At 39.8% G+C, this 144179-nt stretch overlaps 1 protein-coding gene across 2 annotated transcripts; it reads left to right on the forward strand.

Moving 5' to 3' along the window:
• The first annotated feature begins 273 nt into the window (after nucleotides 1-273).
• On the forward strand, nucleotides 274-71569 carry rbm26 (RNA binding motif protein 26). 2 transcript variants are annotated; one of them, XM_052026302.1, is made up of 22 exons: nucleotides 274-815; nucleotides 15325-15443; nucleotides 20910-21043; nucleotides 21137-21228; nucleotides 23579-23769; nucleotides 27455-27712; nucleotides 28248-28487; nucleotides 30228-30371; nucleotides 31348-31488; nucleotides 32383-32518; nucleotides 37657-37816; nucleotides 41696-41860; nucleotides 43871-44011; nucleotides 46420-46494; nucleotides 46688-46804; nucleotides 48593-48667; nucleotides 50653-50820; nucleotides 52241-52345; nucleotides 54252-54455; nucleotides 57202-57288; nucleotides 61720-61833; nucleotides 70575-71568. In XM_052026302.1, exons 1-22 carry the CDS (start codon nucleotides 757-759, stop codon nucleotides 70662-70664), a joined length of 3015 nt encoding a protein of 1004 aa, XP_051882262.1. In that variant the 5' UTR covers nucleotides 274-756; the 3' UTR covers nucleotides 70665-71568. The 2 variants fall into 2 exon arrangements, with proteins under 2 accessions (XP_051882262.1, XP_051882263.1); XM_052026303.1 differs by having other exon boundaries at nucleotides 297-815; nucleotides 23579-23721; nucleotides 70575-71569.
• Nucleotides 71570-144179: the final 72610 nt, after the last annotated feature.

Below are 144179 nucleotides of genomic sequence, written 5' to 3' on the forward strand. Positions count from 1 at the left end.
CTACTGGGGAAGTGGTGTTAGCAGATAGGATAGCAAAGTTTAGGAGGCACTTAGATGCATGAACAGGCGGAGAACAGAGGGATGTAGACTATGCACAGGCAGGCATGAGTATTTAGATTGGCATCATGGTTGGCACAGAGCTGGGCAGCAGGGTCCATACCTGTGCTGTACTGTTCAATGTTCCTGTAAAACTCTGCAGCAGGTTGGGTGCAGAATGAGACTGGAGTCAACTTGGAACAACCTCCCCTCCCCTCCCCTGAAATCTCGCGATAGCCGCGGCCCCGGCAGGCGGGCGAGAGCGGAGGAGCCGCCATCTTCTGAAATAAACTAGCGAGGAGCGGCCGAGAGGGGAGAAAGGCAGAGATGTTAGTTCTAACCCGGCGCCTCGGCTCCGGCTGGTGACACACGCCGCGCGTTTTGAACCCCACCCCCCGTCTCCCTTGTCCGGTGTGCGAGGAGCGTTGCTCGGTCTGAAGTTGCTGCCGGAGGCCCTGCGTGCGGACACGTTGAGTTTGCAGCCTCGGCGGCGGCTGTTAGTTTGGGGCCTGTCCCTCTGGATGATCGGGCTCTGACATCCCTGCTTCCCCCTTTCCCCCCTGCAGCAGGGGGGTGGGCTCACAACAAACAGCCCCGGCTCCTTTAGAGCGGGGCAACCCCCCCCCCTTCCCTCCTCTCCCCTCCTCACCCCCCCTTCACTCTCTGGTGAGGTCCCCTCAGCTACTGTTTACCCCTCCTTCCCCAACACGGTCGATCACAATGATGATAGAAAACCTTGATGCACTCAAGACTTGGCTCACCAAGACCCTCGAACCCATGTAAGTACAAGAGTCCGCTGCCATGTACGATGAACCCCCCCCCCCCCCCAATTAAAAAAAAGAACTGGTTATCAGATCCATGAGGTTGCTACAGAAGAAATGCTTCTATTTTTTTCCTCTACGGTGATCTGACTAGGAATTGGGGGGATTCTGCACTAAAAATTGGGTTAGTCTGAAAAGAAATGTAGCTTTAACGTATTTGGGAGAACAGTTCATCGACCTGTCAATAGTTTTCGAGTTTCTCAACTGTAGGAAGGTGGGTTGCATGTGGTCCTTTAACTAGCAGCACAGGTGTGTAGTTTGAGTATGCAATGTTGACTTTTTTTTTGAATTCACAGCACTAAGTATGATTGCAATGTATACTTATTTGAAAATGCCTTCAATTTTTTTTTGCATGTGTTGAACATCAAAAATGCCTACTTTGCAAATTAGGACTGATAAAATCCAAATTATGCAGCACATGTTTATATTTGGCAAGCTTTGTCTTGTTTTTGGTCTTTTGTAAATATCACTAAATGCATTTGCAAGTTGTGACTGCTATTTGCATTTCTTAATATATAAGACTGCCTAACTTACCTGTCATTTGATTGCTTATGGCATAATGATAAAATCTTGATTAAAGTACGCCTGTACAGAGAGAGATTTGTTAATTGATCACGTGGGACCAGTTATAACTGGTCAAATAATTCTTTCCCTTTGTCAAACATCTCCTCTGCCTTGTTAATTTTAGATAACGCTAGATTTAAAAATAAATAAAAATGAATATTAGAAGTGTTCAGCTGAGTAGACAAGATCTGTGGAAGAGAAAGAGAGTTAGTGTTTCAGGTTATTACTCTTTCATTGGTTAATCCGCCAGAAAGATTTACCATTGTTTCTCTCTCCACAGATGCTGCGTGACTGCTGAGCATTCAGTCTTATTTTAAATTTCCAGCATCTCTTTTATGTACTATATTAGAATGTTATATGTCAGCGATAAATAATAAATGTGATCTGATTCCTGTTGCTGCTCCTACCTCTGGTAGTTTAAGCAGAGAGTACATAAATTATACTCTACAATATAATCTAAAACCAGTATGTGAATAGATATTTTAATACATTTTTACATGCTTTCCAAAATCTGACATCTCAAGGTATCCTTGGTGTGGTTATCTGCAAAGAATGCGACAGAACGTTGCGAAATAAGAATTTCAGAAAGTAAAGATATGTACTTGTAAACTTTGTCTTGCCTTTTCCAGCACTATGCACATGAAAATCAATATTTCCCACAATGAAGTGCTGTTATACCAAGTTGAATTGTACCACTCAAGAAATTTGACAGGGCATTTCCTGCTGTGAATTGTGTATGCGTGGATAAGCCATTTTCTGTATCAAATGTACGCGTACTGGAGATGTTGCATGTGTAGTTGGTCACTGTTGCAACCTTTCACCCCCTATCTTGCCAAGAATCTACCCATCTCTGGATTAAAAACATCCAAAGACTCTGCTTCCATCACCCTTTAAGAGAGTTCCAAAGACACACAAGCCTCAAAAAAAAATTCACCTCATCCGTCATAGATCCCTTACTTTTGGAAGTATCCAGCTGTGACCACTGGAAACAATGTTTCAGAATAAGGAGTGAAGAGTTGAACCCAAATATGTATCAGGGATGACAATGCTCATAGATTTGATTGTTGGCAGGAGAAATTAGGTGTAATTATGCATGTCTGTCTTTGTGCTGTCACCATTCTTTTGTACAAGTTTTATTTCAAAAATAAACTTTATTCATAAAATATATGCAGGAAATCCAATACAATCAGTACACGTTCATGGTGTCATCAAATCAACACATTCATTCACTATCAAGCCAATATATTCAATTTATAATGCACGAAAGCTGCTGTTTTCTTTAGGTGCTCAACATAGTGGGCCTCCCTGAGCAATTTGCAGCCAGATGCTAGGAACCTGATTGAGGCTAGGTCCCCTTTTAACTCACGTTGTCACCAGTGTTCCTTTGGCACGGCACCCTTCAAGCTCACGACCCCCATTACAATTGCCACCCCTCCCTTTCCCCCAAAGTAATCATCTAATTCTAAGTCTATACTGCTTGATTACCCAAACTCTCTCGACCAGAATATCCTTCCAATTCAGCCCCTCCTGCAGGCTTAAACTTGATTTCATTTGTGATGCCTTGGGCCTCGGGCTACTGAATTTCCATGTGGCTGCCCGTGATCACAAAAGATCGTTTGCATGCTGCAGAGCAGCCATGTAACTTACCATTAGAGAGAAAACAACAGAGAATGCTATAAACATTCTGCAGGTTGAACAGCATCTGTGGAGAGAGAAACAGTCAACGTTTCAGGTCAGTGACCATTCGGCGATGATGAGGAAATTCTACTACATATTTTCCTTTGTCATCTAACCCTGTTTATTTAGTTTTCCCCTTCGATGGTAAGTAGCAGCATAGTGGTCTGTTCTGTTATTGTTCCCTTTTACTCTTCCTTTCTAGCTGCTTCCCTTTGCCCTTATTTGCTTTAATTCACTGTGCAAATTTAAAGCATTTCTTTCATGCTTCCCCTTCTATAATTGACAATCAACTACATTAGAAATCCACTATCTAACTGCCAAGTTGGCCTCACCAGCTTGATCCATTCTTCAATTTAAAGTCTGCAGACTTGAAGTTACCACTTTGGCTCCTGTCATCCTTATACATATTTGGGTTCAACTCTTCACTCCTTATTCTGAAACATTACTTCTGGTGGTCACAGCTGGATACATCATAAAACAAGGGATCACCCATTTATGACAGATGAGGTGAATATTTTTTTGAAGCCTGTGTGTCTTTGGAACTCTCTTAAAATATAGTGAAGCAGAGTCTTTGGATGTTTTTAACCCAGATGGGTAGATTCTTTGCAAGATAGGAGCTGAAAGGTTGCAGTGGATGGATAGGAATATGGAGTTGAAGTTAGTCAGATCAAGCACAATACTATTAAATGGAAGAGTAAAATTAAAAAAAGAGCCTACTCCTGCTGTTAATTTGTGCCATCGTAGGTTGCAGCAATATCATTGAATACTCATTTCCATTTTTTTATAACCATGATTATATTTTTCTTAAGCATGGATTAGAGGGCATGTGCTATCAGGAGAGGCTGGACAAACTTGGGCTCTTTTCTCTGGAGTGGTGGAGGCTGAGGGGTGATCTGTTGGAAGTGTATAAGGTTATGAGGGGCATTGATAGGGTGGACAAGCAATATATTTTTCCCATTATTGGGCGATCCAATACCAGAGGACATGCATTTAGGGTGAGGGGGGTAGGTTCAGAACAGATGTGAGGGGTACATTTTTTTTACTGAGAGAGTGGTGGATGCCTGGAATGTGTTGCCTGATAGGACGGTGGAGGCAAATTCATTGGGGGCTTTTAAGAGGGGCTTGGATGGGCACATGAATGAGAGGAAAATGGAGGGATATGGGCATTCTCTAGGTAGGAGGGATTAGCTATGTTGGCACAACATTGTGAGCCGAAGGGCCTGTACTGTTCTATGTGGCTTCCTTGAGCTTAAAGTCAAAGTATCTTGATATATTTCAGTGATGAAGCCCAAATGATTTTGCTTGCCATTTTATTCTGACCATTATAATGTACCATTTTATGCATAGAAAGGGAATTGTTAGACTATAAGAAATATTGAACTGTATCTGGTCATGGTTTGCACAAAGGTAACAAACTAATCAATTTTAATAAAAACAGATAATGTTATTAAACTCAGCAGGTCAGGCAGCATCTGTAAAAAGAAGAGCAAAATTAACATTTCAGGTCCAAGATAGTTTGTCCATGTGCCCTTGAGTTGTGCATTGTAATTACAGGAGCCACATTAGCATGCAGTGTAACTGTAGTAAAGTTAAGAGAAATAAAGGACTGCAGATGCTGGAATCTAGATGAAAACTCTCCCTTACCTGCATCTACCTATCACCACCTTGTGCCCACCCCGTCTCCCCTCCTTTGTCCACCTATCACTGCTGTGCTTTTCCCTCCTATATATTGGGCTTCCCCTTTTCCTGTCTTCAGTCCTGAAGAAGGGTTCTGACCTGAAACATTGACCGCCTGCATTTCTCCATAGATGCTGCCTGGCCTGCTGAGTTCCTCCAGCATCATCGTGTTTTTCATGTAGTAAAGTTAATTTTGCTATGTCATTTCTATAAAAAGTAAGATCATATATTTACAATAAATAAATTTGTGCTTATAAGGGTCTTTGGAGGCTTTGGTTGTTATAAATGATTTGCAGTCTTTGAAGTACTTTTGAAGTGTTGTTACTGGTAAATGCACTCAGTGCGAGCTCCGACAAACAATAATCCAATAATGACCAGGTAATTTTTTTTGACAAATTCATTTTTCAAAAATGTCACAGGTTTTTTTTGTCCGCCCAAGAGAACAGATGGGGAATTTCCTCTGAACTCCTTGTCCATCTCCCAATAATTCCCCTAATAGTAGTGCATCATTTGCTCAGTACTGGAATGGCAACCTTGCCTTTTGCACTCAAGTCATTGGAGTGTAATTTGAACCCACAATCTTCTGAATCAAGGATTCTGATGCCACTAGCTTAGTCACCTGTGACACACCTCTGTCACCCCTATAGTCCAAAAAAAATCTGCAGCTTAATTCGTTTGTTTCCACAGCTCTGTTGTGGAGAGAGTTCCCAAGGTTCATGCAGAAGAAATTCCTCCTCACCTCCATCTGTAATTCTAGAACTATGCCTCCAAATGGTCCGTTAGTAGAGTTGTTGCATATCTGTTCCTGCAATCTAGGTTCAATTCTGATCTTTGGTACTCTGGTACAATTGATACTTTGGTACATTTACTTTTTCTCCCTGTGACTGCTTAGCTTTCCTTTGGCTGCTCTGGTTTCCTCCCTAACCCAAAGATCTGGGTTGATAGGTTAGTTGGCCACTGTAAGTTGACCCAAGATTATAAATGAGAGGTGGAATCTGAAGGGGATTGGTAATTGGTTTATTATTGTCACATGTACTGAAATACAGTGAAAAGCATTGTTTTGCATCCCATCCAGCTAGATGATTCCAAACGTAAGTACATCGAGATAGTACAAAAGGAAAAACAATAACAATGCAGTGCTAGAGTTACAGAGGAAGTACAGTGCAGCTAGGCAGATAAGGTGCAAAGGCAATGACGAGGTAGATTTGGATATCGAGTTCATTTTAATCGTACAAGTAGTCCATTCAAGAGTCTTATAACAGCAAGATAGAAGCTGTGCTTGAGTCTGGTGGTGCAGATTGTCAAGCTTTTGTATCCTCTGTCCGATGGCAGGGGGAGAAGAGAGAATGACCCGGGTGGGAGGGACTTGTATTGTGTTGGCTGCTTTCCTGAGGCAGTTGGAAGTGTAGTCAGAGTCATTGGAGGGGAAGCTGGTTTTCATGATCGACAGGGTTGTGTTCACGACTCTCTGCAGTTTCTTGCAGTCTTGGGCAGAGCAGTTGCCATACTAAGCTGTAGTGCATCCAGATGGGTTGCTTTCTATGGTGCAACCGTAAAAATTGGGGGTCATCGGAGGCATGCCACATTTCCTTAGCTTTCTGAGAAAGTAGAAGCACTGGTGTGCTTTCTTGGCCATAGCGTCTATGTGGCAAACTGTTGGTTATATTTACACCTTGAACCCTGAAGTTCTTAAGCATTTCCGCCTTGGCACCATTGAGACAGACTGCCCTGCTTCCTGAAGTCAATGACCAGCTGTTGTGTTTTGCTGACATTGAGGGAAAGGTTGTGTCTTGGCACCATAATACTAGGTTCTCTATATTCTCTGTCTCATGGCTGTTTGAGATCCAGCCCACTGTGGTGGTGTCATCTGCAAATTTGTAGCTGGAGTTATAGCAGAATCTGGCCACACAGTCATGAGTGTTTAGGGAGTAAAGTAAGGGGCTGAGGATGCAGCCTTGAGGAGCACCAGTTTTGAGGATAATCTTGATGGAGGTGTTGCTGCCTGTCCTTATTGATTGCATTCTGTTGCTCAAGATGTCAAGGATCCAGTTGCAGAAGGAAGTGCTGATGGATTTTGACTTTATGGGAATACGGGAAGGATAAAAATGAGATTAGATTAGGATTAATTAAAACTGTGCTTGATGGTCAGTCGGGCCTGTCTTTATACTTTATGACAATAATTCTTCATTCTCTCACAAGGCAGAACATCCTTGCAGCATCTATTTAGTCAAGCCTCCTCAAGCTCTTATGTTTTAGTAAAAACACCTCTCATTCCTCTAAACTCCAGTCAGTACAGGCCAAACTTGTCAACCTTTCTTCATAAAACCAAAATTTCATCCCAGAAATTAACCTACTGAACCTTCTCTGCACTGCCTCCCAGTATATATCCCACCTTAAGTAAGGAGACCAAAGGTACCTGCAGTACTGTGTATATGATCACACCAATACCCTTAACATTGCAGTCAGACTTCTACTTATGTTTTCCATATTCTGGTTTCCATATTTGCAATGTGGGCCAACAGTCCATGTCTTTCTAATACCTTGGTGCACTTTCATGATAATTTTGTGTTTCATGTACAAGGACATAGATCCCTCTGTTTCACAGTTTAACCACATCATAATCATTTACAAGGTTTGTTATAAGTACAGTCCCATTTTTATCCAAGTGTTGAAATTAGGCCTGATATAATTTATCATTTCAGGGTCCAAAGTTACACCAAAACCTTCTTAAATGTTTTAGATGAAGATTATTTTGCCTGAATAGAAGTTGGATGAGAGGATTACATTTTGAGCTTTTGAGAAAGTAGTAGAGATACAGGAGAGCATTTCAGAGGTGCTGACACTTCCTATGGACTTAATCACAAGGAACCAAAGATGACTATATAATGGGAATAAGTATCATTTGGTCCACCAGTGGCTTCTGCACCACCTCGGGTCTCTGGATGGTGGAAATGTGAGATGCCTGCAGAAAGCTCCCTGTCAGAGAAATTTGCCCCATGACTACACTGATGTGTAGTACTTTGGATTAGAATGAAGAGTTAATGCATCACTGAGGTACAAGTAGATTGCCCCTTTTCCATCTGCTTTTTGGGATCTGGACCTCTCTGGGAAGTCCAATGTTTCTTGTCCATCATGAATTGCTCTTGAGAAGACAATAGTGAGTTATTGATAAATTCATCAAACATGAACTCAACTTTAAACGTTTAGTAATTTTTCTGGGACATGACCGTTGCTGACAGGAGCAGTGTTCATTTCTCATCCCTAACTGCCCTGGAGAAGGTGGTGGTGAACCACCTGGAGCTACTACAGCTCTTCTTCTGAAGGTCCTCCCATATTGGTGTCATTTTTGAGGTGAGTTGCATGCCACAGAATACCCAACCCTTGAGCTGCTCTTGTAGCCATGGTATTTTTGGCTATTCCAGTTGAGTTTATGGTCAGTGGTGATGCCCAGAATATTGCTGTGCGGGTTTGGCAACAGTAATGTCAATGTATGTCAAGGTTCATTGGTTATATTCTTTCTTTTTGGAAATTGGTATTGGTTTATTATTGTCACTTGTACCGAGGTACAGTGAAAAACTTGTCTTGCATGCTGATCGTACAGGTCAATTCATTACACAGTGCAGTTACATTGAGTTACTACAGAGTGCATTGCTGTAGTACAGATAAAAACTATAACAGTACAGGGTAAAGTGTCACAGCTACAGAGAAAGTGCAGTGCAATAAGGTGCAAGGTCACAACCAGGTAGATCGTGAAGTCATAGTCCATCTCATTGTATAAGGGAACCATTCAATAGTCTAATCACAGTGGGGTAGAAGCTGTCCTTAAGTCTGGTGGTAGGTGCCCTCAGGCTCCTGTATCTTCTACCCGATGGAAGAGGAGAGAAGAGAGAATGTCCTGGGTGGGTGGGGTCTTTGATTATGCTGGCTGCTTCACCAAGACAATAAGAGGTAAAGACAGAGTCCAAGGAGGAGAAGCTGGTGTCCGTGATGCGCTGGGCTGCATCCACAACTCTGCAGTTTCTTGCAGTCCTGGGCAGAGCAGTTGCCGTACCAAGCCATGGTACATCCAGATTGGATGCTTTCTGTGGTGCATCGGTAAAAGTTGGTGAGAGTCAAAGTGGACAAACCAAATTTCTTTAGCCTCCTGAGGAAGTAGAGGTGCTGGTGAGCTTTCTTGGCCATGGCATCTACGTGATTTGACCAGGACAGGCTGTTGGTGATATTCACTCCCAGGAACTTGAAGCTCTCAACCCTCTCGACCTCAGCACCGTTGATGTAGACAGGTGCATGTACACCGCCCCCTTTCTTGAAGTCAATGACCAGCTCTTTTGTTGACATTGAGGGAAACGTTGTTGTCATGACACCATTCCACTAAGCTCTCTATTTCCTTCCTGTACTCCGCCTCATTGCTGTTTGAGATATGGCCTACAATGGTGGTATCATCTGCAAACTTGTAGGTGGAGTTAGAGCAGAATCTGGCCACACAGTCATGAGTGTGTAGAGAGTAGAGTAGCACTTTTATCTCATGAATATTACTTTTCACATGTCAACCCATGCATGAATATTGTCTGGGTCTTGCTGCATGCAAGTATGAACTGTTTCATTTGTTGAGGAGTTGCAGGTTAGATTGAACATTGTGCAATTATCACCAAACTGTGATGAAAGGAAGTTATTGATGAAGCAATTAAAAGGGGTTGCGTATAGGAAACTGCCCAGAGGAACTCTTGTAGTCATATCCTTAGACCCTTATTTATAGCTCCCTAAACTGTTGTGAGAAATTGGAGATACCACTTGTATATTGAATCAAGGAAACTAGAAGCAAAATTCATGACCACTCCTAGTCTAGGTTATTTCTTGGAGCGCGTGAATCTTTACCTTCTTCCTCCATTATCCAATTGCCTAGGATATCATAGCATGGAAACAGACCCTTCAGCCCCTCAAGTCCACACCAACCATCAAACACCCATTTGCACTAGTGCCTTTTTATATATTCTCCATGTTCTCCCGTCACCTCCCCCCAACCCCCCCCCCCCCCCACCTCTCCAAGATCCTGTCATTCACCAACATACGTGGGACAATTTATAATCTACAGTGGTCAATTAACCTACCAACCTGCATGTTTTTGGTATGTCGGAGAACATGTAAACTCCTCATAGACAGCACTGGAGTTCAGGATTAAATCCAGGTAGCGGTAGTTGTAAGGCAGTAGCTCCACTAGCCCTTGTGCCACCCTAACAGGGAAAAAATAGATGTACGTGAATCAGTGGTGATATTGTCAATAGCCTTAATGATGTGATTCCTCTGGTAGTATATTGCAGAATTTGTGGTTGGCTGTCATTCAAAGGCAAGATTTTGTTGAAGGTTGTGTATCTTCACCCGAAAGGTTTGCTATATATCTTGATTTTTTGATTTTTTATTCTGTTTAATATGTGTATTGCATAGTTTGGTTTATGCTGATGTTTAAAATCCACAAAACTTCTTTCTTTCTACCTTTTCTCACTGTGTGTATACCTTTTTTTAACTTCATTACTGCTCATGTATGTACCAAGAAGGAGTAATGATGTACCTTGACATTCAATGGCATTACCATTGCCTAAAACCGCCATCACTGGAGTGGGAGGAGTGATGGTAGAGATTACCGTTGACCCGAAATTTAGCTGAACAGACATGCCGTGCAAAGAGGGCAAGTTAGATTATCTGTGAATCCTGCAGCATGCTTTCTCTCATGACTTCAAAACTTTTCCACTATTTACATTACAGGAGTGTTGTGGAATACTCCATTTTCTTGGATAAAGACACCTCCAAAAACAATCAAGAAACTTGTGTATCATCCAGATAAGAACCCCGCTGATTATTTTCACACACACACACCAGCCTAAAGTTGACTCTCTCCTGCCGCTTCCCCCACCGGTGGTATATTGGTTGTAACGGGTGTCATCCACAAAATACACTGCAGTTACTAGGCAGGAAATTCCTGTGCCCCTCCAAAATCATGACTATCTGGAAGTGCCAGAGCAGCAGTTTCTGCAGGTTCCCCTTCAAGTCTCTCACTACCCTGACTTAGAAATAAAATTAGAAGTACTAGAACTCCCTACCCATCAGCACTGTGGAATTACCTTCACAGGAAACAATGCTGTGGTTTGAGAAGGCAGCTTGACACCACTTTCTCAAGGACAATCTGAGGGATGCTGATTATAAACTGGCTTTGCCAATGAAGATTTCAAATGTCAATATTGTCTGCTTCAACCAATTCCTGCAGCACTGAGTTCGCTCTGTCTTTGTAATCTCTTCCAGCCTGATGATCCTCAGCCATCTGTGCTGTACTAATTCTGGTTGGTTCCTTCGCAGATTTATTGACTTAACTATTGGCAACTTAACTCATTTACCAAGAGCCACAGTTTCTTAATGCCTTCTTCATTATCTCTTTGCTTTAAGATCATCCTCTTTAACCAAGCTGTTGGTGATCTGTTCCAGTATCACATTGTGTGATTCAGTGTCATTTTTGTTTTACAGTACATACAACATAGTTATTATTGCAAATAGAGGTTGTTGCTGTATTATTTATTCCTGCCACCCTCAAGGTTCCCCTGAATTCTTTATTTAATCTAATAGTGGTTGCTCCATGATTCTTATTACTAACTCAGAAGTATTACTAACTTTACCACATCCTCCACAAAACTACAACTTAATTTTCGACTGGTTCTCCTTTGCACAGAAAATGCCTCCTGAAATTTATGTTGCATTTATTTCTGGCAGTGTCCTTTCTGCAGGCAATTCTCTGTTAATTTTGTGATTATGGAGCATAACTCTGTATGTTACTCAAAAATGTGGTCTCACCTATCTATAGTATAATGGTACGTTATCTCCCTGCTTTGACATTTAATTTGAACTGTTGTAGACATTTGCATTAAGGGATTTTTTGTGTCTGAACTGCCAGATTTAACCATATTTCTTGACTTCTAATAATTAAGTGGCTTTTGTTAAAATGAGCCACCTCACCCTTGTGTTTGTTTACATTTGTCATTTACCCACCCGTTCAGCAAGCCTCTTCGTGTTATCTTGTAGTTTGGTGCAGTCTTTTATGTTATTAACTATGCCCTAGTTTGGCAACACCTGGAAATTTCAAGACCACACCTCAAATTCTTTAGTGTATGTATACAGGGACAAACAACTGTGGTCAAGCATCTTTTTCTGAGGTGCCCCAAGTTTACCTGCCAAGCTGAGGAACCTTGCTTAACCTCTGCCCTCTTTGCAACCACCTTCCAATGCATTCTGCTATCTGACTTCACATTTGTCACGATAAACCTTTCAATGTTTGAATTTTCAGGAAGTCCATATGTCAGGCCTTCTTCTATTTAAAACTTTTGTAAACTGCTAGTTTTAACAATTACCTGACTGTGAATAAGCATTTGTACCTTTATGGTTGTCGTTTTATTTTATCATGTACTTGATTTCATTTAGTCGTGACATGGGAGAATGAAACATTTTATGTGTAAGCAATTTTGAATCTCGGGTCTTCATGTTAATTGGCTAGGTTATATGACTGTCTGAAATTGCCTGTACATACTTCCATTTCTGGTTGCAGAGACCTTTGAGATGGTGGGACTTGCCATCATAAAACGAGAAAGATGTCATGTTTTGCAATTCTTTTGGCAGAGAGAATTTGAAAAAAGTTTTAGATTTTTAAACAAAAAATTGTTACAAGTATTCTGAAATTAAAAAGGCTGGAATGATTAGTATTAATCTAGCGTTAATGCTGTTTCATCTATATACTGCAAAAATGAACAATTGTTAGTTTGTCACAATTTGAAAATCACTTCACCCACATTCTGTTGAGAGTACTTTGTTTACTCCAGTGAAGAGAGTTAGGGGTTGTGGTGGAGGGTGGGACTATAATACAAGACCTGGTATAAATGATATCAGATAAATTTAGTTTTTAACCTATGGTTGAGATAACACAAGATCTATCAGTTGTTTATTTCTCACTGTGAAAAGCTTAATGACACTCTATAAGACAGATTTGCTGTAATTGTTTTCATTGATGAATCCTATTGAAGATTATTTTGTTTCTATTGGGATTAATTTATTTAAATAAAATAAACTAAGGTTAACATTTCTGAACTGTGTTATTTGATCATAATAAACAGGGTATTAAATAAACCAAAGTGAAGGTCCACTGAAAATGCACTGTGATAGCATTCTATCTTGATAACGTTCTTTGACAGAAGGCCTTTGTCTAATTCACCTGCTGAAGAATTGTAATGGAGGAAAATATTAGTTGACAGACATTGCTTATTAGAGCAACATATTCAAGTCAAATTAGACTGGGCGACTGTTTTGCAGAGCTCATATGCTCTGTCCACAATGGCCATCCCGAGCTCCCAGTTGCAAGCCATTTCAGTTCCCATTCTGCTCTGTCCATCCTCTAACTTAGTCCTCCCAATTTTCTTCCTTTTCCCACAAACCTCCCCACCATCCCCCCCCCCCCCTTTGTTCTCCTGCCACTTTCTCCCAACTCTACCCCCCTCCCCCTCCCCGGCACAACCTGCCTGTCATCTTTCACCCCTCCTCAGTCCACCAATCACCTAAGACTCCTGTCTCACCACTCCCCTCCTCCTCTATACTGGCCATCTCTCCTTTCTACTCTCAGTCCTGATGCAGGGTTTCAACCCAAAATGTCGACAATTCCTTTCCTCCCACAGATATTGCTCAACTCACTGAGTTGCTCCAGCAGATTGTTTAGTGCTGCAGATTCCAGCATCAGTTCCCAGACAAAACAGCAAACACTGAGACATTTTCTGCATTGTTACACTCTATTATCCATCCATTGTATCTTGGCTGAGTTTTCAATTAAATTCATTTTGTTGTAGATTATTTTAACACAATTACAATTCTGTTGCATGCTTTGTACTTTAGATTATTTACAAAGCTTGCCCGGCACTGTTTAGTATTCCCCTTCTGAGTGGTGATAAAAGTTAGTAAATTTACTAACTTCTCTCGCCACTCAGAAGGGGAATGCTAAACAGAATTAGGTGTTGGGAGTTTCATAAATGGCCTAAAGTAATTGTTTAATTTGTTTTTTTTCCCCTATGCGTTGAGAGGGATGCACCCATCTTTGTTTCATGCTGCCATACTGCTCTTTGTCAAACCACTTCAATCTCAATCTTAACACGTATCGGGGCATTTGTATTTGGGAACCACAAGCATAAACTTGGCCAAATTTTCTATGCCATTGGATTGAAAAGCAGCAAAGCAGTTAATTTAACATTAAGAGGAGCAGGGGGAGGTCAAGGCCTCTCGAGCCTGTATTCAGTAAAATGCATGGCTGACTTGTTCCTCACTAATACTTCCCTGCTTGTTTCTCTTAATCTTTGACATGCCTATTGACAAACCTATCTGTCTTGGCCTTCTCATTTTATCTTAGTGCAAAATCACAAATAGGATGAGGCACCTCCTGGTTAATTTGAAAGTGCTGATGCCAGGAGGTACCAAATCCTATAATGTCACTGCATTTTCACAATATTCTGCAGTAACAACTAGTAGTGTCAAGAGTATTAGTCAATAATTATATGCCTCAGAAGAACATAACAATTAAAGATAAAGGGTTAAAGGTACGTTCTTTTTGGAAAAACATTGTATAGATTTCCTTTCCACTAGTAACTAAGTTATATATGCTTTAGCTTGTTAACTATTTTGGCTTATTCATGTTATCTTAGTCTTTCGTTTCACACAGCCCAATCAATTAAGGCAGATGCTTATTTTGATTATTCCCTACAACCTTTGTCTCCCCTGTTATGAAGGTAATGCAGGTGTCAGGCCTTGCCTTTGAAGGCTTTAAACCCAGGCTTTAGGGGTAGTAACTTTGCCTGAACACTGATGGTAATGACTGGTGCAGAGTTCACCATGTGGTAAGGTTGCAGAACTCATTTGGGGTTGTATGTTGCAACTCCAGCTTGTTGGCGAATGGTGGGCAGATGTCACCTTAGATAATCCGGTTTCACGTTTTTATGAAGCAAGTAGTAAAGTGCCTTGGGCTTTTGAATATTGTTGAAGTAAAAGTAAATGCTTGAATTGTAGTTTGTTAATTGAATTGCAGTAGCTTGTTACTTGAGTGTATATAGGATAGCAGTCGAAGTAGCTTGTATTATGAGTGTATACAAATAAAATTGTGGATGAATTGTCATTTGTCTTATGCATAGTTAACTTTCAGGTCAGTTTCACTAAAATGGCAGTATGCATTGGATTGAAAATTGTGCTGAAAGAGTAAACAAACTTGATTTTGAAATAAAACATTCTTTTATTTTGGCTTTCACAAATTTCAGTTTTACAAATGATTGACTGACCATGGTTTCCAGGAGCAATAGCAAAGAAAGCATCAGGAGAGTTTCATGCATTTATGAAGGATGATTCTTTCAAAATTGAAATCTTTGTTAACCTTAATTAAGATGAGTGATTGCTGGTCATTTTAAACATAAAAGCTTGCCGAACATATTCCAGCAAACTTCAAATTCAGTAGTCACATAACTTCCTTATTTTTATTTCTTTGTAGATGTGATGCAGATCCATCCGCACTTGCTAAATATGTTGTTGCATTGGTAAAGAAGGATAAAACTGAAAAGGAGTTGAAGGCGTTGTGTGTTGACCAATTAGATGTCTTTCTTCAAAAAGGTAAAGAACATTGCATTAACAAAGACCACACACATTAGCTCCTGAAGAACTTTGAATTGTATACTAAAGATTTCATATTTTGTGTTAATTGTTTGAAATTTATTCAGTTGTCTATTGTTCAAGCAGATGATTAATCATAGAATCATCACATTATAGAAGGAGTTGATTTGACCCATTGAGCTCTGCTCTAGAAATGCAGCCAGTTTTATTTCTACCCCACTGTGATAAAACTATTGAATGGTTCCCTTATACAATGAGATGGACTATGACCTCACGATCTACCTGACCTTGCACCCTATTGCACTGCACTTTCTCTGTAGCTGTGACACCTTACTCTGTACTGTTATTGTTTTTACCTGTACTACATCAATGCACTCTGTACTAACTCAATGTAACTGCACTGTGTAATGAATTGACCTGTACGATCGGTTTGTAAGACAAGCTTTTCACTGTACCTCGGTACAAGTGACAATAATCAACCAATACCAATATCAATTTTCTGGTGCTTCTAGTGCTATCCTTTTTTTTTCTATCATTTATGCTCAATTCCCCATTGAAAGCCAAAATTGAATTTGCTTCCATCAGCCTTTCGTGCAGCGATTTCCAGATTATGATACCTTGCTGCGTAAACATGTTTTGCCTCGAATTACCTTGTATCACCCTGATTCTTCTGCTAGTCACCTTGAATGTAAGGACACAAGAAAATAGCAGGAGGAGGCCACCAGGGCCCCTCAAAGCCTGCCCTGCCATTCAGTACGATTGTGGCTGATCTCTGCTGGCCTCAACTCTCTTTCAGGTTTCATAACCTTTATTTCTTTGATCTTTCAAATACTTATCTATCTCCACTTTAAATATATCTAATCGTCTGGCCTCCACCACCCTCGGGGGCAGAGAGTTCCAGGGATTCACTACCCTTAGAAGAAATTTCTATGCCACTCAGTTTTAAATGACCGGCACCTTATTTTGTAGCTAAATCCTCTTGTTTGATGCTCTCATTAGTGAAAACATCTCAACATCTAGCCTTTCAAGCCCCCTTCAGATCTTGTATGCTTGAATAAGATCATCCCTCATTCTTCTAAACTCCAAGGAATATGGACACAAATTGTCCAGCCTCTCTTAGTAGGATAACCCTCTCATCCCAGGAATTGGCCTGGTGAATCTCCTTTGGACTGCCTCAAATGCTACTATTTTTTTTAGGTGAGGGGAATAAAACTGCACTGTATTCCAGATGTGGCTTCATCAACACCTTGCGTAACTGCAACAAAGCCTCCCTATTCTTCAACTCCAACTCCTTCACAATAAAGGCCAACGTTGCATTTGCCACTATAACTATGGATCTGCTTGTTAACTTTTGTGATTCATGTACTGGGACGAATCAACCTCTCTGAACTTCACTAATTTGCAGTCTCTCTTTATTTAGTTAAACTGCTTTTTGATTCCTTTTACCAAAGTGCATGACCTCGTACATGCTCACATTCAACTGTATTTGCCAGATTTTTGCCCAGTCATTCTATATTCTCCTCCAGAATTGCAACATCATCATCACAGTATGCCCTACAACCTAGTTTTGTATTGTTGGCAAACTTGGAAACCTTGCATTTCGTTCCCTTTTCCAGGTCGTTAATGTAAATAGTAAACAATTGATGGCCAAGAACTGATCCCTTCCAGCCTGAAAAGGACCCATTTGTTCCAACTCTTTGTTTTCTATGTGACAGCTAGTTTTCAATCCGTGCTAACACACTTGTGTGTTTTGTCTTCTGGTTCTTGACCTTTTTGCCAACGGTTTCTCTTTATTGATCATTTTGAACACTTACATTCAGTCTGCTCTGTATCTTCTCTTTTCTGGAAAGAACAGTCACAACTTCCCCGTCTCCCAGTGGAAGCAAAGTCTTTCATTCCTATGACTGTTCTGTGAAATCTCTTCTGCACTCTCTGCATGCTTTTTGTTTCCTTCCTAATAGTTGAATTGGACACTATCCTTTGGTTGCAGCTAAACCAATATTTGATAGAGACTGCACATCACCTCCAAGCTTTTGTACTCTCTACCTTTCGTTTATAAAAAGCCAAGGACCCTGAATGTTCTTTTAATCACTTTCCTAATCTGTCCTATCACCTTCAAAGATTTGTGTGCTGCTACACATTGGTCTCTATGGTTTCCAACCCCCTTTTTTTATTCCTCTTATGAACTGACTTTGATCTTAATCCAGTTTCATCTTGCATGTGTGTAGCTCTATCTTCCTGAATGTGTATGACACTACCAAGTTTTGTGTCATCTGCATGTTTTGAACTGGGTGTTTCGTGAAGCCAGATCCAGATTTTTAATATACATAATAACAGTGAACCCAGTACTAACTCTTGTGGGGAAGAGAAAAAAAACAGTGCACCTTAGACCATCCTGAAAAATGCTAATTTGCCATGGGTTCCCGTTTACTGTGCTGAAACCAGTTTTGTATCTATGTTGCTACCGATCCTTACGTTCCATTGTGGCACGTAAAACATTCTTGAAAGACTATGTATTGCGTTGCTGACATTATCTGTGTTATCTCATCAGAAAAACTTAAAAGAATATCATTGCTTGACTGACTTAATTAACAAATTCATAGAAGCTTTACTTATTAACCTATATTTGTACAAGTGGCAATTAGTTTTGTTCTTGATTATCATTTCTAGCAGCTTCCCCACCACCAACATTAAGCGACTGGCCCTGCATTTGCTAGGTTTATGTTTACATCCTTGTTTGAACAAGGATGCATGAGTGAGATAAATTTATTCTTTTTCCTCCATAAACTGGCTTCACATTCATACAATACTGTGTTACTCTGCCTATCATGTCCATGCTGGCTGTAATAGAGCTATTTAGCCTGCTGCCACTTCCCAATTCCCTTCTAGTTTATAATGCCAAGTGCTCTTACAAATACTTCCTCAACGTGCTTGGGGGATTCTATCTCCCACCATCCTTTTAAGGTGACGAGTTTCATCCCCATTGCCGACTGGGTAAAATAGATTTTTCTTTGAATGTACTCTAGTGTTTTATGCAGTTCCATCATGACCTACTTACGATTGTATTATGTATCAGGGCCAATAAAACAAAGCCATTTATCTCTGACCAATAACAGTGTGGTTGACCAAATGCCAAAGTCACTTTTCTTGAAGGTTTGTTCAGTTCACATTCTAAAAGATTGATGTTTGTGATGAGATTTTCTGTGTCCAGGTTGCCAAATCTTGGTCCTTTATTTCAGTGGAAGAATTGTATATCCAAGGAACATAATGTTACCTGGATAAGGGAGATGAAGTTATCACTATGACCATACTAGTCTCTTTGAATCAAAGCTTAAAAGGAGCCTTGATGCATAGTTTTATGGACAATTTTGATCAATTTTTCAATTCACAGGTCACAAAGATATTGGTGGAACATGTGTGTAGATTTTGGGTTCAAGTCATTGTACTTTAGAGAAATAAATCTTTATTCTGACTTCTGGATGACTTTGTTCTGATTTTTAGATTACTTTTCCTGATAACCTGGTGTTGAATGCCTTCAACAAAATGTTTTGTACTTGAGGACAATATACTTCTGCCACTAAACTTTGCCTATAAATATTATCCTAACCTCGGTAAATATTATCAAAACCTTACATCGTCAGTAGATACCGGCAACTGGAGGAACCATGTCTCATGAGTTTGAGATGGAGTCCAAAGATGCATTAGGTAGGAGGCAAAGTTGCCAAAGCACTCTGTCCCAAGAGGCATTCACACACCACCCCCCCCCCCCCCCCCCCCCCCAGATTATGTACTGTAGAACTAGTCAGTCACGAGGAGTAGGATGGTGTGAGGCTGGCATAGGAATCTGTAAAACGGATTCTGTAAAACTCCAATAATCCAGCACCCTTGGTACTTTGGCGTCAGACTATTAGATTTTCTGGACTATTGGATGTTATTCCAATTACCCCAATAAATTTCACTTTTTCTTACACATTGCACAGAGGTGGAATAAATTTTCAGTATACCCAATGAGTTTAAAGGGAGCAGGAAACAAGTCCTGGTGATTTTAAAGGGAGCATGGGAAACAGAATCTGGTGAGTTTCAGCTTGCATTAATGGGAATAAAGGCTGGGTGCACGGCCAGGGTCTTGTTTATAATCTGGAATATACAAACAGAAACTTACAAACACTCTGGACACCAGCTTTAGCTGCAAACCTACCCACATTCCTGACATCCATTGCTCCCAGTCCACACCCGGCCCACACTTCCAGCAATACATGACCAACCTCGCGCATACATGGATCGCAGACAGTAGGCCTGTGCATAACAAGGACTTGGTGTACTAATAAATAAGCCAGATGCCAAACCACTGGAATTTCTTAACCCTGGATATGGTATGGTCTAAGTTTTACTGTATACAATACTTGCAGTATATGGAGCAAGGGTGGAGACTGCTGGGAGGATGAACAGACTGACCTCAGCCCTGTGATATAAGGGGCCATTCAAGTTGGTGGAGTGAAAAAGAACATAGTGATGGTTCATGTAAGGACAGTAATGGGGACAAGCACTGTTCCCTGCAGTTCCACTTGTGAATCCCAAAGTTATGGATGCCTGCCTGGCATCAAAGTTGAAGCCATCTCTTTGTGCTGAAGAGCAACTTGTAATGGAAGGGAAGAGTCTAGTTGTTGTATCATGTAGGAACCAATAACAAAGATAGGACAAAGAAGGAAGTTCTTTTGAATGAGTGTGAACAGTTAGAGTCCAAATTAAAAGGCAGAATCTCCAAACATCTCTGGAATACCACCTGAGCATTTGTGGGTTGGCATGGTATCAGTAAGATCAGAAAGTTGAATGGTTCAAAGAATAGTGTGGGAGAAATTGTTTCAATTTATTGGGGACTGGCACCAATAATGAATAAAGAGGGAGGAGTTCTGTTTGAATGGACTTCACTTGAATAGGCCCTGGGGAAATGCTCCAACTCTTATTTGACTAGTGCCATTGCAATTTTAACATTCACTTTGAGAGGCCAGAGAAGGACCTCAGTTTAACATATTGTCAGAAAGACACTCCCTCCAATTGGGGAGCGTTCCCCAAGTATGTCATCAAGAACGTCGGCCTGTAGGGAGTGGGAGTTGAACGCCTGACTTCATTCATTTATAGGATACAAATACCATGACATGTCTGGTATTTAAGAGTTAACTATACTGGCGGGCCTATCATCACACAAGATAGACCAAATGAGTGAGCCTGATTTCTTTCCCTTTATCCCATGGTTTAATGAGAACTCAATAATCTCATAGGCACAGTAACTGACAGTAGCTTTTTAATTCCAGATTTATTTAATTGCTTGATGGTTTGTTTTTAATCTGTTTTAAAGGGTTATAATCCTAAATTGCAAAATGATTTTAATATTTTAATTTACCATAAATACTGGATTTTGGACTGCTTTTAAAGTTGAGTTGCAACAGTGTTGAATTCTTTTTGCAGACACGCATACTTTTGTGGAAAAACTTTTTGAAGCTATAACTGCAAAGAGTTACCTACCTCAGTTTGAGCAATTATCATCTGTGAATGTAAAATCTGAGCCTGCACGGCAAGAACGGGAGGATAAAAAAGATGATGTAAGTTTAATCTGGTTCTCTGGTGCTTGAATTGCTGTACAATTGTTGAGGCTTTCTTGTGTTCATCGCTAATAATCACTATTTGTTTTACAGGGAAGTAAAGAAGATGATGATCGAGACAAAAAATTTCCAAGGCGTTTGAATCACAGCCCGTTACAATCAGGATCACGTTACAGAGACAACCGGTAATTGTGCTATTAAAGTTGTAATTTGAAGAAAACCCGTAAGTGGCTGTCAGTGTTCTCTAGCAGTCTTGATCTTGAACACTATTATCATGTTGAACTCCAAAAGCTTCAAACATCCAAATCTGCATCGCCATTGCAGGATGATGTTTCAATGAAGCACTTGTGGATTTTACATATGGTTTCTTTTTAGCTTGTTTTATCATTTTGCACCTGCTTCACTTCTTTCATTTTCACTTTTCACCATGTAGTTTTTTTCCCATCATCATGTCAAATTAGCATTCCTCTGAAAAATATCACTTGTAAAAGCATTATTCCAATTAAAAACTGAACAAATGTAGTTGGCTTAGGCTAGTTGGTGTACAGGAAATCGAGAAAGGCTTTGGACAAATTGTGAAATATAGATGAATTAATTTTAACTGTGCAGGAAAGCTCTGGCATTTTTACGATTTGAAACAGTAAGAAATGTGGCTAGAAGTGGAACTTCTAGGTTTATTTTTTTAAATGGAAACAAGACACAAGTACCATCCCTATCACTAACTGTGTGTATGCACTGAGTCACAGAGAAAGATACAGCACTGAAACAGGCCCTTCGGTCCACCGAGACTGCGCCAAACATCAAGCACTCAGTTATACACAGACCTTACTAATCCACTTCATTCTCTCCACATTCCTATCAAATTCCTCCGTCCCAGATTCTACCATCCACCTGTACTGCAGGCTATTTATAGTGGCCAATTAATTGACTAAACCCCGCTGTTTTATATGTTGTGGGGGTGGGGATAGGAACCGGAGCACCTGGGGGATCCCATGCTGGCAGACAGAAAACGTGAATTCAGAACAGACAGGAATGGAGGTCAGGGTTGAACCCAGGTCACTGGAGCTATGAGGCAGCAGCTCTACTAGCTGGACCACTATGCTGCTCCCAATGCCTAACATTGCAAGATGTCCTTTAATATTGGTGTCCTTATTTTTTTTGCGAGGTAACGAATGTCAACAATTCAAAAATTTGTCATCTCCCTTTGAAACATTCAGAAATTCAGTTTGAATAATATTCAGTTATGTATACTCAAGTATCTTTCCCATGATTGGATCAGAACAAGTTAATGAATGATTCTAGATAAGGCCTGAGTAGTGGCATACTTGGTAAAAAATGGAAATTTTATGCCATCTCTTGGATACTGAAGCATATATTGTCAATCAAAAAAAATAGGCAGTGACTAGATCTGCTAGTGTAATGCTGTTATGGATTATTTTTGAACTATTTGTTGCTTAGTGGCAAAATCTCTATTGTATTTCTACTTTAAATCCTTAATAGCCTGATCTAGGTCACATTTCACAAACCAAAGTTGAGATGGAGTTATATTCCTTTCTCATAGTATCCTAAAATTTACAGTATTTAAAAGTTAATCATTTTTCTTAAATAATCAGCTTTAAACAAAATAGTTCAGAAATGGGCCATAAGTCTTAGGCTCAGCTAATATTCCACATAGGTTTTGAAGAAAATGTAACTGCTTATCTTGAGGTTATGGCCACTAGCTTCCAGCAGAGACAGTTTTGCTTTTTACATGTGGCATCAAGCTGTATGTGTCTTTGAACCTGAATTCATACCAGGACTTTGTTCATGTAGTGGACAGGGATTTCAGAAACTGCACATTATCTCATTTATTTATACTGTGACACAGTATTCTTTTGAACTCATAGTCCATTTGTTTTATTTTGAAAGGTAGTGATTTGTAGATGTGATTTTTTGAGCATTAGCTGTACTCTAATACCTTGATAGCTGACCCTTAATGCATTGTTTCAGTTATCCTGAATAGACCACATCAACGACTGATAGCATCTCCGGGGTACTGTATTACAAAAACTAACTTGCATAGACCTATCCTCATGAACAGACTTCTTCTATCATCTTTCTCTTCCTCCACTCCCCAAAATCTTCTGCAGTTAACCCTATTAGAGTGCAGCCATTCATCCTGTGGGTGAGGTTAACTCGTATATGGAACCTTCCTGCTGCCTGTGGTTCAGTGCATATTGTGCATTGATCTTATAAATTCGTAAATCTAAAATATTGTGTCATTTACTGGATGATAAAATATCAAATCCCTGAGGATTAATTGTGAGAATACTCTTGTATTTGTTTAGGTGTATTATTTAATGTTAACCTTGAAATAGCAGATCAGAAATCTGTATGGAGTTCCTATTCAGCAGGAAGAATCTTAGACTGCGGCTGGTTTAGAATAGTACGTAATCAGGTGGATTCAATGGTTACTTGTGTGCAAGGCTTTCAGTTGAGGTCAAGCGAGCAGTCAGGTAATCATTTAGTAATGATACAGTTTCTGTTAACTTTTAGAAACCGTGATGACAGAAAAAGTGATCGTTCTCGTAAAAGGGAGTACGACCGCTATCCTCCAAGGAGAGATTCATACAGGGACAGATACAACAGAAGAAGAGGAAGAAGCCGAAGCTACAGTAGGAGTCGGAGTCGCAGTTGGAGTAAGGAAAGAAACAGGGACAGAAGCAGAAGCAGGAGTAGAAGCAGAGGTAGTTATATTTAAGTCCTTGAGCTTTGTACTTGAACAAACCATGAGTCAGCATTTTATCCAAACTTGTGGTCTTGCATGCTGCTCTTTAGCTAAGTTTGTCACACATATACTGTAGGGTAATCTATAAACTTGGCTTTTGATTATTCAACTGAAGTAAAATCTAAATATGATTTGGATTAGAGTTGAGTATATTTCTAAACAGCTAATTATCTTCTCTCTGGATACACAGAGCCTTGGGTAAAAAGAGAGAGCAGGTCAAGGACCCCTTAATACATGGGTTTGAACAGTCCCGATCGATTTCATGAGTGTGATCACAGAAAAGCATCTGCTTTTATTGAAACCTTCCTATCATTTTTATCTATAACTACAAAATTTGTTGCATTCAGCATCCTGGTGGCATTAAACAGTGTGTCTGTATTAGAGAGACCAGATATAGATTTATTTTGGAGTCCCAGTGTATTTTATGCATGTGATAGTTGGTGAAATATTTACTTGTAGTGCAGAAGACTAAGCAGGTAACCAAAGTCTTTGTTTATCTCCAACATGATGACTATTACTGGTAATAGAAGTAGTTGTAGATTTTAATTTTAGTCAGTAATGTGACAGAGTGCACAGTTTATTATTTTTCCCATTTCAAGTTCACTTAATCAGCTTGTGAATACATGGCTTTACCTAAAATTAGAACTACAAAAAAGAGAAAAATACCCATTGTTTTATAATCATGAAACATTTAGATGGTGTGGTGCTGTATGCCACAAAATTATTCCAAGCTACAGAAATATTCTAGGTTCTCATACTCTATCTGCTCTTAAAGACTTTTGATGTGACAGCCCTCTGGTCTTTACAATTGTCTTGCTGTTCTGACTAGCCTTCCACCTGCTACCCTTCATAAAATTGATCTCATTCAAATTCTGCAGTCTAACTGGCACCATCATTATCTTGTCAACTGCATTGTTTTTAAAACTCCTGTGCTCAGATCACTGCATGACCTTCTTGCTTTGCCAACCTCTACTAGCCCCATAATCCAGGCTCCAATGATGGGCCTCTTGCTCATTATGTTTTTCTTTTCCTTGTTCATAATCTTGTTGCTTTTGTGTGGGTCTTCAGCCCTGGAATTCCTTGAAGAAGTTTCTCCTCTTCTCAGTTGCTTTTAAAGCAGGCATCCAAAACCCATGGTACTGTTCAGCCTTGCATCCAATTTTGTCTGCTGTGATTGCCTAAACACTCACCACCAGCATCCTCGACTACGCTGTCAGGAGCTTCAATGTCATAATTACCAAAATTAAAATCATTCTTCACGAGACCAGAAAGTCTACTATAAATGTAACAACTTGTTGAGGTCCCAATCTGCATTGTGTATACTGTACAGATTTACAAGTGTCCGTCTGATGATTTCTTGAGAGTTTTAAGTGACACAGTTTTCAAACAACTGTTGATTTTCACATGCTCTTAAATCAATAGTTTATCGGCATGCATAGACTTTGAGTTTGCTAGCTGACCTGTGAATCGAGGACTAAATATATTCTAACTCTACTTGATCTTGGGGTAGGGGGGAGTGGGGCGGGGTGGGGGGGGGGAGCAGGGTGGGTGTCATAATATGACAAATTTTTATTGAAAGATACCAATTCAGCTTGGAGTCAAAGAATGTTAAGGGCGCAAAATTGGACTGTTGATGGGCCGAATGGTCACCTTCTGAACTGTAACCTTTTTGTGATTTGTCCCATTCTGCCTTTCCTGTCTCTGAAGGAACAGTCCACAATCTTAATAAGCAATTGAGTGGAGAAGGGGGTTTAGGGTCTTTGAAAATTGATAAATTGCCACGCTTGGGTGAAATATATCCCAGGCTGATAAAAGAAGCAAGGGAGGAGATTGCTGGTGCTCTGGCAATTTCTATGTTTACAGAAGTGGTACTGGGAAATTGGAGAATGATAATGTCCAGTTTAAAAAGGGAAGAAAGGATAAACCAGCTAATTACAGGCCAGTTAGTTTAACTTGTGTGGTGGGCAAATTATTAGAATTCATTCGAAAGGATGGTGTAAACCATCAATTAGAAAAGTGTAGATTAACCAGGGGCAGTCAGTGTGGGTTTGTGTCTGACCAACAATTTAATTTTTGAGGATGTAATGAAGATTATTGAGGGCATTGGCAGGTTGGTCAGAGACGCATGTGGATCCAAGTTGCCAGAATTCCTCAGATTCCAAAGTTGGTTCAGTGGTAGAAAGCAAATGGTAATGGTTGAGAAGTGCTTTTGCCATGGGCTGTTACCAGTGGAGTTCCAGAGGGCTCGGGCCATGCTCTCTTGTTTTTCTTCACAGGCATTGATGATTTAGAGCTAAATGTCGGGACATAGTAAAGAAGTTTGGAGGCGATAGAAAAATTGGCCATATGGTTGAGAGTTAGAAGCAAAGCTCTAGGCTGCAGGGTGATACAAGTATCTTGTCATTTGGGCAAAAGATAGCAAATGGAATTTAATCCAGAGAAACATGAGGCAATGCATTTGGGAAAAGTACAACAAGGCAACAGAATATACAATGCATGTAAGGATACTCAGTATTGTGGAGGAATAGTAGTTCTCGGTGTTGTGTCAGACGTACAACCCTCTTGCCCCATATCATTAATCGTAGCAGGACAGTTTAATAAGGTGATTTAAAGCATCCTGTTTATCTTTTTATTAGCCAACACACAGAAGGTAAGATTGGGGAGGTTATGCTTGAACTATACAACACTAGTTAGGCCACTACTTGACTACTACAGTTGCCATATTACAGGAAATGAGATTGTATTTGGAGGTGATTGACAAATATGTTGCCTGGACTGGACAATTATCACTGTGAGGAAGGATTGAATAAACTAGGCTGAGGATAGACTTGGGTGTATAAAATTAAGAAGTCCAGTAGGTTCTTATTTATTCATATTTTCCTTGGCAGAGGCGTCCAGAACCCTTTTGGTGTAGATGTAAATTAATAAGTATTAGTAGTAGTAGAGTGGTGTAGATGTTTTCTGAGATTGATAGGGGTCTTGAAACTTGCTGCCTGAAAGGTTGGAAAAACTCATCACATTTAAAGTGTACTTGGTGATCTGCAGGCCTGTGGGTTGGGATAAGGTTGGGGAGCTCTTTTCCAACCAACACAGATGTAATGGACCAAATGGCCTCTGTGTCATAAATTTTTTCTGATATTGTGAGATGTAGAATAGAGATGAATTAACATTAGTTTGTGTGACATCTGATGCTGTAAGAGCTGGGAAAGGATTGTGAATAACGTGTATCACAGTGGGAGGTGTAGAAAATACTTGGGTTTTCCGTACCAGTGTCTTGTCTTCCATTCTCATTTTGCATTTATCACCAAACTTGGCCAGTAGTTTGCTCCGCAGTTAGTCAGTTTTCATCAGGTTCTACATTATTCTGTTTATTTGGTGCATAATAGAGAACAACATTAATGTAGTATACAATTTAATGTCTTTCCAATTGATATTCCAAGTCCATTGTAACTCTCAGTGTTCATTGAAAGTCATTTTGACTTTGTCCATTTAATTGTATAGCTGAAGATTTCATTTTGACTATTATGAAAGTTTTGTTTGTGACTTGAAATGAACAGCTTGTACTGAAAATGGGTTTCAGTAAGTTCTTTATGATTAAGTTAAAGAGAGTTGTGTTTTAATATTGGATCCTTTTTATTCTTTAGAGCGGGATTCGGGGAAGTCAAAGTATGATCTCGACAGGACAGAATCATCGGAAAGTGGCTACACTCCCAATAGTGTGCCTAACATAACATCTGGACATTTTCCGGTTCCTACTCTGAGTAGTGCAATCACAGTTATAGCGCCAGCTCACCATGGTAACACCACAACAGAAAGTTGGTCAGAGTTTCACGAGGACCAGATAGATCACAACTCGTATGGGAGAGGGCCAATTCCAAAGAAGCGTTGCAGAGACTATGATGGTAAGATTGCAAAATAACAATGTTAAAGTGAATTGTATCCCATTTAAATATAAAAAGTTTGTATCAAGAATTCAAGTACTGTAAGATATGACATAAAAACAAAAAGTGCTGGATCATCTGTAGAGTGAGAAAAAGTTGATTCTTCGGGTCAATGACCTGCCTGACCTGAGTTATTTCATATTTCCAGTACCCGCAGTGTTTTGTTTTAAAATTGCAAACATGATTTAATCTTAAAAGTGAAAGTAAGAATGGCTTTCAATGGGAGAAGAAAATGTGTCTATTTTGTACTTATTAGTAAATGGGTACTAAATCGCAACACTTGGGCATCAACTCATTCCCTCTATACTGTATTTGCTTCTGAACAAGTAGGTAAAGGGACTGGTTTGCTCACCACGGGTGTCCCATTAGCAAGTTTCTACCGAATTAAAAGAACTATATAATATCATAAATATGCAAAAATTGTTATTTTTGATGTGTTGCATATTGTTTTATTTGTAAGTATCTTGTGCTGCAATTTATTTGTTTTCTTTTACAGAAAAGGGATTCTGTATGAGAGGTGACATGTGTCCATTTGACCATGGAAGTGATCCCGTAGTGGTAGAGGATGTGAATCTTCCAGGCATGCTCCCTTTCCCTTCACAACCTCCAGCAGTTGAGGGACCAAATCCTCCTGCCCTTCCGCCACCACCGCCCATTCTGACTCCTCCTCCTGTTAATCTCAGGCCTCCAGTACCTCCACCAGGTCCGTTACCACCAAGTCTGCCTCCTGTTGCAGGTAGGTTGTAAATTTTTTCGTGCACAGCATAACTTTGAAAAATGAGAAGCTGAACAGAGGATACCATCATAGTTCATCAAACCTTATGCCAATATGTAAGAATAATTACATTTTGATATTCCGCTCTCTCATAAATCCCTGTTCACTTAAGCAGATGGTCATTCCTGTCCCTTCAACCTTTCCTTTCTAAAGTCATATTTGTATATCTTTTTCTCACAATTGAATGTCCTTTGCATTCATTAAGATAGATAAGATAAGATCTTTTAGTCACATGTACATCGGAACACACAATGAAATGTACCTGCTCACTACCTTTTTAAAATACTCCCCTCTGGTAGGCGATACAGGACAATACATGCACACACTACAAGACTGAAACACAGCTTTTTTCCTAAAGCTGTTAAATTGTTGAACATGGACTGACACCTCCTATACATACATATATACACATACTATGTCTTCCCCCCTTTACCGGCTGGACTCATCATGGTGTTATTTAATATATTGATATGTTGTTGATTATCATTATTATTATTATAATGGTTCATTTGCACACTGCTTTTTTTAATACTTTATATTTGTGTAAGTATGTTTGTTTTATTTTATAAGTTATGATTGCTCTTATCAATTTACTGTTTTGGTTTTTATTAGGCAAGGGAGTGCCATCGTAATCTCGTTGTGTTGTTGTTGCTGCAACAGTACAATGACAAATAAAGAATAAACTTAAACTTTTGCGTAGTGTTCTGGGGGCAGCCCGCAAGTGTCGCCATGCTTCCGGCACCAACATAGCATTCCCACAACTTCCTAACCTGTACGTCTTTGAAAAGTGGGAGGAAACCGGAGCACCTGGAGGAAACCCATGCAGACACGGGGGAGAATGTACAAACTCCTTACAGACAGTGGCCAGAATTGAACCTGGGTCGCTGGTGCTGTAAAGCGTTACGCTAACCGCTACACTACCGTGACAAGGGCTGTTCTGCAGTAGAAGAAATGTTCCCTTCCAAGTCTGTGCTCTTTATAGTTGTGCTCCCTTCTTATTTCAGATCTAGTCACAATCTGCAAGTGCACATATTTCTTTTGATGTCTTGTGATCAAAAAAATTGTTCTGTCTCAAACACTGTAAATTTTTCAAATTCATTTGTTGTCCCAAATTGAAATTAACTTTGAACTTCAGGTAAAATTTTAGCAAGCTGAGCCTAACTGTTTCAGAAGTAGTTAACAAATAGCTGTTCTGTAGTTTCTGTCTTTCAAACTTGACCCTGATAATACTCTTGCCTCTGACAGTGTTTTGGGTTTAAGCTACATTCCTGATACCCGAGTTCATAATCTAAACTGACATCAGTGGAAAAAGTGCTGCATTTTCTTAAAACAAATTAAACTGCAGCCCATTTTGAATGGTCACGTGTAGGTAATAGATCCCAAGCACTACCCTTGTAAGTGGCCAGCATTTATCCCTGAACAAATCGCTAAAACTAGATTGTGATTCTTTTTAGCTCATTGTTGTGGGACTATACTGCCTGAAATTTAGTTGTTGCAGTTGTGAGGATAGCAAGAGTGACAATACTTATTTGCCTGCAAAACACTTGGGTCACTAGATCATAAAAAAAATGCTAAATTAATGTGTTTGGTTGTGAAACTTATTGCACGTTAGGTTTTGTACACGTATCTGTGTTTCTAAAAATCTATTTGCAATCTGTTTGAAAGTAAAGTTATTGTTTCTATAAATTTACTGTTGTTTAGTGGGTCCTCCACCACCATTACCACCCCTGCAGCCGCCAGGAATGGATGCACCCCCAAGCTCAATTACTAGTTCAGTGCCTCCAGTTGTCACATCAGTGATTCATCACCAGCCTCCTGCAGCACAACCTCCTCCATATGCAGCAGGTAAAGAAAACATCATATTTTCTTTCTGACCAGTATTCCTTTTGATTTTCCTTCTCATTGTTGAAGTGATATATTTGAGTTGCCAATTAACTTTGCAGCTCTGGTAAACTACCTTTGTAGGACTGGGCACTAGGTAATGTAATATAGTTGAATGTACCAAAACTTTAAAAAGCTACACAATAAAAGCTCCTTTATATCTGAGACATGCATAAGTAATCAGCTGAAAGGATTAAAAGTGGAGGGTTGGGGAACTGGATTGAAATGTTGTTGTAAACGTTGGGATGCCCAGTGCTTCTCAGTTGGACCAAGAGATAAACCACAAACTTGTGGTCATTAAGAAGAAATTTAGGTTGTAGGGCAGGTGTGAACAGATGTTTATACAGAGGGTGATCAGTAATAGTGGTCAAGTTGAGGCATGCACATAAGGGTCACGGCACCCAACATAAAATAGTGATTAGGCATGTACATAATATGTACACTTAATGAGTCCGCACAAATCTGCCAAATTTTATTCCTTGTACACACCTGTAATATCTAAGAGTTGGGCACAGGCTTAACAAATGTCTAGCTGTTGTACAAATAGGATGGGTAGATTATTTTGGACAAGGAAAATTCATGAATGTCTTCAGACCTTATTTGTAATGTGAATTTGCAAAATAGTAGAATATATACTTTTGTGAAGTACAAGGCAACCTTTTTATTTGGAACTACAAATCTTAAACACAAGGATATGAAAGAGATTATCGTTAGTATGGAGTCAACTTAGTTCTGATGAAAGAGTATCTTGCTTCTTGTCAGAGATTATTTATCATAACACTTAAGCTTCTCTACTTAGGGTACTTAGAGCCTTTCAATAGTGGAATCTTATTCCCATCAAAGTACTTAAGTACCTACTGATTTATTTTAACATATAGCTAAATGTCACAACAGAATAGAGGTTGGTGCTGCATTCATAACTTTTTTGTTTCTGATGTAGAAACCTATGAAACTGATGGATATAATCCTGAGGCACCAAGTATAACCAGTACTTCAAGACCAGTTTATAGACATAGGGTGCACAGCCAAAGACCTAACTTAATTGGACTCACATCGGGTGATATGGATTTACCACCACGAGGTATAGTAAGAAATATGTTAAATATGTTTGCTGCAGTAAGCAGAAATACAAACCTTACCATATTAAATGGGTTCTTCATCTGTTCTACCTGTAATTTAAATGCATCATAATTTGAATGTTGTTCAGTAGTAGTGTAGATTTGTACAAGGCAATGGTTAGGCTATAGTTATAAGTACTACAAACAGAGCTGGCCACAATAGAAAGGCCATTAAACCAAATGAGAGTGTACAATATGGATTCATAGGATGATATCTGTGACATAATACCAGTTATGAGGAAACATTCAGGAAAAATAACATGGTCTGGAGAGCTTTTATAATTATGAAGTGTTTGATGGGGTGAACAGAGAAACAATTTTCCTGTTGTAGGTCATCAGTTTTTAAACCGTACACTATTCAAATGTCATGTTTTAATAAGTGAACCTCTCCTGGAATGAATTGTACCTTGAGACTCTTAATATACCATGATCTTAATATAGATGATTGCATTGACCAATGATGTTATAGCTTTGAATTGACCTCTGCTTGCAAGCGTAGCTAGACACAGTCCTTTAACAAAGGTTTCCTGCCCATCTATACTTTCTGTCACTAATTTTCCTAAATTACCATTATTTTAGTGTGGCTCATTACTAAATTACACCTTGGTGCCTTCCCCTTGGTTTGCTTTACTCATCTTATTTGACCACCTTTCAAATCTTTGTACCCTTCCAGCGTCATCCCCCACCTGACTTTTCCACTGCCTTATCCTCACTCATTTCCTCCCTCAGCTTCTGTACTAAGTACTTCCCTGTTCTTAGTGACTAAAATTGCCATCTCAACTTGACTTGCTTTCCCATGCATCATTCAAAACACGTTTGCTTTTAAAATGGTTATATCCCATCTGTTCATGTTACAGCTGTAAATATAACTGTAAAAACAGAAAAACCTACTACTAACAACAACATGAGAATAGTGGTGGATTCTGAGTCCAGGAAACGTACAATAGGTGCTGGTGCTGAAGGAGTGCCTGCCAAGAAATCCTGGTTTGACAAGTAAGGTTTGATTTTATTTTATTTTTATTTTTCCATTGTATATTGTCACCTTTGCCAATTTTCTTAGCATTGCAAATGAATTATGCAAACTTATTATTACTGGCCTTATCCAAAGTATATAACTTAATTGTTCACCAGTAAACTATGTGGAGGAGCATTGCCTTTGAATTTTTTGCAATGAGGAAGATCTGGGTGAAATGCTGTGGGTTTTAATTTGAAAAGTATGCACTTTTATGAGCCTCGCCTACCTTATTTTTAATACTGGGTGATCTTCACACCCAGTATTTAAAATAGTTGCTAAATATTTTGGTTGTTAAATAAATCATAATTAAAGATGTGAGGAAGATTTTTGCACATTACTATTAACAACTACAATGTGTTTATCCCCAGCTGAAGTTCAATCCTGTTAGACTTCTCCATGTAATTTAGGTAGTAGAACTTGACTTTGATGTATACGTTACATAATTAAAGTGGTGATGAAAAACTCAAGATTGTTTTCTGGCAAATAAGCAGTTTTCACACAGTAGCTGAGGCTCAAGTATTAGTAAGGTTTTGGGTTTAATCATATGCATCAGCTGAACCAGCTAGCCTCATTTGCAGCAGACATGTTGTAATGGTGAATAGCAGCCAAGGTGCAAGAGTGAAGGTTGTCCATTGACTCCTGTGCATGTAGAATTGTGCATCTGGGTTTTTGCTGAGGATGGGACTGCAGATTCCTATTATAATTTAAGAGGATTTGCAGTTAACAATTCACAGCCTTAGCAAGACTGCAACTGGTAATCTAACAGGGGTTTGATGGGCCTGTTGGACGAAGATTAAATTGGCTTGACATGGTGATGCAAACCTCAGCGGGAATCAGGAAGAACAGAAGGTGGGAAATGGATGTTAGAAAACCAGTAAGCAAAATAAATTGGCAAAGGAAATGGGTAAATGGCAAATGCAATCAAAATAATGAGCTAAAATTAAAGGTACTATATCTGAAGGCATTTGTCATTTGTAATAATCTGGATAAATTAACAGCACAAATAGAGGTGAATGCATATTACCATCCTGAAAATGTGGCCACAGGGGACCAAAGCTTAGGGAATAAGGAATTTTAAGCAAATGCTTTGTGCCTGTCTTCATGGAAGAAGATGCAAAATTAGTAGAAAAATTCCAGAACCAGTAGGGAATCAATGGATCTAATGAAAATGAGGAACTAAAGGAAAATAGTACTTGAGAAGTGAATGAGATTGAAGAACTTTAGGATTTAGTACAGTGGGCGTGGATTTATAAAGGATGTTTAACAAATCTATTGGAGTTCTTTGAGGATGTGACTGATAGAGTAGATTAAGTGCATTGATAGATTGGTATTTGGGTTTTGAGAATATGTTTGATAGCAGCCCATACAGGAGATTACTCAACGTGGAATTGGGGGTAACATAATGGCTAGGATTGAGAGTTGGTTAACAAAAAACAAAGACGTGGAATAAAGGTCTTTTTCAGGTTGTCAAGCTGTAACTAGTGGGGCACCACCACAGAGAATACTGCATGGGCCTTAGCTATCCGCAATCCATCGCATCTATTGGGCTGAAGGGACCAAATATTATATTTCCAAGTTTGTTGACAATACAAAATTGGGCGGCACTGTGAGTAGTGAGAAGGATGTTAAAATTCTTTGAGGATATAGGTAAGGTAAGTGAGTGGGCAAGAACATGGCAGGTAGAATATAATGCAGAAAAATGTGAGGTCATTGTTTCAGTGCACCAAGTTTTTTTTAAAAATGGTGACAGTTTGGTAAATGTTGATGGTCAAAGGGACCTAGGTGTACTTGTACATTAGTCCTTGAGAGCTAACTTGCAGGTGGAGCATGCAGTTAGCAAAACATTAGTTACAGGAGGATTCAAGTTCAGGAGTAAAGATGTCTTACTAAAATTATGTATGGCCTTGGTGAGATCATACCTGGACTATTGTTTGTAGATTTAGTCACTTTAAAAATACTTGCTGTAAAGAAGTGCAGTAAACTTTCGTCAGACAGTTTCTGGATGTTGGGTTAAAGAGCATAAGAAAATAGGAGCAGAAGTAGACCGCTTGGTCCCTTAACCCTGCTCCGCCATTCAATATGATGTGCCCTAGACCTTGTTTCTGATGTACCAGTTTCCCATCACCCCGATTCCAGAGATTCCCCACCTTCTGCAAGAAATAGTTCCTCTGTACCTCAGTTTTAAATGGCCACCACTGTAATTATGTAGCTATCTACTCTTGTTCGAGATTTTCCCACTTGTGGAAACGCCTCAACATCTACCCTATCATGCCCCCTTAAAGGTCTTGTATATTTCAATAAAATCACAAACCCTAACCTTACTCCAAAGCATATAGACCTAATCTCTTTAGTCCCTCATGATAGGATAATCCTCTCATGTTAGGAATTAAGATAAGAGATAACTTTATTAGTCACATGTACATTGGGGCAAACTGCAAGTGTCGCCGTGGTTCCGGCGCCAGCATAGCATGCCCAGAACTTCCAGAACGTCTTTGGAATGTGGGAGGAAACCGGAGCACCAGGAGGAAACCCACACAGACACAGGGAGAACGTACAAACTCCTTACACACAGCGGCAGGAATTGAACCTGGGTCGCTGGCACTGTAATAGCGTTACGCTAACTGTTGCACTACCATGCCAGCCATATTAGTGAATCTGTTATGAACTGCCTCTAATGCCAGTATATCCTTTCTTAAATAAGAGGACCAAAACTGAACTCCAGGTGTGGCCTCAGCAGTATCCTCAACAACTGTAACAATACTTCCCATTTCAAAACTCCAACCCTCTTACAATAAAGGCCACTCTGCCAATTGCCTTCCTAACCAGTTGCTGCACCTGCTTGCTAACTTTTTGCGAATCATACACAAAAACACCTAGATGCCTCCATACTTCACACATCTACGGTCTTTCTCCATTTTAGATAGTAGTCTACCTTTAGATTCGTCTTTGCGAAGTACATAATCCTGCACTTTCCCACATCAAAACCCGCTAACCATATCTTCTCACTTTCACTTTATCAATATCCAGTTGCAGAGTCTTAATATCATCATCGCAACATGCCCTCCCACTTATTATAAAGCAAAGAGGGACTGAGTAGATTAGTCTTGCATTCTCAGGAGTTTAGAAGAATGATTTAATTGAAACTTGAAAATTCTGATAGGGCTCAACAGGCTGAATTCGGGATGATACTTCCCCGACTGAGGAGTCCAGAACCAGGGGTCAAGGGTAAAATGAGGAATGGCTTCACCCAGAGGATGGTGAATCCTTGGAATTCTCTACCCTGGAGGGCTATGGAAGCTCAGTTATTGAGTTGTTTCAGAATAGATATTGATAGATTTCTGGACGAGGGAATCAAGGAATATCAAGGCAGAAAAAAATAGTGCTGAGCCTAATGACCTTGATAAATGACTGAGTATAACTGCATAGGTCAGATGGCCAACTATTGCTCCTAATTCTCACTGTCTTATGTTCATATAAGTCGTCCATGCTAATATTCAGCAAGACTTAGACAATTTTTGGCCTAATGTTGATTAGTGGCAAGTACCATTTGTGTCACACAAAGGCAGTCACCGATATGAGAGAAACTAGTTGCCTTCCTTTCACATCCAATGGCTTTGCTCACCTCCACCATTAATAGCCCAAGGTTTATCATTGAACATTTACCCACTCTAATTATATAAGTACCGTCGCTGCTGAACAGGCTGGAGGCAGGATATTCAGCAGCAAGTGAATACCCATAACCTTTCTGCTACCTGTGACACACACTTTCCACTTGCCTGGATGAGTACACTCCAGCTGTATTCAAAAAGTTTGATGCCATCCAGGACAAGGCAGCCCATTCATCACCCTAAGCATTGATTTTCTCCACCACTGAACCACTACAGCTGCATTGCCACAACCAAAATGCTTTGCAGTAAGTTGCTAAAGTTTCTGCTAAATCCATGACCTCTTTCACCTTGTGGAGCATTAATGCAGCAGGTGCACCAGATCACCAACACCTGGAGGTTCCACTCCATGTTGTAGACTGTCCTGACTTGGAAATATATCAGCATTTCTTTATTGCTGAGGTCAACTATTGAACTTTCTACCCAGCTCTTTTGTGGGAGTATCTTCACTGGAAAGACTGAAATGGTCCAAGAATATAGCTAGTCACGGCATTTCTGAGGACAGTAAGGAATGGGCAATAAATGCTGGTTTTTAAGCAGTGATAACGTTCTGGTAAATGAATTTTATATAGAAAAAAAGTTGATCGGGTGCAATATGGACTTCTTTGCATAGTTGTAATCATTGTTATACAATCCATAGTTTAGTTTTATATGGCAAGAATGTTTTATGGAATCCCACAACCTATTGGAAGAGATGTAGGTGTGTTACACCAATTCTCATGGATGTTGACCCAGAGTTCACAAGATTTTCTCTTGCCAGGACAGACTGAAATGAAGTTTCAGCCTTTTGGTACAAAGAAGTCAAAGTCGAGTTTATTGTCGTATGCACAAGTATATGTATGCACAGGTGCACTGAAAAAATGAAATATTGCCTCTAATCTAAATGTTCATTCTGGCACCGCACAATATCCATATTATACGATGGCCAGTCAGTCTCAGAACTCATAAATAATGCCCAAGTGGTTAACTGGAAGGTGACGGTTTGTCATTGGTTTCCTTCCAGGTAATTAATTGCTTTGAGTGGAGGGGGAAAATATTGAGGGGAAACAGTAGCTGAGCTCATGTTTTTAAAATTGGAGGCATTTTTTTGTTTAATTCTGGGCCAAGTGTATTTCACAAACTGAAGGCCTTTTTGGAAGAGAACTGAGTAAGTGCCACTGTGGAATTCATTATTTTTTTCCAACGTTTTATGAAACCATTTATTTATGAAAGAAAAAACAAGGTATAATGGTGTAAGACTTCGGAAATCTGATTCCAAGATGGTAACCCATACGTGCATTCTAATTTTAAACAGTCTGGATATCAAAATGCAACATAGCTAATTGGCAAAGTATTAAGTTTTACAATTAGTGTATCTTAATCTTCAGTCAAAATTCATACAAAGTGAACAATAGTTTTTATCCTGATAATGTGGGAGTACATGGATTAACTCGATATGACTGCTTCAACAGGCCAAATTTCAACAAAGCAAATAACCAAGGATTTCAAAAGAAACCACAGTATGGAATTGAAAACACCAAGCTGGAGCTTCGGAAGGTTCCACAGGAGTTAAATAACATCAGCAAGCTCAATGAACACTTCAGCAAATTTGGAACAATTGTAAATCTGCAGGTGGGAATTCAAAAAAAAATTGTAAAAGGCTTCACAGCCAAGTCTGTTCGTATTTTCATCCAGAGTCTTTCCATGGCTGACAGTGCCTGTTGAACTGCTGAATTGTGGAAACACTGGGTAATTGTTATTTGGAATTGTGAATGTTCTGTGAAGGATCTCAATTTTGATGATCAAATGGCTAACTCAGCAAATGGTTACTGTCAAAATGGAGATTTTTTTGTTTAATATATCTAACCTTTGGTGAAGCTCTCTGAATTGTGTTCATTTTGGAAATTGGCATTTTTAAACATCTGTGTGACTGCACCAGTAGATTTTCTATGACTGATGTATGACTAATTGAGTGCAATTGTGTAGCATCTAATATTATGATCTAAAACAATCTATTACAATCTAAAACTTCAATCCATTGGAATTTGTTCCTTAATCAGGAATATCTTTCTTTACACCTATGCTTTCCTTGAACTTGGAAGCTAGAGCTGAACCTCGAGAAATCACTAATCACCAGCAGCCCTTGTGTGAAATCTTAGCGTTAGAAGTCCCACTTCTCAACAATTTGTGTTTGCTAATCTTAGATCAGTTCCTTTCTTGTCAAGGCTTTCCTGGGTCTGTTCACATTAGCACTGCAATTTGCCATCTATCCTCAAAGAATTGAGATTTGCTGAGCTTCTAATTGTACATTTTGAGCAATGTTCTGGTTACTTTTAACTATATAAGTCTAAATTAGTTCCAATTTTGTTCTCACTTTGAGATTTTTAAAATCTACCCCATCACTGATGTTAAGTGGCCTATAATTACTTGGAATAGTTATCTGTTTATAAACTGTTTAATACTCAGGCAATATTGTTTCTATTGATTGACCTCACTGCTAGCAATGAATCACTTAATCCTGATTGTACAAATTGGGCTAAGTTTTGCTTTTTTTTTCATCTCTGTAATTTTAGTATTAACTACCTTCTAACCCTCTGATTAAAATGTATTTTGCTTTGAGAGATGTGCTTAGAAAAAGGTATTTTAGGTGTGTAACAACCCATGTTTTCAGTTTACCAGTGCACTGCCGCCTTATAGCAACTGAAAAGTGTCCAATGTCTTGAGTTGATTACCTCTCCTGACAGCCCATTTTTTTGTCTCTATACTCATGTTGCATTGAGCTTTTTCTGACCTTCCTTTTAATGATAAATTATCATACTAAAATAGTAATTTTAGTTTGAAGAGGTGTCTACTTGACTCATAGTCATATTTTTGTCACATTTTACAACAGGATCAAGGCTCAGACCACATTGGGTTTCAACATCTTTGATGTAAATGGTCAGCAATGATCAAATCTAAATTTATTAAACATGTTTTGTCCATTATTCAGATTGAACTCAAATCAATTTTTGTTTCATGGAAATGAGTAAAATCTTTTCCCAAAAAAGTATATTAAATGTAAGGTATGGATGAAATGGGAAATAGCATGTTGGGTTGTGACCTAGTTTTTTTTGTCATAATCGCTTATTGCATAGATACTTTCTGTTTTATTTCCCACTTCATTGAACTATGAAAGTTACACTTTAATTCTTCAGGTTTTTTTCCCTGCAAAAAGAATGTGTTTTATAATGCAGACTTTTTCACCCTAGCTGTCCCTGTGGGTTAAGGTTGTATTGCATGGTCAGTTTGCATGGAAAGAACTACAGGTTGAAACACTCTCTAGTCTGGAACCCTTGGGTCCTGACTGGTGCCGGACCACAGAAATTACTCCTGATCCTCTTCCCATGAGCTGGACAAAGCGTAACCCAAAGTTTCTGTAAATTAGAAACTCTGTAATCTGAGATCCCTATTGGCTGAGATCACAAAAGTTGCACTGGTAGGTTAGTTAGCTGCACATTAGTACAGATCTTAGTTAATTTTAGATCTTGGTTCGATCTTAGAATTAGGTTTTAGTGTAGATCTATATACTGCAGATTCAAAACATGCCGCACCGTGGGAGTTGCTGGACCACAGAATGCCAGACCAGAGAGTTTCAACCTGTATTTATAGACAGGAATGCATACTTCGGAAATGGTTAATTTATTTGAGAGAAAAATACGGTTGATTCAAGATAATTTGTACAAAAAAAGTAACATTTCTATTATCTTCCAAAGATGCCTTATTATTTTCCACATCTCCAGTTGCTTAATTTAGAAGCAATTCCTGAATATCTGTTATTCACTTGTTGTTGCTGTAATTTTCTTTCAACTTCAGTTGTAAACTACTTCCAGAAATGTCTTCCAAAGTGTGTTGTGTGAACTACTTTGTTGTTATTATTATTTCTTGCTTCCAGCAGGTGCCACTATATAACCTATAATAGTTGTCACAAAAAGCATTCTCCACTATGTGCAGAATATCATACAAAATTAGAGGTCATACAGCATGGAAACAGGCCCTTCGGCCCAACTTGTCCATGCCAACCAAGTTATCTACCTGAAGTCGTCCTGTTTGCCTGCTTTTGGCCCATATCCCTCTAAACCTTTCCCATCCATGTACCTGTCGAAATGTCTTTTAAATGTTGTAATTGTACTCGCCTCTACCACTTCCTCATTCCATATACCCACCACCCTCTGTGCGGAAAAAATTGCCCCTCAGTTTCCCTTTAAATTTCTCCCCTCTCATCTTAAATCTATGCCCTCTAGTTTTAGTTTTCCCTATCCTGGGAAAAAGACTGTGACTGTTTATCTATGCCCTCATGATTTTATACCTCTAAGGTCAAAGTTCTTCTTGATAACCAACCAACATTTAATGTACCTGACATTCATTTCTTTGCATTAAATACTTTTTATAAAAAAAATGAAAAAAAGAGCAGATGATGGAGCATCACACGAACCTGTGAAGGTTCTCTTTGCTGTTTCAGTCAGTAGTAACTTAAACCCCATTTCAAAATCAATGCTAATGGCATTGAATGAAGGCTCTGATCTTTAAGACAGATTGAGTTGGTGACAACGTTATAGTTATGTACATCTTAAAAACAAAAGTTGCATACACAACATTAAGAATTTTTTTTTATAGAATCATACGACACAAAGTCAGGTTCATTGGCACATTGAGTCCATACTGACAATTGGGCATCCGTTTACATATCCCATTTTAAATTTTCCCGACATTTCCATCAACTCCACCACCACCCCCCCGCCATGGATACTGCCTTCACCGGCACTCAAGTGGCAATTTACATTAGTCAGTTTAACCTATTAACTGACAAATCTGAGATGTGATTGGAAACTGGAGCACCCAGAGGAAACTCCACATGGAGAGAATGTGCAAATGCCACACAAACAGCACCAAAGGTCAGCATTGAACCCAGGCTGGGTGGAGCCGTGAGTTAGGAGCTCTAATAGCTGCACAACCGTGCCACTCACAGGTTCGAAGGGTTGTCAATGTACAGGGTTCCCACAGCATTAATGAAGTGAATGACCTACTGATCTATTATGTATTTATTTCTTTACCACATAGAAGGTCTATACAGGTTCTCAGCACATTCCCATCAGTCCAATTCTACTATTTATTTTCCTGCATCCTATTCATGATGTATTAAGAATAGAAACATTGGCCAAGACTGTACAACATCAGTCACTTTGCTCTACGCTTTGTGTAAGCTTTAAGATCCAGTTGAATGGGAAAAAGGTGGTGACGGTTAAGAATTTCACTAGTTTTGAAAACTTGTGTGTCCTCTTTCCCTTGCTCCTCAAGATGAACGAAGGAAATTCCATTCAATTGATGTGCCCCAAGTAGGCTAGTTACTTTCTTGAATGCTTTGATTATGCAAGCCTGCTGATGATGTGCTGGGAAATCATTTTATTTCTTGCTGTATTTTGATTCATGAGTAGAATGAAGTTTAGTTTAAATCTGTTGATTGACTTTTCCAAGGTTGCTTATCAAGGTGATTTAGAGGGTGCCCTTATTCAATTTGCCTTGCATGAAGAAGCAAAGAGAGCAATCTCAAGTACAGAGGCAGTGCTTAATAATCGATTCATCAAGGTATACTGGCATCGGGAAAGCAATTCTCAGCAAAAGACAACTGCAAACCAAAAGGTAGTAAATACAATTTTCTTTTTACAAAATTTTGCCTGTCACAAGTGAAGCAGTACAGATTTCAATATTAATACTTTTTGAATGCCTTCGTATAAAATGAATGTTGATAATTTTTTTTTGAAAATGCAGAGCTGTTGCATACACTATATTGTATCTGTTCATTATCGATAAATATTTGAAATAGAGTTAATGTAGTTAATAGAAAAAATGACAATGGAGTTGGTTTTAGATTGCGCCAGTGGTGACCAAGTGAGTGATTAACCAAATAGCCACTTGCTGTGTTCAAAACTTTTCTTTAGAATGCATTGTACAAGTGTTGGAAGGATTACATTTTCAACCATTCAGAGTTGAGCTTTCTAAACTGTCCCTTTCAACCTCTATCCTCTGTATTTATCCACAGATCTGTCCTGTTCTATGGCAATTGCTGTTTTCTTCTATGAAAACTGCTGGTTTTTCTTGCACTCCTGCCTGTGATGGATAAATTCTAAATTAAAGTGTTATGTTAACTGATGATAACATGAGTTAGCACAAACTACTTTTACCACCAAAGGGTTCATATTTCAAACTGTGAAATCATGATTGCAGAGCAACTAAAAATATAGCCCATGAAGAGCACAGATAACACCATTGCTCATGTAGTCTGGAACTAAAATAGCACTAGTCAGTGTTTCCCTGCTCAGACTAGAACATAAAGAAATAGGAGCAGGAGTAGGTCACTTGGCTTCTCAAGCCTGCATGCTATTTAATATGATCATGGTTGATCTGCCCATAAGACTACACCCAGTTCCAAATGATCAGCTTTAATATTTTGAGTGAAAGGCAGTATGGTTATGAACCTTGTATTTCTGGTATACTTCTTTTCTTCAGCCTTAAACTCTAAATCATGTTATCCAGGGTTGGATGTCTTTTCTCAACTCTGTACCCAAATCATCACTGCTTTTGAGGCCTGTGTTGCTATTTTACCTACAGACTTCTGATTGATTACTTTCATCCATTCATCAAATCAATAGTTAAAATTGCAAGTTTTTTTCAAAACTAACTTTCCAATTCGCAACAACTTGCTTAGGTTATTGGGTGAGGTTCAATTTTTACAGCTTAACTCACTTAAGCTTCTGCAGTAAGTGAAGTTTATCAGGGTGGGATTAACACTGTTTGTTTCTAACTGTTATGTGTAAAAGTACTTCAAACACAGATGTGCAGGTTAAAATGCCATGGGTAAATTATCTCTTCATGTATGCCTCCTCCCCTCCCCCAACACACACACAATGCTCTTTCTGCCTCATCCAGTACTAGTGATTCTCTCAGCAGGTTAATTTGAGATCATTTGTGTATAAATTGAAGAGTCCAAAGTAGAAAATTGAAGGAACTTGAATATAGCCCAATATGGTTGTGTGAACTTTTTTTTACATTTTTATTAGCACAAATTTGCTTCTCATTCGGCTACACAAGGTATGTGAAGTAGTAGGTCAAAATCCTGGATCTCCTTGCATGACAGAACTGGGGCGATTTGAAGGTGGCTACTCACCACTTTAAAGGGGGCAGTTCAGAAGTACAGTGAATTCTGCCTTGGTCAGCAATGTCCACTTACTGCTGGAGTATATCTGGGAGGGGGTGAGGGGAAGAATAACATCCATCAGCATTTGTCATTGAATTATTTTGTCTCGTTGGAGTGAAATAAGATCACAGGAGTGCTTGATAAAAATGGTGCTCAGCACAGGTTCATCATGTGAACATTCTTTGTGCTGACAAAAGCTCACAAACAACTAAGTGGGAAATCAGCATTGTTATAAATTCACCATGTTTTGGCTCTGCAGCTGTTGATATTGAATACTGACCTGCTAACCAGACACAAGGGTCATTATGACTTGCTAATATTCTAAATGCTAAACGTGAGCTTTTGCTGGTGATTCGTTGTTCAATGTAAAACAGTCATTAAAGAATGCTTGTTGCTGAGTTCAATTGTATAACATTGTCTTTATTTTCAAAGTTTTTTCACTATTTCTTTTCAAGGTGGTTTGTGGACTACAACAGCCAGTTAAGCAATCCTCTTTTGCAGTTATCAAACAGTCAGTAAAGGACAGATTGGGTCCTCTCCCAGAGGGAAATATGGAACCTACACAAACTCAGGTCATTCCCATAGCCAGCATTCAGGTGTGTACAGTAAAATAGATTGTTATTTTAATTTATTCTTTGACCTCTCCTGTGCACACCACTCCAGTTGTTTAGACTCCACAGATCTTGTGTAACTGTATTTCTCTGTTGAGCAATGTCTTTCTCATGTTTCTTTTAAATGTTAGGTAAATTCTTCACCCAAGAGTCTAGCATGTTGAGGCTTAGCTCTGTCACTTTGCTCTTATTAGTAGATGCTGTCTGTGTTTATATTCATCAAAAATATTTTGCAACATGATATTCTGCAGAACTATTGCATTACTTTGACATTTGCTATAACGTTTTGTTAGTGCTTCTCCTACACCAATCATCATCAGACTTTCACAATGGATGTTATTTGATGATAAAATCCAGTTTAATCCAAAATGCTGCGGATCTATTGCTCCAGTGCTGCAAGTTGTTGAGAATTTTTTGCCCTGCCAATAAATGTGGAACTACTGTATATGTTTTCATGAACTTTGTTACTGATTTACTCAAGCAAAATAGCCTTGAGACTTGTTAGCTGCAGAGAATTTGAAGGATGTGTTCTTTGTGTTGGTACAAATCCACATTAGGCAGCAAGTGGTGGAGTTAATTTCAGATACAAGCTTATAATGTGCACTTTAACTTTGTAGTCAGATCATGAAGACTATTTGAGACTATTTTGTGCCTGCAAAGTTGCAGATCGTGATGACATGCGGATATTTTGAAGTGGACTCTGTAGTTGGAGCATAAAATCATTCATGTTAGAAAAAATCTCATTTGTTATTTGAAGGAATCCGACTTGTGATGGGGAGGAATTTTCTCTATACTTGAAAACATGAGACGTATATGTACCTTTGTACCAAAATCCTGATGGAAACCCAGTAAGATTTAGCTTTGCATAATTATTTTCAACTTCAAACCAGTGGCCAGATAGCCTAGTGATTAGGACCTGCCTTTACTGGATAAGTTTATAGTTTTCTTAATGTGGGAGATTCTTATTTTCTCTCACTATGATTTTTCAGAAAATTGCAAGAAGATAATACTCACGTCTACTTGCATCTCTGCTGGTTAAGTTGATTCTTGTAACTTTTGAGCTTATTCATGCCAGATTGTCAGAATCCTGTAAGAAAACATTTCCAGACTTTTCAAACAATTTTTTTTTCCCAGCAAAAGCTGTAATATCCACTCAATGTGTTGCTGCTGAGAAGTTAAACTTTCCAGCACCACTTTTCCTGCAGCATATGAAGAACTGATACTGAAAAGGTGGAAAGAAAGTACCTTTCACTAATGCCACAAAATACACGAAAACCATATTTTGTGGTATGCTCGTGATATTACCCTGTGTGGATTGTGAGTGGCTTTGCTTTAGATCAAAGTATTGAGCATTTCGTGCCCCAAAGCTCAGGTTTAAGAGGATGGTACCTTGATGCCTTAATGTTCCATTTATGATAGAATATTGAAAGCAGTGCCACAGTGGTTCCCATTTGTTTCTACCCAACCCTTTTTATTTAATATTTTTGCAACATGGTGCACAAGTTCAGAAACCCTTGCATTTTTTGTTGTCATACACCATGCCAAAATTTTGAAAAGATAGTTTTGGTGGCTTTTTAGGGCATTGGTTTTAAAACAACTTGTATTAACCAATTACTAAAAAGTTAGCAATGAAGGTAGCAATTTTTATTTTCTGGCGGAATAGGACCTTTAATTTTTGATGAATCTTTCCATAGTACTGTTTCTGGCTAATTTGAAGGGAATCCTGTTTGCCTTCACTGAAGGAGTTAGCACCTTAAAATAACGCAATGGGGAGAGTTTCTTTATTAGAGGTCAAGTCTTTGGAAATGAATATGGAGGGTGAAGTGTTTGTAGCATTCCTTCTGATTGTACATTGAAGTTCAGCAAATACATATTTCCCTTCCAGTTAATATTACTTATAGTTTTAGTTTCTGAATAGATGAAGTGCACCGTGTTTCTTTGTCAGTCATTCCTTCAATAGCTATCTTCTCATTCTTTCAGTTCTTGACCTCAATTTTCATGGACAAAAATTAAAAGTGAACATGTTTTATCAAGAATAATAAAGAGAGGATCTAATCCATTGGATTTTTTTAACCCATTTTCTTTTGGGCTATTTTTCTTCCCTTCCTGGGTTGAGTTTTCTCCAATACCTTAACTGCATTGCTATAATTCAGTATCAGAGCAGAAGGGTAGAAATTGTAAATGACCCAGTAAAATGCAAGAATATTGTATGGCTCATCTTAAGGAACTAATTTGATGCCTTGTAATGAGAGCTGAACAGGCAGTAGACTTCCGAAATTAAAGTGTTCATGAGTGATTTTGTTGCTGGATGAGGAAATCAGCCTGTGAGTAGATGTTGTATTGTTGAAGAGCATGAAAGAATATATCACTAATTAATTATTTTATTTATTCAGAATGCAAATAAGTTGTCTGTTAAAGATCGATTGGGCTTTGCAACTAAACGCACAGAACCGGCTCCTACTGAAAAGGTACAGTTCATTCAGTTAATTATAGTTGTGCACTGGCATCGAAGATGCATTCCATTTTCAGTCTTTGAGCACTAAATGATTTTTAGGATTGCACTCTGACATAACATCATTTGAAGTTAAAACTTCTTATTAAACCCTCTGTATGATCTTGACCACAATCCTTCTCCAGTTCAAAAAAAAATTTGTGTTGCAGGTATTGTCAACTACAACTGGTCTGACAAAAACCGTCTACAATCCTGCTGCCCTAAAGGCAGTACAAAAATTAGGTACTGTTTCTTCAGATGCTACAGAGGCACCAAAAAAGAAACAGGTTTGTTGAGTCTATGATAATTATATGTTCTCTAATTTGTGTCCTTAAAATTGGTGTGAAGTTGGCTAATGAGTGTTTCTGGATTGAAAATTAATTTTTGGTTATATGAATTCAGCAGCAAGAAAATGCAACAGAATTTTATATTGGTTGTGAAATTCTTTGATTTCTTCTCCATCATTGATCCGACTTCTCTTTGGTGCTGTCACCCTTTTATTTAGCTGTTAAATGGTTGAAAGATAGCAAATCAAGAATCCTGTCCTGGTGAGGATTCTTGTGAGGAGAAATCTAAAATATTAAAGAGAATGGTCACATCAATAGTGCAGGTAGCAAAATGGGTAATGATAACTAGCGTCTGTCAGGAGGGAAGAGTGTAGATAAACTTAGAAATATTTAGTATCTCCATTTAAGATCAGTGTAGAAAAAATGGTAAAAGATCAAAATTGAAAACTCTGTCTGGAAAGCACATACCATTCATAACTAGATAGATGAATTAAGATCACAAATAGAAATGAATAGATTTGTATTATTTGCTATTACAAAGATGTGATTGCAAAGTATCCAAGATTGCGAATTGAATAATCCAGGATACTTTTAGAATAGATGGACAAAGTGGAAAAGGAGGCAGTGTAGCCCTGATCAAAGTAGGGGGTAACGGTATAAAAACAGTGGACAGGTAGAATACTAGCTCAAAAATCAAGAGATAAGTACAAGAATCATGGGGACTTTATATATTTAGATTGGGCAAGCTTAATGGAATGTATAAAAGACTGTTTTCTAGATCAAATACTCAGCAGGCCAGACAGCATCTGTGGAATGAGAAACAGTTAATGTTTCAGGTCAAAGACTCTTCATCAGTATTGAGAAAAAGGGAATGCCTTGTTTGATTTTTCTAGACCATTATCTTGAAGGAACAGTTATTTTAGATCTAATATTGTGTCATGAGGTAGGGTCAATTGATGAACTGGTAATTAAGAAGCCTTTGGGGAACATTGACACAATATGATTGTTTTATATAAAAAAAGTGATTTAGTTCAATTTGAATCCAAGGTCTTAAATTTGAATAAAGCAAATATGTAGACATGAGATGCGAATTGGCTATGGTAGATTGGGAAACTATATTAAAAGTTATGGCAGTAAACTGGCAATGGCTAATATTTCAATAATTCATACAGTTTACCAGTAATATGTATCTTTTAAGATGCACAGGAAAAGTGGTCCAGTTGAAGCCATCAAGAGAAATTAAAAGATAGAATTGGATCAAAGTAAAGGTTTATAATGTTCTAAAAAGCAGTGTGCTCAATTGCTCAGACTGTTGTCACTCCAGGCCAGTTAAGTGATTGACTCTTTCTTTTGGTCATCGGTAACTGCCAACAAAGCCCACATCGTGCAGATAATTATAAGAAGTATGTTGTATAAAAGTATTCTTATGAAATAATGTTTTTGGAAATGGCAAGTAATTTATTATTGATCAATAAATTAGACGTGTAAGTAGCAGGGTTAATATTGATCTGGATCATGAATGTAGTTAGCTTGAGTAGATTGTAATTTTCTCCTTAGTTGGTGCTGTTTTCATATAATATTCCAGAACAGATTAAGTAATGTTCACTCTTGCCAGTCACTTTTGGCTAACCTAATACTGAGTGTGTACTTTTTTTTGCCAGCAACCAACAGGTGAAAATAACCTAGGTTATAAAATTTACTAAAGTGTTTTTTGCCACTTCTGTAAAATCCTGTGGACTTTTTTGCATTCCCTTTGACCAGGATTCTTGCCAATTTATGATTTTACAGGATACGCTTCGACTTCAACAAGATGTAAGAAAAAAGAAACATGAAATTTTGGCAAAACACATAGACACCCAGAAGGTATTTATTCCTTTTTTTTAAAATAAAGCTGTTTCCCTCTGATTTGTTCCCAATCATTACATATGTATTATGCATGTGAGATGCTTACTCTTGTCATGGCAAGCGGCTTCTTGGTTCAAATTGATCTATTTTCACAGACCAATATAATTTGAGAACTTAATTAAGTTATTTTAAGGAAACGAGGAAATGTGTACATTCTGCTCGTCTCCATTTATATTTGAGCAGTGGCAGTAGACACCATTTGAACGAACTGCCAGAGGAATCCTGGTGTGTTACACATCCAGCCTTACAATTCAGTATGCACTTGCAAAGGAATGACAAGATCTTATGCCAGATTACATATGTATTGCCATTCACGTACACAATACTGATGTCCTGTAGTTAGCATATAAACATACAAAATGAAGACTTGAAAAGACCAGTTTATCGACCTACCCTGACCCATTTGGCTGTGATGCTTTGGGCATCTTGCTCTCCCACAGATGACATCAAGTTCCTGGGAAGACCAAATTAAAATAAGAGTGCCAATTGAGATATTCAGTAGAATTTGGAAAATTCCTTTTGATTCCTCTACTGATCAAAACTAATGGAACATCTTGACCACTACTTATTACTGATACCTGCCTCTTACATGAGACATTGTATGTTCTCAGACTTGACCAAGAACACTTCTGGAAGGTATCTTGTACATCTGAACGCTTTGCTAAAGCAAATAATTTGTTCCAAAGATGTAACTTTTTAAGGGAAAAACATGTATAATTTATGTGCATGATCTCAGCTCTACTGCAGATTGCTGAATCAAAATATTGTTAACATACACACTGTCAAATCCTTCTGTTATTTTGTAGACCTCCATCAGAAGGTGAATCAATACCTTAAAGTATTCTGGTCCCGTTCTTAATCTAGCTAGGGTAGCTGAGGTAATTTAAATCATCCTTCAACCTTTCCCTAAGGCTCAGTATCATGGCATATTTAGATTAACGATAGAATGTAAACTTACCTGATGTTCCTGAATATGCTTTGTGGCTTTGGTTCTCAGGAGCTTTTTCATTATGCTGAGAAAATATTCTTTCAACATAGGCTTTGATCCAGTTCTGCATAAGTATGCTTAGTATTAGTAAATAAATAAAACTGCATATGCTGTAATTTGGGGGGGGGGGGGGGGGGGGGGTGGGCGGTGGAAATCAGAAATGCCGAAGAACTCAAGACAGTCAAGCAGCAATTTGTGGGCAAAAAAGAAACCAGTGAAGTCCATTTCCAAGTTTAATCCTGAGGGTCACTAACCCAAAACATTGACTGGTTTCTCAATCCACAGATGCTGCTTGACTGACTGACAGTTCTTCCATCATTTCTGTTTTTGCTTAGTATTAGTGTTGCCTGGGTGCATTCAGCACTTCAAGTTAAATTTCCTTCCTCCATCCTGTAGAGATATGTTTGCAATTATTTTGTTTCCTCTGCAGTTATAACACCTGCACAGATTTTCATATCAATCTCAAATCTGGATTAATACTCCCATAATTTTCACCTTTTTATCTGGGCCATCGATATAAATATAAAAGAACAAAGGCTATAACATCAGCCTGTTGGAATCCCAACTGGTAACTGATCATTAAGAAGGTCCTCAGTGGTAGATACTGAGCATGCAGTGAATTCTTCATTCGCTGTAGCAGCTTCTGAAAGACATTACATTGCTGAAGGGATTCTGCTGTGCTCAGATTACTGGATTTACCCATTTTTCTCTCCATTTGCTTATCTACTAACATTGCAGCAAAGTGATTCAGCACACCAACTGATTTTTGGCTGTATTTCCTGTTGGTTCTGTGGAATTAAACTTATGTACTGGTTTCTCAAAACCTTGAATGTGTGTAGATTGAATGTACACAAGCACTTGCTTAATTAATGAACCAAAAGATGTTATTCATTTCTTTCCGAGAAAATTGTGCCTGGACATTTCTGTCACCCTGACTTTTTGAATCCATACTTAGATCTTGATATCAAAGCTTGAAAAAAACAAAAAAATGAAACCGGAAGATAAAGCCGAAATAATGAAAACACTGCAGACCTTAACTAAGACCATCACCAAACTACAAGATGAACTGAAAGCAAGTGGAACAAGCTCGAGTCTTCCTAAAACGATGAAAACCAAAGCTCAGGTATTGCACTTAATCAGTGGTTTTCAGGTAAACGTGATTTTCTGAGAAGTTTCCTTAAAAAGTGAACAATGTTAACAAAAATTTAATCTCAAATATTTTTGTATTCTTTTTGTATACCTATAAAGAAGAGTTAGGAATTTAAAAAAAAAACAAGCCAATAGACAAAATAAGTACTTTGAAATATAGTAATTGGCCAGATCATCTGGGATCTAACCCTCTGGCCAAACTCGCTGTCCATAGTGCCTGCCCACCAGTACTAACCTGATACAAAAGGCCAGCCAAACTGTTCTGTACTTCAGCGTCACAACACAAAGCAGGAAAGTCTGCGGTTGGCAACTGACCTATTGGATCCGGAATTTCTGTCAGAAGATGCTTTTTGACAACTTACTGTTTTAGAGCTCTTCCTACCATAGGCAATGAAATCTTTAAAACTTGTTCAAATTGACTTAGATAATTAAAATCTTTTTAAAAAAAAAGAACTTCACTAAAACACCTTAAAGTACTAGAAATTCATGAAAAAATAATAAAGTAAAACAAAAAAAAAGCTTGCCTTTTTATTTAGCATTGGTTTGTCCATTCACGTGAATGGGTCTAGCTTTTCATGCCAGCCATCCTTGGCTTACAGCTGAGATGCTGGATTCCTGGAATCTAGCCCTTTCTAGTATGTCTATTAGACTGCTGGACCCATTGGTGAGTCCAGTTTTGCTGGCAATCAGCATGTCTCCAACTTCACGTTTCAATGTGCAGGCACAGAAAGTGGAGATGAGCTGAACAGAATTCGAATGATAGCTGGCAGTTCTCTGTGGAACAGCTGACCTAAAGGTCAGTATGATCCTGCTCTACCATTCACATCTTGCCCCGTTCCAAATTATTCCTATTGTTAATGTTACTTGCCTTGTATTTTTGTTTTCATTTTGAATGTGCTTTTGCTTGTTGCAGTTGTACCACCTACCCAAATTCACTATTTTCTTTTTCTCTGCTTATATTGCTGCCTTGATTTAGATCAATCAGTTTTCCCTTAAGTTCCTTTTGTTCTTCTGGTTTGAACTATATTGGTATCACTTTGCCCTCTACCAGTAAAGTTCTCAATCCAAATGGGTTATCTAAAATGGAAACCTGCGCCCCTCCCCACGCACAAATTATTTTCCCAACAGGCTTAAATAAAGCTTAATCACCAACTTTCGCACATAGAACATAGAACAATTACAGCACAATTCAGGCCCTTCGGCCCACAAAGCTGTGCCAAACATGTCCCTACCCTAGAAATTACTAGGCTTACCCATAGCCCTCTACTTTCTGAGGAAGTCAATCTTGAGGAAGTCACATTGGTTTGCGAATCCTGCTTCATGTTGATTTGCAGCAGTCACCTAATAGCCATGAATTATTTGGTTTTACACAAATCCTGAATTTTCTTACACAGATGCAAAGAGAACTACTGGATACTGAACTGGACTTGTATAAGAAGGTGCAAGCTGGAGAAGATATCACTGAACTTCGGAAAAAATATAATGAACTTCAACTAGAGGTAAACAGTTTAAGAGGTCATATACTTTTGTGTTCTTTTTCTGCCAACCAAATATATTTTTTGTCTGCTTTATTTGCTAATTTTTCCATTCCTTGTAGAAAAATTTGGTCAGGCCACCTTTGGAGTATTGTGTGTAGCTCTGGTCGCCACACTACCGAAGAGCTTTGGAGAGGGTGTAGAAGAGGTTCACTAGGATGTTGCCTGGATTGGAGTATATGAGCTATAAGGAGAGGTTGGACAAACTTAGATTGTTTTCTCTGGAGTGTTGGAGGCTGAGGGGTGACCTGATAGTATATAAAATTGAGAGGCATGGATAGTCTTTTTTCCCAGGGTGGAAATGTCAAAAACTCCAGGGCATAGCTTTAAAGTAAAGGACGGGGGGTGCGGGGCGAACGTTTAAAGAAGATTTGCAAGCCAAGTCTTTTACACAGAGAAAATGTTACTTGCCTGGAACATGCTACTGGGGAAGCGGTGCTAGCAGATAGGATAGCAAAGTTTAGGAGGCATTTAGGTGCATGAACAGGCAGGGAATAGAGGGATGTAGATTATGTGCAGGCAGGCATGAGTATTTAGATTGGTATCATGGTTGGCACAGAGCTGGGCAGCAGGGCCCATTCCTGTGCTGTACTGTTCAATGTTCCTGTAAATCGTATTTAAATCATTTGTTATTACATAATTAATCATGAAGCCCGGTTTGGGGGGGAAAGCACACTTCCAGTTATGGCTCACATACTGATAAAGATATAAAATATATTATTCTGAAAATACTTCTTTCACCAAAGTTTTTTTTAATCTGAGAATGTCTAGTAAATACAGTTTACATAGCTGTGTATGCATCCGATATTTCTAATTAAAAAATTATTGCTTGAAACTTTTTGCATTATGGTTTACTTCCCTCTGGATTTGAGGTTAGTTGAGGCTGCTGAAATGAGACTTGGAATGTTTAGCTTAATGTTTCCAATGCAATCTCTTCTTTCTTTACTCAATACAAGGCTATTGATTATAATTCTGCTAATTTCAACTTGAGGACCAAGTCAAACCTTGATTAAAGAAACAAAAAACCAAGAAGTATGCTGCAATAATAGGAGTTTACAGAAGGTGGCAGCATTGCCTGCCAGTTTAATATAATCTGCAAACTATGTAGTGGTTCATTTCTATTGTATATTTTCTGATGGCCAGCTTACTGTTCCACTGAACATCTTTGTAGAGTAAATCAGCCAAGCTGACATTACTGTAGAATACTGGTTAGAAATGGTTGTAGGTCATTAGTGATAAAGTTCTGAGGAGAGTTGTCAGAATAGAAGCTGAGTATGCTTCCTCTGGTGAAGGAATAGAACCATGGTGTGCTCTCGGTGAATTATTTACCACTTAAAACTGAGAAGAGAAGGGATTTGGACACAAAAGACTGCAAATGCTGGAATCTAAACAAACTGTTGGAGGAACTCGGTGGGTAAGGCACCATCTGTGGAGGCAGAAGGATAGTCAACGTTTCAGGTCGAGGTCCTGCATCGGGACTGAATTAATGTCAAGGATAAAGTAAACCAACAAGCATCTTGGGCTGGAGATGAAGGATCTTGCTTCTGACACAGAGTCTTCAGCCTGAAACATTAATTCTGTTTCTCTTCTGACAGATGTGGCCTGACCTGAATATCTCCACCACTTTCTGTTCTTTTTTAAGATTTCCGGCAGCTGCAGTTCTTTGATTTTCACTAACAAGCAGTTTGATTTGAAGCATTTTCCATTTGGTGCTTGCTTAATTTTGTTACTTTGCCCTTGCTGCACTCTCAGTCACAGCTTGGGAGATTTTGCTTTTAAAGGGAAATTAGATTTGTGTTTTCTTCTGGTCATTTCCATTTAACATGTAAAATAGATCAGAGCATATTATGTGTTCATATTTTTGTTTCAGGCTGCCAAACGGGGGATCCTTTCTTCTGTTCGTGGGAGAGGACACAATTCCAGAGGCCGAGGTGGGCACAGAGGTAGAGGCAGAGGACATCGTGGCCGGGGCCGGAGTCTACCTTTCCACTCAGTAGTTGACCATCGTCCAAAATCATTGACTATCTCTGGATTTTCAGAAAGGGACCAAGATGAAGTCCTGCCACATTTTGCAGTAAGTATAATTTTACATTAGTCAACCTGATAGATTTTGTAGGACTGGGTCAAACAGAACAGGGTATCTTGATCTAATCTTTTGACCAGTGCCAGGATTGCTCAGCCAGCTATCAGCCAAGCTCATGTTGATATCACACAGCTTCTGCAGCACAGGTCGCTATTCTACCAGTGAGCGGATCTTCCATTTCTTTGAGTATGTTTGTTAAACGAATACTGGATTAAGATCAGCCCATAGGGTACAACATTGACACGGTTGATACTCGATTCACAAAGCCAGCAAAGAGAAATGCAAAGTGGCTAGTATTTGAGCCTGTGGTCTGTCACCATGCCAACAAAGTCTAACCCAACTTGCCATTCTGCCTCCATGTCTCTACCCAGTAAGTGCATGCCCTTATAAGACTATTTTCCCTCTTATCTGGCGTGGGTCTGCTTGGGGTATCTTTGCTCTGGAATCTGTAACTGGGTTCCAAACCTATTAAAATCTAAGAATATTTTACAATTATTCTGATTCAAACCAACAAAATACCATTATCTTGCCATGTAAACTTGACAACATCCAAATTATCACTCAGCATAGCCTTGTCCTGCACATGTAACAAGGATGTATACATTTTGCTGCTGATGGTATTAACATTGCTCTTGTGTAGGCTGTAGCATTTTTGAAAATTAAAACAAATGCATAGCAGATAGGATTTCCTATTTTTTTTTTCCCTCCCTTTAAATGGCCTGTTTGTGATCTGTTTGAGACTGCAAGAATCCCTCTGAAGTTACTGCTTTGTAATAGTTCCTAGGAAGTCAAATTTTTCTTGTAACATCAATTTTTTTATATTTCTTTCCTTACACAGTCTGAAATATGCTTTTCCAAGAATGAGTTTATCTTTTATTTTAAAAGTAGTATTGGGTAACAGTTTTACGTGGAGAATATTGAAAATTTCAATTTGTTTGGGAATTGACTCATCAATCACAGATGGGCTGAAGCATCGTTGATATTAATCCTTTGTTTGTTTGGAATTAATATAGAAATCTGTTTTTCTTTGGCTTTGTTTGCTGTTTCTTCCCTAGTTAGCAAATGTGGGCTCCAGAGCAGTACACCAGACATATTAAAACCTTAACATTTATATCTGTATCTATAATTTGATACTTGAAGCATCTGATTTTTGTAATCTGGAGTTGGGGGAGAAATAAATGACGCTATAGCACCAACATGGACAGTCACTTCAGAATGCATGCATTCAGAATTTTATGACATCAGATGTGTCTCAGTAGTGAATGTCAGAAATATTTGTGAACTTGCCTATTATAGCGGGAAGAGTGAGGTTTAGAACAAGTGTGCTAAGTACAAAGGAATTTTGAACTGGCTTAAAATTGGTCTTGAGGTCTATTTAGGCAGATGGTATCTGTTTTCACTGAATGTGTTATCTGTCATAGAGCTATACAGCATTGGAAATGGGCCAAGTTGCCTGTGCGGGCCAAGTTGCCTGTGCCGACCAAGTTGCCTAACTGAGCTGCTCCCATTTGCCTGCATTTGGCCCATATCCTTCTAAGCCTTTCCTATCTATATACCTGTCCAAATGTCTTTTAAATGTTGTAATTGTTCCCACCTCTACCACTTTCTCTGGCAGCTCGTTCTAAATGCACACCACCCTCTGTGTGGAAAAAGTTGCCCCTCAGGTCCCTGTTATATCTTTCCCCTCTCACTTCAAACCTTTGCCCTCTAGTTTTAGACTCCCCTACCCCGGGGGAAAAGACTCTGGCTATTCACCTTAACTATGCCCCTCATGATTTTATAAACCTCTATAAGGTCACCCTTCAGCCTCCTGTGCACCAGGGAAAAGAGTCCAAGCATATTCCAGCCTCTCCTTATAATTCAAACCCTCCAGTCCCAATAACATCTATGCAAATCTTTTTGGCACCCTTTCCAGTTGAAGAGAATGATCCTTTGGTGTGCTGTAACATACTTCTGGTTGTAGCAAGTGAAGCAATGCAGTTTACACTTAAGTACTAGTGTGGCAATATTTTGTGAATGTTAATCTTATTTAACAGTGCTACTTAAATACTGTATTGTGTTTCCGCACAGTTATGGAGACTTAATATAAGATATTAATATAATATATATATATTAATATAATATTAATATATAAGATAAGACTTAATATATTAATTTTGGCATGCTCTGTGAAGGTAGCTCACTTGGTAGGTCAAGTGGGGCTCCTGAATGTTGAACATGTGTGGTTCTGCAGAAAGCAATAAAATGGAACAATGTTTTATGAATAGCTTTCCTATGCCACTGTATCCATTTAGACACATCTTCTGTCATTTCCTCAGCCAATGAATTTCATGACAAGCTGCCACCCTTTAAGAGCTAGTTTCTGTATACTTTTGCATTGCCCAGCCAAATATGCAGCAGGCATTTTCTGTGCTTTCTGCTGTGGAATTGTGTTACAAAAAAAAATACAGTCCATAGAATGGGTTGTGCATAAGTTGCAAGTCAAACTATATTGTAACATGTCCATTTTACAAAATTAGAAAGGCATATGTTTTCAAGTCCAATAGTTTTTGACATATTTTGGGATCTCACCATTTCAGTGCAGCATTTTGCTGCACATGGGATTGCTTCAGATCATCCAGCAGCAGTTTTATTTCCAGTTGAATTCATTCCTTTTGTTAATTAAGATTGAGAGTTTGATTATAAAACAGTGTTCAAAATTTTTTAGCTTTTTTTCTCTTTCTCTTTCTCTTTCAAGCAATTTGGTGAAATTGAGGATTGTCAAATTGATGATGGTTCTTGTCATGCAGTCATCACATACAAGACCAGGGCAGAAGCAGAGGCTGTAAGTAAATGCTTTCCATATTGTAACCGTGCTTTAAACATGTTAGCAATCATACTACTATTCACTCCTTTGCGTACAGAGTAGGAAGCCAATCCAGTTTCAGTGATCCTTAACATTCTTGCTATTGATTCGCTCACACATAAAATGCACAGGCTTGTGGTTTACAGCTGTTGCACAACTGGCATTGATTACATTAAGTGAACTTTAAGCCACAGTTTCATTGGTTGGAAGAGATGGAGGGTATGAACTTGTTGTTTTGATTAAGTATGTTGATCTCTTAATGTGTAAATGTGAATGTACATTCATTAAGAACCTTACGCATCTGTGAGCATGTTTTTTCCTCAATATGGGAGTGCTTCTTTCCACAGTGGTGGGGAGTGAAGGGCAAACAAAAGTTAGTTCTATTTTTTTAGTTTTGCATTGCAATAATTTATTGTGCCAAATGAATGTAGTATTGTATAAAGTGTCTGCATTCTAATAGAAATATATATATATGCCCTGGGAAAATCTAGTTTAGTTTTATTCTACTAAAGATCCAGCCTTAGAAATACACCCACATTTAAATCCAGCTGAAACTGGTGAAATTTATGATTCGTTTAAATGTAAGAATTTATATCCAGGGTCAGTAATATTACATAATTCATATAAAAATGTCATTGGACGAGTAATTGTTTCTACATTTCTCATTATGCTGTAGATCCACATTATGTGATAAATCTTGCAACTCTCGCTACTTTGTTATGCTACTAATGTATTGATACTGGTTTACATTTATTATTTTAACATTGTTTTTTAACGTAGTTGTTTCAGTGCATTTTCTTAATACAAATGCTTATTAAATGCTCCATCTATTCTAGTTATGGCAAAAGAGTTCAAAATATGGTTTCATGATCATGTGGACTGATTTTATAATTGTTCTAGTACTTAGCTTCTTTATGGGAAGGGAGGCGTTTGTATATTTTGTTTCTCTCACTCCTATTATAACCTAGTAGGGTGGGATATGTTTATCTTTTAATTAGTTAAATTTGACCTGCTACTTTTTGAAAACTGAGTTTACTTTATTCTGATTTATCATACTAGGAGAAGAATCAAGTATGAGCCTTATTAAATTCCCCTGCTATTTTAAAAATACAGTTTTTTTCATGGAAGTGTAGCCATGTGAACAAATTGACTGTACTTCAATTTAATTTCTTTGAAATTTGGAATTTATTATCTGTATTTTCAGAAATAACATAGTCATACACAGTACAGTGTGATACATCTCTGAAGCCTTGTTGTGGACAAATCAAAATTTTGCCCATCTGCATCTATAATAAAGTAGTCCATTGCTCTGTCCAGTCTCTCACTCCATGCAATGTCTTGATATTATGTTAACAAAAAGCTGAATCTTTAATCTCATGTTTCCACTTAATCCACATAATGCTGTCTTCATTCCTCCCTCCTGCTGAACATTGTATCCCTGATTTTGTAATATTTAAGCTAGTTTTACATAGTTTGTTTCCAAAATTGTCTACCTTCCATATCCCTCACTGTTCCCCAATCTCCATCCTGTAACTCCTGACCCCTTTTGAATCCTCCCAATTTGTCAGTTGGAATGTTTTGCACAAATCAGTCCACAAGCTTATTCCATTCCATCTACATAATCTTTTGGCCTTCTGTACTTCCCTCCATCTCAGTTTTCAACTCTTTATTCCTAACATTGCTGCTGGTGGAAGAGTCTTGAACCACCTTTGTCCTACTCTACACCTCTGTCTGAATCCTCTCCTTCTCTCTATGTCTCTCTTTAGGTTCTCATCTCAACTATTTTGATCGGTTCCAACTCTTCCTTATAACTATATGTTTTTTCTTTTGTTTACTATTTTTATTCCTCGTCCTTTCCCAGCTCTCTTCCAGGAAATTTCCAAATTGAAAGTGTTACGTAAATACAGATTGTGGATTTTTGATGTTCGAATATCTGCGTCTGTCTTTCGTGTTGTCCAACTTTCTTCTTTAAGGAATAACATTCTTTCAATGAAGACTACTTCATTGCCAATTCCTGTAGTATTGGCATTTTTATGAGCATGGGCTATTAATGTCTTGATAGAGAAATAAAGGATGTACATGAAATCCAAAGGATGCCTGAAGCTTTATGCAAAAGTAGGTCGTGCAGGAAGTATGATGCAGCTGGCCCGGGAGTAATTGAGAAGATGAGGGAAGATGAACCTACCAGCCAAGTACTGACAAGGGGATCTCCATCCTAAGCACCTGCTCCCAATCTCATGTTTTCTGCACCTGTTGTCTGAGAGAAAATGGAAACTCTCATTAAGAACAAACGTTGAAGTAAATATAAAGGCTAAAGTATCTGAGAAATTGAAAGATTTTCCGTGGGGTTGCACTGATATTTGTCCAATCGGAGCTAACCCAAAAATGAGAGAATTTCAGATGTATTATTTACCACAACAAAAACAGAAAATGGTGGAAACACTGAACAAGTTATGCAACCTCTGTGGAAGGAGAAAGGGAATTAACATTACAGATAAAGGCTCTCCAAAACTGGGGAAAAGAGAAAAAAGTTAGTTTTACTTTGCCGAGAAGGTGAGAGGAGGGATGGATAATGGGAATATCTGATAAATTGAGGTCAAGGTTGCTGTGGGAATGGGTTTTTAATGGGGGTAGTCAGAGGATGAGAAGGAAATATAATGTGTTGCAAATAGCAGGCCAGGAGGGGTGGGGGTGGGTTTGAAAAAACTGAGCCAGTATCATGGATGGATGACTTAACAGTGGAAATGACGAATAGACACAGTGATTTATTGGAAGTTGGAGAATTTGATATCTGTTCTGGAAGGTTGCATTGTGTTCAGATGGAAGATAAAGTTCTTTTCCTCAAGTTTGCTTGGCCTTGTTATTAAAAGTGAGGAGGCCAGAGATAGGTTAGAGTAGGATGGAAAATGAAAACGGCAGGGAACTCTGGCTCACTCCTGCAGACTGAATGCAAGTGCTTCACAAAGTGGTAATCCAATCTGCATTTGTTTCTCCAATGAAGAGACCATTTGTGAATGCCAACTGCAGTGCACTAAATTGGCAGAAGTGCAAGTGAATTCTCTGCATCATCTGGAAAGAATGGGTCCCTGGAGGATGGGAAAGGACAGATGTTGCATTTGCTGCCATTGCATGGGAAAGTGTTATATGATGGGGAGTACTTGTTTGGTATGGAAGAACAGTCTGGGGAGTTGTGAAAGGAATGGTCGTACTTATGTAGATTAACTGGAAATGTGAGACATACTTCAAAAAGCTGAATAAAGCACTCACTAAAATTATATCACAGAATATTGTTCCATGCAAAACAGTTTCGCAAAATTAATTAACCTGATTCATAGAATGTCTTGTGTTTGGAATGCAAATGAGTGAGTGGAATCTGAGCCAAAATATTCAATGAACTGGTGTAACTTGAAGCTGAATTACTGATTGCATCTAAAATGGGCACACTACCCTCTGGGTATTCTGCCTCAAAGTTGGGTTCAGCTATAGAAAATGAATGGTAGAGGGGTGGGAGTGGAACAAAAACTGAAGTATCTTGTAGCTTGAAGGTCAGGATAAGTTTGAGGAACAATATCAGAATTCAGTAGATTCTTGGATGTTAAAGTAATAGAGTGAAGTGAGGTTAGTCCAGGAAAGTGGTGCTGAGACAAAAGGTGAGCAATGATTTTATTGAATGGTGAAGCAGGCATGAGGATCATGAAAGATTTCTATTTCTCATGTTGTTTAAATGCCCAATAAAAAGATGGTGTTTGCTTTATTATCTGTGTACCTTAACTGCAGGTTCCATTTTCCTTTCTGATACCAGGCATTGACAATGTAGTATCAAGCATTAAAGCTTCAAGCATTTGAGGCAGTTTGTGGGCTGGTGCCTGTGATGGGAATTCCTGTTGGGAAAGGGACACAAATGATGTGCCTTTCTTCTTTTAATTCTGAAGTCCCAGGCCACTGATGCCTTCTGCTTTACCAGATTTTACATTCTTTATACACTGCCTATGATTTTTATCAACCTGTGAGAATTTTCTCAATGTTTTTCATGCATATTTTACTTTTAATGTTAATGTATACGTGCACATTGCAGCAGTTTTTTTCGTTAATGCCTCCTGCATGATTATCTTGTTTTCCTCTCACCATATTCACTGCTTTCACTGACCTTATGTACACTTTGGGTTTCTTATGGTTAGAAAATTAAACCATTTATGTATATTATGTAATATACTGTGCATGTTTAAATAATCGCCCAGTAAGGTTACATTATATTTGGTAGTTTAGAGTACTGATAGCTTTGAAGTTTCATCCAAGCAGCTTAGTTATATAAAACTATACAGTTAAAACTATTAATCTCGACGTTGCTTCTTGACGTGCTGTTTGGTATGTCACAGATATGATTTTTTTTCTGTTGAATATGGTTTTTAGGCTGCTTTACATGGAATTCGTTTCAAAGGACAGGACCTTCAACTTGCATGGTACAAACCTGGATCCGCCACCACTGTTGTTGAGCCTGAAGATGTGGAGGCAGATGAAGAGGAGGTAAATGTTGTATACATTAGTGCTTAGTTTGTTGAAAGCTCAATTCTTCTGGGGAGGGAGGTTTGCAAGAATAATTTCGAAGTCCAGCCTCGCTCCATGTAGCTCCAGGATGAAGGTCAGTAGTCAGTTTTCCAAGTTCAGTACTTTGCTACTATACCTTCTGTAACTAATGTCTGCCATTGGTGGGTGTGTGATCCACCAATGTTGCATGACTTCTTAATACACAAAGCCTTCATGAAATTTCTAAGAGGATTTGTCATGCAAACTTGAAATCTATAAAATATTTCTGGTTGAAAATAAGCTTGCCTAATTATTTTAGATCAGAAGTCAAGTTTAATCTGGGTGAGTGTGAGGTGCTGCACTTTGGGAGATCCAATATAAAGGGAGAATATACAGTTAATGGCAGGATGCTTAATAGCGTTGATGAACAGAGGGATCTTGGGGTCCAGGTACATGGCTCCCTGAAACTGGCTGCATGGGTTCATAGGATAGTAAAGAAGGCACGTGGCATGCTTGCCTTCATTAGTCAAGGCATTCGTGAGTTGAAGAGCCAGTAAGTTTTGTTACAGCTTTATAAAACTCTGGTTAGGCCACATTTAGAGTATTGCGTTCAATTCTGGTCACCATATTGCAGGAAGGATGAGGAGCCTTTGGAGAGGGTGCAGCTGAGGTTTACCAGGATGCTGCCTGGTTTGTGCTATGAGGAGGTTGGACAAGCTGGGACTGTTTTCTCTAGAGTGGCAGAGGCTGAGGGAAGATTTGATAGAAGTTTATAAAATTATGTGATGCATTGACAGAGTAGACAGCCAGTATCTTTTTACTAGGGTTGAAATGTCTGGTAGTTGAGGGGATGAATTTAAGGTGAGAGGGGAAAAGTATGAAGGAGATGAGCGAGGCAAGTTTTTTTTTCCGCAGAGAGTGGTGGGGGCCTGGAATGTGCTGTGAGGGGTAATGGTGGAGGCAGATAGCATAGGAGTGTTTAGGAGTCACTTAGATAGACACCTGAATATGCAGAGAATGGAGGGATATGATCAATGTGCAGGGAAGAGGGATTAAATTAATTAGGAATCATTGGTTTAATTAGTTCGGCACAACATTGTGGGCTGAAGGGCCTGTGCTATACTGTTCTATGTCCATAAGTTTGAATTTGCAGCACAGTGAGTATACTCATAATATGATAATGTAGGATATTGTTGTACATCAATGAACAGAGTTGAAATCAGATTCTGAATTGGGTTCTGGGACTGACTATTAGGTTGTTGCTTTTTTTAACAACTTTAGCTACAACTGATTTTTAGCGACTAGTGTCATCAATCAAGGCTTATTGACATGGCCTGTCTCAAATCTATTGCAGCAAATTTGCTGCTCCTTATACTGACTGCAACAATGCCAGAACATGTCCTGATTTTCCTTGGCCAAAGTTACAAAGAGGTTCATGATAGTGTCCTGAATTGATTTGTTGGCCATAATTTCTAACAGAAAGTGGTAAGTTCTTGCAGAGTTTCTTTTCATAGCCTTCAATACAACATTGCATACTGCTGATTCAAGCATTGAGTCATGTTCAGTCAGTCATTGATCCAGTAACTCCAGTGTGGTTTCTTGGTTTCAGTCCTCCAAATTTTAATTGTTCTGGTATCAATTTAAGACAGTATCATGAACATCTTTATATGTTTGGATCCAAAATTTGGTGCTTGGTCCCTTTGGCATCTATGGAAGTCCTTTGCAGAAGCCAAGGTCAAATCCCCCACTGCTGTAAAGGAGAACATCATTATTTGAACCATCACAGTGTTATCAATATCTAATGTTCTGACACAGCGTGATAAAGGAAGGAACTGTGTGCAAACGGGCCAATAAATCTGTTGATTTTTCACCACATTAACTACTTTGTCAGATCTCATTGTCCTTGCTGTTTACTTCATACCTTTCAGAAATTTTCATGTCCGTAAACATACTTATCACACATCACCAATGGCATTTTTTTGTATAGAAAATTCTGACTTCCCCTTTAATTCATTTTATAAAACTTCGTTTTGATTCTTGTAGCCTTTATCAGCCAGGTGAAAGAATTTTATCGCTATTTTAAAGTGTTGAAAATCCCATAACCACCAAGGCTTAAATGGGAAGACAAGCCTAACCACTGCTTTGTGAGCCCTTCATTATTGATAACATCAGAGGCAAAGCATGCTGCAGTTTGTTTTCTCATGGTGTTGCATTCTATCATTAATTAGGTGCATTGCCCACAAGGTACACAATAATTACAGCCAATGTTAAAGTCTAATACATGTTCGAGTAGTAGTATTGAACTTGTACACCTGTTTTAATGTAGTTGAGTATTATGTCTAGTTTACGAAAAGTAAATCCCTTAGTTCTATTTCTTATTATGAATGCAATATACGAAGTCTCTGAGATCCCAGACAATATGCTCTGCCATACAGTACAGTCATAGCTGATCGTGCCCATTTATTCACCCAATCCCCATGGCCGTTGATTTCCGATGTGTGTACACAAAAAAAATCAATCTCAACCTTGAATACTTGAACACTATCCACAACGCTCGGTGATAAATGTACCTGAATCTTTGTCCTGAGACTAGACCCCTCTCAACATTCCAATTAAAGTAAACTTCTTGTTGCCATCTACCCTGTTAATCCCTTTCTGAACACCAGTGAAGGCTTCGGACACTGAGATTTACAATGGCAGCATGACAACTGTGCAGTTCTCAACAGTCAGGCCATTACTTTTCTGTTCCTCCAGAAAAACGAATAACCATTTCCCCATCTCATACCTCCATCTTCTTTCCCACCCACTTAATCTGTCTACATCTCTTTGTAGATTATGTGTATCCTCCTCGTAGGCTACTCTTCCCCAATCCCTCCACAACCAGGTTTTGTGTTGTCAACAACTTTGCGATACATTACACTCAATCCTTTCATCCAAATTATTTGTATAATTTTAAATGGCATTGATTCTTGTGGCACCAGATTAGTAAGAGTTTGCCAACTTAACGGTCCATTTGTTCCTTTTTGTTGGTTATGACCATTTTGTTGCGGCAGGATCTAGAATACCTGCCCCAGATTGGTTCCATGACTATTGCTCCAGGAAGTTTTTTGAATGCATCTATGAACTTGACTCTTTTGGAAGCCTAAATCCCTGTTGCATTCACACCCCTAATTCTGTTCTCCAGCCTGTCTGAAGGCACCAGACTGAATACTCTGTGCAATATTGTATCTTTTGTTAGGGCAGATATTACTAAGTAGTAATGTTCAAGTAAAATGTTCAATTAACTTTACAAATGATGCACATGATTTGTCTGCCTGAAAAACATGTCAGATCCCATGTTTTTTTCTCCCAGAGGCAGGTTCATCTGACGTGTTCTTGCTTGGGCAACTAGCTAAATGTGTCTAACTCTGCTCCTACTAACGTTGTTCTGCATTTTGTGAATTATTTTCTTTGCAAATTGTAGATAATTAATCATAGGCAATCATTAATATTGCTATAATAAATTACTAAAATGATCAAAAAGGAATGAACTTGGCCTAAACAGCTCCTGTTAAACTTGTGTGAAAACTTATTCATAATAGTAGTTTTTTGTGTGAAGCAAAATATCTTTTTTTGCCATATTAATAATGTTCAGAGAATGTTATCGAGAAATGTTAAAATGACCTTGTATGCAAAATAGTTCAGGGCTTGATCTTTGAGCAAGACTAAATAAAGTATTTTGTTTTGGTAAAGGACATTCCGTTATTCCATGCCAGCTCTTTCAACAGACAGTGATTTGTACGAATTACACCAAATAATTGTACCAATAATACCATGTTGGTCAGTATTATTGCCTGTGAAATACTGCCAGTGAAGTGTGTGTAGTAATTGTATAGAAGGTGAGAATGTTCCAGAACAGTATTTCAGATTAATCTACCTTAAATGTGGTCAGTTTTTGGTATAATGGTAACAACTTAAGCTAGTCAAACTGTCATGATGGCAGCTCATAGCTCTTCTTCATTCACATAAGATTTTAGTTTACTGTTCTGGAGTTGTTGTCACTCCTTTTGCTTGTCCCTTCTCTTCTGTCTCCTCCTCAGCTGTCCACCCACCTCGCCTTTCTCTCTTGTTAGTCTGCTCAATGGCTATTTGTAGACTTTTTGTATCAGTGTGATTGAGAAAGTGACTGTTGACACTACATTTTGCAAACCAGCCCTTCGACATTCATTTTCTCCCTTTCTCTTGAAAATTTCTTCCATCCTAATGTGGAGATCATTCATCGGACCATGCCTCCTTATAACCCCATGCCACTGCTGCCTTTGTTGTTGTCACCATTAAGCACACATCTGTCCAACCTATTCCATGTTACCCTCCATCTTCTGATCTTCACAAATTCTGCTGTAGAGGAAAATAATGGGTTGGTGTGAGGTGAGAGATCAAATTCCCTTAGTTTACGATTACTCTTGCAATAAGCAAACATAGATAAACTGGTCAAAAAGCAACGCATGCTGGAAATCAAATAAAAACAATCTGAAACATTAACTCCTTCCCTCTGGAGATGCTACCTGATCTGGTATTTTCAACATTTTCTGTTTTTATTTCAGTCATAGATAAAACTACATGAATTGTGCATTTTATGCCATTTGTGTTAATACTCAATTGCTTAAGTTGCTGTGCTGCATTGTCCCATTCCTTCCTACACTCTCGCTGATCTAGCACTAACTTTCAACTCTCTATTCTGATCCGATTTGTCACTACTTTTATCCCATCATACCTGTGCAATTAACTCTGCTTAAGTTTCATGCTTCCTTTTTACAATTCTTGAATTTGGGTATTCTGTATTTTTCTTCTGTTTCTTGCAGCGTAGTCAAGATTTCAGTCCCATTTTTGTTTTTTTTTCTGCAAAGTATTTTGAAAAGTTTTAACCTTGTGTTTGATTACTTGCCAGCCAAAATTTTTATGTTTTCATCTTTCTAACCCAAATAATGCTGCTTGATTCTCCCAATTTTGTAATATTTGTGGATTTCCTTATGCTTTTATCTGCTTTTTGAGTTAGTGATAGATGAAACAAATTCAGAGTTATAGACACAATAGAAGAGATGCAAATTACACAGGAGTCTTGTACTGGCAAAACTTATAATGCATGGAGTGAGAACTAAATGATCTTGCATTTCTGTAATGGTTCTTTAACAAAGGATCCAAAGAATCTCGACAAGCAATGTGAATAAAAGTTTGACACCAAGATAGAGATAGAGATTTGGTCAAAGAGCAAGGAGGTAAAGGTAGAAGGCAACAAAGATAGATACATCAAAGTATGATAAGTATTCAAAAGGAAGATAATATAAGGAAAGACTAACAAGGCTGGTTAAGGCAACTTTCTAATTTTGGATTGTGAGAAGCAACTCTCAGAAGATTAACTTGTTAACATTAATAAAAAAATTTAATGTAAAAGTTTAACAGTGAACATGAAAGTTAACAATAAAAGTCTGTAAAAGCCAGGTCATCGAGAGTGCCCTTGTTTTGCATTGATCAATCAGATTTGAAATGTTAACAGTGTCCTATTTCTGTTTTTGCGATGAAGCCAGCTGTCAAGTTAGCAGTTATTGTTGAAAGCATCATCTGTTGGCCATGTCCTTCTGAAAAATTGGCAATTTGATCGCTGACCTTCTTTGCACTACAGTTGAACTTGATTTCCAAGGCCATTTATATTGCTTCAGGCAATCTTGACTACTTAATATATAGGATTCTCATGTAACTGTGTAACTTTCAAAGGTCAAGGGCTTTTGTTCCATCTTGAGTATTTGACATGGGGAAGTCTGTGAATTGTCATCGTCAGACAGCCATTCAACCCACCACATCCATGCCAACTAGTGAGCACCCGTTAGTATTAATGCCACCTTCCAGCACTTGGCCCATAGCCTTCTATGCCTGGAATATTCAAGTGCTCATCTGGACACTGGTATACTATCAGGGTCTGTTTCATTTGAGGGGTAAAATGAAGAAGACGATAGTATCAATATGTTACACATTGCAAATGAGGGTTATTAATTCACACACAAAATTAAAACTTGTCTGTAGTTTATAGAAGCATTTTAAATACTTCATACTTCTGACAAAAAAGTACTTCTAAAATAAAATAAGATGGGCAGTTGCTATATCAGAATTCACTAATGTGTCCAGCAGTTAAAATTGATCACAACTCCTGAATAGTCATAACTCTGAGCAAACCTGTGGCTTACAAGTGTGTTTGTTTTCTTGACATTGGAACTACATCAGACTTTGCATTTGGGGTTTCCACCTGTCATAATTTCCTATTTTAGTTGTATGCTGCCTCTGCTGCATATTGGATTTTCTGTTTTTCTCAGACCTAAGGAATACCTATTAATATTTTTGTTCTGAATTAAATGCTTGTAAAAAATCAAATGAGGACCCCATATATTTTCCTCATTAACCAATTAATTTTTATCATCCTATTATATTTTAATTTTTGAATCCTACTGTGTCAATTATAATGGCCTAGCATGGAAGAATTGCAAAGACTTGCTTTGAGATGGATAATTTCAGCTAGAATGTTTCAGTAATTCAGTTTTTTCTCCCCCAGTTGTACTTGTATGTTAATTCATCTCCTTTTCAATTGTTGTGATGTTTCCAGATTCCAAATTATGTGTCACTCAAATATTTAGGGAAAGCAGGGGGTGATGGGGTGGGAATTCATCTTTACAAGAACCAAAGGTCTTGAACCTTCCAAAGCATTCTCCGGCTCTCTCTGAATTCTTTTCAGTTTTGTTTTTTTTCCACAGCAGTGAATAGCACTAGCTGAAGGCAGGGGCCATGTCTCACTGACCCTCTTCAGCTTCTCTGCAACCTTTTGCTTGGTTGACCATATTATCAATTCCTGTGGTGTGCCTCCATTGTCCAAGTTAGTAGGACTGCCCAGACTTGCGGTCATTGTTACCTATCGAGTTGTGGGCTGAGCACCTGCATTAATGATTCTTTTCCCACCATACGTTGTCACTGAGTGTTCTTGTGTTGAATTTCACCTCTGGTCAGAAGCACCAAATGCGCTAGATAGTAGTGGCAGCTCATCCTAGTCTGGACATTTTAATTTGATTAAAGTCAATGGAATAGAAGTTTGGAAGTCGAGTGGAACATGCACCATCTATTTAGAATTATGGACCAGGAATGAAATTCAATACCATCACTCAATCCTCACATTATTCCCCTTTGATATGCTGACTCTTGGCAGTATCATCTGTAGACATGGGCTCAGTTTCTCCATATGCATTGAAAATTGCTTTTGCTGCTACTTTCATCTCTCGGTGCCTTCCATTGTTGAAACTTTGTCCACCATCGGTGTCTTGTCAGGAATGACTTCTATCACTGGAAGGTCTCCTTGATTTTCCAATTACATTAGTCTTGCTGGGTATTTTGGTCTCGTATGTACTTGGCTGCTGCCTTGATGTTATTAGCTGCTGTATATACCGGCAGGCATTTCTTTTTCCTAGACTTGGCATGTTTTTTGTTGTTATAATTCATAAAGAGACATTAATACAGTTCCTGTGTTTGAAGTGATTTATTAACTAATATTTAGATAATTTAACAACCTTGGTCTAAATAAAATTTTGTTTTAACATTCTCAGTTTAAGAAGAAGCAATAGCATTTTTACTGATGTGCGTTTACTAATATTCCAATTCATAAGAGTGTTGCATTACATTATTTGGTAAAGGTGATCTATATAGAGCCATGCAGGGTTCATTCTGTAACAGTTACTACATTATCAGGCCACTTGTTTTTATATGATCTAATTTAAATGTCAGATATCTGTCAAGAGGTTCAATATTTGGCATTCCTTTTAAATTAAGTTGGCATAACCTTTGGAGAAATGCAGTCTTGTTGTACTAGATGATGAATTATTTAAAAATAATCTTTGATTCACAGTACTAACTTGTTACTTCAGTTTAGTCCAAATGCAGTAAAATACATGTCTGGTATGAAGAGCTAATCTACATTTTGATTATAAACCATAACATTTTTTAATAACAAAAAGAACAATTGACCAAACTCAGTAAAAAGCGTCTAATATGCAGTTAACTACATTATCTTAATTGCTTTTTAAGTTAACTGCCAGATATTTGTGTGTGACTGAAGGATCATAGCCTTGCTCTGTTAATTGTTTCTTATTATTCGTTCAGTGGGTGATGAGTACAGCACTTATTGCCAATTATTAATTGTCATGAGAAGGCTGTGATGGTTGCCTTGAACTGCTGCAGCCATTGTGGTGAGAGCACCTTCAGAATACTCATAGAAAATTTTATGACTTCAACCCAGCAACAAAAAGAAATGACTGTGTATGCCAACAAGGGATATTGAGTGATTAGGTGAAGAATTTGAAAAGGGGTGGAGTTTTCATCCACCTGCACATTGTCTCATTCAAGAGTGGAAGTCCTGAGTTGTGGCATTCTTTTGTACAAGTCTAAATGAGTTTCAGCCATGGTATATTGGTGGAGGGATTTGGTGTTTAAGCTGCTGATCAAGTATACCGCTTGTTCTGGATGGAGTCAAACTTCAATTGCTGTTGCAGCTGCGTGTCTTCAGCAAAGGTAGACTATTCTGTCACTTCCAGATTTGTTTGCAGTGAACAGCTAGTAGAATCGGCAGGTATTACTGACATCACGCAAGCAGTTGATGTTGAGAATCATAGGATTTTACACAAGTTCTGCATTTGTAAGTGAACTTTATTTTAATATAATTTTCTTCTCAGTTTCAGGAAGAATCTTTGATCGATGATTCGTTGCTCCAAGACGACGACGATGAAGATGATGATAATGAATCGCGTTCTTGGAGAAGATGATCAAAGAGTTTACATACAGAAAGCTATGCTGTCTACATTCTAAATCATAATGTGATTTGTTTTTTTCTAAAAACTAATGTACTAAAGATTGTAGTGAATTACCTGTATTAGTCCAGAAGCACTGTTTGGGATAGAGGGTTAGACCCTACAATGAGTTGCTACTGTACCTGTATGGAAAGATTGAAATGAAATTACGGCTTTAGTTGCAACAGGAGGCATGTATGTAATTCATTTTTTAAATTCATTTTGTGAAACTTGGTATGCAAAATGTTCATTGAATTTCAACCTGATAGAGATACCAAGACTTTACATGTAATTTACTGATTTGGTCATACAATCTGACCAAAGACCATTTCAATGTGACTATTATAAATGGTTCCATGTTGTTATGGAATGAGAGGTTGATATTGAATCTCTATGGATGTTTTGGAAAACTCAGACATTCTAAGCTTTGTGATAAAGCAGAGAACTTGGCAAGTACTGAAAAGTGCTCTTGTTTGTTAAAAGTTATGAATACCTTTTATTTTGCATAGTTTGCTTTAGGCTTTACTATGTATTAGCCTTGTTTTTTTCTGTTGGATTTGTGTATGTATTTTACTTGGTTGATTTTAAACATTCATTGTACAACAAATCGGTCAAAAGTCTTTTTGACTTTTGAGACATGTTTAAAAAAAAATAAAGCAATGGAATGGTCTAATATATATATTAAAAAAAAGTGAAAAAGAAAACAATATGTAATATAAAAGAGAATTGGTAACATGTAAAAACAAAAAAAATGAAGACCATTCCAAACACCCACCAAAAAAAATCACAAAAGAGCTTTAACCAATTCCACATATTCAATACTATTCTAAATGTTTCCTTTGCAGCAAAGAGAGAAAAGTAAGTGTGATTCTAATGCATAATGTATGTTATTTTTATAAATTGCAGTTTAAACTTTTATCTGTTACAGTCTCTCCCCATATGTTGTCACTATCACTGTTCATCTTGAATCTACCTCATGCTAAAGTGCATTAACCACATTTGCAGCTGTATTAATGGATTCTCAACTGTTGATCTCATTAGTCAGACAACAGATTTAGAGTTAAGTGCTGCATGAAGCTTTTGTACCTTGAAAGCTAGCAAGTAACTGCAGGCTTTAAATTGAAAGGTGTGGCAATAGAACTTAAAAGGTGTCGCACTGATTGAAGTACGTCTTGGTCTGATCAATCTGCTTTTCCAGCATAACCATTCCAACTTGGAGAAATTCCATAAGTTGTGATCAAACGTGGAGCTATTTTGAATCCACGAGGTACTGTATTTATTACTCAGTGTTCTATTTTGTCTTCGTTTATATTTTATGAACTGCTCAAATTGGTTGTTTAAATCAGGTACTTTAGAAACAACAGCAGGAAAACAATTGAGCAAAATGATGTAAAATATCCCAACAGGTATTTACAGGAAACCCCTTTTTAACACTTTCATGAAAAATACAAAGGGTATTTGGTTGGTGCTTATTAAAATTGGGCTGTGAGATTGCCTAATTTGGCCATTGTTGGAGGAGTCAACATCGTAAAACTTGGGAAGCATTAAATGCTGCTACAAGTTCATCCAGTGCATAGTTGATAGTTATAAATCAACAGTATCACATATTTGACCTTTATCTTCATGCTACATCTCAACTATTATCAATTGAAAATGTTGCATCAGTTTTCACAGGCACACAGATTACAGTCAGTCAAATGCCTCTGGATAACTGCTTGATATTAGATTTGTCACATTGTTATCTTTCGTCAAGTAGTAGATGAACAGATATTTCCTGCAATTAGTAGGAAAGCTGAAGCTGTTACCTTTTGTACCTGTACCAGTCCCAGACCCAGTTCCCTGGCCACTGTTCCCACTCCTAGAAATTTGTTTGAACTTGCTGGACCACTTATTTGTTTCATCATTAAAACATTCTAGTTCCATCCTTATGAGGTCACCAGTTCCACTGCTGTCACCAATTCTGCTGCTGAAACCTTCATCCATGCTTCTGTAACCTCTGCACTTGATGCCAATAATCTGGTTGATCTTTAATCCTCAGAAATGTACTACACTATATTGTGAAGCACATATCTGGTTCCAAATTGGTTCATCCATTTGGCTTGTGTTTACTGGCCTGCACTGACTCTTGGTTTTAAAATTGATTTGTCTTCAAACCCTTCATGCCCTCTCTGACCACTCCAACCAACTCATTCCCTACAAGTTGGCTAGAGCTCTTTGCTCTTCAGATTCTGGGCATAGCTTTTCTGACATTACAGGCATCATCATTGGTGATTGTCCTTACAGCAGATTTTGGCTCTAACCTCTGAAATTCAATCACTAAAACGGCACCATTCACTTCTATGCCTTCAAGAGGCTTCTTTGAAATCTACCTCAGTGACCATGCCTGTGGTCATCTGTCCTGATGCTCTTTTCTGTTGCTTGTTTTCACGTTTTTGTTTGATAATATTTCTAAGTGCCTTGGGACATTTCATTTCAACAGAGACAGCATATGTCAGGTTTTTGTTCTACTACTATTACTGTGCATGTTTTCACTTGAATCATTAACATGACTCTAAGTTCTTGTTCCTGATGTTCTCCAGTGATTTCTGTTGGAATGTATGTAGAGGAACATTTACTGAGGATGGTCTTTGAACTTGACTGCGATGCCACCTATGGTCAGTAAGCCCACCAACACTCTCCGGTTGGGTTTGGGCATGAATAGTAACCATGTGCACAGAGTAATGGTGCGATTGCTCCTTATGGAACTGTGAGTATTGGTGACTTGAGGGAAGAAATTTGATTGGTGGGGAGAAGAAATGATGAGGGAAGAGTTAATAAAAGTGGAAATTCTTTCTCCTCCTGAATTCAGATTTGTCATCTTCATCAGTGACTGTGAATGTAAAGGCATGGTTGTAAGTGAAAGAGTTTCACTTATAACTTCACATCTGGAGATACTTTATCCTTTGTGATTGAACAATGAATTCTCTGCTCCTTTTCAGCAGGCTCATCTGTGTTGACTTCAATAAATAAACTTCATTTTGCTTTTCTTAATCTGTCTATCCCATCCTTCCATCACATATCCAACCTTGTGTCAGAGAATTCCTCAGCAGTCATTTTGATCATATTGAAGAAATGAAACAAGTTTGCTTGCCTGAAAGGAAATAGTATAGTTTGCTGCTGCAGTTTTATTTTTATAATTTCTCCTTACTTTTCATCATTGAGTATACCCAAAAATGAATTTTTTTTGTTCAACAGGTGCACATTACCTCAGCACATTTAGATGATCTTATGTCAACCGTATGATACTCAACACCGAACACAGATGTCTTGTTTATGTGACAAGTAAGTATTTAATACTTATATTAATACTTCGTGACTTTCTAATTCACTAATCAAAGAAAGAGAAGCTGCACCATGATGGATTTAATTTTTTCTGTCCCAATTGTCGATAAGTTCCTGGAGAAGCTATCCATTTAATATCTCACACAAACAGTGCTGTAGAATTTGCGAGCTACCCAAACTCATGTCAAAAGGGCTTTTCGTAAAGATGATTGATCTTGAAGTCCCTGCTGGCATTAATTCCAGGTCTCAAAAGAAAGGAGTTTGAGGAAAATATACCTGGTACATGATGTGTTCTATGAACCTAACCCAGAGCCTTGCCTTGAGCTTTTATTTAACTTTTGCTTTTGTTTGACTTCAAGGATCGTTCTGATGCCACCTAGTTGTTCATCATGTATGTCATAAACTGGAATAAAAGTGGCATCTCCTTTTTAATTACAGCTTGCTATTGATATTGAAGTATTATTACCTATTTGTCATGCTGCTGCTGAAATTTTGACATTTTGCAATGTAGTGGTATTGTGTCGAGCAGTGCATGAGATAATTTCATTGGAGTGGCTCAACAGTTCAAAATCTGAAGGAATAATTTATCTCCTGCCTTCCCGATCTTTCATAGCTTCCTCTTAAAGTTCCTGCAAGAAAGCATGGAGCAAAATAAAGAAAATCTGTGGTTGCTGGAAATCCAAAATAGAAATACCCAGCAAGTGGGGCAGCATCTGTGGAGAGAGAGAAAGAGATTATATTTCAGCTCTGATGAAAGGTCTTTAGCCTAAAACTAACTCCTATTTTTCTTTCTCTCTCTCTCCACATATCTTGTCTGACTCGCTGAAATCCTCCCTGCACGTATTTTTAATATTTATGTCAAGGTACTGATGGCTTTGATAAATGATTTAATGGCTTTTACATTGTAGTTTCAGACTATCCAGGTTGAGTGAGTGACTTTGATGCAACCTCCAGGAAACCATACGATGAAAGTCATAGACTAACGGAATCAATGGGACATTCACTTAACAGATCACCCAGTTCAAAAAATGAAGGTAGTTCACATCTTGGTACAATTGTCTTTTGCCTGTTTTTAATCTCATTTGTGCATCAGACCAGTGTCACATTCCATGGCAAGCAATTGCATCCTGGAAGCTTAACTGGACGAGTCAGACAAATATTGTGACGACAGAGGCAGGTCTGGGGCTGGGTATCCTGCAGTGAGTTACTTGCATCCTTGTTCCACCTTTCATCTGCTTGGATCAGAAGTAGGAAAATGTTCCACTTGAATGAGCATAACTGCAACAGCACCCGAGGCTTGACACCACATAAATTCAGCATGCCCCTGTTGACCCTCACCAATTTTTATAGATGCACCATAGAAAGCATTCTATCAGGATGCATCACAGCTTGGTACAGCAACTGCTCTGCTCAAGACCACAAGAAACTGCAGAGAGTTGTGGACATAGCCCAGTCTATCACAGAAACCAACCTCCCCTGCATGGACTCTGTCTACACTTCTTGCTGCTTCAGTAAAGCAGCCAATGCAATCAAAGACCCCACCCACCCCGTACATTCTGTCTTCTCCCTTCTCTCTTCAAGCAGAAGATGCAAAAGCCTGAAAGCACATATCACCAGGGTCAAGGACAGCTTCTATCCCACTGTCGTAAGACTATTGAACAGACCTCTTGTCCAATAAGATGGACTCTTGGCCTCACAATCTACCTCATCGTGAGCTTACACCTTTATTGTCTGCCTGCACTGCACTTTCTCTGTAACTGTAACACTAAATTCTACATTCTGTTATTGCTTTGCCCTTGTACTGCCTCTGATGTTATGAAATGATCTGTATGGATGACATGCAAACAAAAGTTCTTCACTGTACCTCGCTACACAGTGACAATAATAAACCAATTACGAATTACCAGTTACACTAGAACAGAATTCAGAACATAAAGCCAGTTATTTTAACTAGCAACCCTATCACCTTTAAGCGTTCTTTCCTCTGTCCTCCACGTGTTGTATGTCTGCTGTTTGCATCAGTTTCCAGAATTATATAGAGATGCTACAGAAGCTGACTTTTTAACCAAAGCAGAAAATGCTAGAAATACTCAGCAAGGTGGGCAGCATCTATAGAAAGTGAAATGGTTAATATTTCAAGTCAGAGGTCCTTTGTCAGAACCTGTGCTGCCTGACCTGCTGAGCTTTCCCAACATTTTCTGATTTTAAGAATTCTGGCTTCTGCAGTTTTTTGCTTTTGAATATTTTACCCAGTGCATACTGCACAATCAGGCTGGGTTGGTACCAGATTAGATAGAAGGGAATACATTCTCCAAGAATAGTACCCATCCAGCAGAGAGAGGGATCATTTTCTAGTTCCTCCCTCAGCAAATTTCTTGCAATAGGCACTGTGCCTCCATAGCCTTGATCTTACTTTTGAGTTATGTGACTGAGAGAGAAGTGAAGCAATGGCAGGGTTTGACACCATCCAGGATAAAACAGCCTGCTTGATTGACATCTGACCAGCACCCCAAATGTTCACTCCCTCCACCAATGATGGACGACGTTGCATTGTGCATGATGTTCAAAGTGGAGTGCAGCAACTCTCTGAGACTCCTTTAACAACACCCCTTAAATCCACATCCTGCACAACCTAGAAGGGCAAAGGTAGCAGATGTGTTGCCAAGTTGCACAATTTCCCTTACAAGGTAGAAGCAGGCCATTTCGGCCCATCAAGTCCATGCTAGTTCACAGAGCAATCCCATTTTCCTTATTCTCCCCACCTTCCCTGCAATCTTACATTTGTGATAATTTACAGTGGCCAATTAACTTGCCAACCTGCACATCTTTGGGAAGTGGGAGGAAGCCAGAGCACCCAAAGGAAACCCATGCATTCACAGGGAGGACATGCAAATTCCACACAGACAGCACCGGAGGTCAGGATGGAACCTGAATTATTGGATCTGTGTGGCAGCAGGTCTACCCATGCACCACTGTGCTGACTTTTGTAGAGTCACACAGCATAGAGAGAGGCCCTTCACTCCCTCTGAGTCAACACCTAGCACCCTTTTACATTAATCCTTTACCCCAATCCTATTTTATTCTCCCAGTGTTCCCATCAGCTCCCCTTGAATTCTGCCATTTACCTGCACACTGATGGCAATGTAAATGGCCAATTAACCTACCAACCCACATGTTTTTATTGGTATTGGTATTGGTTTATTATTGTCACTTGTACAGAGGTACAGTGAAAAACTTGTCTTGCAAACCGATCGTGCAGGTCAATTCATTACACAGTGCAGTTACATTGAATTAGTACAGAGTGCATTGATGATAGTGACATAGAGTTTAAATTTAAAAGTGTAGAACGATCATAGTAAGGGTAATGAGTAGGTCTGTAGAGAGCAGCTTGCAACTTGTCGCCACACTCCGGCACCATCTTGCAATAGTAGGTGGGAGGAAACCTACACGATCACAGGGAGAAAGTGCAAACTCCATACTGACAACACTGGAGGTTGGAATGAACACTGGTCACTGGAGCAACTGTGCTTGGGGACACCAGCCCAGGGGCTTGAACACAGATCTCCAGCTTAACAATGGGATGCTTTACCACCACAGCCACGCAACTGCTTTAAAGGAGCCCTATTGTGAGCAGGGTTTGATCTTGTTTGGTGAAACCCCATGTGATTTCAAATCCAATGCCTTAACCTTCCAGCCATAGAAAGTTACGCTGTTCTTTCATTATTGTTGTGTTTAAGTTCAGGCTGCCCTGTAGGAGCTAATAACATTGTGTGAATACCTTCACCTCACATTACAGTAATGCAAGAAGGCATCCTACCACTATCTCCCAGAGCATTTAGGGTTCCTGGCTGTGCCACTCATACCCACATTCTTCTAGATATAGAAATGCTTCCTTGGAACAACCATACTATTTAAACAAGACGCATATGAGAGGCATAGATAAGGTGGACGGCCAGAATCTTTTTTCCCAGGGTAGAAATGTTGAATACTAGAGGGCATACGTGTAAGATGAGAGGAGGAAAGGTTTTCTTTTTTTACACACAGTGGTAGGTGCCTGGAACACGCTGCCAGGGAGTTAGTGAAAGCAGATGCAGTGATGGTATTCAAGAGGCTTTCAGCTAGGCATATGAATATGGAGGGATATGGATCATGTGCAGGCAGAAAGGATTAGTTTAATTTGGCTTCATGCTTGGCAGAGACATCATGGGCCCAAGGGCCTGTTCGTGTACTGAACTGTTATACGTTTTATATCCAAGCACTGGGATCTTTGAACTGATCATAGAATCTAACCTACAGAATCAGAATGTGTGGTCCAGTAGGACTATGCTCTTTACAATTTACACAAAGTTGGTTACCTTTCCCACCCTGCCTTCATCTGTATCTCTGTTCCTTTCTCCTTAATGTATATAAAGTTGATGTGCACCTTTCATTATAATATTATGACCTGTCCAGCACTCTGCTCTCCTAAATGATTAACCATAATTTCAACCTTGTGCTCTGTGTAGTGCTATGACACACCAAAGTACTATGACATATCCATTACTGAAGGCTTTTTATTTTATTTCTTAGTGAAGGTTGCAAAGTTTTGCTTTGGGGCTGATGCAGTACATTTTTAATGTAACCTGTTTTTTTATTCTATTCCATGCTTAAGTTTACCATGTCATTTACTTCGCATTCTATTGGGAATGAATTTATAAACTCCTACCCAGTGATAATTTTTAGTTTGTATGCTAATACCAGATCCTGCTGATATTTCTTCAGCGACTAAGTGTCATTTTTCCACTGTTTAGAGGTAGCCTTGGTATAGGTAATGTTAATTGCTTGTTGCTCTCCTCCCTTGGATTTTTGAAAATCTCTTTATGAGCTCTTCACCACTGTTCATGTCATTTATCCATCAGTATTCACTCCATTTAATATGTGACTCTGCCTGCAAGACTGCAGCCCCTGTTGTGTGCGATAGGTTTGGTTGAGTGCTCACAGCATCTCCTGTCACATCACATTTGCATAAAAGAGGATGGATAACTACATTTGAGCAAAGAAATGAAAATGCCCAGCGCCAAACCTGTCAGCTTTGTTCTTAAGTTAATTGTGAAAAATTTGATTTGCTTTGTTTTCTGTCTTTATTATGACAACCCCCTCCCCATTTGCTTTGGCTTGCACTCCCCTGCATGTAGTCTTTAAAGACAAGACAGCTATTTTACCCCCGTATCCACCCTAGGGATTGATTACTTCAGTCTTACTAACCCTTAGTACTGGTTCATCTCTTTGGCTAAATTAGGCGTACATGGCAGATTTGCTCACAATTAAAATTCACAAAGATATGTACATTTGCTATCAGTGCTCTGGGTTCTCATTGTTCGGGAGACTACAATTATTAATCAAAATATTTCAGGATTAATAATCACATTCTTTAATTGATTTTCTAACCCAATTACGTTCAAGTGACAGGATTGCTATCATTTTCAGCATGTATATTATTTTCAGGAAGAGTATGTTTTTCCGAGGTATGTCTGGTATCTGAATTTGTATGAGTGGATGGATTATTTTATATATTTCCATGCAACTTTTTATACATTCGATATACATTAATGCATCTAATTCTGTCATCAGTTTTTATGGCTCAGTGGAGATACTTTTAGTGATGTGGTTAATAGTTTTAAAAGTTTATATTGCTTTTCAAGTTTATTTTTTAATTAGACTCACCTTTAATTGTATCTGATGAAGTTGGTGAATATAAAATTGTGACGGCCATGTTTAACGTTGACATGTTTTGATAGGTATTTATTTTGTTAAATAACTTATTAACTTCAAAAATGTCCTCTTGCAATACTTTGACTAGTTCTGGTTTGGTTCTACTCATTTTGGTTCTACTCATACTAGGGGTATGGGCTGGGGGCAGGTAAATGGGACTAGCAGAATAATGTTTCGGCACAGACTAGAAGGGCCGAATGGCCTGTTTTCTGTGCTGTAGTTTTCTATGGTTCTATTTATGGCAACCCTGGGTTGTGGATATTCAGGTTACGGAAATTCACCCTTACAGAATTTACAAATCACTACCGAAACAATTTGAAATACAAAATAAAATTTGCTCTCATGGAATTTATGTGTGTGGGATGAGGGGAAGCAAGTAAATAAATCAACACAATTTTTCTTAATGCGAGCTTTTTCTTGACGTATGCACAGATGACATGGCTTCGCGTTACGGAACTTGTTTTCTTGGAACACAACTATCCTGTAATGCAGCGTGTGCCTGTACCTGATATTCTGAAAATACTTTGCATACATATTCAGTTTATTACTTACCAAAAAGTACTGTGTTTAATTAGCTTATATCTTTGCAATTAAATACAACTACTGTACCTGCACATTGCTCCATTGGAAAACCTCTTAAAACTTGTCTGAGTTTTATGCTCTGCATTGAATATTTTTGGGAATTGCTTGTGGTTGCATTAGGTGACAAAATGGTAAGTGTGTGTCAGCCTTTTGCCCACCCATTTTGACTCTGCCTTGTACAGGGAGGAGATTGGGAATTGTGTTGGCACCTCTGGAATGGGCCGAAAGGGCTCATGCCTTGGAGCTCTAGAAAATGGGAGTCATTGGTAAAATTCTTCAAGATAGTGCATCTACTACTGTCAGTTAGAGGTGGCTAAGATTGGCCTGTGAATTCAGATTCAAATCGTCTAAGGACCTTGTGGTAAATTATATCCGGAGGCATCGTCATGAAAGTTGGTCCATAAGTGACAACAAATGTTATGGTTTCAGAATTTTCCTTGTACAGAGCATCTTCTGGTAGTTCATTAGTTACTGTACATTGGCCCATGTATAGGTGGGTCATCGAAGATACCAGAAGTTGATGGGCGGTAAAAGATTCTGGGAATTGAGAATAGGTTTATAGGGAATTAAGTGGGGGAATGGGATTATTCTGAGAGCCAGCATAGATTCAATGGACTTAAATGACTTCCTATGTTGTAAGGAAATATGTGAAGAATACCTACATATTCTACAGGGAACTGTTTATAAAGAACGCAAAGACTACAGAAGCTTTCATTACCCATGCAGTGCTGAGCCGCGACATGATGCTTCAAATCAGGAAGGCACAGTGCAAATTTGGTGAATTTCATAAATCTACGGAAATAGCCTGCTCACTCTCCATATCAGAGAAGCTTCCATTTTCATTCTGTAATTTTGCCCTTTAATGAATGACAGTATTATCCGTTGGCTGCAAAATAAATTTTTGACGCAAAAATTAACAATTTTGCCATGATATAAAGTATCTCAACGAATTTCAGGACCTGTATCTCTCACTTTGCCAATGTACAACAGTATGGGGCTACCGTAACGTACCATTACCGGCATTTCAGAGCATTAAAGGCTTGTTTATAAAAGGCATCAATTTGGCCTTATTTCCAAGAGTTAATACACTTCTGGTAATGTGTATAGACTACAGGAAAGTCCTTGAGGGCAGATTGCTAAGCATGCTGTAAAGGGAGAATTTTATTAAAAATTGATCAGAAGTTTTTTTTCCTGACAACAGACTCTTATGGGCTTCACTTGCTTGGCCAGCTGATATTTCCTTATCTTTTTTTCTGAAAATATTAAGGTGGCTTGCTGTATTGTGCAACTTGATATGACCAAGCAAACTACAAGAGCTCTTATCTGTTAAGCAGTTCTGATGAAGGTTCTTTGAACTGAAACATTAATTATTTCTCTTCCCTCAGATGCTGACTGACGTCTGAGTATTCCCAACATCTTCTCCTTTTGTTTTATCTGCAGTTTTTTTTAAATTTTCGTTAAGAGTTGACCAGTTGGGTTTGTTTATGAAGTTACTTAGACACGAGCTAAGGATAGCATAGTTCCTTTGCTGATGGACATTGGTGCAAGAGCTGCATTTCCATGAAAATCCAACAGCTTCATGGTGACTTTTTTCTAATCTGGATTTTGAACTGGCGTTCTCCATTCTGAATCTATTTCTCTGGATTACTAATTCAGGGACAACCAATTTAAGGCCATGCCCCAGTTTCATTTTGCAGCATATTAATGTTTTGGACAGAGATCTAGAGAGAAGACGTGGTGTTACATTTGATGATGCTTGAATAGTTACTTCACAAGACCAAAGGAAGATATGAAGTGTTTGGATAAAAAGAGGAATAGACTAAAAAATGACAAATGCAACTTCATAAGTTTACATAAAGTGATACAATTTTGTTAAAATTAGAAATGGAATATGAGCAGAGAAGTAATTGGACAGGCCATGTTAAAAATTCTTCCTGTAATTTGGGGACTTTGGGATCAAGGGAGCAGTAATACCCAGAGGAATGGTTTCTTTAGATCAATAATAAATAGACATTTAAAGTGTGGTCAAAAGTTTGTTACCTTTTTGTGAAAATGGTAACATTGTTCTTGAGCTCTTTCCTTTACGAAAACACAGTTAATGATGAACTGTTTTCTTTTGAATCTGAATCCTAATATTTCACCCTAAAATGAACAATATTTAAATTAAAGAGGCAGGAAATACACTTCCTCTTGCACCTCTTCTGTTTCCACACCATATCCCACACATCCACTCACCTAGGGCAAGCATAAGATCAATCTAAGGTCAGACTGGAGATGCCTAACACTGAGAAAACATGTGCAAGAATGGTACTCCATAAGCCTATTGTTTGACTTCCTAGCTCCTAGACAGTTGACATTCTGGATCATTTCCCTGACATCCGATAAGCAACCCTCCCCTCAATGACTTCCATAATTGGAAATGTTAAGAATATATTTTTCTCTCATGTTTATGTTGGTAACCTTTTGGAAGGAAGAAAACCATCAAGTGAAAAAAGTATTGAGATATGGGAGATATTTCTTTCTCCAGGTCAAGCAATGCACTGATAATTGATGTTGCTTTTATCTGATCAGCGTTACGCCCATACACTTGTGTCATGGAAATAGTCAAATGAATATTTTCTATCTAAAAGAGGAAGTCTTCATGGGTAAAGGGACTTTGAGCATAATGGCCTAAATTTCATAGGTAGTTAGTATTTAATGTATGACAGTGATCCCCAGCAGGACACACCAAATTCAAGCTGATGTTTTAGTAAAGGAGGCTTGGGCAGTAGATCTCCCCAAACTCAACAGGAGATTTCTTCCCTTCCCATGTTTAGTAGCCAGTGTAACTCCTATACTACGGACTATAAAATTTGGCCCATTATAATGTTCAAATTCAATGTAAGAATGCTTGGCAAAAAAAAAATCAGTCCATCAAGCTTTTGTATACCAAGGATGGTATATAACTTTAATATAAAACCTGTAGTTAGATGATTCTTCATTTTCTGCTAACCCAAGTGTCTCTATGGTCAATGGAGCACTGAAGCCATCATATTACATGAAATATTTGCTCAATCCTAGGAACTCATCCTTCAGTTTGAAACATTGAAACAAAGCTTTTAATTCTATTGTGTTTCAGCTGTTTCATGTGTCCAAGATAATTGGCCAAACATTTGATCAGTGTTCTCTCTTTTTCTATGATTTATATTCAATCAAAGAAATTATGCTGCGGTTTTAAATATGGGCCTTGCTACTTTCCACACAGGATTGAAAACATTACTGTGCAATCTAAAAACAAATAACGTTTGGCATTTAAAAGAACGGATTCACTCCAGGTTTTCATTCTAACATTGGTGCAAAGCACCTTCCCCCAAAGACAACATTAAAAATGTGATTAGTTCACTTTCATCAATAACATGAAACAAGAAAACATTCACTGAGGAGGGCAGATCAGCAGAGGCCACTGCACAGTGTGCAGTAAAAATATATGACCTAATAAGTTTACATTTAGAAGCTCATTTGTTAAAACTCTTGAATTGCTAATTTGTGTCTGCAAGATGAATGGGTGAGGTATTTGTAATGTGTGAGATTAATATTGATGGATAGTGAAGTGTATGGGTACTTTTTCTCATGTTTGTATTACTAAACCTTTTGGAAAACCCATCCTGTAAAAGATATCGAGTGGAAGGGAGATGTGCCCCTTTCCTTGTTAAGTAATGTAGTAGGCTATTGATATTTTAGCTAATAGTCATATAAAGAATAGCTTTAGTCTGTTCAAGGACTTTATTTTAATATGTTCAGCATGTTTTATATTTGTATGAACCATTAGTAAATAGACATTAACTGCAGAATAATGCTGTTTTCAACTCAGTATAATGAAGGATTTATTCAGCTACTCTGTAATATAAAGTTTGCGAATTTGAACCCGTATATTTCTCTAATGACACTGAGATCTATAAACATCAAAACTAATAGTACGGAACTGTCTGACTCAGAATGGTAACTTTAAATCTGCATTAGTGTTCTCCATTACCTAATTGTGTTGTGCCTTAAAGTGGTATAGTGGCAAAGTCGGGGTATTCTGTAGTTACAGTGCCAATAGTTGGAAGATTGTCAAGGTTCATTCGAATGGATGACCTCAGTGCTGCTTGTGTGGATAGTTAAAATGACCTTGTTCTCTATATCTTGTTCCTTTTTTTAAACTGTGTTTAAATGTAACTATATTGAACAAATGTAAAGACACAAGAGAGACTACGGATGCTGGAATCTGGGGCAAAAAACAAACTGCTGGAGGAACTCAGCAGGTCAGGCAGCATCTGTGGAGGCAGAGGGATGGTCGACATTTTGGGTTGAGATCCTGCATTAGGATAGAATGTAGAGGGGAGGTAGCCAGTGAAAAGAGGTGAGAGGGAGGGGTGAGGTGGGTTTCTTGCAGGCAACAGGTGGAATCAGATGAGGGCAGGATAATGGGCAGATGGAGAGTGTGGGGAAAGGAATGGATGGAGTTGGGAGACAGTGGCTGGTGGATGATAGGCAGAGGCAGATAAGGGGAGCAAAAAAGGGACGGTGGAGGTGGAGGTGGAGGCTCCTCTCCTCATCTTTCTCCATCTACCACCCACCAGCCATTGTCTCCTGATTCCACCCCTCCCCCAGCTGGCTCCATCTGTCCATTGTCCCCCTCCTCACCTGGTTCCACCTATCGCCTCCCAGCCCCTGCCTCACCCCTCCCCATCGTGTATGTGTGGCAAAGACCTAAACTCTAAGTCCAGGAATGGTTCTTAAAGTTCAGGTTCTGCTGAGTTCCTCCAGCAGTTTGTCTTTAACAAATTTAAGCTCCCTTACTTATTTCTTACAGACTAACATTGCTTTTTTTTTTAATCTATTGCTACCACTTTTTCCTTTACCTTTCTCTTGTGTCCCTTTGCCCCTTCTGGACTATTTTGCAAGCTGGATGTTTGAGCTGTCTGTATATGGTCCACTCTTGGGTCTGTTAACCATTTTTTTCTCTGGTATCCATTTGGTAAGCGGGAGAGTAGTTAAAGTTAGTGACCAGGTTCTTTTGTAAATTGTCACACATGTAAGGAGGATTGTAAAGCCTATTCTCTTGAGGTTTCCAGTCCATTAAAACGCATGAAACAAATATCAAAATAGTCGAAGTGGATAAAGTTATGAGGCTGAACCAAGGCTAAAATTACTTAAATTCCCATCTTACATGTTGTGCAGTTGGACTTGCTTGTTTGAATAAAATGAAAAACAAAGAAAAACGACCAAATCTGAAATAAAATCTGGAAACCAGTCCAATAGTATTGTGGAGTAAAAGAATCAACTTTCTGTCATAGAGTCATAGAGTAATACAGCACAGAAACGGCCCTTCGCCCAACTCATCATACGGACTATGATGCCCACGTAAACTAGTCCCATTTGTCCATTTTATGGGTCATTAAGAGTCTGCTCAAGGGCTTTCAATCTTGCATAATAGCTAAGTCTCACTTCATCTTGCGACTTATTCTTAGAGCTTTATTGACCACTTTCAACTGAAACATAATTTTGACTAACGACAATTGAAATCAGCTTTGTAAGCCCTGTTTTTTCAGACAATGCGTTAAATTTATCACTGTTCCTTTTAGTATTCTATTTATAAACATGATTCTTGATTTAATTCTTCTCGGAACGATATGTAATAATCATTGCAGCTGCTCCGGACATTTGACTGGCTTGAGTCTTGCTTGTACGCCTGATGCAATTTCTGCATCAAACATGCATCAAGTGATGTCATTCCCTTTGGAACACTGGCAGGGAAATTAGACTGCATTGTTCTAATGACGTAACCAGCATTGGTAAACGACCGGTTCAATTAGGTTTCATTGGAACAGCCAACTCTCCCACATCAACTTCCCACCCTACTTCAGTTCCCCATGTCACACTGCAGTGTGGTTCCATAACCAAAATTTGCTGCACAACAGCCATATGGATATAACTGCACACTAGAATTTCAGTCATTACATACAGTGGAAACTAATGCACTTTATGCAAATCTGGAAGGTGAGGGATCATTAATTGATGTGTGCAGAGGTGAAGTGTTCATAGCCAGTATTTTTTCTTTGGTTACTCAAGGTTACTTGAAAGTAGCCAGTGGCATAGAGTGTTACAGTACAGGTGATTTTCCCAGCCAGTGTTGTTCCAGCCCTGAAGAAATTTGCAGATTAGACTACAGAAAACTGCAGTAGTCCAGGTCTACTCCCTTACTGAAAACAGCATTATGGATCTCTGGCAGGATCTGCAGACCATTTTATCCTGGGAATACTCTATTTTTGTGCATTTCTCATCCCCTTGTTCCTAGCATTTCCAAGGGAAAACTCATTGGGATGGAAAATCTCTTCAGTGTCGGATCAATGAAGTGAGAAGTGAAGAAACAGAAAAGTGGGAAAACAATCCAGCAAAACTGAATGTCACTAAACCCTATAAGTAAGATTGGTACAAATTTTCTCAAACGCTCTTGGAAATAATCCAAAATGGGCAATGACAAAGCATGCAGCTTGAATTGAACAGGCAATTTGATACTTACTGTACCAAGTGACAGCATGGATGCAAGAAATAAGCTAATGATAACCAAGCAGTTTTTAAGTTTTATGAGTGCATTGAGCAATTTTCTGAGACGAATCTGTCAAATGGTTTCAAATTTCTCATTCTCTCCAATCTCCATTGTTAAAACCAGTGATAAAGTAAAGCTTGGTGCTAAAAACAAATGTGGAGACCCTCTTTGGGACAAATGGAATTCCCATCTTTGCAATCAAGTGGGATTTATGCTTGACAATCCAACTCCATCTGTTTTCCATGGTTGAGGTTAATTAGACATAGAGGTTGAGATGTACCAAGCAGGGGCTCAGATGATACGTGCTCCTCCAACTGCAGAGGAGGAAACAGATTACTTTGATGTTTGGTCATGTGGTTTGTGAATCAGTATTGGGCGAGTTGGAAGTGGAGGGTAGATGCGACTGTTTTGCTGGTGAAGGTTTTGGGGCTGAGAGGTTTACCTGCTGCCCATTTCCAACTTGGGATAGAAAGTTGATTATGCCTATTATAATTTTAATGTACAAATAAATGAAAAACCATTTGTCATGCACATAAAGCAACACAAACGGCATTGGAGGGACTCAGCAGGTCAGGCAGCATCTATGGAGAGAAATGGACAGTCAACATTATGGGTCGAGACCCTTTATCTGGAATGGTCAGTATAAGAAGGTGGAGGGAAGGGGTGGAGCAAGAACTAGCAGGTGATAGCTGGATCCAGGGGGAGGGGGGAGGGTGATAGGCAGATGAGGGCGGGAATGATGTCAGAAGCTGAGAGGTAATAGGTGGAAGTGACAAAGGGCTCACATTTCCTGCCATAGATGCTGCCTGACCTGCTGAGGTCCTCCAGCACCTTTAGTGTTGCTCCAGATTCCAGCATCTGCAGTGTCTTGTGTCTCTGTCTCTGCACATAACTTTTTTCTTCTTTCTCTATCGTCAACTAAGATGCCAAAAGGATGACTGGATATCAACAAGGACATAATCTGTCCTTTCCTCAGTTGGGTGCAGTGGAGTGAGGACAGTGGAATGTGTGTGTGTTTGCCATTCGAGATCCAACTCTCTGGTCGAGATGGTAGGGTGGCAGCCTCCGTGTCTATCATCACCTTGCCATCCCAATCATGATGCACAATGGTCATTTTGTCATACTTTTCATGCTTTTCCTAACCAGTCAGACTTAATTAAGTGATTAAATTTGGGAAGTTCAGGAATCCACTGCAGTCTCTGGTAAATGATGATGTGTTGGAATTTGAATTTTTGCTACCTTGATTTAATTCACCCTAATTGCAACAAAATGATAAAATAAAACCATATTAAGGGTCAAGTTTTGAATCATTTAAATTAGAATCTGGCTACCTGACTCAAGCTTGACAGAGTCCAAGTGTAGGTGTCAGGGTTTGGTTGGTTGGTTATATATTCTGTTAAAAACATTTAAGGATTGTTGGGAAATCAATAACCAGGGGGCATAGGTTTAAGGAGAGAGGGGAAAGGTTTAAGAGGAACTTGAGGGGCAACTTTTTTTTTACACAAAGGGTGGTGTGTATGTGGAATGAGCTGCCAGAGGAAGTAGTTGAGGCAGGTACAATGACAACTTTTAAAGGACATTTGGGCAGGTACATAGATAGGAAAGGTTTAGAAGGATGTGGGCCAAACGTGGACAAATGTGGCTAGCTTGGATGGACATCTTGGTTGTCATGGACCAGTTGGGCCGAAGGGCCTGCTTCTTTGCTGTATGACTCTATGATTAGACAGGTTGGCCTTACCACACCAGGTCAGAATGATTTGCTAAGTTCTTGATCGATACTTGGTGTTTCATCATAAAGCATGTTTGAGGTTGTTATATTTATGGTGATGGTGTCATGAGTATGGAAGAAATTATTACAAAGACCAGTCCATTGATATGTTGCATTAATGAATCGTGCATTGAAATCAAAAGCCATTTTCCCTGGAATCATAACAAGAATAACTATTGGGATTCTTCTGGGGGAAAATTTTGTTACTTATTTAGAGTAAATGTTGCTACATATTTACAAAGGACATATTCTTCCAGTTTTCCCAGTACTGTGGAGATTTCATTTGTGAAATTTTCTGACCTGTCTTGAATTTTCTACGCTGATCTGGTCATTTTGTTTGTTTGACTTCAGTGTCGAGAAGAGTTTGATTTTATCTTTGAAAATCTTGCTGATTGAGCCGCAGGTAAATCCATGAGAAATCTAGATGCTTTATTGGAAATAAATGGCCGTCTTCTGGGCTGAATGCATTTCATCAATCGGTAAATCCCCATTGTACTTGGAACATATTGAAGCATTACTAACAAGTATACTGCATTTGTTAAAACAGGCATCAGATCTGTGTTAAGGTAAATTTCCATTTTCTGCATAATGAACAGGTTTCTTCAACGTGCACTGAATTATATACTCCGATTATTTTAAACTATCTAATTTAGCTATAATTTGCGTTTGAATCAATATTAATTTTGATTTCATTTGGGGAATTTGTGGATATTTACATCAATTTCACGGATGTCAATAAAACTTGTGAAATGCAGATGTTGTCAACTGTTTCATTAAAATGAGAATTTTACTTAATAGAAAGTACTTGAATTCTATGGTAATACAAAATAGTTAGCATTGTGTCCATTATATCCAGCTGCCCATGATGAGTGGATGGTGTATATGGTGAAGAATTGCAAAGTTGGGTTTCTAAGTCTTCCAGCAATGTAATAATAAACTGTTGCAGATTTTGAATTAAAATTACATTGAATCAAATATTTAAATTAATTTTGATTCCACCATCTATAAATGCCTGCTGAATTATACATCACTTTTTATTGTAAAAGTTGGTGGAGATTGGAGCAGCATTACAAAACTATACATTCTGACACTGGAACCCAACAAAAATTTATGATTCATGTTGTCTTGCTTGTAGCTGTTTGCATGACAATGCAATCTATTATACAACAGTGGCATAAGGAGGTAACTATACAAATACTTCAGAATCAGGTTTATTATCATTGACTTGTATGTCGTGAAATTTGTTGTTTTGTGGCAGCAGTACAGTGCAGACATAAAATTACTATAAATTACAAAATAAATATAATGCACAAGAAAAGAGTAATGAAGTAGTTTCATGGGGTTCATGAACTGTTCAGAAATCTGATGGCAGAGGGGAAGAAGCTGTTCCTAATTTGTTGAATGTGGGTCTTCAGGCTCCTGTATCTCCTTCCTGATGGTAGTAACGAGAAGAGGGCATGTCCCGGGTGGTGATGTTATCCCAATTTTAAGTTCCCACTCCTGCCTGCCGCAAAATCACACAGTGCCACGGATTAATTCTGTTAAAACGCGTTTATTTGCAGTATACTGCTAGAAAGAATTCTCCTGACTCTCATGTAGAGTCTTTATCAGAGGACTCCCCAGTACAGAGGGGCAGACATCAATTTATACAGTCCTTGTCACACACACTTAATGAATGTGGCTCCACAAGTTTCGATCAGGCTCCTGAGATTCAAAGACAGACATCGCACTCATTGTTCAGTATAATTGGTTTACAATCAAGAGATTCAAAGACAGGATCACACTCATTGTTTAGGACAAACCTCACACTTACTGTTTAATACAACCATCCCCCTTATTGTTTAGTATAATTGGCTTGCAATCAAGTTCTGGACACAGTAATTACCATCTAGTCCTGAGTCAGGGGTTTGCTTGCGTGTTATTTTTTTCATTAGTTATATGTACAGTCACAATTTCTTAACCCTTTACTTCCTCAGTGAGGGTCCTTAGTGATGGATGCCGTCTCTTGAAGATATCCTCGATGGTGGGGACAGTTGTGCCTGTGACGGAGCTGGCTGAGTCTACAACCCTCTGCGGCCTCTTGTGATCCTGTGCGTTGGAGCCTCCATACCAGGCTGTGATGCAACCAGTCAGAATGCTCTTCACTGTACATAACATCTTTAAGTATGGCAAATTGACCCAAAGTGCCTTACATGAGCAAACAAAAAAATTTGATACCAATCCACATGATTAGATGTTAGAGCAGTGTCTTGAAGTTTGGTCAAAGAGGTAAGTTTTAAGGAAAATCTTAAATGCTGTGGGAAAAGTTGGACAGGCTGAGGAGGGAATTCTGGAGCTTGGGGCCTTGGCTGAAGTGATTCCGTTTCCTTATAACAGTCATTTATAATGGAAATGGGAAAATAGTGCAACTTGAGCAGCTTATCAAACTGTGGCACCTTCAGATATTTGGGACATATAACAGAAATACCAATGGTATGAGATAAATTTTCCATTGACAATTTGGGGGTTCCTCTCATCACTTGAAAATCAGAGATTTGTAGCAAAATGGAGATGCTGTTCAATCATGGGGTTTAAAAAAAAGCTCTAATTCCTCAAGTCCTTTGACTTGGCCAACTATACTGTGATTGCTTTCCTTCCCACATTGTCTCCTCCTCCACCCTTGGTCACGTGAAGAGCCCACAATTTCATAGCTTGATTTGCATTAGGGGGGTTGCCAATAAAATGGATGAGTGTTTTCTGCGACCTTTTTGCCACAAATTCTGTTTTGTTTGCATTTTTTGTGTGATGCTGATGTCATTAGCTCAGTGTTGGGCTGACAAGTGGTGCCATTAATAGTTATATTGGACAGCACAAAGCAGTTCCGCTCTATGTTCCATCAGATGCCTGCATTAACTGCAGCCACTCAGGTTATTGTCTAATTAAATGGCTAAGCAAGTGGCCAGTCTGGTGAGATCATGCCGTAATTCTTGCAAGCACATAAAAGAATTCTCTTGCGGATACTTACCTCCAATTATACGGTATTGAAAATTGCAAGTGTTGACATATCACTCAATGCAAATGTCTGTAAGCATACATTTGATTGAAATTTGTAAGGATTCTAAATGGAACCAAATGCTTGCAATGAAATAATAGGCTCAGTCTGGCCTGCCACGGATTGCCTGCAGCCTGTCGTGTGTCCCAACAGGTTTGACCATCTTCGTGCCTTGGATACCCCAGCTGTCCTGTGAGGCTGAGCAGTAATCATAGAGCCATGGAGAGATAAAGCACACAAACAAACCCTCGGCACCACCAAGTCAACGACAGCCATCAAACACCCACTTACCCTACTCCTCCCTAATCCATCTTATTCTTCCTACATTCCCATCAACTCCCTCCAGATTCTACCCTGCACCTATAAACTGGGGGCAATTTACAGTGGCCAATTAACCTACCAATCTGCATGCATTTGGGATAGAACCCTTGAGTTGTACAGCATGGAAATAGGCTCTTGGGCCCAATTCATCCATGCTGACCAAGGTGCCTTCCTGAGCTGGTCCCTGTTGTCTGTGTTTGGCCTATATTCTTCTAAACCTTTCCTATCGATGAACCAGTCCAAATGTCTTTTAAATGTTGTAATTGTATCTGCCTCTACCAGTTCTTCTGGCAGCTCATTCCATACATTCATCATCCACTGTGTGGAAAAACTTGCTCCTCAGTTTCCCTTTAAATCTTTCCTCTCTCACCTTAAATCTGTGCCCTCTAGTTTTAGACTCCCCCACCCTGGGAAAAATACTGTGACCATCCACCTTATCTATGCCCCTTGTGATTTTATAAACCTCTATAAGGTCACCCCTCAGCCTCTGGGGAAAACAGTCCCAGTCTCTCCTTGTAACTCAAGCCCTCCAGTCCCGGCAACATCCTTGAGAATCTTTTCTGCACCCTTTCCAGCTTAATCACATCCTTCCTATAGTATGGTGACCAGAACTGCACACAATATTCCAAGTGCGGTCTCCCAAACATCATCCACAGCTGTACCATGATGTCCCAACTCTTGTACTCATTGCCCTGACCAATGAAGGCAAGCATGTCATACACCTTCTTCATGAGCTTGTCTACCTGGGTTGCCACTTTCAGGGAACCAAGCACTTGTATCCCTCGGTCACTGTGTTCAACCACACTCCCCAGGGCCATGCCATTCACTGTCTTACGTCCTGCTCTGGTTTAACTTCCCAAAATGTATCACTTTGCACTTGTCTGAGTTAATTTCCATCTGCCATTCCTTTGCCCACTTTCCTAGTTGATCTAGATCCTGTGGTAGTCTTAGACAACTAGACAACCTTCTTCACTGTCCACTATACCACCAATTTTGATATCATCTGCAAACTTACTAATCATGCCACCTACAATCTCATCCAAATCGTTAACATATATGAGAAACAACAGGGACCCAGCACTGATCCGTGCAACACACCATGACTGAGAGGCCTCCAATCTGAAAAACAACGCTCCATTACCACTCTCCAACTTGTTCCATCAAGCCTATTCTGTATCCAATTGGCTAGCTCCCATGGATTCCATGTGATCTAACCTTCCGGACCAGCCTACCATGCAGGACCTTGTCAAAGGCCCTGCTAAAGTCCATGTAGACAATGTCTACCGCCCTGCTTTGGCATAATTTCCCATGCACAAAGCCATGCTGACTTTTTCTAATTAGTCCTTGCCTTTCCAAATGCAGGAAGATCCTGTCTCTCAGAATCCCCTCCAGTAACTTACCCACCACTGATTTTAGGCTCACTGGCCTATAGTTCCCTGGCTTGCCCTTCCAGCCCTTCTTAAATAAAGGCACAACATTTGCCACCCTCCAGTATTCTGGTAGCTCACCTGTGATGAGTGAAGATACAAAAATCTCTGCCAAGGCCCCAACAATTTCTTGCTTTGCTTCCTGTGCTACACATGGTAAGGCCCTGGGGATTTATTGACCTCAGTGTGCCTCAGCACCGCCAACACCTCCTCTTTCATAATGTCAATATGTTTCAAGACATCAGTGTTCTCTTCTTTGAGTTCCCTTTCTTGCACAACCTTCCTCACAGTAAATGCAGATGAGAGGTATTCATTTAAGACCTTGCCTATCTCCTGCGGTTCCACACATAGATGAGCACACTGATCCTTAAGGGGATATATTCTCTCGCTAGCTGCAGGATGTGGAAGGAAACTGGAGCACCTGGAGGAAATGCGGTGTTATGAAGACATTTGTTGCTTCTGCTGCAAGGACTGATCCTGTTTGGAGCAATGTGTCTCGGCAACAAGGACTGAGGTAATTGTAAGTATATCCAAAGTGGAAAAGTGTGAACCACAGCTTATGTTTATTTTTGCAAGACATGGTTATTTGATGCATGCAGATTGTTTCCAGAGGAGCTTTATCCTTCAATTATTCCATGAGAGTCATGGCCACATAACACAGAAACAGGCCCTTCGGCCTACCGAGTCTGTATTGGCCCATCTACACCAAAGCCAATTTTTTTGCCTCTTGCATGCTCTTCAATTTTCTCTCCCTGATTCTTCTCCTACCCATCTACCCTGGGGTTATTTATGGTAGTTAATTAATCTAACACCCACCAGGGGGCAACATATTTTGTTATCGGGAGAATGTGCAAACTCCACAGAGTCAGCACCCAAGGTCGAGATCAAACCCTGGTTACTGGAGCAGTGAGACAACAGAGCTAGCTACTATGCTACCCATTGTCAGAGCAACATTGATACTTCTAACTTCCTAAAACATGGATGATTTTCTGTCACATCAATGTACTTTTCATTTACTAGTCAATATTTTGGTATTGGTATTGGTTCATTATTGTCACTTGTACCGAGGTACAGTGAAAAACTTGTCTTGCATACCGATCGTACAGGTCAATTCATTACACAGTGCAGTTACATTGGGTTAGTACAGAGTGCATTGATGTAGTACAGGTAAAAACAATAACAGTACAGAGTAAAGTGTCACAGCTACAGAGAAAGTACAGTGCAATAAGGTGCAAGGTCACAACAAGGTAGATCACGAGGTCAGAGTCCATCTCATTGTATAAGGGAACCGTCCAATAGTCTTATCACAGTGGGGTAGAAGCTGTCCTTGGACATTTTAACCATGAGTAATTTAGTGTTTTACCGTGTCTCCCAACATTTAACACAAAGCTAGACATGGTCCAATTTATCCTTGACATTTGCTCTTTAATAAACTTACAGTCAGTCCTTTTTGCTTGAAAGAAACTACTTGATAATAGAACTGTTTTGCTCACTGCTATGATATTCCTTTTAAAGGGCTTTCATTGTGCCTGGGCTCATGTTTTACATCGACTTCAAATAGTTTCATCTGATTGTTCAGAAGAAGCCATAATTAAAACCTTTGCTTAAAATCCCCACCATTCTGTCTTCCCTCAACTGTCATTTCCGAACAAAATGTCAGTTGGTTTAATTAGCTAGCTGCAATTAGAGACCCTAACAAGGATGTCATGACTTAATTACCAGAAATTGGAAGTATGAAGTGCTGGTAGGCATCAGTAGTGACTGTTCTGTCATTAACTCATAGATCACTTCTGTCTTGGATAATGAGCACATTTTCACTGGGAGATTTACATCCCCATATATCTCCTTGTTAGGGCTAAGAGGATTTGTTTGTTTTAATGTGTGCTCAAATAAAATAAAACTAATTAAATGTCATCTCATCAGGCTTGTGTAACTTGATTTCCATTTTGTGGAGATGGTAGTGTTGCACAATATTATTGAAATTGAAAAATAAACATCATACAGTTACTGTAATGTTCACAAGCTGACCTTTCCTCTGTCTATAGAGTGGTGTCTCGAGAATTCCTTTGTGCATCTACTACAGCAAAAGATTCCAACCAGAGTTAAGAGGGGCATGGTATTTTGTAATAAACACTGAAGCAATGATGTTTTCTTGGTGGAGCAGGTTTTTATTAGTAGAGGAACCGGTTATATATTCCAGAATAAACTGAGAGCTAATTTACGATAACTCTGTTTAATCCGTGATCAGATACCAGTTTATGTTTTGCACTTATTTTCCAAATTGCCCCTGAGTTTGCTGACACAGGGCATCCAGTGTTAAGTATTTCTCCTGACATTTCACTGTGCATCTTTTGGACTGTAAGTTGCTGGAGGTGTAAGCTGATAACAATGTAGTGAGGTCAAAGGGGAGGTCTCGACTACTTTCACATCCAATGAGATTTATTGGTTAAAATAATGTGGAGGTTTCTGACAATGATTGCACTGTGTTTCATTTCATTTGCAATTCCTCAGAGAATGAAACAATCTCTGGCATGGCCTGGACCTCATTTGATCATGGGGTGACGAGTGCAAAATAACCTTCGCCCTACGTGAACGACTACCTCTAAAGAGACAATGTCTAACCACTTTCCTTTGACATTCAAGAAGCTGGAGGAACTCAGCGGGTCAGGCCGCATCTGTGGCTGGAAATGGACAGTCAACGTTTCGGGATCCTTCAACTGGACTTCCGCTGAGTTCCTCCAACTTCTTGTGTGTTGTTCCAGATTCCAGCATCTGCAGTCTCTTGTGTCTTCCTTCGACATTCAGTCATATTACTATTGTACAATCCATGACTATTGCCAACCTGAGAGTCACTGAGCAAAAACTCAACTGGAACAGCCGTGTAAGTACCACAGCTGTGTTGGAGTTTGAACATCTGGTGATGATCTGAGGCCTAAAACCTTTGGCCAAGTAGAGGAGCACAATGGAATTCTATCTCCTTGCCTGGATACGATTATCCAGGACCACACCATTATCTATTAACTCAAGTGCAGAATATATGCTGGTGAAGAGAATTCCTTGCTGTTACGTTGAATCAAGTAAACTCCCTTGTTAAACCTCCTGTAAAGAACCCAGCATCATTCTAGCAGTACCAAATGCTCACCTTAAAATACACTGTCAGGTAAATGTGTTGAAAGACTTGTTTTGCATTGCATTGAATTGTCCTCTCATTCTTTGAAGCATAGTCATTGTTGTAATGTAGGAAACATGGTAGCCAATTTGTGTGCATCAAGCTCCCTCTATTGACCAGTTGAGTAGGGAGAGCTTCCCCACTCTTTTTCATACTCGCACCATGGATCGCTTGCATTCACCTGAGGGAAAAGGTCTGGCCCCATTTGAGTGGGCCATCTGAAAACAGAGTAGCACTCCCTCAGAAGGGGTGTTAAATAGAGGTCCCACATGCCCTCTCAGGTGGGAGTGAAATATCCAAAGAATGCTACATGTAAAATGGAGAAGTCCCTCACGGACATCATCCCTCAATCAGCATGTAAATCAAATTGGATTAACTATCTCAATATATTTGCTGCCTCTAGCTGTGCGCAAATTGGCTGTTGTCTCTTGTTACCCAGCTGTGGTAACTCATGGCTTTGAAGCATGTTAGAGTCCTGTGAGGTTCAGAAAAGTAACACAAGCAAATCTTTCTCATCAGTTTGCAGCACTTCTGAAGGGCCATTCAAAAGGCAAAAAATAATCATTAGCGCCAATCATAACAGGTTTTTGTTGTGGTGTTTGTTATCAGAGAAAAAATTGGTTCAGCTGAGTTTTGTCACTTGGAGCAGGAACTTGTTGGATTTCCCCAGTATTTGCACCAAAGTTCAGAAGAATGAGAGGTGATCTGATTGAAACATTCCACATTTTTATGGTGCCTGACAGGGTAGAAGCAGAGTTGATGATGCCCATGTCTCAAAATGTCTCTCACCATGGATCGTTTGCATTCACCTGAGGGGAAAGGTCTGGCCCCATTTGAGTGGGTCATCTGAAAACAGAGTAGCACTCCCTCAGAAGGGGTGTTAAAAAGAGGTTTTAAAAAAAGTGTTTAAAAAAACACCATGCCCATGTCCCAGGTCACAGTCTCAAAATACGGGATTGGCCATTCAGGACAGAGGTGAAAGGAACTTTCTTCACCAGAGGGGAGTATATCTTTGGAATCATCTACATAAGACGTCTATGGAGACTCGGTTGTTGAACACATCTAAGAAAGAGGCAGAGAGCTGTTTGGACCCTAAGGGAATCAAGGGAGATGGGTTTCATGCAATAAGTGGGGCACTAAGGCAAAAGATCAACCACAATTTCATTGAATGGCAGAACAGGAAGGAGGGGCCGAATGGTTTACTCCTACTGTTTCTATGTTGTTTTGCTCACAGAGGCTGTGCCAGGTCAGACCAGAAGCAAAGTCCATGTGTACACTCATTTCAGTGCAGATTTTATATCTGTGAGAAGATAAAAATAAAGGTTTTTTTGTAATTATTTTGTTTACTGTAATATTTTCAATTATTTAAAATGATTGAAGTATTTTCAAGCAATCCTATTTTGTATTTAAAAATATTAACCTGAAACTTTTTAAATTGTTAATTTTATTAGATTTCAGATGGTCTTTCAATGTAAGGAACATTCAGAAGCATTGAATTACTTTGACGTTTTAGGCAGATGGTACGGATGAGGGTGTGGCTTTGCTGTCTGTCAAAGATATTCTCAGCAGACTCGTGGACATGATCTATCTCAGCAGGTCCCACTCAACAACACTGGGCTTGTTATGCTCGGTGTATGGAGAAACTGGTCGCAATAGTATATTAAATAGCTTGCTGAATAATTGGGAAAATTCGAGACAATTGAGTACTAATGAACTGAACATTAAAAGCAGACTACAATACAGATCCAACAACTTAGCTCTTAGCCTTTCTAATTCTGAGGGCAATTTTTTTATTCCCTTGTCTATTACCATTAATTGTTTATTAGCTGAACCTTCCTCTGTGTCGTCTTTCCATTCTTGTTGGCATTTTTTTTTACCAATAAATAACACAAAAATTCTAACAATCTGGGGGAAAATGTCACTCATTTACATACAAGATGTTTCAACTAATAAATGACCAAGGGTAATAGACAAACACAACTCTGCAAACTTGGATTTGCTGTTGCATTTGCAGCAGAGAATAGCTTTTAAATAATCACTTGAGGTCAGCACGATTGACTGAGGTGGTCTAGGTTTTAACTACAGGTGAACAAATAGGATAAAAAAGTTCCGTAAATAGACCAAGTGGCAGCTGAGAAACTTCACATTGTGGAAGTGCAGCTTCTTTAGCTTATTCACTTGGGCTGAAATAATGTGTCTGCTGCAGTTAACGATATATGCAATCTTTAAAAGGGCAACATGCTGTGTGTGTGTTCACTGTACTGATGCGACATTCCTGTTTCTTTGTCAATGTGCATGAACTTGCTGTTGTGAGAGACCAAATACACTTTGTTCACTCCAACAGCTTTCACAACCTTTCTGTGCTTTAGGCCCAAAGTCACCCCTGAATATTTTATGTGATCTTGAGTGTCTCGAGAAGAATGGAAGATTTAAGGCAACGCATGATTAATTTAACATCTTATGTTTTCTTTCTGCACGTTAGTTGAATTCACCCATCTTTTGTTTCAGGACAGCCTGTACTCTATCACCACTGCAGTGAAGTGAATTATAGTTGGTGGAGAAAAACGTTCATGGGTGAAAATCTGAAAGTGCCCCCTAGAAATGAGAGCTAACATCTTTACAGAGTCCTGTTAATTGTTCTCAGAAATAATGCATAATTGGTGAACAATGAGAGGTGAAATACCAAACACTTATGGAAAATTTGTGCAACCAAAATAGTTAGCAATTAATTGAGTTAATTGCAATGAATCTGTACTTCAGAGCCCTGTATTTATTTGGCCAGTGGAGGCACATCTTGGAGTTTGCAAACATGCTGTAAAATTATTTCTCTTTCCTGTTGAAGATTAAAATTGCCTGGAAATGCTATTGCTTGGATCAGGAATTCTTTCTCCTGCATAGAAAATGAATATATCTGCCTATTTTTTTTCAACAAAAGGACCAATAGGTAATATTTGTTTAATCAGTCATGTTGGAGTAGAATTTAAATTAAAATACTTTGTTATCCAGAAGCTGATCTTGGTAGATATTGTTAATGGACAAATGATGATTAATACTTTCTGGGGTGACAATATCCTGTGTGCTGAGCATTGAAAATATTAGTGAGTAGTGCAAGACCAATTTCTGTCTGAATTAGGCTTGTGAATTTAAGTTTGAGGGAGGATCAAGAATACTGTATACTGTTATCAAATGATAAGTGGGTTGTTATAACTTGCATTTTATTTCTGTGCTAGCTTCAGCATACATTGGACCCTGAATGAATTCATTTCACTCAGACGCAAGAGTTTTCTTTCCTTTTCCTAAGATGATTGAGAAAAAGTCTGATGTCTTTTTGTTTTCCATGCAATGACATAGAATAAGCAAGAATGAGAATTAATAATAAAAGTGTTGTGTTCATTTTGTTTTCCATGTAAAATTATATTGATAAAAGTTCAAATTCTGTGCGACTTTGGAAGTTGGGTAAACAACTGCACAGGTGGTAATCTTGTGAACAGATTTTGGATGTGTTGTATAATGTGCTTCTCTGGATTATCGTTTACTATAAAGATGAAGATGGGCAGGTGCCCTCTGTCATAACCACTGAAAATGAGCTTTAATGTGAATGACTTCAAATAGGATTGAACATAGAAATAGGAGTGCGTCATAAAGCCTCTTGAGCCCAGTCTGCCATTCAATAAGGTTATGACTGATTTGATCTTGGCCTCAGCTCCACTTTCCTTCCTGTGTTTCACTTCCATTAAACCTTGGCTTCCCTATAGACAAGTATCACCTCCATACGTACATTCAGTGACTTGGCCTCCACAGCTCTCCTGGGTAGACAGTTCAAAGATTCATAACCCTCTAAGAGAAAAAAAAATCCTCCTCATCTATGTATGAAATGGGCAGCCCCTTACTCTGAATGTGTGCCCCCTGGTCCTAGTTCCCCTCATGAAGGGAACATCCTGCCAGCATCTACCACACAAATGCCTATTAGAATCTTATACATTTTAACCTCATTCTTCATTCTTCTGAAATCTAAGGAGCACAGGACCATCCTCTAAAGACAACCACTTCATTTCCAGGAATTAACCCAGTGAACTTTCTCTGAACTGCCTCCAATGCAAGTATACCTCTGCTTAAATAAGGGGATCAAAGATTATGTTGTGTCTCAGGCATGATCTAACTAACTCTCTGTGCAGCCTTAGCAAAACTTTCTACTTTCATAACACACTTCTTTTGCAATCAAAGCCAATATTGCTTCTGCCTTCCGAATTACGTGCTTTATCTGCACGCTGACTTGTGTTTTACATATGTGGACACTCAGCTCCCTCTGTATATTAGGGAGGTTCTCTCTATTTCCTTAATATTGTACTTATCTATTCCATCCAAAGGGTACAACCTCACAGACAGACAGATTTGACAGATCTTTTGGTGAAAATATACCTTTCGGAAAGAATGTGAAGAAGTTAGCAAATAATTAGGGTGGTGCGTAGTGTAGGTTGACCAGTTCATAGGTTTATTTGAAACCACTCTGATTAATTGCACGTGCTGCATTTTGTTGCAACCAATTCCATCCCATTCCCCGCTCCTCATTTCCTCTCCAGTGGAGAAATCCATCTTTAGCCAATAAAACCATGCATGTATGTTATACAACTAGTGTCTGATGCACCCTGCCAAAGTACAACCGTGGTCTCACCCTAACAGCAATATTCCCTCTGTCCTATCCATCTCTTCCCTATTCCCTCTAACTTAAAACTAACTATTTCCTTTTTCCCAGTTGTAACCTGAAGTGATCTCTCTGTTTCTCTTTCCACAGAGGCGGCCTGACCTGCTGAGTGTTTCCAGGATTATCTGCTTTTGTTTCAGCATCAGATACTCTCATGTGCATTTGGCTCTGGGGATCCAAGGCAGATTTCATTATGACATGCTGCAATAGAGTGCCACAAGCATATCCATCCTCCTGTGCACCTCAGCCAAATGGCTATCGCTCATGGGTTAGTCTGGACAATAAATATTGGCCTTTTCATTGTCAGCTACAGCTGAGCCTGATTATTTTTTCACTGGACAGCCACACTTGTGTTAGACAGAAGGGTCTCACCAGATAATAATCAGGAGAATCTGGGTTATTTAGTTTGCCTCTTCTTTCTGTGACACTTAAGGCTATTTGCAAGATCTGCATTTGTTTTGTTTTTGGAGATGCAATGCATCGTCACAAATTGCATTGAAATATACCTTCACTTGCACATACGAAAATGCTACACATTTTTTTTGTTGTTCCTTTCAAAGTGGCAGCAAATAAGAAAAGGTTTATAAAAACAATTCTATGAAGATATTGCCACTTTAAAAATAAAATTGCACACATTTTGTTCTTAAAATGATGAAGGCTGATTTTGCAGAATGCATTTGAGGTTTTTTTCAAGAGTGTGTGCAATGAACCTCTAATTCAGAGTAAATATCTCGGGCTGCATAGGTTGTTAGAAAACACCCTGACTAAGAACAGACAGCATTTACATTGAATATTTCTGTATATTTATGGATCACTTCCAATAAAGGTTATGTGGCCAATGTTTTTTTTTGAAAAGTAACTTAGAGGTCACAATGTATCAAGAGAATTAAAACTCGAAGTACAAATAATTTAAAAATAGTGAACGTGAAATACAGTTGAAAAAAATTGTGGCTGCATTTAACTAGCCCTGGTTCCACTGAGATTCTCCAGATGACACTTGGCATATGTTCGCTTATGCACCTTCACAAAGATTACAACCTGAATGAGGAATACTTTATAAAATATAAGTTTTGAAAATGAGTGAGAACTTTCAACTTCTCAAAATACAATAAGACCCTGCTTAAATTTAGAAATACTTACCAGTCTGATATGCTGATCTGCTGTGTCTGTAACAGGGAATCAAATGTTTGCTGGATTTGATTCTGCACATTTAGGGTTTAAATCTGTTCTGCCGGCTTGGCATTTCTTTGCTTGTATTGCTGATCCTTGTTTCATCCTTGTGTAACATTGCTCTTCAATGCTGCAAAAATAGTAGTTCAACACCTAAAACTGGGTTATAAGAAGTGGACAAAATGACACTTTTTTCAAAAAAAAAGCAAATCACAATGTATTCTGCAGATCCTGTCTTCATTCTTCATACAACACACAAAAAAAATTAGCATTTTTATTTAAAGAGCAGCAATCTTTGTAGGAAAGTTAATACAACCCTTTTATTTTTATTCACAATTGAAAAGGAAAAATTGAATAAGTTGTGTATAATTACATTTTATGTAGAATATCATGTGATCAATTCATACTGTTATTCAGAAAATAACTAAAGTATAATTAAAACCGATTTCCCAACCGTCAACACTAACCAGAGTAGAACAGAAATCTTTACCAAATTTTAATGTGAAAGGGTTCTACTGCACATGCAGTATACACAATCCATTAATTGCTGCTGTAATAAAGACTACATTAATCGCTACAGTTTAAAGTGGAGTATATAATTGGTACATTATCTTCAGATGTCAATTATTTTGTTAAATTTGCTATTTATCTCTATGGTCTCTCCCACACCCTAATTTCATTGGTTTATTCCCCTTGCCTGGAATTGCTGCTTTAAAAATTCTTAGATCTTATGTCACTCTTATTGTAGTGTTATTTCTTCAGATCTGTCTGTTCCTTTGTATCTCAGGCTTCGGTTTTCAGTTCATCATGCTACTTATCTCACACTTAGTTGCTTTCTGGATCGAAGGAAAACGTGCGATTGGGAAATGTAATTGATCCACATTTTACTGGGAATGAAGTAGTTCCTTGACCTACGTGCCTCAGCTTAAACACATTCCACTTGGATCCGTCAGCAAAATCTTCCTTTGCGATGTCTTTATATTATTTCAGGCATAGTCACAGTATTATGTATGGATTTATCAGCTGAATTTGTTAACAACACACTGTACTGAGCATCTTATTTCAAAATAGTTCCATTCTCACAATAAAAAAATATAAGGCATGGGATATAATAAAATGAACAATATCTTCACTTTCCACAATAAAACCATTTAAAAGCAAATGCATTTTAATCATGTACAAAGCTGTTACAATCATAGGAAGTGGTTCCAAATCCCAAAGTGTCTGTAGTGTTGAATTTCTGCTGTAAAATTCTATCTTATCGCACTCTTTATTCCCTTCCTTCCATCATGATCCAGTGCAACATGATTTAGATGTTCCACTTGTAAATATTCAATGATTAAAATTGGCTTCAGATTTGCAGTGTTACATTCAGTGTTCTGAAGGAAGTTGTGATGGGTTTTGATCTCTGTATGGTTGCTACCTGAATTGTAAAGTGAAGGAAGCATATTTTGCCACATTAATGGAAACATTACACAACCACAACCTATGTCATATGTACTTGACATATATGTACTATAAAGTGAAATAATTTTCACACGGAATTCAAGGCTGTATGGTCCATTATTCGATCTATCTAGGTTGTATAAAATTATCACAAATCATGGCTGCAAAACATCTTTTTGCACTTCAAATTAAAATTAAGTAGGACTTAATTACAAATGGTGGTGTCTTCATTAATCCTTTCACTGGCATAAACTAATAATAGGTTTGAACAAAATGCCTGCAGCACAGTATAAACCTGGATACACTCATACCGCTAGCCTACTTTAATATGCAACCAACTACATTTCACAGCTGCTCACCACTTTATCAATAGCTTTCACAAGTAACAGACCTGATTTCTAGCTACCCATCCTCCCTCCCTCCCTCCCCCCACCCCACCACATCCAACCTGCTGAAGAAATTGACATAAATTCAAAATTTGCCGACTGTAAAAGATGAATCCCACAAAGATTTTAATAGTTTGGCTCACAAGATTTTTTATGTTTTATTTTAACTAAACTTGAGATTGTTCCATCCATGCAAACTGCAAAAGTGGACCTCTGCTCCCTGTAGTGCTTCAGCTAATCCAGTGAATCTTCCTAGCTGTAGGTGGTTTTAACATAATGTTTAATGTTGGGATTTCTATCCTGTCAGAGGAGGGAAACACTCTTCTTGGGATCTATGTGCTGACCCTTTCCAACTTATCAGAGGCCATTTGACAACCTTGACAGCTGGAAGTTAATTCATCCAGGCATTCTATACAGCCAAGGTGATGACAGTGAGATAGTCAGAATTAATGGGTGATGCCATTCCTTTCACAGTGGTTGTCAGTGCTGGAGGATTAGTCTAGCCCAGGATGGGAGCGTGCTGGTGGAGCTTCAGCAGGAGATGATTTTTGGTCAAATCTCGACTTGAAGTCCAAATATCTCCTAATGTGGCTTGACATGAAGCCACATTAGAGAACGGAGATTCTGGAAATCTGGAGCAACTCACAAAAAGCAGGAGGACCTCAGTGCATCGGGCAACATGTATGGAAGGAAATAGAAGATATCTGGACTGATGGTCAAAAGCTTCGTCAAAGAAATGACGCTGAAGGAGCACTTTAAGTAACTGGATATTGAAAACAGTTGCACATGAACAATACCTACCTGAATAACAAGCAGGATTGACTTAAGTGATGGTTTTTCCCCTTTTGACACAATGGTTTCACTTACTCATATTAGTGCGGTAGTAGGACTGCTATAGGATTGGCATTAGAATTAAGCATGACTGTTCATCAGTTCCAAAATTGCTGATCTATGCTTAGAACATATATAAAATGCTAAGATGCAGTACAAACAGAAGAATGATTTTTAATGCCAAGTTATTTTATGTACCGTTTTACTTTAGCCATCTTTTGCTTCTTAAGGCACGGCTACTATTGATTCCTTTATTTTCCCCACATTATTTCATTGTTTGTAAATGGAACACCGAAGTATGTGTAAACAACTTTTTACTTCAACCTTCTCCAGTAACGTTTATATCAAGTTACAGTAGGTTAATGGAACACTCCCACCCAAAGAGGAAGTTCATCCCTGAAAGAAATAAAAAGATATTATGTTCATATCTTTTTCAGAATGTCTTCAAGGACTTGCAGCCAATGAAGACCTTTTGAAGTGTAGTTACTGTTGTAACATAGGAATTGCAGCAAGCTCCAACTAATGACCAAGTGATCAATATAAGCAGTGTCAAGTGAGGGTTAACTGTCAACCAAGACACTGGAATAATTCTGCTGCAATTCTTCAAAATAGTGCCATGGGATCGCTTACATCCACCTATGGAAGCAGACAGGACCTCAATTTAACCTCATCTGCACTGCACCTGCATTTGCACTATACTAGAATGTCAGCCGAGTTTTTTTTTGTGCTTGAGCATGAGTAGAACTTGAACCAGCAACCCTTTGACTCAAAGGAAACTGTGCTACTAGTAGAACCACATATGCTATGGTTTGCTGTTTGTAGAAACCAGACCCCTTCTTCAACAACAATAGGAGAGTTGGTGTACTTATGATAACGTAAGGGAACTGTGGCACTGCACAAGGCTGTAGATGTACCTGGTGTTACTCAAGTTGCATTGTAAACCCTGAAAGAGATGATTCTTTCTCAACTTGGAGATTAAATCACATGTTTATCACTCAGTCTTTACTTTGTACTTGCTATCTTCTAACAATTTTTAAATTTATTTGCTTTTTAAGGTACTTACAGAAAAGAACAAATAATCTACAAGAATTGCAGTGCCATATCCAGTTCATTGGAGCGGATTAAGAATACATTGGTAAATTGGTTTATTGTTGTCATAGGTATCGAGGTACAGCGAAGAACTTGGTTTTGCATGTCATCCATACAGATCATTTTGTTACAACAGTGCATGAGATAGTACAAGGGAAAGCAATAGCAGGACGCAGAATAAAGTGTTACAAAGTGCAGAGCAGGCAGACACTAAGGTGCAAGGCCATAACAAAGTAGATTGTGAGGTTAAGAGTCCAACTGAATAGGCTTATAACAGTGGGATAGAAGCTGTCCTTGGGAGGATAATTGGATTTGCCTGATGGGAGGGGGGAGAAGAGAGAATGTCAGGGGTCGGTGGGGTCTTTGATTATGTTGGCTGCTTTACCGAGGCAGTGAGAAGCATAGATAGAGTTCATAGAGGGGAGGCTGGTTTCCGTGATCTGCTGAGCTGTGTCCACAACTCTGCAGTTCCTTGCAGTCACCGACAGAGCAGTTGCTATACTAAGCCATGATGCATCCGGATAGGATGCTTTCTATTGTGCATTGATAAAAATTGGTGAGGGTTCAAGGGGACATCATAATATTACAACATTAAATATCAAATACTTGATATGATATGTATCCTATTATGATATTAAGAGCAAAATTAAATCCTGATGAAAGGTCATTGACCTACAATATTAGCTCTATTTTTCTCTCTCCACAGATGCTGCATGATCTGCTGAGTACCTCCAGCATTTTCGCTTTTATTTCAGGTTTCCAGTAAGTTCCAGCAGGTTTGGGGATTATTATAAATATTAGTTATGGATTAGAAACTGCATTTGGAATTGAAGCAGATTTACTGTCCAAAGTAAAAATGTCATGGATCTATGAAGAAAAGAGAATATTCCCCTCTGTGAACTTGTTATCCAAAAATCTCCATACCTTAAGTTTAAGATTAATATATCTTTATTCGTCACATGTGCATCGAAACACACAGTGAAATGCATCTTTTTGTGTAGAGTGTTCTGGGGGCAGCCCGCAAGTGTCGCCACATTTCCGGCGCCGACAAAGCATGCCCAAAACTTCCTAACCCATACGTCTTTTTTTGGAACGTGGGAGGAAACCGGAGCACCCAGAGGAAACCCACGCAGACACACGGGGAGAATGTACAAACTCCTTACAGACAGCAGCAGGAATTGAACCCGGGTCCCTGTTGCTGTAAAGTGTTACGCCAACCCCTACACCACTGTGCATTTCCCAGGGTGAATTCACCTATCAGTGACCAACAATGCCTTTGTTTTCATTTTTGCTTTCTAGTTCCTCCAAGGCCTTGACTGTCCCCTGGAATCTCCTCCTACCCCATAACTATCCAAGGTCTTGTCACATCCTTTACCTGACTTCTTGCTCCCTGCCTAACTTAATTGTTCCAGCACTGACCATCTTGTTTTCAGCAGCCAAAGCCCTGAGCTTTAAAATTCCTTTCCTGGATCTCCCTATCTCCTTTAATGTGCTTCTTAAACCTTTCCTCATTGACAGAGCTTCTGCTATCTGCTCACATGGCTGCCTGTAAAGTTTATTTGAAATTAAGGTTTCCAATTTTCATTTATAAAGGACTTTTGCCTCTTTGTGAACTTGTCCATGTTTTAATTTACGTTAGGGAGAATTGACAGCCATGAAATAAGTGATAAGATATATACAGTTTCAGGGAGTTTATTAGTTACTTGTTACGCTACATAAAGAAGGAAGCCATTTGTTGCTTTGGGTTTACACCGGCTCCCAGCAGAGCAATCCCATCAAATCATTCTCCTTTTACTTTATTATACTCCCACAACTTTTTACTTCACACATGTCCATCAATTGCCCTTTGATTATTTTGCCTCTTAACTACACTAAGGGGTCATTTAGAATAGCCATTTAAGTACCAGAACATTTTTGGGATGTGGAAGGAAGTTGGAGCATCCAGGAAACCCAGACGGTCAGTGTGAGAAGGTGGACACACAGCCCAGGCAGTAGCTGAGCTCAGGATTGAAAACGGGCCCCTGGAGCTGTGAGGCAGCAACACTAATTGCTGTGCAACCCACATCACGGCGAGGAAGGGCAAGTAGGAGCGTTTGTTGTGGGAAAGGGTAATCACCCCATCAGAAACCTCTCCTACACAACGTGGGCCAGAGGCTTCTGTCGTGTCTGTTGTGGAAATGGTTGAAGAAAAATCCCCTTGGTTTATGTGCCTGAGGAGAACCATGCTGCACTGTGATGCCTTCCAAGGTTGAATAGCTTGTCCCTGCTTCCTCTTGCGGCTAAGACAACAGAAAGCACCAGTACCAGCAAAGAACAATAGTTTGAAGAGAAGAGTGGAGAAGATCAGAGGAAGGTTGTCTCTGTGTTTTATACTGCCTCTGTGTTCAGAGATCATTGAATTTTTTTTGCTACTCTTAGTGACCTTTTTCCTCTTATGATTAATGTAATGCAGTTGTGTAAACACACTACAGCACATGACAGAGTGCACAGTTTTTAACATACTTATTATTGACAGAGGTGCTGATTGCCTGGGTTCCTCTGAAGTTTACAGTTCTCTGTAATTCATACAATTGCTCTCAGCTGTACAACAAATCCCATGTATACATGTGGCCAAACAAAATTAGAGCCATAAATCAGATTAGCCCTTTGCTTATTTCTTCTCAATTTGATATGTTCAATAAATCATTGTTTGTGGCCTTGCCATTACTCTCGCTGCTTTCTGGCACACCACAGGAGGCTGTTGCCTGGTGAATTGAAATCTGTGTCCAAAAAAATAAGTGGTCGGGAATGAGCAATGCTAATAAACCAAAACCAAATCACACCACCAACCAAACCAGAGGGAAAAAATGGCTAATCATTTTCCTTAACACTAATTTTTGGCTACAAAGGAATGATTAAACCAGAATATCACAGCATCTTTCCATCTAGGTCTGTGTAATTACAGTAGCTAATAACTTAGCTCCCCCTCTCTACCCCAAGAGTTAATAAATTTGACTGGTTTGGATAAACTGGTTGTTAGGAAGGGTGGGGGGGGGGGGTGTGTACATTGATTACATTGATGAGAGATTACGCATGTTTTTATATTGTGAAGATTTCTGCATGCTACTAAAGCCAAACAATCCATCAAAATCAAATGGATTTAGAGGGAATCTGAAGGGAAACTTTTTCACCCAGAGAGTGGTGAGTACCCGGAATACACTGTCAGAGAGAGTGGTGGACCGGAGTTGCTGACAGCATTTAAGAAGTGTCCAAACGAGCACTTAAATCGCCTGGGCATAGAAGACTACAGGCCAAAATGTTGGATGTTGGATTAGTGTGGAAGGGTGCCTCTGGTTGGCATGTACATGATGGGCTGAATGGCCCATTTCCATGCCGTATGACTCTAAATAAGACACTTCAATGCTGGTAAGTTTGTCCCTTAACAGTTATACTTTTTGCTGACTATTAGAATGCCAAAAAGGAAGAGACAGAACCGAGATACCAGGCCCAAAGTTTATTTTTCTTGTTTCCTTAAACCCTCTGCCTCTCTCCTCATATTTGGAATGAGGTGGATGCCTCCACAGAGTCAGTAGCTGCAGATGAACAGAGAGCTTGGGGACCATGTACAGAAATTCAAGACCTGCAGATTTCTTGAAAGGAATCAACTAAAGATCAGGGAAGTGAGGACTGTGGGAAACTGGCAGAGAAGAGGAGATAAGGCTTGAGGCAGATCAGCCGTGATCATATTGAATGGCAGGGCTGGCTTGAGAGGCTGAGTAGCTGAGTCCTATTCTCTTCCGTTTCTTCTTCTCCTTGCGCAGTCCCCTGGGGTTGAGGATGACATGCATCCTCTCCAGTACTGTGGGTTCTGTAGTGGCTGATGAGGCAGTGTCGGTCCTGCAGATTCTGCTGCAGATGGAGGAGAAGGTATTTGACAGGGCAGGCAGGTGAGTAGTTTGGAAGAAGATGTGGTTCTTCTGCCATTTACACTGTGCTCCCAATAAATGGACTCAAGGTTCACCATGCCAACCCAAATGTTCCTTTCCCAGTCTGAATGGTGATGGGCCAGGGATTCCCAGGAGCTAATGGGGAAGGTTTTGAGAGTATTCTTGACTCATTTCCTCTGCCCACTTGGTAGTCTCTTCCTGTGATAAGAGTCCAGAAACAGAGTGTATGTTTCAGGAGTCTGTTGTTAGCAAATGAATGACATGACCTACCCAATGTTGCTGGACTGAGTTTAATTAGGGCTTCAGTGTTGTGAATATTGGTTAGGGAGAGGACGTTACAATTGTTCTCTTATCCCCCAGTGAATGTGTTGCAGAGACAATACTGGTGGTATTGTTCCAGTGTTTTGTTGTCAGGAGACCATGAGCTCCATGACAGATTTGAACACTCATGTTCAAACTCTCTTTTTCTCAAATGGCCAGAAGTTATGTTGACACATTGAGGGTGAAGATGAAGTTCATCAATGATGTCTGCCTTCACTGTGAGCCAAATAGATATGAAAGTTGTCTACATTTTTTGCAGCCTTGTCATAGACCAGTGTTATACAGTAGCGACAAGTTAGTATAGGGCCTTTGTTTCGTGGATCTGAAGTGTAGGGCTCTGATACTTCAATAACAATGTTGACAATGGCAATAATTGTTGGTCTGATGCTGTTCATCCTTTAGAGACTGTACTCTATGATGAACTGTTGTAACAATATGTATAGGTTCAGGCAAGTGGTCTAAATTCCACAGTTCTATCAACCAGAGCTTCTGACACCATGTCTCTATATTTCTCTTATTCATTCTCTAGGATAATCAGATAATAAGATAAGGTACTTCATTGATGCAAAAAGTACCAGGCAGTATTGTGACTCTGATTTTCTTTCAAACAAACATCAGGTACACTCAGTTATGTAGCTCACAAGAGCATAACAGATCCTTGAAGGGGATACAGTATAAAGGCTCACAAACCGAAATTACCTATGACACATATGCTTCACTTTTCCCTTATTTTCTGATTATCAGGATACCGAAATGCAACACAGGGGAAGGTCAACTGCCAGATGTCCCAAATCCTGCTTTATATTCTTTATAATAACTGTTCCTTTCTCCCTTAAGCCCTCAGCCACATTTTAATCTACAGCGGCTTGAGCTGTCCCACTGCAGAGTTGTAATCTCCTGACGCCAAAGCACATGAAATCAGCGTGAGGCAAATATTCTGAAACAAATGAGTGCTTTACAAACTCAGGAGCTCGTGAGTTTGTAGCCTTATTTATGTGGGTTGTGGCCAAAGTCCTGAAGTTGTGCCCAGTGCTTGGGAGTGCTGTCAGTGATTAATGTTTTAGGGGTTGCTGAAATGAAAGAGCCTGACAAAAAACAAACATAGCTAGGTAAAGTGCAGTTCATTCTGTGACTTCTTTCCATTGCTCTAATGGTCTGCTGACACTCGTACTTCAGTCAAGTTCAGATACACTGGAACTGACTACAAGTTTATGTTTATGCTGGTGTTTAACAATAGGAATGGAATATTTCTCTGTTATGTTGTACTATTTTTTAAGGTCATTTTTATTCTTAAAGCAACTGCTTCACTCCAAGGAGCATGTTTCAGTTAAGAGCAGTTCTTGGCAGTAGTGTTTACAGGACATGACCCACGGCTGCTGGACAGGCTAAGTCTATGCATTAGACGGAAACAGACAATTAATATGCTTGCCAGTTTCCAGTCATTCATTGCTGAAAAGGTTTAATCTGCACAATTTCATTTCACTGCTGTAAGCCAGTGTCAAAATGATTGATTTGGGTTATCGATTTGTACTGCAGTTCACTGCAAACTGCGATCAGTTTGCTTTGATCCTTCTCTGCCCCACTGAGAGTACCCTTGTCCTCTGGCTCACCAGGGGTGGCACAGTGGCGCAGCCAGTAGTGTTGATGCCTCACAGCTCCAGCGACCTGGGTTCAACCCTGACCCACGCTGCTGTCTGTATGGAGTTTGTACATTCACCCTGTGACCGCGTGGGCTTCCTCTGGTTGCTTCAGTTTCCTCACACTTACCAAAGACGTGCAGGTTCATAGGTTAATTGGGCGCTGTAAATTGCCCCTAGCATGTGGATGAATGGGAGAATCTGTGGGTAGGAGGTGGTTGATTGAAATGTGAGGAGAATAAAAGATTGGGTCAGGGTAGGATCAGTGTTGAAGAGGGTGCTTGATGGTTGTGCAGACTCAGTGGGTCAAAGGACCTGATTCTATGCTATATTTCTCCATGACTCTGTGACCAGCAGCTCACTGGAAGTTGTTGAGACTTTTGGGACTTCATGGTGACAGGGAATGAGCTCTCTCACCACAATCCACTGAGTTTATTTTGATGGTTATTTATTTCTATATGGCTGTCTTTCTGGTCTGTCAGATTATTGTGCTTTGTTTTGTGATTATCTTCCTCCGCAAGGCAGTGTAAAACTTTCCCCTGCATCAGCAAGTCCACTATTTAAAAAGAAGTCCGTGCACCATGTGCTGAGTGTGATGAAGACCAGTGAATAGAAACCTTTACTCTGGTTTGCAGACAGGATGAAGGGGCTTCCTCTGAGTCAGTTTCTAATGGGAGATTAAAGCAAAATGCTGAAAATACTCAGCAGGTCAGGCAGCATCAGCAAAGAAAGGAACAGATTTAGTGGGTTAACAATCCATCCTCATCAGCCTGAATGGTTAACTCCGTTTCTCACTGCATAGGTTGGCATTTCCTGTTTCCACTTAAGATATCCAGTATCTTCAGTACTTTGGTTTTCTAATCAGAGATCTCAGTCACAGTTATACAGCACAAGAAACATGCCCTCTGGCCCACTGAATCCACACCAACCATCAAGTAATCATTTACACTAACCCTACACTAATCCCATCAACAACCCTTCAGATTCTTTCACTCAACTGCACACTCAGAGGAGTGATGTATTGAGGTTGGGATGATTGACATTCAACAGCCACAAGCATTTTCCTTTGTGCAAGGTACGACTCCAGTCGTTGGAGTATATTCCCCTTGACGCCAATCAACCAGCTTTAGAATGGTTCCCTCATGCCACAGCTGGATGTCAAGGACACTTCATCTCATGTCTGGAATTCAGCAGTCTGGTCCATGTTTGGTCCAAGGCTTTGATGAAGTTTGGAGCGGAATGGTCCTGATGAAACCCAGAGTTGGTTAACAGTCATTGGTGAATAAGCTTTGTTTGTGTGTCAGGGATACAATAGTGTTGATTACATGAGTGCCATTGTATATTTAGGTGGCGGATGTAATGCTGTTATTGAGAAGAGTGTTTGTGAGATACGATTTTATCTTGACCGCTCCTGTCAAGGCTTTCCATTGTTCATCTCATTGGGTGTGATACTTTCAGTGAGCTCCTTCCACATCAACCATATTAATTGCTTCTGTGATCTCCTTCTCCTACAGATACTGGACCTTTCTCCTCTGCCATGTTTTTTTCACTAGGATTTCCAAAGCTGCCTCCGTGAACCTTCTAGTCACCTTCCTTGGTGTGACAGCCTAGGCTGATGTGTGCTGGACCTGTCTTTGTTGGCATGTGCCCATCGCAGCTACAGTGACAGTAGAAACACCACTCCACAAAAAACAATTTTTACCGAGTGCAATTGTGCTAAATATTACAGGTCTCCATATTTGCAAAGCCAGGCATGATTAAATCTTGATCATCAGCAACTAGTCTCAAAACTGTGTGCGAAAAGGAGATTTTTAGGCAGGCATGTCTCATTAGAACCTGTGTTCACTCTTGTCCCAAATAATGCCCCAAGTGCAATACAACAGTAAAGAAGATCAGCTGCTAATAACTCAGCCAATGCCAATTACTACTTGTGTAATCCACTGCACAGAGGCAGCGAGCTCCATGAGAGAGTTAAATTACGACTCTCTCTGAAGGAAAGCCAGCACAATTTAATTTGGTTAACCATTGAATTTTGATCATTTACTATAGAATTTGCAATGTTACAACTTCATTGCTAATTCTTAATCTCCTACCCCTTCACCATTTAAACGTGTACAATCATTTAGAAAAAGTTTAAGAGTAAATGTGGTTTACCAGGGGCAGATCCAGCAGTAATAGTATTACAGTGTGTATGTTAATACAGTGCTGTGGGATATTTGATGATTCTGCCATAGCAGTTGAAATTGACTGCCATCACCTCATTTCTTTGCATTTTAAACTAATGGAAGAGTAACCTTTTTACTGCACATCTTTTTGGCGTCTACCTCTCTCTCCCTAAGCATATGAGAATGAAATGCCAGTGATGTTGTCATGGATAGTGATTCCTGAAAAGAAACAGCAATAATGACTGTTCAATTCCAACCACAAAACCTTTTGGAAAGAGAGCACAGTTTAAGTTGTCCTTTGTTTTGCTGCAACAAGTTCAAAGGCATTTATCATTACTCAGTCCAGTAAATCTAGAGCAATTAATCACTTTTTTCTAATTATCCAATTACTGACTCTTCTGCGCACAAGGCACAGTGGTCTGTGGTGTGAGGAGAACGTTGGGATGGGACATTGGATTGGTATTTTCTGGCTGACATAGATTAAATGAAATAGACAGCACAGCAAGTCCCATGTCCTATCTGGTAATTTCATTAATAAATCTAAATCGTAAGTTGGTGCCTAAAATTTATAGATCTGTCCATAGTTTGTGGTTAATTGTGGAATGGAATGAACAATTATGCAAGCTGGCAGGTCCAAGGTTAATCTTCAAATCATCCTTATAAAATGATTTTCCCGATAGACTTGCAAACAACATGTTTATTGTGCAATCTTGTGTAGAAGGAATTAACATAATGACTTTGTTCAAATATTCTCTTTCTATTCGTATTTCCTGTAGCTATAGGACTGTCTAAAGATATCTCATCTTTTTCAGATCCAATATGATTTTATGTTACCAATCTAATACTCTAATGCTCCCCACCTTTTACACCACAGCTTCACTAAGACTGAATTTTGCAAAGTTGTCCAGTATCTCAGCAAGTGACTGTCATGCTTCACACATTAAGCTTGTGGTTTAGCTTACTTAATGTCTTAAAGAGAGAGCTTGCTGAAGATGGGAGCAGCTGAATTAAAAGATGTTGTGATTCATTTTGCTGTCTCAAACTGTTAGCTTTGGTCAATCTCTGAGCCAGTTGCTCCAATTTGCAAATATATGAAAAACACGACGATGCTGGAGGAACTCAGCAGGCCAGGCAGCATCCATGGAGAAAAGCAGGCGGTCAATGTTTCAGGTCAGGAGCCTTCTTCAGGACTGAAGATAGGAAAAGTGGAAGCCCAATATATAGGAGGGAAAAGCAGAGCAGTGATAGGTGGACAAAAGAGGGGAGGTGGGATGGGCACAGGGTGGTGATAGGTAGATGCAGGTAAGAGATAGTGATAGGCAGGTGTGAGGGAAGGAGGGAGAGCAGATCCACCAGGGGATGGGTCAAAGGTAAGGAGAGAAAGGAAAAAGGTAGAAAAAAAGAGGCTAGGAATGGGAAGAAGAGAAGAAGCATGGTGGGGGGGGGGGGGGATGATGGGGTGGGGTTTGTGGGGAAGAGGGGTGGGGATTACCTAAAGTGGGAGAATTCAATGTTCATGCCATCGGACTGCAAGGTTCCCAGACGGAAAATGAGGTGTTTTTCTTCCAGTTTGCACTTGGAATTCTCGTAGCTGTGGAGGAGGCCGAGGACTGACGTATCAGTGATAGTGTGTGAGGGGGAGTTGAAGTGACTTTTCATCTAGATCCCAGCATCTACAGTCCTTTGTATTACAATATATGAAAGAGAGTTTGTCAGGTCTGTGAAGATAATTTTGTTAAATTTCAGGTTTTGTGATACTTGTGGCTAAAACAGTCTGTCAATGTATTATTGCAGAAATTAATTACATTAAATTAATATGATAAATATTTTGATTAGCTGTAAGTAATTTGCAGTAATCTGACTTTGGTAATGAAAACTACAATGCCATTGGTATTTGTAGCTTTGGATAATAATGCCATAAATAGTCACAGTCATTATTTAGAAAATCCACTACTTAACACTTCACATCAGGTGGACATCTCAGATGTACTTTACAAACAGCAGATTACGTTGTGAGGTGCACCCAGCTGCCCAGATTTTGCAGTTTTTGACACTGAATTTGGAGGAAGTAACCCATTAAGATCCAGCAATCAGTGTGACATGCACTTCCCTTTTCTTATATCAGTGATGTAGTTTATGAAGATCTGCAGCATCCAGTAATGACTCTGACAATTCTCAGAGACAGCAAACCAGAAAGGAAAAAGCAAAATTTTGAATTAATTACTTTGGATTATATAATTTGCAGTGTGCTAAATAAACATTGGAACACACAGATAAGATTAAAGCAGAAGCTGAAATATCATAAACCTTTAAAATATTTTATATGAAACTCTATTATATTTTAAGACATTTATTAAAAAGAATTGAACTGCACATACAAAATAAAACTGATTTTTTGAGAGTTTATTCAGTTTATAGGCAGGCACGGTAGTGTAGCAGTTAGTGTAACGCTTTACAGCGCCAGCGACCCAGGTTCAATTCTGGCTGCTGTCTGTAAGGAGTTTGTACGTTCTCCACATGTCTGTGTGGGTTTCCTCCGGGTGCTCCGGTTTCCTCCCACATTTCCAAGGCGTATGGGTTAGGAAGTTGTGGGCATGCTGTGTTGGCGCTGGAAGTGTGGCGACACTTGCAGGCTGCCCCGAGAACACTCTAAGCAAAAAATGTATTTCACTGTGTGTTTCGATGTACATGTGACTAATAAAGGTATCTCATCTTATTTTAGAAACTCACTTGGAGCCCATCTAACAAAATATAATTTAATTAGTGTAGTTAAAAGTGAGACTAGTTCACATTAATTCAGCTAATTTCTCCAGATATTGTCAAGGACTGCAAACACCAAAACCATTCCAAGTGGTTAAAAAGATCAAGAAACAACATATCCAAGCATATGATATCGGCATCCAACCCGACGGATCCCTCATCTGAAACAGCGATGGTTTCACTTTCCACAGATATGGCCTGACCTGCTTAGTTTTTCCAGCATTTCCTGTTGTCATTTTCTCCTTATCCTATCCGCAGAAGTCTAGCCTGCTGGGCAAGTCCCACCATCTTACCATTCACAACTCACTACAGTCCTTCTCAGCTTAATGTGCTGATAATGGTCCCCATTAAACTTTCTTGACTCACCCTTTGTTCTCCACATCCGTCCCCTTCCTTCCACTGAACACCTACGTGCAACTCTCTCTTTCCCAAGAAAAGCACAAGAGACCGTAGATACTGGAATCTGGAGCAACAAACAATCTGCTGGAGGAACTCAGCGGGTCGAGCAGCATCTGTGGGAGGAAGGAAATTGTTGACATTTCAGGTCGAAACCTGATGCAGTGTAAAGCTCTTGGAGAACTTCCACATGAAGGTAGTGAGGTCTTAAAAGAGATTTGGAGAGGTAAAGCATAGCTATAACCTAATTGGGTCCCCAGCAATGGAACTGTCAAATTGTCACCACAATAGGAAGGGCTCCTATGAAAGGCAGAAAAGTAGGAGCAAAGATGCATGCTGAGATGAAATGTCAACTTGACACTTCCTCTTCTCTAGGACCCCTCTCCCCTCTCCCTTTCTGCAGGAGGTGGAAGCCAAAAAGAATAAGTGAGAGCATTAGTGAGAAATAGTAACTTGTGCAGGAAAGCACGATACTGCTGCTCTGCCCAAGACTGCAAGACATTTCAGAGAGTTGTGAACACAGCCCAGTCTATCACAGAAACCAGCCTTCCCTCCATTGACTCTGTCTATACTCCTGCTGCCTTGGAAAAGCAGACAACATAATCAAAGACATTCTCTCTTCTCCCCCCCCCCCCCCTTTCATCTGGCAAGAGATATAAAAACTTAAAAACTCATACCACCAGACTGAAGGACAGCTTCTATCCCACTGTTATAAGGCTCTTGAATGGACTTGTCCGATAAAGATAAATTCTTGATCTCTGAATCTACCCTGTCGTGGCCCTTGCACTTTATTGTCTACCTGCACTGCACTTTCTCTGTAACTATAACAGCAACACTATATTCTACATTCTGTTGTTTTTCCCTTTGTTCTAGAATATAGAATATTATAGCACAGTACAGGCCCTTTGGCCCACGATGTTGTGCCGACATTTTATCCTGCCCTAATATCTATCTCACCCTTCCCTCCCACATAGCCCTCCATTTCTCTATCACTCATGTAGCTATCCAAGAGTCTCTTAAATGTCCTTAATGTATCCGCCCCACAACATCTGCCGGCAGTGTGTCATGTCTGCTGCAGTAATGGAGTGCTACGAGTTCTACTAGTGAGGTCTCCATGGAGTCACTATCTCAACAGTGAAATGCTAGGAGAAAAAGCGTTGTTAGTTAAACCACGTTCTATGGCCTTTGGAAGGTAATTGAGCAGCCTCTATCATCTCTGAAGGTCTCCCTGATTTAAGAAGCACCCCTTTTAAACAATAAGAAAAGCAACCAGCTGGCGTGATGTGCTCTCATTCTAGTGAGACTGTCCAACAATTGCTGTTGTTGTGTGGAGCTACAGTGTATGTTAGTGAAGGTTGAATGGGCATTGCAAAACTGACATCACCTGGTATGTACATTATGGTTGAGAGATGTCAGATGAGTTGACATGAATAGGAGACAGAAGCTCCAGGTTTAATTTTTTTGTACAGTGCACTTTCACCTGCTAATGATATTTGGCATGGTCTGTTCATGTAAAAGACATGTGCTATGCAAACTCATTCTTTAGTGACTGTTTCATTGACTGTGTCAATGGATCTTCAAATCTTAATGCTCTATTTTTTGTATGGCTTTTATTTACAAATGCCACCCAATAATTTGAATTGAGTGCCCTATATAACAGTGACACATCATCAAAGACCCTACCCACCCAGGACATTCTCTCTTCTCCCCCTTCCCATCAGGCAGAAGATACAAAAGCCTGAAATCACATACAACCAGTCTCAAGGACAGCTTCTATCTCTGTTATATGACTAGTGAACGGTCCCCTAGTATGATAAGATGGCAGCTCACAATCTATCTCATTGTAGCCCTTGAACATTATTATCTGCCTACACTGCACTTTCTCTGTAACTGTAACACTTCATTCTGCATTCTGATATTGTTTTCCCTTGTACTACCTCAGTGCACTGATGTGATGAAATGATCTGTGTGGATGGCATGCAAAACAAAGTTTTTCACTGTACCTCGGTAAATGTAACAATAATGAACAAATTTACAATTTACATGCAATTTTAGAGTGAAAATGAATGTTATCAGATCATTGGAATAGTAACTTTTAAGTAGTTGCAGTCTGTGTTTATACATTATCATGAGTTCACAAGGCCAGTTTGTGCAAGTTCTCTGTGATATTTTAGACTTCTGAGCAGTATGTGCACAGATGCTACAAGCAACTGTTGTGGCACCAAAAAACCCACATTGAACTGCAGTGAAAGCTCTGTTAGCTAGCATTTGCCGGACTTGACAGGTGCTGGTTAATCAAATGTGCTGGTTAACCTGTTGTTGGCCGTTGTCCCTCCTCTGAAGTGAAACATGCTGGTTAGTGAGATGCTGGATAACCAAGCTTTCACTATACTGTGAAAACATCTGGAATGTCCCAAACCAGCAAGACATCAAGATGCAGGATGGCACCGAAGTATAGCAACTCGTTGAAAGCTGTTCTCTGCAGATCTGCTCATTATTTCTATTATAGTCATTCTACTCTTTTAAATGTAAATTCTATGAATCTAAGAATTACGACACTTTATTCTGCATTGATGATTGTTTTCTCTTGTACTACCTCAATGCACTAATGTGATGAAATGATCTGTATGGATGGCATGCAAAACAAAGTTTTTCACTGTATCTCGGTGCATGTGACAATAATAAACCAATTTACCAATTTAACATTGGAGATGGCTTAAACCCTGTACTGATAATGAAACCGTACATTCTAATGTTACAATTTCAGCAAAAAAAATCACAGTATTGATTCTTTGAGAAACAGATCAATGTCCAAATGATTACCCTTCTAAACAAAAGATTTATGTTTCTACAATTGATGTTTCAGCTCACCTTTTCTTATACAGGCTGAATCAATGGATCAATACTCTGAAATCACAGAGACATTCAAGAACTGGTCATAATGGATTTTATAGTATGTATTTGCAGTGACTAATGGAGAACTAATTCATAGTCAGAAACTGTCAACTAGCAGTACCTTGTTTGTTGTTCTCAGTTAGATGGTGGTCCTCTTTGACTCTCACCAACTTTTACTGATGCACCATAGAAAGCATCCTACCTAGATGTATCTTGGCTTGGTACAGCAACTGCTCTGCCCAGGATCGCAAGAAGCTGCAGAGAGTTGTGGACACAGCCCAGCACACCATGGACACCAGCTTCCCCTCCTTGGACTCTGTCTTTACCTCTCGTTGTCTTGGTGTAGCAGCCAGCCTAATCAAAGACCCCACCCACCCGGGACATGCTCTCTTCTCTCCTCTTCCATCGGGTAGAAGATACAGGAGCCTGAGGGCACATACCACCAGACTTAAGGACAGCTTCTACCCCACTGTGATAAGACTATTGAACAGTTCCCTTATACAATGAGATGGACTATGACCTCACGGTCTACCTTGTTGTGACCTTGCACCTTATTGCACTGCACTTTCTCTGTAGCTATGACACTTTACTCTGTACTGTTATTGTTTTTACCTGTACTACATCAATGCACTCTGTACTAACTCAATGTAACTGCACTGTGTAATGAATTGACCTGTACAATCGGTTTGTAAGGCAAGCTTTTCACTGTACCTCGGTACAGGTGACAATAATAAACCAATACCAATAACAGATGGTGGGCTGATCAGTTTTAGTGGGGCAAGCAAGAAGTCTCCTTCTCACAGTGATGTATTGTTCCTGGAATGTAGTGAAGTTTTAGTAAGTTCCAACTTGATACCTGAAAAACAAGAGTTCCGATACTTACTGCTTGGGAGGGTCCTTCAGTCAATCCTCGTTCATTCATCCAGAGCAACATTGTGGTTCTACTGTGGTGACTTTCCAAATATTCCTTCAATGACTCCATAGTTCTCACATCCACTGCTCAAGCTCAAAGCCAGTTTCGAGCATTGATGATGATTCATGGAGAAGAATTTTGTAATCAAATCAGAATATTATCATTAACCAGTTTGAATCAACATCTACTGGACTCATTTCCATGGCTTAACATTACATTAGTGAGTTACTCATTACATATATCTTGCAATCTTATACAATCTTTAAGAAATTGCTCTCCCTCACTGCAAAACCAGGTGTCTCTGATATTTTTCCAGCAGTCGGACCACTGAGAGAATGGATCAATGTCATGGCCTATTCCTGCCCTACTCTCACAAGTGAAAGCTATTCTTTTCTCCTGGTGCCCAAAACTGAGCAGTAGTTGAGGTGAGATTGGCCAGAGCTACACAGTTGGAACAAGACTTCCTTTGACTTGTAATTGTTATTGAGGACACCATTCTATTGGTTTGGATAGAACATGTGGAACATTGAGTTCATTAAGGATCTCAGGATGCTGATGCATTTGCCAGTTTCTGCAAGTGTCACCACAGAAGGAATCTGGTAAAATATCTGTAAATGTTCAGTGGAGTTAAAGTTAGATCTGAAGGCTACAGGATGATAGGCTTGGGGAGTTAGTTTCACTGTCAGATCGTGTATCTAATCCAGTATGTATCAGTTAATGAAAGAGACCTTGGATATTTTAGTGATAATTTGTCCTTTACTGCTTTGGGATGGCTGTTCATTCAAGCTCAGGTTAAGACAACAGAAAGAAACATCCAAGTTCAACATCATTCAGCTATTAAAAGAAGGCCTTCAGAAAACTGGCTCATGAATAAAGCCTGAATTACATACTTTCTCAGGTTCAGTCACATTAATTATTTTAAGCAACTTATCATGTGAGTTGATTCACACTAACCTACACTGAGGGAGCTTTGACGTGAAATTAAGATGTCAATTCCTTGGTACTTTCTGATCCTCCTGTTCAATGGGTACATGTATATACCAGGTGTGGCAAATGCTTGTGTTACACAGAGGCCTGGTTTGATGAAGTGGAGAATGAACCGATCTTCTGATCTAACAATGCTTGGCGAAGGGCTGTGGGTTATTGTTGACATCTGGATGGAATCTGAAATTAAATCGAAAGATGTCAGAAAACAGCGTGGGAATTCTGTGAAGATAGGGTCATGCACTGCATCCATGCTCTTAGACCATAAGACCATAAGATGTAGGAACAGAATTAGGCCATTCAGCCCATCGAGTCTGCTCCGACATTCAATCATAGCTGATTTTTTTTCAATCCCATTCTTCCGCATTCTCCCCGTAACCCTCAACTCCCTCACCAATCAAGAGCCTATCAATCTCTGCCTTAAATACACCCAATGACTTGTCCTGCACAGCCCTCTGCAACAACGAATTCCACAGATTCACTACCCTCTGGCTGAAGAAATTCCTCCTCATCTCAATTTTAAAGGGACATCCCTTTATTCTGAGGCTGTGCCCTCGGATCCTGGACTCTGCTACTAACGGAAACATCCTCTCCATGTCTGTTCTATCCAGGCCTTTCGGTATCCGGTAGGTTTCAATGAGATCCCCCTCTCATCCTTCTGAACTCCATCGAGTACAGGCCCAGAGACATCAAGCGTTCCTCATATGTTAAGCCTTTCTTAATGGATTCCTATTATCTTACAGAGAAAACATACTGTTTTGTAAAAGTCCTTTGTGTCTGTTGGGTAGTGCTAAATGTAGAGATCATGGGCTGCTGGTTGTATTCAGTTCTGTACATTCAGTTCAGTGGAACCAAATACTTAGGAGGTGAGAACTGCATGTGGCCAGTTTTTTTGCATGCGTTTAGTGTTAGCAACCAAGGCCATATTTCTCCCTTGATGCAAACATGTATTTTATTTTCAGTGATTCCGTTTAAGGTGTGGTTATTTTAGCAATGGACATCATGAGAGGGTCATTAAAATAAGTACAACTTGGTTGCTGAAATAAATAACAACAAAGAAGCAGGTTTCAGATAGTAAGTGGATTTGGAGCTGCCCATTCTATCATATGTAAAATTGAGCACCGTGGAGGCACATTGATTTGGTGTTATTCTACACAGTTATGTCACATGCAGTTTGAAAGAAACAAGGTAAAACTAGCAAGAAAATGAGAAGAGACAGCATGAAAAGTGAAGGCAATGATGTAACTATTGATTTTCCAGCCTGTGATCTAATAACAGTCACGGCTGAAGAACCAGACTCCATTTTGCAGTCCATCATGTGCTACTTTAACTAACCATAAGTACTTGTCATTTACAAGAACATGGCCAACGTGATCCTGTAATGCTTGTAATGTGTGATCTTGTCACAGATATAACTTATGGAGCACAAGCAGTACAATGTCACCAGCCCTAAGCATGTCATTATTCCTGCTGAGGTCTGTTGACCAAAAGGAGGGGTGTGGCGGCTGCTACCGCGATGTGAAAGCAAGACACCAGTCGGTGGGCCGCAGAACAAAAACTGATTTATTTTCCCGCCTTGTGCGGGCCTTTTAAGAGGAACGGTTCCCGCCCACCAAAAACGCAGATGACGTATACGCTATGTCATCAAACTTTTCCCGTGCGCAGGTTCTCCCCGTTGCTCGGGGAAGACGAAGGCCCAATGCCATCTTGGGTCTCGCTGCTCCGACGACGCGTGACCCGACCACCGAGCTGGTTCGCTTGCTTGGACGGTGAGTTGCTACACAACTCCCCCCCTTCGCCCCCCAGAACCGGTGAAACGGTCCCCAAGGTTCAAGGGCTGTGCTAGCCGCTGCTTACGAGGTCGGCCTCTGCGTCGCGGTGTTGGGACCTCGCCTGGTTGTTGTAGATCTAAATGGGCCAGTTTGAGGCGATCTGTCGTGAAGACCTCTTCCTTGCCCCCAGTGTCCAAAATAAAGGTGGACCCATTATTCCTGATGACCCGGAATGGCCCCTCGTATGGTCGTTGCAATGGTGCCTGGGGTGTGCCCCTGCAAACGGAAACGAACTTACAGTCTCGTAGTTCCTTGGGCTCATAGGATGGGGCTTGATCATGCCGCGAAGTGGGAATCGGTGCCAAGCTGCCGAGCCTCTCGCGCAGTCTTTCCAGGACTGCCGTGGATTGTTCCTCTTGGCCCCAAAGGGTGGGTATGAAATCCTCTGGGATGCTCAGGGGCGCACCATACACAAGTTCAGCTGACGAAACGTGGAGATCTTCCTTGGGGGCAGTACGTATGCCGAGCAGGACCCAAGGCAGTTCGTCCACCCAGTTAGGACCTTTCAGGCGGGCCATCAGGGCTGATTTCAGATGACGGTGAAAACGTTCCACCAACCCGTTTGATTGAGGGTGGTAGGCCATGGTGGTGTGCAGCTGCGTCCCTAGCATGTTCGCTAATGCAGACCAGAAGCTGGAGGTAAACTGGGTGCCCCTGTCTGAAGTGATGTGGGCCAGAACAACAAAACGTGAGATCCAAGTTGTGAGCAGCGCCCAAACTCAGGAATCAGTCGTGATGTCGGATAGAGGGGTTGCCTCTGGCCACCTCGTGAACCGGTCCACAATGGTAAGGAGGTACCGGGCTCCTCTTGAAACTGGCAGAGGGCCAACGAGGTCGATGTGGATGTGGTCGAACCTTCTATGGGTAGGCTCGAACTGCTGTGGCGGGACCTTGGTGTGTCGTTGGATTTTTGATGTCTGGCAGTGCAGACAAATCCTGACCCACTCACTGACCTGTTTGCGCAGGCCATGCCAGACGAACTTGCTGGCGACCAGTCGAACAATTGATCTGATGGACTGGTGCGCCAACCCGTGTACCGAGTCAAAAACGCGTTTCCGCCAGGCTGCAGGAACTATAGGGCGGGGCTGACCTGTTGCAATGTCACAAAGGAGGGTCTGCCGATCTGGGCCAACCACGAAATCTTGGAGCTGCAGGCCCGAGACTGCGGTTCTGTAGCTGGGCAGCTCGTCGTTGGCTTGCTGTGCATCAGCCAGGGCGTGTAATCAACACCCAGGGACAGGCTGTGGATGGTCGGTCTGGAAAGCGCGTCAGCAACGACATTGTCCTTTCTGGAGACATGTTGGATATCCGTTGTGAATTCGGAAATGTAGGAAAAATGTCGCTGCTGATGAGCTGACTAGGGATCGGAGACCTTGGAGAAGGCGAAGGACAAAGGCTTATGGTCAGTGAAAGCGGTGAAATGCCTGCCTTCTAAAAAGTACTGGAAATGCCGGACCACCAGGTACAGCGCTAGAAGTTCCCGATCAAAAGCGCTGTATTTCAGTTCGGATGGTCTAAGGTGCCTGCTGAAAAATGCCAAGGGTTGCCAACGGCCTTCAATTAGTTGTTCCAGTACTCCACCAACTGCGGTGTTGAATGCCTCCGCCGTGAGGGCGGTTGGGATGTCTGTCTTAGGGTGTACCAGCATCGCGGCATCTGCCAGGGCATCCTTGGCCTTAACGAAGGCAGCCGCAGCCTTGTTGTTCCTTGCCCTTGCCAGACATCAGTGAGAACAAAGGGCGCATGATACTGGCTGCTGCAGGGATGAAATGATGGTAAAGGTTGACCATCCCCAGGAATTCCTGCAGGCCTCTGACCGTGTTGGGACGGGCAAAATAGCGGATAGCATTTACCTTGGCGGATAGGGGTGTTGCTCCTTCGCTGGTGATTCTGTGGCTGAGGAAATCGATAGAGTCAAGTCCGAATTGGCACTTGGTCGGGTTGATAGTGAGGCCGAAATCACAGAGATGGGAGTACAGCTGGCGGAGGTGGGAAAGGTGTTCTTGGTGGTCATGGCTGGCGATCAGTATGTCATCTAAGTAAATGAACACAAAGTCCAGGTCTCGGCCTACCGCGTCCATCAGCCCCTGGAAGGTCTGCATGGCGTTCTTAAGGCTGAACAGCATCGGAAGGAATTCGCAGAGGCTGAATGGAGTGATAAGCACAGTTTTGGGGACATCGTCAGGGTGGACAGGGATTTGGTGGTATCCCCGGACGAGGTTCATCTTGGAGACCATGTGGGCCCCGTGTAGGTCCACCGCAAAGTCCTGGCTGTGAGGGATGGGGTAGCGGTCCGGGGTGGTGGCATTATTCAGCCTGTGGTAGTTGCTGCAGGGCCTCCGCCTGCTGGTGGCTTTGGGGACCATGTGCAGGGGGGAGGCCCAGGGGCTGTCTGACCTGCGAACGATCCCTAGCTCCTCCATGCGGCGGAACTCTTCCTTTGCCAGGCGGAGCTTGTCTGGAGGTAGTCGTCGTGCTCGGGCATGAAGGGGTCGCCCTGTGGTAATGATGTGATGCTACACCCCATGTTTGGGCATCGAATTTGTAAACTGAGGTGCCAAAACCGATGGGAACTCAGCTAGGAGCTTGGTGAACTCGTTGCCAGACAGGGAAACAGAGTCCAGACGCGGGGCTGGTAGTCTGGCTTCTCCCAGGGGGTAGGTTTGGAAAGTTCTGGAGTGCACTAGCCGCTTCCCTCGTAGGCCGATTAACAGGCTGTGAGCCCAAAGGAAATCGGCTCCCAAGAGTGGCTGGGCAATGGCGGCAAGGGTAAAGTTCCAAGTAAAACTGCTGTTGTCGAATTGTAATTGAACTGTCCGGGTACCGAAAGTCCATATCATTGTGCTGTTTGCGGCATTGAGTACATGACCTTGTTGCCTGTTACGAGTGTCCCGGCTGGTCGGGGGCAAAATACTGACCTCTGCTCCAGTATCGACGAGGAAACGATGCCCGGACTGCTTGTCCCGAACGAATAGGAGGCTGTGTTGGCAGCCAGCCGTCGTAGCCATCAGCGGTGGCTGGCCCTGGCATTTCCCTGAAACTTGCAGGCGGCATCAACGGGCCTCCGCGCCCCACCTCTGATGGTAGAAACACAGCTGGTCACCAGTGTCGTCATCTGTGTTTCTGGGGTGTGGTCGCTCGGTTGCTGGGACTGGTTTAGGTAGGTGTTGGGCTTGTGGCCTGGCCATTTGGCCGACAGACGACCCGCTCTCGTGTTTGGCCTTCCACAGGACATCTGCCCGGGCAGCTACCTCACGTGGGTTGCTGAAGTCGGCATCAGCCAACAGCAGGTGAAAGTCATCGGGTAGTTGTTCGAGGAAGGCCTGTTCGAACATTAGGCAAGGCTTGTGTCCCTCAGCCAAGGCCAGCATCTCATTCATTAGGGCTGATGGGGATCTGTCGCCCAGGCCGTCGAGATGAAGCAGGCGAGCGGTGCGCTCGCGACAGGAGAGGCCGAAGGTCCGAATAAGAAGGTATTTGAAAGCCGGGTACTTATTATCCTCTGGAGGAGACTGGATGAAGTCTCCGACCTGGGCGGCTGTCTCCTGGTCCAAAGAGCTGACCACGTGGTAGTACTTTGTGGAGTCGGAGGTGATCTGCCAAAGTTGGAATTGTGCTTCAGCCTGGTCGAACCAGACGCTGGGCTGAAGCGTCCAAAAGGTGGGCAGCTTGAGTGCCACTGCATTGGCTGCTGCGTTGTCGTCCATTGTGTGGGTCCAAAATTCGTTTGGACCATCGGGGTCACCAATGTAACGGCTGCTACCGTGATGTGAAAGCAAGACACTAGTCTGTGGGCTGCAGAACAAAAACTGATTTATTTTCCCGCTTTGCGCGAGCCTTTTAAGAGGAACAGTTCCCGCCCACCGAAAACAGGAATGACGTATGCGCTACATCATCAAACTCTTCCCGCGCGCGGGTTCTCCCCGTCGCTCGGGGAAGACGAAGGCCCAACGCCATCTTGGGCCTCACCGCTCCAACGATGCGCGACCCGACCGCCGAGCCGGTTCACTTGCTCGGATGGTGAGTCACTACAGGGGTTTCATTAAGTGCCTACACTTGTGTCTGTGTCCCTTTGATCTGGATGACCAGGAATAAGGAAAGACCCATCTGTAAGTTTGGAATATGCCTTATTTATTCAATTTCTAGAGTTTTACATTTCTCCAAATATATTACAATGCTTATTAATTCTGAACTCCAGTCAGTATTTTGGAGAAATTTATGTTAAATAGTTTACTAAAGAAAATATCATTTGACCCATGAAACTATTTCTTCTGTGAGCTCACATCTCTTGTTTATAATTTTAAGTTAAATAATTACGAAGTTGCAACAACAGTTAACTCAGTGGAAGACCTTCACAAATTGTAAGTTAGTTAAGTGAAACTACTGGCAATGTAATATTATAGGCCTGAGCATCGAACATTTGCAGGAGCTTGAGGGTACGTACCACCAGACTTAAGGGCAGCTTCTACCCCACTGTGATAAGACTATTGAACAGTTCCCTTATACGATGAGATGGACTATGATCTCACAATCAACCTTGTTGTGACCTTGCACCTTATTGCCCTGCACTTTCTCTGTAGCTGTGACACTTTACTCTGTACTGTTAGTGTTTTTACCTGTACTACATCAATGCACTCTATGCTAACCCAATGTAACTGCACTGTGTAATGAATTGACCTGTACGATCGGTATGCAAGACAAGTTTTTCACTGTACCTCAGTACAAGTGACAATAATAAACCAATACCAATACCAATCACCATTTTCAGATTGGAGCAGAATATTGCTGGCTGAAATTGCTGCTGGTATTTCCATGTAGGTGGTGTATCTGCACAGAGAGAGCACAGTCCTCGTGCAATGACATCAAATGGCATTCAATGCTCATCAGATGTTGCTTGTGTAACATTCTATGTGAGGATGAGGCATAGGAAAACATTGTAGAACGTCCTAAGCAAAGATATGAGGCTTGTTTCATTGCTCCACTCTGCCTGGTTACTTCAGTGAAGCATTGTCTGGGTAGGTGTCTTGCTTAACTTTCTATTGTTACTGATCATTCCCAATCCAATGTTTTCAGTGCCCTCAGCTCCTCCCAATCATGGGCCTGGTATCCTGCTAATCTTCACAACTCTTCGCCATCATCCACTTGACATCCCCCACCCCACCTCTGCCTGCTTTCCCCAGTACTTTCTCCTCACTTCCTCAGTGACCTCTGCAGTGGCAGGGAATTAAGGTAGAACTTCCAGTGAATATGATGGGACAACACTGTTATTCTGTGCATTTCTTCTAATGGCAGCCTTGCTTGTCATTTTTAAAGTTTGAAAGATAACTTTAGAAGGATGTTTGCAAAATATTACACTATATCTAGTTAACACAGCTGTACACAAGAATAAGAGCTCGAGAAAATAAGACCAGGAGTGGGCCACCAAGCCCCCCAAGACTGCCCTGCCATTCAGTATGATCATAGCTGATCTACACTGGCCTCAACTCCCCATAAACCTGGTCTTTCAAAAATGTATCTTTCTCCACCTTACTTGTAATGATCTCGTATATTTCAATAAGGTCACCAATCGTTCTCCGAAACCCCAAAGAACACAGACCCAAACTAGTTACACAGAGACACAAGAAACGACAGTGCTGTAATCTGAAGCAAAAAAACAAATTGCTGGAGGAACTCAGCGGGTCAGGCAGCAACTGTGAAGGCAAAGGAATGGTTGGTGGTTTGGGTCAAGACCTTGCATCAGGACTGAGAATGTAGAGAGGAGACAGCCAGCATAATGAGGTGAGAGGGAGTGCTGAGGCAGGGCTGGCAGGTGATAGATGGATCTAGGTGAGGAGGGGTTGATGGGCAGGGGAGAGGTGGAGTTGGGAGACGGTAGTTTGTGGGTGATAGGTTGAGACAGAAACAGATAGGTAGAGACAAATAGGGAGAGAGAAAAGGGTCATGTTGGCGGGATGGGAGGGTGGAGGTATAGATAGAGGCTGGAAAGTGATGTGAAGACACAAGAGGCTGCAGAAGCTGGAATCTGATCAGTAAGGTAGGTGATAAGTGGAACCGGACAAGGTAGGGATGAGATGCAGATGGAACCAAGTGGGGGAGGGGAATGAAACTGGGTGACAGGGGAGAACCTTGTGGACCAAAAGCAGAGAGAAAGGAGCACAGGGTTACCTAAAGCTGGAAAGTTCAATATTCATACCATTGGGTTGCAGACTAGCTAGGAGGAATACATGGAATAGTAAACGCCCTGTACTTCATTATATTCTGAATCTGTTACCATCATGGGCTCATTTGGCAATGGTAATGTAAGGTCTTCATGAATGCCTTAAGGCACAGTACACTAACAGCAATGGTTTAGAGGTGCAGTGATTTATAGACTGAGTGTTCTACTTGTTTGATTTACATTAACACTTCAGAATGTGTCACCATCTTCAAATAAATATCCCTTGATTCCACAAATTTCTATAATGCTCCCTTTCTCCCACTTGTCTGACTTTGACTTGCTGGGAAGCTATGAACACAGACATACTTGTTTTGCTTGAAACTATGTTCATTTTGTTTAGTGTCAAGGTTGCATTTTAGATTCCCCTGCTTCTGTAGAACGTATTCAGTTGGAGAAAACGTAAACATATTTTCAACATTCTCTTCATTTATAATTCTACACCATGGTGGGTCACACAGTTGTTCCTTACTTCAACGAGAAGCTTCACGCTGAATTTTCAATATCCCTGCACCATACTTTTCTGGAGAATTTCTTTAACTATTCTGACTGACCAATCAGCCGCTTATTTCAAATTGTGTGATGGAATGGACAAGAGTACGTTTGATACTATACCCTTTCATAAAGTTTCTGAACAGCATGGATTGAAACTGGGGGTCTTTGTCAGAATAAGCTCTTCAAGTAGACCTTGACATGAACATCAAGACCTTAGTCTGTAGTGGTAGTAAATGAAATCATTTGTTTCACTTCAAATCATTTTTACTCTTCCTATCAGTATGAGGAAACCGTCATTCTTTTTTTCTGTTTGCTGCTGGTCTTGTTTTATACACAGGTACACAGATACAGAGTATTTATAAAGAAGCTTCTTAAGACAATGAATCTCAGTAATTCATTGTCTTAAGAAGTTTCTGAAGCATGAGATGTCCCTTTTGTTGTTCTTCTGAATCACTAATGAAAATATTTTAATTTTTTTTTATCAGCCTTGGATCTACAGGCTGTGGAAATGTGACCATTCTTTTGTAAACTGAACATGTGCCTGTTCTAACTCATAAGGTTGTGCTGAGTGATTGTTATTGCATTGATACCAATGACTGAACAGGTCTCACCAGTGTGGACTCAGTTTCGTAGCCTTGGACTTTACTATAGCTCTCTGATTGTGGACTGCATCTAAACCAATCTCTTCTGTTGGATCAAGTCCTCCGGCACTCTTGAACATCTTCTATTAATATAGCAATTTTGCATGGAAATTGGAATGTCAGGTTTACATTTTGAATTTACAGGTTCAAGTTTTGAATGAATTTGCTCATCTACTAGGCTGTACACAAACCTATCACACCATCTAAATAAAGCACCAACATTGCAACGCAAAATGCGAATCTTTAATGAAATAACACACTCACCATTCATCCTGACTCTGGTTACTTGTCCCAAACTCATACTTTTGGGCTATTTCTAATGCCTTCAGATTAAACTAGTCTTCCAGTTACTTTACATCTTTAAACAAGACAGCTTTTGCCTTGTGTCCTATAATAACTTCTGTTAACTTTTGGCCTAATCTCCATCAGAAGTATTCCTTTGTTTATACTTACACATTGCATCATTTTGGGTTCTCACACCATCACCTCCAACATCCTTATACTGTTCACTTCAAAGAACTCGTCCATTTCTTTCATATATGAGATGAATAGTTCTCAAGTTTGGTCGGACATGCCAAAGCTCCCAATATAACAGATTGGGGCAATGCATTATCTCAATCCCATGAAACTGTAAACTTGATGTGCAAGATAATTCAGAGATAAATCAACGCCAGTTTCTCTTGGAACTGCCCTCCATTCTCATCGATACCTGCAGAGGCCTCTCAGCTCTCTCAGTTTAAACACCAGTTTCCAGATGTCTATGAGGACTTTGCAACGTCAATTAACTTGGTGTGACATTTTGTATCCAGATTCAGTGCCTAGACTGACGCTAAGCAGTCCTTACAGTTTTGTTATTTTCTCTGTTGAAATCACGTAGCAGTAATGGTACAACTGAGTGACTTCCTCAGCCTTTACAGAGGGCATTTAAGAGATGATCATGTGGGATGGATCTGGAGTCACATATGGGCTGGACCAGGCTAGGATAGCGGATTTCTTCCGCTGAACCAAATTGAGTTTAAGACCATCTGGTGGTTTTGGTGGTCATTGCCACTCAAACTAATTTTTTCCCTAATTCCAAATATTAACTAAATCTAAATTGTAGTGGTGCTGTGGTGAGATTTGAACTCTGGGCTCTGGAATCAGAATCAGAATCATAGTCAGGTTTTCAGAATCAGAATCAGGTTTAGTATCACTGACATATGTCGTGAAATTTGTTGCTTTGCAGCGGCAGTACAGTGCAAGACATAAAAATTACAATAAGTTACAAAAATAAATAAATAGTGCAAAAGGGGAATAACGAGGTAGTGTTCATGGTTTCATGGACCATTCAGAAATCTGATGGCGGAGGGGGAGAAGCTGTTCCTGAAACATTGAGTGTGGGTCTTCAGGCTCCTGTACCTCCTCCTCGATGGTAGTAATGAGAACAGGGCATGTCCCAGATGGTGAGGGTCCTTAATGGTGGATGTCACCTTCTTGAGGCACCGCATCTTGAAGATATCCTCGACGGAAATGTGAGTTCAGGCCTCTAAATTGCTAGTTGATAACTTAACTGCAATGTCACCACCAAATATAGCAATTTCACATGTTGACTTGAAAACTATTGCAGTATTTTCTGTTTGTAACAATATAGAACAAAAGGATAACACACTATATACAGCAGGATGATTCCTCCCACAGTGTACACCAGTGTTTTGTAAATGCTGTTACAGTTCTGGTTTTGTTATGTGCATTACATTTAGGATATAACAGAAGAGACTGCGCTGAATCTTATGTTTATTACAAAACTGAAGAATGTTCAATCTATTAATGACTTCTACACAAAGAACTTTTGTGATATATACTGTGTCTTTCCTTAGAGTATTCAATGAAATGCATCACAGGAAAGTACACTGTGAACCGATAAATTCATTGTGCTTAGCCTGTGTGTTGGGTAAAAAATACTTCATTTTTCACAGTCAGCACATGGTTTATAGTCACTCCATGGGGATAAACTAAAGCTGGTTTTAAAGAACTAAAAAAAGAATTTGGAAAAGTCAAGTATAATCATGTTTTATCGAGATGATGGATGTCAGTCCTGTGAAATAGAGCATATTTCATTTTTGGCAGCTAATGTTAATGGTCTAGCAGCCAGGTTAAGATTAGTAGGGTTACATTCAACATAAACATCTCTCCACCCTTTCAATATAAGAACAATTTTTGGTGTACTACATACAACAAAACCACTTGGGTATTCTTTTTAAGTATGATTGTATAGTGGAGTGAAAAAATCTTTCTAAAGCTTCTCTTAACTTCAACCTTAAAAGACCAAGACCTGGTGTATCAATGGGACATTTCTGTTTCTGACACTCATCATTTTCATGGACTGTTTGAGCGAGACTTTCCCCCAGTAAATTGTGGATGGGGCAGGGAGCAGGGTTGAGACTCTTCAAGCTTCTTTCAGAGTTCTTCTGGGCTCCAGAAAACAGATGGTTTTGCAGGTGGTTTCTGTCCAGCTCCCACCCTGTTGTTCAGGTTGAGTCGAGGATGATGAAGACACATTTCTTTAAAAAAAGCACAAATGTCTCCCAAGGCTCATCTGGTCCAATTTTCAAAAAAGGCAGGCAATGATCTTAGCCAAAATAGGCATCAAGGTGTGTGGGAAGAGAATGGGAATAGGGCATTGAGTTGAGGGATTAGCCATGATCCAATTAGTCATGAAGCATCAAGCCTGAAGAGCCAAATAGCCTACTCCTGCTCCTATTTTTCCACGTTTCCATGCTTCCAGAAATTGGTGGGAGTCTCATTAGGGTACTTAAATCTGAGTTAGCACATTGAGTTTGGAATTCTGAAGCAACTACTGTTGATAGAGGATGGAAAGTGCACTTTCTGAGCACTAGGCCACCAGACTAATAGTTCTTAAATCAAGGTCAGTTTTACAACAGCACTTTTCAATGAAGGATCTATTATAGGTCTGATCCACACAAGGGCCATCAGAATTCCCCTCCCCTGACAAAAGTTACCAAATTGTCTGTCCTCGTTTGTTCAAAATCTCCAGTTCACTGACATTGTATTGAAATCCCACCACACAGTTTTGGTATTGGTGTCGGTTTATTATTGTCACTTGTACCAAAGTACAGTGAAAAACTGGTCTTGCATTCCGTTCATACAGATCAATTCATTCCACTAATGACATCAAGTGATGATATAATTGCTCCATTTACCAATTGCCAACTGAATGCCAAAAAGAACGACTGTCCTTGTAATGTCTTCAAGAGAGCATTAAAGCACAGCATATTTATAACTAATTATGGATATTTATTTACAAAATACTCTTAAAACTATTTATATATTGAGTCTCTAAACTGTTACTGCAAATCTAATGTTCCAGAGTCTGTGATGATATCGCATTGTTGAGTATCAGCATGATTCTGATGTCTAAGAAGATCACATTATGAACACAAGCACATCAGTTTAGATGCTCCATGATTAAAGAAACATTATTGTCCCCTTTGATTTCATTTGGAATCATTGGGATTAATCAGAAAGGCCTGGCCCAGCAGTGAGTGAGATAAGCTGGACAATTATCTCACTTGCTGTTTGTAACATCTTGTGTGAGGGAACAACCATAACTGCACTTTAAAGGTACCTGATTGTCGGTGAAGCACTTTGGAAAATCCCATGGACAGAGACAATGCTGGAAGACCTTTCTCTTTTATCTCTTAGCCTATATCCTTGTGCAGTTTAAAATGAAAGGACTAAAGGCCTTGTACATTACTGTCTGCTAATGGATATCCTGGACTTTATTGGGACAGATCTTCTGGGTGCTGCTTCTGGGCATCATTATTTCTTCCAATGTGGTCTCCAGTACAGTTTTCTGATGGGACCCTGGCTCCCAGCACTTTGTTCTGGTTGGGTGCAATGAGTATGTCTCTCAGTACAACCAGCCAGCTGTATTCACTGAATGGCTTTGACAGCTGGTGAGGAAATCGAAATGTACAATTTGTACAAGGCTTGGCAAGAGTTCATGTTTCTCCAGGCTAAGGTGTGTAGAACCAGGGTCGCGGTTGTAAAATAAAGGTCAGGCCATTCAGGACTGAGATGAGGGGAAAGTTCTTCACCTAGTAGTGAGTCTTTGACAGATATTATGCAAATCAAGAGATATGTGCTTAATGCAGGAAAGCGGGTTTTAGGTAAAACATCAGCCATGTTTTAATTGAATAGTGCAGCAGGCACTAGAGAGTGAAGGGCCTATTCCTGCTTCAATTTCTTATGTTCTTATGGACCCCTTCTTATTGAAAACATTTGTCATTATCCTCTGTCTAAATATTCCTTTTCCTGTTTCCAAAGTGATACCTCAGGACGGGATTTGGTTTGATGCAATCTGGTTCTACCTTTCCTACTGAAATGTGGTCAGCTGCTATATATGAGCTGAGGCAGCAGTCATCTGTGGGGCAAAGGAAGATCCACTGCCAAGGCTGCTCCCAATGATCCCACACTTCTCAGTATAGAACAACAGGGAACAGTGGATAAATTCTCCTAAACGATGCCACTCACGGTGATGTTAACTAACCGAGCACTGGAGGGGACATTTTGTCCCTTGTATCTCCGTCACGCAACAGAGTATGGTCTCACTTCATCCCTGGCCAGAGGTGAATCTTTTACGGTGGGGTAATTGAGTAACTTACCAGAAAAGAGCCTTCCATCCCAGTGCCTGTAGCTGCTTTCAGTGAGACTGTCTTAAATCAGTTGCAGAGTTCCTAGTTTGCTTCAAAAAAACTAAAAGAATGGAAACAAAATGACACTGCTTGATGTCACCTCCACTGGGATGTTAATCAGTTGCTGGGCGGTGTGCCTATACTTTTTTGGTTGTGAACTACCTGCTTGGAAATTGAGTCAAGCTTCAGGCCCATGACATTACCTGCTGTAGAATCGGCCTTACACGAGGATAAATCTTTCCTTTGTGCATTGCTTCACTGGAGAACAAAGGATATTGGTCTGCAACTTGCTGGGGAAAATGGACCAATGGGCGGAGAGGGACTGATTTAGGGAGTCAGGTTAGATGATTGAAGGTTGTGGGGGGGTGGTGGTGGAGGGAGTTGTTGAGGCAGGGCAGGTGACGTGGGCTTGAGAGATGGATGGGAGTTGGTACTGTAGTTTAAGGGAGTTGGTAAATAAATAACATCTGCTCAGGGAAGCCTCTAACTCACAGAGCTATGAAACATTGGTTGTGTCATGACTGCCTGACGACAGAAGTGCTTTGGACCAACATGACCTCGTTCTTCTTAACTACTCTTTATATGAACTCCAGATTACTTCAATTTTCATTAGTGCAATACTAAGAAAGAAAATGTTCCCCGACTGAAATTCTAGGGATATGAATTGATTGCAAGTGGCAGTAAGTTAAAAGCCTAGCTGATATCATGGTTCAGATACATTCAGAAACCACAAGAGTCTTGCATCAGAGTATACAGCATTTGATAGGATCAAAGCTTTCTAACTTCCCTTTGGCACCATTATTCTTCGCAAACAAAAGTGCAGCAAACTCCACTGAGGCAGTGCTTTCAAAGTCCTTCTGTATCTGCGGGTACCTCCTGTTTATGAAAAGATTTCATTTTGCTTAGATACTTGAAAAGTGGGGGCAAATATTTTGCTTGGTCTAAATGTTCCAATCAGCAATAAAAAGGAAAACGTGTGACTTTATTTTAATGTTATTAACTTTGATTTTTCAATCAGCACATAAGCTAAAAAGGCAATTATGAACCAGCTTGGTATAACATATCCTGAAAATGTTATGTTTAGTTGCATGTGGCATAAGTGAATTTAACATTATGTTTTAATGTTGTTTAATAAACACTGTCCCTAAAAGAACTGGTTTATATGGGTTGTATTTTCCTCAGAGTAAAATGAGCTTGTGCCTGTGTTGTGCATAGAAATGCATACTAAATGGATACTGTTCAGGAGGACCCTCTCAGTTCCTTCTGAGACTGTAGGAAAGGGTTATCTTAAGTGCTTGACATACAAAGCATCATGTCTGTAAGTGACATGATCACAGATCTTCAGCAAGTACCTTTCCCCAGGGTGGAAATGTAGTATACTAGAGAGCATAGATGTAAGGTGAGAGGAGAAAAATTTAAAGGAGATTTGCAAGGTAGGTTTTTTGTACATACAGCGGTGGGTGCCTGGAACACGCTGCCAGGGGAGGTGGTGGAAGCAGATACAATAGCAACATTGGAGAGGCATTTAGACAGGCAATGAACAGGCAGGGAATGGCAGGGTGTCGAGCACGTGCAGGCAAGTGGGATTAGTTTAAATTGGTGTCATTGTTGGCACAGACGTCATGGGCTGAAGGGCCTATTCCTGTGCTGTACTGTTCTTTGTTCGATGTTCAAAATGCAAGTCATTTCAGGTGTCACTTGAGAGGCACAAGTTTAGTTGTGTCTTCTTGTGTTCTTAATGTGGTGGTTTGCAATGGGAGTCACTGTTGAAGTACAGACCTGTTACCAGGAGTGGGCAGACAGACAAAAGAAAAGCGCACCTTGTTTCTTTGATATAGGATCGAATACTCTAAAAATAGAAGTCAAAACCCAAGGCAAGGATCAGACTGGTAAGGATCCCTTCCCAACCCTCAAAAACCCTCATTTACAAAATAGGTTTGATTGAAAGTGGGGTATTGTCCTCAGTTTTGAGTGCTACACTTTAGGAAAGTTATAAAGGACTGAGAGAGGGTGCAGAAGAGATTTGCTAAAATGATTCCAGGAGTAAGGGACACGAGATCTGTGGATTGACTGGAGAAGCTGGGGTTCTTCTCCTTGGGACAGAGAAGGTTCCAAGGAGAACTGGTAGAGGTATTTAAAATGATGAAAGTTAGACAGAAAGGAACTACTACCATTGGCGGAGGAGTCAAGGGCTAAGGGGCACAGAATGAAGGTGATTGGCAAAAGAAACAAAAGTGACAGAAAGAAAATCTTTCTTTTACATAACGAGTGGTTTGCACCTGGAATGCATTGCTGGGTGTAGAGTCAACTGTAGCATTCATAAGGGATTTGGATAAATATATGAAAGGGAATAATTTGGAGAGTTATGGGGAGATGGCAGGAGGGTGGGACTAGCTGGATTGTTCTTAAATTGAGCAGGGTTCAGCAGGCTGAATGGCCTCCATGTTGTAACCACCCTGATTCTGTGAACTCGCAGAGAAAACTAGTCCCTCAGAGAAGAATCCATGGTTGAGTTCCATGATGAGCACTTCATCTGAAACACCACTGAGGACTATCTCTTTAACTCATACTCAAACAGGCCTTCATCATACTCTTAATGCCTACTTTCTTGGTTGAGGTCCACTTTACTTTCAACTCACATATTCACACACTTTAGCAGTGCAGCAGAGATAATATATTGCATGCTGGTTCACATGCACCAAGCCACCTTCTGTGTACATGTATGTACACAAAATCCCGTAGTTTAATTCCCTGTCATTTGGCTGGCACAGGCAAAAATGCACAACTGACTCCATCCATTCAGTTGTATTGTATATAGTAAATGTGTTATCTGACCAAATTTTCACGTAAAGCGATTAAAAAAAGTTTAATTATGAAACTTCTACTTCTGCCAGTCAATTAAGAACACTTTTCAATTTCTATTTTTGTGAAATATTTGTAATTTTAATTTGACATTTTAATATTTCCTTCCTGGTTTGCTGAAAATTCTTCAATGTGATTGGCTGCTCAGCCAGCCTGACAACCTCACTGTTGCTGGGTGCCAGATACCTTAGTGATCCCATTGACAGCAACTGAGAGCAGTAAAGGGGAGGTCCGTGTTACAGACATGGTTGGATCTTAATGGGCAGCTTTATACTGAGCCCTGTACTGAGTACTATTACTTCAACACTAACTGCTAAATCTGACCCGTTGCAATTGTATTAAATTTTGGTGACAATAGTTTGTCACCAAATTCCAAGACCTAGGACTCAACACCTCCTTCCGTAACTGGATCTTTGACTTTCTAACAAACAGACCGCAATACCTCCGACATGATTATTCTCAACACTGGTGCCCCACGAGGCTACGTCCTCAGCCCTCTACTCTACTCCCTATACACTCATGACTGTGTGGCCAGATTCTGCTCCAAGTCCATCTACAAGTTTGCAGATGATACCACCGTTGTAGGCCGTATCTCAAACAGCAATGAGACGGAGTACAGGAAGGAGATAAAGAGTTTAGTGGAATGGTGTCATGACAACAACCTTTCCCTCAATGTCAACAAAACAAAAGAGCTGGTCATTGACTTCAGGAAAGGGGGCAGTGTACATGCACCTGTCTACATCAATGGTGTTGAGGTCGAGAGGGTTGAGATCTTTAAATTCCTGGGAGTCAACATCACCAACAGCCTGTCCTGGTCAAATCATGTAGATGCCATGGCTAAGAAAGCTCACCAGTGCCTCTACTTCCCCAGGAAGCTGAAGAAATTTGGTTTGTCCCCTTTGACTCTCACCAATTTTTACCGATGCACCATAGAAAGCATCCTATCTGGATGTATCTTGGCTTGGTACAGCAACTGCTCTGCCCAGGATCGCAAGAAACTGCAGAGAGTTATGGACACATCCCAGTGCACCATGGACACCAGCCTCCCCTCCTTGGACTCTTGTCTACACCTCTCGTTGTCTTGGCAAAGCAGCCAGCATAATCAAAGACCCCACCCACCCAGGACGTTCTCTCTTCTCTCCTCTTCCATCGGGTAGAAGATACAGGAGCCTGAGGGCACATACCACCAGACTTAAGGACAGCTTCTACCCCACTGTGATAAGACTATTGAACAGTTCCCTTATACAATGAGATGGACTATGACTTCACGATCTACCTTGTTGTGACCTTGCACCTTATTGCACTGCAGTTTCTCTGTAGCTGTGACACTTTACTCTGGACTGTTAGTGTTTTTACCTGTACTACCTCAATGCACTCTGTACTAACTCAATGTAACTGCACTGTGCAATGAATTGACCTGTACAATCGGTATGCAAGACAAGTTTTTCACTGTACCTCGGTACAAGTGACAATAGTAAACCAATAACAATACCAATACCAATTAAACTAACAAATATTGGTGAGAGTTTCTTTTTTGAATAATAAATGGTATAAATGGGTGGCACGGTAGTGTAGCAGTTAGCGTAACACTATTAAGCGCCAGCGACCCGGGTTCAATTCCTGCCACTGTCTGTAAGGAGTTTGTACATCCTCCCTGTGTGTCTGCATGGATTTCCTCTGGGTGCTCCGGTTTCCTCCCACATTTCAAAGACGTGCAGGTTAGGAGCTGTGGGCATGCTATGTTGGTGCTGGAAGAATGGCAACATTTGCAGGCTGCCCCCAACAAATTCTTAGTAACGCAAAAAGACGTATTTCACTGTGTGTTTCAATGTACATGTGACTAATAAATAAATATCTCATCTTATATCTTGATATAATTTAAAATATTGTTTATACACGGCCAATCAAAGTAACATGCCAGAAACAAGTAAAACTACATATGTTGACATGAGACGCCCTTTATGTTCTATTACCCACAATGCTATTGGTCAGTAAGGATGCAGCTCAATTAGTTTGGACTGTGATTTATCCTGCTTGCTAAGCAGTTTTGGCCAGTAAGCATGGCAGGGTTTCACAATTAGATCAAAAGATCAATCCTAATGTACCATTTTCTCCTGACCTCACTGCTGTAATAAAGTGACTGCTATTCCCACAGGTCCTACTCCAAACCCATGTACTGATATTTCTAAATTAGCTGACTCTATGACCTTGCTAGTAATTGCATTAGTTTATCAATGTTCGACACAATTTAAAGCTCTCTGATATGTAGTGTGGTGTTTATCTCTCAACAGCTCAAAAGGTCTGAAGCTTCACTATTTAGAATATTACCAGGCAAGGAAACTGTTGTGTGTTCCATGACATGTGAGCAGGCATAATGATATCTTATTTCTGTGATGGAACTTTCCGACCAAATTCTGTGGGACTGAACAGTATTCAGATTACAAATAAACACGTATTATATTTCATCGGTTTTGGTAAATTTTACATAATATGGGTTATATTATGGTTTTTTTGCAAGTAAGTATATATTACAATACTACATAACACTTCAAAAGACATTTATTTATTGCATTCATCAACACTGGTAAATATTTTCTAAAGAACCATTTGCTTCATCAGTTTCAGATTTCAGATATCTTTGGACTAAAAATATACTGTGTTACCGATGAGCATTTTACTTATAGATTAGAAAAGACTCACCTAAATGTTCATTTGGTGGCTGCTGAAACTTGGCTCTATTTCTCTAAAATTTATATCATTATCATTAAGAAGAAATGATGCAGCAAAGTATGGCAAAATTCTTTTAACTGGGGAGTATTTTCATCGTTATTCAACCTATTGAATTTGCTGCTGTGATTTTTCTGCACCAGAGAATACCCCTTAGCAAAGTTCTGATAACACTGGTTTGGAGAATTTTGTACAGAATGGTTTATTCTACTTCGATAACCACTTCACAGCGTTGAATATTGGAACTATAGTGAATGTGTGATCTAGTGCTGTAAGTACCTTCAAAAAAAGTTGGGAGGCTATTTAAAGCTATTTCACCAAATGGGAAACTTAAGAGGATTTTTACATCCCATCCTTATGTCACTCTTCAGAGGCAATGGCAGAGAGTCCAACTGACCTGGAAGTAAATCCAGTATTCTATCTGATCTTGCCCTTTTGCATTTGAGCACATTAGGTTAAAATTGCACCCGAGTCCGGAGCTGCCTGTCACTCAAGCCTTCCTGAGACTATTAACCAGTTTATTTTTTGCTTGTTCATACAATAGGTACTAAAGGATATTGTGTTAAGTTGGATAGATAGCATTTCTCTTCAGAGGCCTTCCATTAGAGTCCTGATGAAAGATCAGTGCTATGAAACGTCAACTATGTTTCTTTCTCCAATGGTAACTTACTTAATCCTCCAACATTTTCCGCTTTTAGTTCAGATTTCCAGCATTTTGATTTGAAAGCTAGTTTATAAACCAGCAGTGATTCTATACACTTCTATGAGGTCACCTCTCAGTCTCCTATGCTCTAAGGAATAAAGTCCTATCCTGCCCAACCTCTCCTTATAACTCAGGCCCTCGAATCCTGGCAACATTCTCGTTTATGGTTAGGGCAGGGGATACTGTCCTGAAAAATATTAATGTCTCTTCCTTCAAACATAAGTATTTTGGCATTGAATGCAGATACTGGAAACCTGAAATAAAAACAGAAAATACTGGAAACATTCAGCAGGTCAACCAGCATCCATGGAAAGAGAAAAAAGGTTAATGCTTCAGGTCAAAGACCCTCCAGAATTTTTTATTTTTATTTTAGTCTTGTGTTGATTGAATATAATTGAAGCTGACTGATCCCTAAATGGTTTGATATCCCTGATGGGTTTTCCCCAAAACCCAGATTTAACACATATACATTCCTAAAAAAAAGTATTCTATCTTTCCAAGGCTACTTGCTTGAGTGATGGAGACAGTTATTGATTTTGGGGTTATGTTACTTCCTTATGGAGATCCCTTAAAAAAAAGTAGGAAGCTATAATACCCCAAAATCTGATGTTCCACTCATTTTTAATTTAATAATGGACAATTGCAGAGTTCTGTGAAGATCAGCGTTTGAACAACTACCAGAGGATTAGACACCATTCTTTTGTCAACTAGGTCCACACGTGTACTTTACTCCTGTGATATTGGTGGGTCGTCCCAAATGGGGTCCTAATTGGCTTGGACCAAAGCAAAAAAGCTCCAAATTTCATTCCAAAATTTAACAAGGATAAACAAATAATCTGTCAGACAGGACATTTTTCAAAAACTGGAATTGAATTGAACAGAGAATTGAAAAATAAATTATTCTGCAGCTACTGTTGCTTGCCCATCAGAGTTTAGTATTGGCATTGGATCCCTGCAATTGGAATCTGTAGGTGTGAATGTATGATGTATATGCACAAGCACAGTGTAACTGGAGGCAGTGGAATTAACAATATGCATGTGTTTTAGTGGCACCCCATGTCCCTTAGTGATGCATTGAATTCCTGGCATGATATGCAGATGTAATAAGAACTCACACAAACATTAGAAATTGGCAATGAGGGTGTAAAGAATGGATTTTGTGTGAGAAAACCAAATAGTCCATGTTAAACATCCCTCTGAGGATGTTTTGATCTTTACAGAAGGAGTTTGAGGCACGGACAGTTACTTTTGTCACTTAGTTATTGAGTGAACTCAGTCAAAAGTGGAATACCATATTTGATCTGGAGTGCAAAAATATGGTGTCTATGGAAATGGCATAGAGCAATGCTAAAGAATTTCTTCCAGTGTGAGGTACATGTTTGATGGCAGTTTACAGTCATGGTGTGAGGGAGAAGGTTAGAGTTCCAAAACATAATCCAAAGCACATGGGTGTGACTGATATGACTTACTGTTATGGGTGTAACAGAAGCCACTTCCTGCATGAATGGCAATCCGAAATGGCAAACTTCTTTAAATGTTGGAAATAAGGTACATCCTTAGACAAGAACGTCTAAGGCCAAGGTAGCTAGTCAAAGTAATCTTAGAAGAAAAGCTTTCAGAGTAAATACGCCTTGTATTGAAGTCAGTGGGAACAATAGAGTGCTTACATAGCAGTGGCAATGTTGGAAAACGGAATAATTTTAAGATCAAAGTCTGTCAACATTGATACAGCAGCAGGTTGTTTGATTATGGACAAAGATA

This window comes from Pristis pectinata, chromosome 11 (assembly GCF_009764475.1).
Source record: "Pristis pectinata isolate sPriPec2 chromosome 11, sPriPec2.1.pri, whole genome shotgun sequence".
Taxonomy (NCBI): domain Eukaryota; kingdom Metazoa; phylum Chordata; class Chondrichthyes; order Rhinopristiformes; family Pristidae; genus Pristis; species Pristis pectinata.

Bases quoted from the DNA above. Each gene is read 5' to 3' on its own strand.
- rbm26 (XM_052026302.1), top strand. From the start codon at position 757: ATGATGATAGAAAACCTTGATGCACTCAAGACTTGGCTCACCAAGACC. The intron at 41,861-43,870 runs GTAGTAAATACA...TTTCTTTTCAAG, and splicing joins AGACAACTGCAAACCAAAAG to GTGGTTTGTGGACTACAACA. The intron at 50,821-52,240 runs GTATTGCACTTA...TTTCTTACACAG, and splicing joins CGATGAAAACCAAAGCTCAG to ATGCAAAGAGAACTACTGGA.